Source organism: Heterodontus francisci, chromosome 11 (genome assembly GCF_036365525.1).
Source record: "Heterodontus francisci isolate sHetFra1 chromosome 11, sHetFra1.hap1, whole genome shotgun sequence".
In the NCBI taxonomy this organism is placed as follows: Eukaryota; Metazoa; Chordata; class Chondrichthyes; order Heterodontiformes; family Heterodontidae; genus Heterodontus; species Heterodontus francisci.
In genome coordinates this window covers 111457499-111601677 of record NC_090381.1, presented here as the reverse complement: position 1 = coordinate 111601677, position 144179 = coordinate 111457499, and the positions used below count along the sequence as shown (strand labels likewise).

At 45.4% G+C, this 144179-nt stretch overlaps 1 protein-coding gene across 11 annotated transcripts; it reads right to left on the bottom strand.

Moving 5' to 3' along the window:
• Positions 1-51333: 51333 nt before the first annotated feature.
• On the bottom strand, positions 51334-142141 carry LOC137375470 (5-hydroxytryptamine receptor 3A-like). Of its 11 annotated transcripts, XR_010976002.1 has the most exons (10): positions 142026-142141; positions 138274-138431; positions 138125-138169; positions 136707-136816; positions 135835-136004; positions 134758-134918; positions 126328-126538; positions 122132-122356; positions 66192-66312; positions 55116-55192 (listed from the first exon to the last, which is right to left on the bottom strand). XR_010976002.1 is itself a non-coding variant. In XM_068042761.1 (9 exons), the coding sequence occupies exons 1-9, from the start codon at positions 142111-142113 to the stop codon at positions 55056-55058; spliced, it is 1305 nt and encodes a 434-aa protein (XP_067898862.1). In that variant the 5' UTR covers positions 142114-142141; the 3' UTR covers positions 51334-55055. The 11 variants fall into 11 exon arrangements, 10 of the variants coding, with proteins under 10 accessions (XP_067898862.1, XP_067898869.1, XP_067898865.1 ...); XM_068042761.1 differs by lacking the exon at positions 66192-66312 and having other exon boundaries at positions 51334-55192; XM_068042768.1 differs by lacking the exon at positions 55116-55192 and having other exon boundaries at positions 65935-66312.
• Between the last annotated feature and the right edge of the window lie 2038 nt (positions 142142-144179).

Sequence of the window (144179 nt, the reverse complement as noted above, 5' to 3'; positions counted from 1 at the left end):
CCCATGAATGAATAAAAAAAAACTTACAGCTGATGAAATATTTTTGAAGTGCAGTAGCTGTTGTAATGCAGGAAACGCAGCAGCCAATTTGCACACAGCAAGCTCCCACAAACAGCAATGTGATAATGACCAGATAATCTGTTTTAGTGATGTTGATTGAGGGATCAATAATGGCTAGAGCACCAGGGATAACTCCCTGCTCTTTAAAATAATGCCATGGGATCTTTGACATTCACCCAAACAGATAGATGGGGCCTCAGCTTAACCTCTTAGCTGAAAAACAACACCTCCAAGAGTGCTCAAGTCTTGGATAAGGCTTGAACTTAGAACATGGCAAGTCAGAGGCAAGAATACTACCAACTGGGCCACAGGTAACACTATGTTGAATAAGGAGAAATTTGCAATAAAAACAGTAAGTGCTGGAAATACTCAGTAGTGCGGCACAGTGGCGCAGAAGGGTGGCACAGTGGCGCAGTGGTTAGCACCGCAGCCTCACAGCTCCAGCGACCCGGGTTCAGTTCTGGGTACTGCCTGTGCGGAGTTTGCAAGTTCTCCCTGTGATTGTGTGGGTTTTCGCCGGGTGCTCCAGTTTCCTCCCACAGCCAAAGACTTGCAGGTTGATAGGTAAATTGGCCATTGTAAATTGCCCCTAGTGTAGGTAGGTAGGAGAATGGTGGGGAAGTGGTAGAGAATATGGGGTTAATGTAGGATTAGTATAAATGGGTGGTTGTTGGTCGGCACAGACTCGGTGGGCCGAAGGGCCTGTTTCAGTGCTGTATCTTAAAATATAGATCAGGCAGCATCTGTGGAGGGAGAAGCAAAGTTAACATTTCAGGTCTGTGACCTTTCATCAGAACTGGCCTTTTATTCCGAGACATTTCTGTCATTTAATCTCTCTTGCCCTCTGCCCTATCACACATCTTCCCTTTTGTTCCTCTTCCCTCCGCACTTTCACTTGCTCAAGGCCGGTCACATTTCGAAACTTTTCCAGTTCTGATGAAGGGTCACAGATCTGAAATGTTAACTCTGTTTTTCTCTCTCCACAGATGCTGCCTGACCTGCTGAGTATTTCCAGCACTTTCTATTTTTATTTCAGATTTCCATCATCTGCTGTATTTTGCTATTATTTTAAGGAGAAATTTGTTTTATGCAGTGAGTTATGTTCTGGAATGCACTGCCTAAAAAGGTGGTGGATGCAGATTCAGTAGTAACTTTGGATAAATACTTGAAGGGGAAAAGATTGCAGGACTATGAGGAAAGGGCAGGGGAGTGGGATTAGCTGAATTGCTCTTGCAAAGAGCTGGCACAAACATGATGGGCTGAATAACTTCCCCCTGTGCTGTAAGAATTCTATGATACTAAGATTCTATGAAATTGTCCTTATTACTGGAGAGCTCTATGGTGGAGATTCTGACCACTGAGCACTGGTTAATGCTGCATAGAATCATTCTATGTAGGAAGGTTACGGTCACGAGAGAGAGTCCCATACTATCAGTTTACGATTTGAGACCAGTGTCTCAGGAACAAAACAAAAGTTCGTTGAATTCCTACAGGTGAGAGCTGGACGTGCTTCTGGCTGGGACGGAGATGACCTTATACAAAAGGTAGGAACTACGAGGACTTATCAGGTCCAGAGCGATCTCCTGGGCTAGTGTTGATTGCCGAGGCAGGTCAGAAATGAATATCCCAGATTTTTACCCTCAATTAGCCTGGGTTTTTACCAGTTTTCTTCACCTCTCCCAAGAGCTCACTTTTTTTTTTGGGATGCATTGGGGATTGTCTATAGGCACAATGTGTCACAATTGTGCAGAACAAGCTGGATGGACTGGAGGGTCTTTTTCTGCCCATCATTGCTCGTTGTTTTCAAACCCAGTGGTTCTCAAACTTGGTCAGCAGAGACCTTCCAGGGGTCCACAATGCTGGCCTTGCATGTGGGTGACATGGGCTGTCCGGGTTCCTGTTCTCTCTGTGCTCCTGCTCTCTCCATGCTCCCGCTCTCTCTCTGTGCTCCTCTCTCTCCGTGCTCCTGCTGTCTCGCCGTGCTCCTGCTCTCTCTGTGCTCCTTCTTTCTCCATGATCCTGCTCTCCCTGTGCTCCTGCTCTCTCTCTGCTCCTGTTCTCTCTGTGCTCCTGCTCTCTCCGTGCTCCTGCTCTCTCCGTACTCCTGCTCTCTCCGTGATCCTGCTCTCTCTCTGCTCCTGCTCTCTCTGTGCTCCTGCTCTCTCTCCGTGCTCCTGCTCTCTCTCTCTGCTCCTGCTCTCTCTGCTCCTGCTCTGTCTCTGCTCATGCTCTCTCTGCTCCTGTTCTCTCTCTGCTCCTGTTCTCTCTCTGCTCCTGCTCTCTCTCTGCTCCTGCTCTCTGCTCCTGCTCTCTCTGCTCCTGTTCTCTCTGTGCTCCTGTTCACTCTGTGCTCCTGCTCTCTCTGCTCCTGCTCTCTCTGCACCTGCTCTCTCTGTGCTCCTGCTCTCTCTGCTCCTGTTCTCTCTGATCCTGCTCTCTCTGCTCCTGTTCTCTATGTGCTCCTGTTCGCTCTGTGCTCCTGCTCCCTCTGCTCCTGCACACTCTGCTCCTTTTTTCTCTCTGCTCCTGCTCTCTCTGCTCCTGCTCTCTCTGCTCCTGTTCTCTCTGCTCCTGCTCTCTCTGTGCTCCTGCTCTCTCTCTGCTCCTGTTCTCCCTGCTCCTGCTCTCTCTGCTCCTGCTCTCACTGCTCCTGCTCTCTCGCTGCTCCTGCTCTCTCTGCTCCTGCTCTCTCTGCTCCTGTTCTCTCTGTGCTTCTGTTCTCTCTGCTCCTGCTCTCTCCGTGCTCCTGCTCTCTCTCTCTGCTCCTGTTCTCTCTGTGCTCCGGCTCTCTCCGTGCTCCTGCTCTGTCTGTGCTGTTGCTCTCTCTGCTCCTGCTCTCTCTGCTCCTGTTCTCTCTGTGCTCCTGCTCTCTCTCTGCTCCTGCTCTCTCTCTGCTCCTGCTCTCTCTTTCTGCTCCTGCTCTCACTGCTCCTGCTCACTCTGCTCCTGCTCTCTCTGTGCTCCTGCTCTCTCTCTGCTCCTGCTCTGTCTCTGCTCCTGCTCTCTCTGCTCCTGCTCTCTCTGCTCCTGCTCTCTCTGCCCCTGTTCTCTCTCTGCTCCTGTTCTCTCTGTGCTGCTGCTCTCTCTGCTCCTTTTTTCTCTGTGCTCCTGCTCTCTCTGCTCCTGTTCTCTCTGTGCTCCTGTTCTCTCTGTGCTGCTGCTCTCTCTGCTCCTGCGCTCTCTGCTCCTTTTTCCTCTGTGCTCCTGTTCTCTCTGCTCCTGCTCTCTCCATGCTCCTGCTCTCTCTCTGCTCCTGTTCTCTCTGTGCTCCTGTTCTCTCTGTGCTCTTGCTCTCTCTGTGCTCCTGATCTATCTGCTCCTGCTCTCTCTGCTCCTGTTCTCTCTGTGTTAATGTTCTCTCTGTGCTCCTGCTCTCTCTGCTCCTGCTCTCTCTGCTGCTGTTCTCTCTCCGTGCTCCTGCTCTCTCTCTGCTCCTGCTCTCTCTGCTCCTGCTCTCTCTGTTCCTGTTCTCTCTGTGCTCCTGCTCTCTCTGCTGTTGCTCTCTCTGCTCCTGCTCTCTCTGCTCCTGTTCGCTCTCTGCTCCTGCCCTCTCTCTGCTCCTGCTCTCTCTCTGCTCCTGCTCTCTCTGTGCTCCTGCTCTCTCTGTGCTCCTGCTCTCTCTATGCTCCTGCTCTCTATCTGCTCCTGCTCTCTCTGCTCCTACTCTCTCTGATCCTGTTCTCTCTGCTCCTGCTCTCTCTGCTCCTGTTCTCTCTGTGCTCCTGTTCGCTCTGTGCTCCTGCTCTCTCTGCTTCTGCTCTCTCTGCTCCTTTTTTCTCTGTGCTCGTTCTCACTGCTTCTGCTCTCTCCGTGCTCCTGCTCTATCTCTGCTCCTGTTCTCTCTGCACCTGTTCTCTCTCCTCCTGCTCTCACTGCTCCTGCTCTCTCAATGCACCTGCTCTCTCTGCTCCTGCTCTCTCTGCTCCTGTTCTCTCTCTGCTCCTGCTCTCTCTGCTCCTGCTCTCTCTGCTCCTGTTCTCTCTGTGCTCCTGCTCTCTCTCTGCTCCTGCTCACTCCGCTGCTGTTCTCTCTCCGTGCTCCTGCTCTCTCTCTGCTCCTGCTCTCTGTGCTTCTGCTCTCTCTGCTCCTGTTCTCTCTCTGCTCCTGCTCTCTCTCTGCTCCTGCTCTCTCTGCTGTTGCTCTCTCTGTTCCTGCTCTCTCAGCTCCTGTTCGCTCTCTGCTCCTGCCCTCTCTCTGCTCCTGCTCTCTCTATGCTCCTGCTCTCTATCTGCTCCTGCTCTCTCTGCTCCTACTCTCTCTGATCCTGTTCTCTCTGCTCCTGCTCTCTCTGCTCCTGTTCTCTGTGCTCCTGCTCTCTCCGTGCTCTTGCTCTCTCTCTGCTCCTGTTCTCTCTGTGCTCCTGCTCTCTCCGTGCTCCTGCTCTGTCTGTGCTCCTGCTCTCTCTGCTCCTGCTCTCTCTGCTCCTGTTCTCTCTGTGCTCCTGCTCTCTCCGTGCTCCTGCTCTTTCTGTGCTGCTGCTCTCTCTGCTCCTGCTCTCTCTGCTCCTGTTCTCTCTGTGCTCCTGCTCTCTCTCTGCACCTGCTCTCTCTCTGCTCCTGCTCTCTCTCTCTGCTCCTGCTCTCACTGCTCCTGCTTACTCTGCTCCTGCTCTCTCTGTGCTCCTGCTCTCTCTCTGCTCCTGCTCTGCCTCTGCTCCTGCTCTCTCTGCTCCTGTTCTCTCTCTGCTCCTGCTCTCTCTCTGCTCCTGTTCTCTCTGTGCTCCTGTTCACTCTGTGCTCCTGCTCTCTCTGCTCCTGCTCTCTCTGCTCCTGTTCTCTCTCTGCTCCTGTTCTCTCTGTGCTGCTGCTCTCTCTGCTCCTTTTTTCTCTGTGCTCCTGCTCTCTCTGCTCCTGTTATCTCTGTGCTCCTGTTATCTCTGTGCTGCTGCTCTCTCTGCTCCTGCGCTCTCTGCTCCTTTTTCCTCTGTGCTCCTGTTCTCTCTGCTCCTGCTCTCTCCATGCTCCTGCTCTCTCTCTGCTCCTGTTCTCTCTGTGCTCTTGCTCTTTCTGTGCTCCTGATCTATCTGCTCCTGCTCTCTCTGCTCCTGTTCTCTCTGTGCTAATGTTCTCTCTGTGCTCCTGCTCTCTCTGCTCCTGCTCTCTCTGCTGCTGTTCTCTCTCCGTGCTCCTGCTCTCTCTCTGCTCCTGCTCTCTCTGCTCCTGCTCTCTCTGCTCCTGTTCTCTCTGTGCTCCTGCTCTCTCTCTGCTCCTGCTCTCTCTCTGCTCCTGCTCACTCCGTGCTCCTGCTCTCTCTCTGCTCCTGCTCTCTGTGCTCCTGCTCTCTCTGCTCCTGTTCTCTCTCTGCTCCTGCTCTCTCTCTGCTCCTGCTCTCTCTGCTGCTGCTCTCTCTGCTCCTGCTCTCTCTGCTCCTGTTCGCTCTCTGCTCCTGCCCTCTCTCTGCTCCTGCTCTCTCTGTGCTCCTGCTCTCTCTGTGCTCCTGCTCTCTCTATGCTCCTGCTCTCTATCTGCTCCTGCTCTCTCTGCTCCTACTCTCTCTGATCCTGTTCTCTCTGCTCCTGCTCTCTCTGCTCCTGTTCTCTCTGTGCTCCTGTTCGCTCTGTGCTCCTGTTCGCTCTGTGCTCCTGCTCTCTCCGTGCTCCTGCTCTGTCTGTGCTCCTGCTCTCTCTGCTCCTGCTCTCTCTGCTCCTGTTCTCTCTGTGCTTCTGTTCTCTCTGCTCCTGCTCTCTCTGCTCCTGTTCTCTCTGTGCTCCTGCCCTCTCTCTGCTCCTACTCTCTCTGTTCCTGCTCTCTCTGCTCCTGTTCTCTCTGTGCTGCTGCTCTCTCTCTGCTCCTGCTCTCTCTGCTCCTGCCCTCTCTCTGCTCCTGCTCTCTCTGTGCTCCTGCTCTCTCTCTACTCCTGCTCTCTCTCTGCTCCTGCTCTCTCTCTCTGCTCCTGCTCTCTTTGCCCCTGCTCTCTCTGATCCTGTTCTCTCTGCACCTGTTCTCTGTGCTCCTGCTCTCTCCGTGCTCTTGCTCTCTCTCTGCTCCTGTTCTCTCTGTGCTCCTGCTCTCTCCGTGCTCCTGCTCTGTCTGTGCTCCTGCTCTCTCTGCTCCTGCTCTCTCTGCACCTGTTCTCTGTGCTCCTGCTCTCTCCGTGCTCTTGCTCTCTCTCTGCTCCTGTTCTCTCTGTGCTCCTGCTCTCTCCGTGCTCCTGCTCTGTCTGTGCTCCTGCTCTCTCTGCTCCTGCTCTCTCTGCTCCTGTTCTCTCTGTGCTCCTGCTCTCTCCGTGCTCCTGCTCTTTCTGTGCTGCTGCTCTCTCTGCTCCTGCTCTCTCTGCTCCTGTTCTCTCTGTGCTCCTGCTCTCTCTCTGCACCTGCTCTCTCTCTGCTCCTGCTCTCTCTCTCTCTGCTCCTGCTCTCACTGCTCCTGCTCACTCTGCTCCTGCTCTCTCTGTGCTCCTGCTCTCTCTCTGCTCCTGCTCTGCCTCTGCTCCTGCTCTCTCTGCTCCTGTTCTCTCTCTGCTCCTGCTCTCTCTCTGCTCCTGTTCTCTCTGTGCTCCTGTTCACTCTGTGCTCCTGCTCTCTCTGCTCCTGCTCTCTCTGCTCCTGTTCTCTCTCTGCTCCTGTTCTCTCTGTGCTGCTGCTCTCTCTGCTCCTTTTTTCTCTGTGCTCCTGCTCTCTCTGCTCCTGTTCTCTCTGTGCTCCTGTTATCTCTGTGCTGCTGCTCTCTCTGCTCCTGCGCTCTCTGCTCCTTTTTCCTCTGTGCTCCTGTTCTCTCTGCTCCTGCTCTCTGCATGCTCCTGCTCTCTCTCTGCTCCTGTTCTCTCTGTGCTCTTGCTCTTTCTGTGCTCCTGATCTATCTGCTCCTGCTCTCTCTGCTCCTGTTCTCTCTGTGCTAATGTTCTCTCTGTGCTCCTGCTCTCTCTGCTCCTGCTCTCTCTGCTGCTGTTCTCTCTCCGTGCTCCTGCTCTCTCTCTGCTCCTGCTCTCTCTGCTCCTGCTCTCTCTGCTCCTGTTCTCTCTGTGCTCCTGCTCTCTCTCTGCTCCTGCTCTCTCTCTGCTCCTGCTCACTCCGTGCTCCTGCTCTCTCTCTGCTCCTGCTCTCTGTGCTCCTGCTCTCTCTGCTCCTGTTCTCTCTCTGCTCCTGCTCTCTCTCTGCTCCTGCTCTCTCTGCTGCTGCTCTCTCTGCTCCTGCTCTCTCTGCTCCTGTTCGCTCTCTGCTCCTGCCCTCTCTCTGCTCCTGCTCTCTCTGTGCTCCTGCTCTCTCTGTGCTCCTGCTCTCTCTATGCTCCTGCTCTCTATCTGCTCCTGCTCTCTCTGCTCCTACTCTCTCTGATCCTGTTCTCTCTGCTCCTGCTCTCTCTGCTCCTGTTCTCTCTGTGCTCCTGTTCGCTCTGTGCTCCTGTTCGCTCTGTGCTCCTGCTCTCTCCGTGCTCCTGCTCTGTCTGTGCTCCTGCTCTCTCTGCTCCTGCTCTCTCTGCTCCTGTTCTCTCTGTGCTTCTGTTCTCTCTGCTCCTGCTCTCTCTGCTCCTGTTCTCTCTGTGCTCCTGCCCTCTCTCTGCTCCTACTCTCTCTGTTCCTGCTCTCTCTGCTCCTGTTCTCTCTGTGCTGCTGCTCTCTCTCTGCTCCTGCTCTCTCTGCTCCTGCCCTCTCTCTGCTCCTGCTCTCTCTGTGCTCCTGCTCTCTCTCTACTCCTGCTCTCTCTCTGCTCCTGCTCTCTCTCTCTGCTCCTGCTCTCTTTGCCCCTGCTCTCTCTGATCCTGTTCTCTCTGCTCCTGCTCTCTCTGCTCCTGTTCTCTCTGTGTTCCTGTTCACTCTGTGCTCCTGCTCTCTCTGCTCCTGCTCTCTCTGCTCCTGCTCTCTCTGTGCTCCTGCTCTCTCTCTGCTCCTGCTCTCTCTGCTCCTGCTCTCTCTGCTCCTGTTCTCTCTGTGCTCCTGTTCGCTCTGTGCTCTTGCTCTCTCTGCTCCTGCTCTCTCGGCTCCTTTTTTCTCTGTGCTCCTGTTCTCTCTGCTCCTGCTTTCTCCATGCTTCTGCTCTCTTTCTGCTCCTGTTCTCTCTGCTCCTGTTCTCTCTGCTCCTGCTCTCACTGCTCCTGCTCTCTCGCTGCTCCTGCTCTCTCTGCTCCTGCTCTCTGTGCTTCTGTTCTCTCTGTGCTCCTGTTCTCTCTGCTCCTGCTTTCTCTGCTCCTGCTCTCTGTGCTCCTGTTCTCTCTGCTCCTGCTCTCTCTGCTCCTGTTCTCTCTGTGCTCCTGCTCTCTCTGCTCCTGCTATCTCTGCTTCTGCTCCCTGTGCTCCTGTTCTCTCTGCTCCTGCTCTCTCTCTGCTCCTGCTCTCTCTGTGCTCCTGCTCTCTCTGCTCCTGCTCCCTGTGCTCCTGTTCTCTCTGCTCCTGCTCTCTCTGCTCCTGTTCTCTCTGTGCTCCTGCTCTCTCTCTGCTCCTGCTCACTCCGCTGCTGTTCTCTCTCCGTGCTCCTGCTCTCTCTCTGCTCCTGCTCTCTCTGCTCCTGTTCTCTCTCTGCTCCTGCTCTCACTCTGCTCCTGCTCTCTCTGCTGTTGCTCTCTCTGCTCCTGCTCTCTCTGCTCCTGTTCTCTCTGTGCTCCTGTTATCTCTGTGCTGCTGCTCTCTCTGCTCCTGCTCTCTCTCTGCTCCTGTTCTCTCTGTGCTCTTGCTCTCTCTGTGCTCCTGATCTATCTGCTCCTGCTCTCTCTGCTCCTGTTCTCTCTGTGCTAATGTTCTCTCTGTGCTCCTGCTCTCTCTGCTCCTGCTCTCTCTGCTGCTGTTCTCTCTCCGTGCTCCTGCTCTCTCTCTGCTCCTGCTCTCTCTGCTCCTGCTCTCTCTGCTCCTGTTCTCTCTGTGCTCCTGCTCTCTCTCTGCTCCTGCTCTCTCTCTGCTCCTGCTCACTCCGTGCTCCTGCTCTCTCTCTGCTCCTGCTCTCTGTGCTCCTGCTCTCTCTGCTCCTGTTCTCTCTCTGCTCCTGCTCTCTCTCTGCTCCTGCTCTCTCTGCTGCTGCTCTCTCTGCTCCTGCTCTCTCTGCTCCTGTTCGCTCTCTGCTCCTGCCCTCTCTCTGCTCCTGCTCTCTCTGTGCTCCTGCTCTCTCTGTGCTCCTGCTCTCTCTATGCTCCTGCTCTCTATCTGCTCCTGCTCTCTCTGCTCCTACTCTCTCTGATCCTGTTCTCTCTGCTCCTGCTCTCTCTGCTCCTGTTCTCTCTGTGCTCCTGTTCGCTCTGTGCTCCTGTTCGCTCTGTGCTCCTGCTCTCTCCGTGCTCCTGCTCTGTCTGTGCTCCTGCTCTCTCTGCTCCTGCTCTCTCTGCTCCTGTTCTCTCTGTGCTTCTGTTCTCTCTGCTCCTGCTCTCTCTGCTCCTGTTCTCTCTGTGCTCCTGCCCTCTCTCTGCTCCTACTCTCTCTGTTCCTGCTCTCTCTGCTCCTGTTCTCTCTGTGCTGCTGCTCTCTCTCTGCTCCTGCTCTCTCTGCTCCTGCCCTCTCTCTGCTCCTGCTCTCTCTGTGCTCCTGCTCTCTCTCTACTCCTGCTCTCTCTCTGCTCCTGCTCTCTCTCTCTGCTCCTGCTCTCTTTGCCCCTGCTCTCTCTGATCCTGTTCTCTCTGCTCCTGCTCTCTCTGCTCCTGTTCTCTCTGTGTTCCTGTTCACTCTGTGCTCCTGCTCTCTCTGCTCCTGCTCTCTCTGCTCCTGCTCTCTCTGTGCTCCTGCTCTCTCTCTGCTCCTGCTCTCTCTGCTCCTGCTCTCTCTGCTCCTGTTCTCTCTGTGCTCCTGTTCACTCTGTGCTCTTGCTCTCTCTGCTCCTGCTCTCTCGGCTCCTTTTTTCTCTGTGCTCCTGTTCTCTCTGCTCCTGCTTTCTCCATGCTTCTGCTCTCTTTCTGCTCCTGTTCTCTCTGCTCCTGTTCTCTCTGCTCCTGCTCTCACTGCTCCTGCTCTCTCGCTGATCCTGCTCTCTCTGCTCCTGCTCTCTGTGCTTCTGTTCTCTCTGTGCTCCTGTTCTCTCTGCTCCTGCTTTCTCTGCTCCTGCTCTCTGTGCTCCTGTTCTCTCTGCTCCTGCTCTCTCTGCTCCTGTTCTCTCTGTGCTCCTGCTCTCTCTGCTCCTGCTATCTCTGCTTCTGCTCCCTGTGCTCCTGTTCTCTCTGCTCCTGCTCTCTCTCTGCTCCTGCTCTCTCTGTGCTCCTGCTCTCTCTGCTCCTGCTCCCTGTGCTCCTGTTCTCTCTGCTCCTGCTCTCTCTGCTCCTGTTCTCTCTCTGCTCCTGCTCTCCCCATGCTCCTGCTTTCTCCGTGCTCCTGCAAAGAATAGACAGACTTTACAGTATGAAGCAGGCACACCCATCTCACAGACATCTGTAAGATAAATTCCTGTTTTCTTAAAAGCATTTTAAATATGGTCTTTACATGCACTACTTTCATATTATAAGTATTTTGTAGTCTTATAATTTAAATGGAAGATCCGTGATTAATAATCCATTTGAAAAGGTGGAGCCCTTCAAACAAAATGAATGGGAACCACTGCCCTGACCCACTGCTCCGTCTCATATTCAGCCTCTTAGTTTAACATGCCTTTAAAAAAAGGTAACTTAAAATGATATTTATCCACAGTTAAATCAAAAGTTTGAGATAAGATATCACCTCAAGAATCCTAGTTAGGGTCAGACTCAAAGAGGAGCTTGATAAAAAAACTGTCACATCATTAAGTAACAACAACAATTTGCATTTATATGGCACCTTTAACAAAATAATGGTTCACAGGATTATCTACACCCTTCACTGGAGCAATATCAAACAAAATTTTACACTGAGCCACATAAGGAGAATGTATTCTTTCATGGGATGTGGGCATCACTGGCTAGGCCAGCATTTATTGCCCATCCCTAATTGCCCTTGAGAAGGTGGTGGTGAGCTTCCTTCTTGAACTGCCGCAGTCCATGTGGTGTATTCACACCAACAGTGCTGTTAGGAAGGGAGTTCCAGGATTTTGACCCAGCGATAGTGAAGGAACAGCAATATAGTTCTGAATCAGGATGGTACGTGGCTTGGAGGGGGTGCTTGCAGGTGATGGTGTTCCCCTGCATCTGCTGCCCTTGTCCTTCTTGGTGGTAGAGGTCACGGGTTTGGAAGGTGCTGTCGAAGGAGCCTTGGTGAGTTGCTGCGGTGCATCTGGTAGATGGTAGACACTGCTGCCACTGTGCGGCGGTGGTGAAGGGAGTGAATAACAAAGAACAAAAAACAGTACAGCACAGGAACAGGCCATTCGGCCCTCCAAGCCTGCGCCGATCTTGATGCCTGCCTCAAATAAAACCTTCTGCACTTCCGGGGTCCGTATCCCTCTATTCCCATCCTATTCATGTACTTGTCAAGATGCCTCTTAAACGTTGCTTTCGTACCTGCTTCCACCACCTCCCCCGGCAGCAAGTTCCAAGCACTCACCACCCTCTGTGTAAAGAACTTGCCTCGCACATCCCCTCTAAACTTTGCCCCTCGCACCTTAAACCTATGCCCCCTAGTAACTGACTCTTCCACCCTGGGAAAAAGCTTCTGACAATCCACTCTGTCCATGCCGCTCATAACTTTGTAAACCTCTATCATGTCACCCCTCCACCTCCGTCGTTCCAGTGAAAACAATCCGAGTTTATCCAACCTCTCCTCATAGCTAATGCCCTCCAGAGCAGGCAACATCCTGGTAAACCTCTTCTGTACCCTCTCCAAAGCCTCCATGTCCTTCTGGTAGTGTGGCGACCAGAATGGCACGCAATATTCTAAGTGTGGCCTAACTAAAGTTCTGTACAGCTGCAGCATGACTTGCCAATTTTTATACTCGATGCCCCGACCGATGAAGGCAAGCATGCCGTATGCCTTCTTGACTACCTTATCCACCTGCGTTGCCATTTTCAGTGACCTGTGGACCTGTACGCCCAGATCTCTCTGCCTGTCAATACGCCTAAGGGTTCTGCCATTTACTGTATACTTCCCACCTGCATTAGACCTTCCAAAATGCATTACCTCACATTTGTCCGGATTAAACTCCATCTGCCATTTCTCCGCCCAAGTCTCCAACCGATCTATATCCTGCTGTATCCTCTGACAATCCTCATCACTATACGCAACTCCAACCTTTGTGTCATCCGCAAACTTACTAATCAGACCAGCTACATTTTCCTCCAAATCATTTATATATACTACAAACAGCAAAGGTCCCAGCACTGATCCCTGCGGAACACCACTAGTCACATATTTCCATTCAGAAAAGCACTCTTCCACTGCTACCCTCTGTCTTCTTTACCCGAGCCAGTTCTGAATCCATCTTGCCAGCTCACCTCTGATCCCGTGTGACTTCACCTTTTGTACCAGTCTGCCATGTTGAATGTTGAAGGTGGTGGATGGGGTCCCAATCAAGCGGGCTGCTTTGTCCTGGATGGTGTCAGGTTTCTTGAGTGTTGATGGAGCTGCACTCATTTAGTGCAGATGATCAAAGAAGTAGCCTTTAAGGAGGAGAAAGAGAGGCAGAGAGGAGGAGAGGTTTAGGAATAGCTGAGGCAAATAATATCGATACATCTAAGGAGAAGCTAGATAAACTCATGAGGAAGAAAGGAATGGATGACTATGTTGATGAGATTAGGTGAATGGTTGGGATGAGGCTCACAGGGCACCTAATCATTAGCATCAACTTGTTGGGCCGAATGACCTGTTTCTGTGTTTGTCTCTCTTTTTCTCTTTGGCCTCCTTGTCTCAAGAGACAATGGGTAAGCGCCTGGAGGTGGTCAGTGGTTTGTGAAGCAGCGCCTAGAGTGGCTATAAAGGCCAATTCTAGAGGGACAGACTCTTCCACAGATGCTGCAGATAAAATTGGTTGTTGGGGCTGTTATACAGTTGGCTCTCCCCTTACGCTTCTGTCTTTTTTCCTGCCAACTGCTAAGTCTCTTCGACTCGCCACACTTTAGCCCCGCCTTTATGGCTGTCCACCAGCTCTGGCGAACGCTGGCAACTGACTCCCACGACTTGTGATCAATGTCACAGGGCTTCATGTCGCGTTTGCAGATGTCTTTAAAGCGGAGACGTGGACGGTCGGTGGGTCTGATACCAGTGGCGAGCCGCTGTACAATGTGTCTTTGGGGATCCTGCCATCTTCCATGCGGCTCACATGGCCAAGCCATCTCAAGCGCCGCTGACTCAGTAGGGTGTATAAGCTGGGGATGTTCGCCGCCTCGAGGACTTCTGTGTTGGAGATACGGTCCTGCCACCTGATATCAAGGATTCTCCGGAGGCAGCGAAGATGGAATGAATTGAGACGTCGCTATTGGCTGACATACATTGTCCAGGCCTCGCTGCCGTAGAGCAAGGTACTGAGGACACAGGCCTGATACACTCGGACTTTTATGTTCCATGTCACTGCGCCACTTTCCCACACTCTCTTGGCCAATCTGGACATAGCAGTGGAAGCCTTTCCCATGCGCTTGTTGATTTCTGCATCTAGAGACAGGTTACTGGTGATAGTTGAGCCTTGGTAGGAGAACTCTTGAACCACTTCCAGAGCATGGTCACCGATATTGATGATGGGGCATTTGTGACGTCCTGTCCCATGATGTTCGTTTTCTTGAGGCTGATGGTTAGGCCAAATTCGTTGCAGGCAGCTGCAATCCTGTCGATGAGTCTCTGTAGACACTCTTCGGTGTGAGATATTAATGCAGCATCATCAGCAAAGAGGAGTTCCCTGATGAGGACTTTCCGTACATTGGTCTTCGCTCTTAGACAGGCAAGGTTGAACAACCTGCCACCTGATCTTGTGTGGAGGAAAGTTCCTTCTTCTGAAGACTTGAACGCATGTGAGAGCAGCAGGGAGAAGAAGATCCCAAACAAGTTGTAAGTCCTATGTAATTCTGTGTAATCTTGGATGTTAGAATGTGCTCGTCTTCTCTTGCACCAGTTATTCCGCAACATCTGCATTTGCCTCGTCCTCAAAGAACCAAGTTCTTCAGAGAAAGTACCATGATATGAGATGGGAATGAACCATCCGTGTAGATGCAATTTATGGCCTTGGACTTTGTACCATGCCAGGAAGCTGCTCTCTGAAACTTTTGACTCATTTTTATCCTGAAGCAAACATTGCAGAGCACATGTAAAGTCCCTGATGGCTCCTGTGATTAGCTGAGTTTTGTGGGTCAGGAAGGTTCCAGGTTCAATCTCATCTCATCTGGGACAAGGTGGCAGCCCAGGGAGTAAGGAATAAAATTGACCAGGCTTCCTGCTCCTGATCGGTGACCAGCTGCCCAGACGTGTTGACGTTCGGTGCGGATGGGATTCGCCACATCTATGATGGAGTACGGAGGCAAACTCTACGACTAACTTCTGTTGGATATCACCAAAGGTGCTATAGAAATGCAAGTTGTTGTTGTCTCGGCTCACACTTGAACAGTGGTCACTTGGAGGCAATACTAGTATCTGCAACTACAAGTCAGATATGGGTTGAAAACTTTCAATGGAGGGACTGGGTAAATCAGGAGAGTAGAGAGATGGGATGTGGGTGTGAAGGGGATAATTACAGGTGAGGTTTCTTTTAAACACTGTATAACTTGTTCTTGACATTCAACAGTAAATGTGACTGAATGGCGCACTAAAGGACAGACTTACATTTCTGTAGCACCCTTGGAAACCTCAGAGGGTCCCAAGTGGTTTACAGCCCATGAGGCCATTTCTATAGTGCCATTGCAATATCGGAAACAAAACAGCCAGCTGCGCACAGCAAGCTCCCACAAGCAACAATGTGATAATGACCAGATAATTTACTTTTTAGTGAGTGTTGATTGAGAGATAAATATTGGTCAGGACACCACAGAGATAATCCCCTGCTTTTCGTTGAAATAGTGCTGTCAGATCTTTTATGTCCAATTGAGAGGGCAGACAGGGCCTCGGTTTAATGTCTCATCCAAAAGACAGCACCTCCAATTGTGCAGGACTCCCTCAGTATTACACTGGGAGTGTCAGCCTGGATTACATGCTCAAGTATGTGCAGTGGGACTTAAACCCATAACTTTCTTACTCAGAGGCAAGAGTGTTACCCACTGAGCCATGCCTGATACCAATATATATATTAATGTTATGTGACATAACATTCCATGACTCAAAACTCTGTGTCATTGAAATTGGAATATTAATTTCTGTCCCTTTTCCTTCTGATTATGGGATGACTCGCAGACTTCTACTCCAAATGCTGCTGCTTAGTAAAGGGCAGCTTATATTAGATTGGAATATGTACGATCTTACCATTCAACATACGACTTTCCTCTATCCTCTATTTTAGCAGAGTAACTAACCAGCTTATTTTCTTCATGTGTGGGCTCATCAAGGTGAGGGATGGTAGTACTAAGGAATGAAACATTTCCCTTTTTGGTGTCCCATCAAACACTCCCAGGACAGGTAAAGCATGGGTTAGATGCAGAGTAAAGCTCCCTCTACACTGTCCCCATCAAATACTCCCAGGGCAGGTACAGTACAGGTTAGATACAAAGTAAAGCTCCCTCTACACTGTAAAAAGAAAACGGGGTTAGATACAGAGTAAAGCTCCCTTTACACTGTCCCCAACAAACACTCCAAGGGCAGGTACAGCATGGGTCTGATGCCCTTATAACGCTATGCAATTTGTCAATTCTCCCAAACCATTCTTCTAGTAATAATAAAAGCAAAATACTGCAGAAGCTGGAAATCTGCATTAAACCAAATAAGTGCTGGAAATACTCAGCTGGTCTGGCAGCATCTTAGAACATTAGAACATTACAGCGCAGTACAGGCCCTTCGGCCCTCGATGTTGCGCCGACCATCTGACCTACACTATTCCATTTTCATCCATATGTCTATCCAATGACCACTTAAATGCCCTTAAAGTTGGCGAGTCTACTACTGCTGCAGGCAGGGGGTTCCACGCCCCTACTATTCTCTGCGTAAAGAAACTACCTCTGACATCTGTCCTATATCTTTCACCCCTCAACTTAAAGCTATGTCCCCTCGTGTTTGCCATCATCATCCGAGGAAAAAGACTCTCAATATCCACCCTATCTAACCCTCTGATTATCTTGTATGTCTCTATTAAGTCACCTCTCCTCCTCCTTCTCTCTAACGAAAACAACCCCAAGTCCCTCAGCCTTTCCTCGTAAGACCTTCCTTCCATACCAGGCAACATCCTAGTAAATCTCCTCTGCACCCTTTCCAAAGCTTCCACATCCTTCCTATAATGCGGTGACCAGAACTGCACGCAATACTCCAGGTGCGGCCTCACCAGTGTTTTGTACAGCTGCATCATGACCTCATGGCTCCGAAACTCGATCCCCCTACTAATAAAAGCTAACACACCATATGCCTTCTTAACAGCCCTATTAACCTGGGTAGCAACTTTCAGGGATTTATGTACCTGGACACCAAGATCTCTCTGCTCATCGACACTACCAAGAATCTTCCCATTAGCCCAGTACTCTGCATTGCTGTTACTCCTTCCAAAGTGAATCACCTCACACTTCTCCGCATTAAACTCCATTTGCCATCTCTCAGCCCAGCTCTGCAGCCTATCTATGTCCCTCTGTACCCTACAACACCCTTCGACACTATCCACAACTCCACCGACCTTCGTGTCATCCGCAAATTTACTAACCCACCCTTCTACACCCTCATCCAGGTCATTTATAAAAATGACAAACAGCAGTGGCCCCAAAACAGATCCTTGCGGTACACCACTAGTCACTAAACTCCAGGATGAACATTTGCCATCAACCACCACCCTCTGTCTTCTTTCAGCTAGCCAATTTCTGATCCAAAGCTCTAAATCCACCTTCAACCCCATACTTCCGTATTTTCTGCAATAGCCTACCGTGGGGAACCTTATCAAACGCCTTACTGAAATCCATATACACCACATCCACGGCTTTACCCTCATCCACCTGTTTGGTCACCTTCTCGAAAAACTCAATAAGGTTTGTGAGGCACGACCTACCTTTCACAAAACCGTGCTGACTATCTGTGCAGAGAGAAGCAAAGATAACATTTCAGGTCAGTGACCTTTCATCAGAACTTTCTTTTTTTTATTCATTCATGGGATGTGGGTGTTGCTGGCTAGGCCAGCATTTATTGCCCATCCCTAATTGCCCTTGAGAAGGTGGTGGTGAGCTGCCTTCTTGAACCGCTGCAGTCCATGTGAGGTAGATACACCCACAGTGCTGTTAGGAAGGGAATTCCAGGGCTTTGACCCAGTGACAGTGAAGGAACGGCAATATAGTTCCAAGTCAGGATGGTGTGTGACTTGGAGGGAAACTTGCAGGTGGTGGTGTTCCCATGCATTTGTTGCCCTTGTCCTTCCAGTTGGTAGAGGTCGCAGGTTTGAAAAGTGCTGTCGAAGGAGCCTTGGTGCATTGCTGCAGTGCATCTTGTAGATGGTACACACGTCTGCCACTGTGCGTCGGTGGTGGGGGGAGTGAATGTTTGTGGATGGGGTGCCAATCAAGTGGGCTGCTTTGTCCTGGATAGTGTCGAGATTCTTGAGTGTTGTTGGAGCTGCATTCATCCAGGCAAGTGGAGAGTATTCCATCACACTCCTGACTTGTGCCTTGTAGATGGTGGACAGGCTTTGGGGAGTCAGGAGGTGAGTTACTCGCCTCAGGATTCCTAGCCTCTGACCTGCTCTTGTAGCCACGGTATTTATATGGCTACTCCAGTTCAGTTTCTAGTCAATGGTAGCCCCTAGCATGTTGGTAGTGAGGGATTCAGTGATCGTAATGCCATTGAATGTCATGGGGAGATGGTTAGATTCTCTCTTGTTGTGGATGGTCATTGCCTGGCACTTGTGTGGCACGAATGTTACTTGTAAGCCTCTCTGAGAGATCTTGCCAATCAGTGCCAAATTACAGTCAGTTTTGCCCACCATGAACTGGACCAAAACTGTCCAAACACATTGCAAGTAGGACTAGCTAGCGGGCAAAACATCACCATGGGACCAAAGCCTCAGCGGTGAGAGGTCCTTATCTAACCCATTCTGTATCCTAGGCCCCAGTGAATTCTAAGCAGGTGAAGTGACAATGTAGAGCATCACCAGCATGAGGAGAACTGCTGAAGATATGTTCTAGAAGTCACTGAGGGTGAAGATCCAGCATGTGTAAAAGGGCAGAATCAATTTCACCAAAATAGTGATCACAGAAAATCTTAGGAACATTAGTTACAGGAGGAGAACATTCAGTCACTCAGGTCTGTTCCACCATTCATGGGTGATCAGCACCTCAATTCCATTTTCCTGCCTTCACTCTTACCCAGTCTTGAGAGCTACAATTGACTCCCAATGTCCACAGCCTTTTGGGGGGACAGAGGTCCAGATTTCCACGACATCAGGTGCTTCCTGAGTTCACTCCCATAGGACCAAGTTCTAATTTTAAGATTATCTCCCCTCATGCTTGATTCCCCTCCAGAGGAAATAGTTTTTCTGCACCTACCATTACCATGCTTTTAACCTTTTAAATCTTCCCCCTCCCCGCCATCTCAATAATTTCTACAATATTCCCTCCTGAGCTTGTCCAAGCTCAGATACTGCCGTCTGCTATCGCAATCTGCCTGCTCGTGCAATACAAATTCTAGCCACTGATAGCAAACCAACGCTAATGGCCTCTGCGTGCTGGTAATTAATATTGAATGTTGAGCGGGAGTTCTGCTCGAATGGAGCTGTTATTTTAGAAACTCTTTTATCTGGGTATCTCAGAAACGTGGAGCCGTGTATGTCTGGGAATGACACATATCTGAAATACCCAACGGCCACAGATTCTGAAAAATGAGGCCTCAGCAAACCACAAGTCCTGTCGTATAAATCTTCCGTTCGCTGTTGCCTGCCTCTCCAGTCTATAATGCTGCAGTTTGGGGGATTTAAATAGTTCCAATGACGTCCCACCTTCCACCCTCCATAAACTTCAACTTGTCCATAGTTCTTCTGCCTGTACCCTGACTCGCACCGTGTCCTCTTCACCCATCACCCTACCCAGTGCTTACTGACCTATGTTGACTCCTAGTTTGTCAATGCCTCAAATTTAAATTTCTCATTTTTCAATTCCTGACATGGCATCAACCCTCCCTATGTTTGAAACCTCCTCCAGCCCTAAAAACCTCCGAGATCTCTCTGCTCCTCCAATTCTGGCCTTTTGCGTATCCCCGATTTTAATCACTGCATCATTGGTAGCCGTGCCTTCAGCTGCCTGGACCCTAAGCTCTGGAATTCCCTCCCTAAACCTCGCCACCCCTCTTACCAGCCTCTCCTCCTTTAAGACACTCCTCTTTGACCAAGCTTTTGATCACCTGCCTTAATATCTCCTTATGTGGCTCAGTGTCAATTTTTTCTTTTCCTATGAATTCCCTTGGAATGTTTTCCTACATTAAAATTACAGTATAAATGCAAATTGCTGTAGAAAATCACAGCAGAGTGTAAAAAATTCCCTATATTTTAAGGAGTTGGATTTTGGTCTAGAGATGCAGTTTGCTTACAGCTTGGGCTCCCCAATCTGTGCAATTCCTGAAGAGAGAATGAGAAAGAAACTCAGCAGAGCGAGGCTCCTCTCGTGACTGAAAAAGAAAGACTTGTGTATGTACAGTGCCTTTAAACTCCAGGACATCGCAAAGCTCTTTATAGCCAATGAAGCCGGAGGACATAGGTGAGGTTTTAAATTATCACTTTTCATCTGTATTCACTCTGGAGAAGGATGATATCGGTGTAGAGAACAGGGAGGGGGATTGTGATATACTTGAACATATTCGCATTGAAAGCAAGGAGGTATTAGCTGTTTTAGCGGGCTTAAAAGTGGATAAATCCCCAGGCCCAGATGAAATGTATCCCAGGCTGTTATGTGAGGCAAGGGAGGTGATTGCAGGGGCTTTGACACAAATTTTCAAATTCTCTCTGGCCACAGGAGAGGTACCAGAGGATTGGAGGACAGAGAATGTGGTACTATTATTCAAGAAGGGCAGCAGGAATAAACCAGGTAATTACAGGCTGGTGAGTCTAACATCTGTGGTTGGGAAACTATTGGAAAAAATTCTGAGGGACAGGATTAATCTCCACTTGGAGTGGCAGGGATTAATCAGGGATAGTCAGCATGGCTTTGTCAGGGGGAGATCGTGTCTAACTAAATTGATTGACTTTTTTGAGGCAGTGACTGAATATGTAGATGAGGGTAAAGTAGTTGATATAGCCTACATGGACTTCAGTAAAGCTTTTGATAAAGTCCCGCATGGAAGTTTGGTTAAGCAGCTGAGAGCCCATGGGATCCAGGGCATTTTGGCAAATTGGATCCAAATTTGGCATAGTGGCAGGAGGCAGAGGGTGATGGTCGAGGGTTGTTTTTGGAAGCCTGTGACCAGTGGTGTACCACAGGGATCGGTGCTGGGATCCTTGCTGTTTGGCGTGTAAATTAATGATTTAGACGTGAATATGGGAGGTATGATCAGTAAGTTCACAGATGACACGAAAATTGGTGGTGTTGTAAAAAGTGAGGAGGAAAGCCTTAGATTACAGGACGATATAGATGGGTTGGTAAAATGGGCAGAGCAGTGGCAAATGGAATTTAATCCTGAGAAGTGTGAGGTGATGCATTTTGGGAGAACTAACAAGGCAAGGGAATATACAATGGATGGTAGGACCCTAGGAAGTACAGAAGGTCAGAGGGACCTTGGTGTACTTGTCCATAGATTACTGAAGGCAGCGGCACAGGTAGATAAGGTGGTTAGGAAGGCATATGGGATACTTGTCTTTATCAGCCGAGGCATAGAATATAGGAACAGGGAGGTTATGATGGAGCTGTATAAAATGCTAGTTAGGCTACACCTGGAGTACTTTGTACAGTTCTAGGCACCACACTGTAGGAAGGATGTGATTGCACTGCAGAGGAGATTCACCAGGATGTTGCCTGGGCTGGAGCATTTCAGCTATGAAGAGAGACTGAAAAGGCTAGGGTTATTTTCCTTGGAGCAGAGAAGGCTGAGGGGGGACACGATTGAGGTATACCAAATTATGAGGGGCATAGATAGGTTAGATAGGAAGAAACTTTTTCCCTTAGCGGAGGTGTCAATAACCAGGGGGCATCGATTTAAGGTAAGGGACAGGAGGTTTAGAGGGGATTTGAGGAAAAACGTTTTCACCCAGAGAGTGGTTGGAATCTGGAACACACTGCCTGAAGAGGTGGTAGAGGCAGGAACCCTCACAACATTTAAGAAGTATTTAGATGGGCACTTGAAATGCCATAGCATACAAGACTATGGGCCCAGTGCTGGAAAATGGGATTAGAATAGTTAGGTGTTTGATGGCTGGCATGGACACAATGGGTCGAAGGGCCTGTTTCTGTGCTGTATAACTCTATGACTCTAATGAAGTACTAATTGAAGTTCAGTGATTGTTGTAATGTAGTTAATGCAACAACCAATTTGTGCACAGCAAGCTCCCACAAACAGCAATGAGATATTGGTCAGACCATCTGTTTTTCAGTTGTTTTTTAATCTGTTCCTGGGATGCAAGTGTCACTGGCGAGGTCAGCATTTGTTGCCCATTTGTAATTGCCTTTGAGAAGCTGGTTATGAGTCGCCTTCTTGAACCGCTGCAGCCCCGCTGGTGTAGGTACACTCACAGTACTGTTAGGGAGGGAGTTCCAAGTTTTTGACTCAGTGACAGTGAAGGAACGGCAATATAGTTCCAAGTCAGGATGGTGCATGACTCAGAGGGGAACTTGCAGGTTGTGGTGTTCCCATGCATCTAGGTGGCACAGGGCGCAGGTTTAGAAGGTGCTGCCTGAGTAGCCTTGCATCTTGTTGATGGTACACACTGCTGCCACTGGGCATTGGTGGTGGAGGGAGTGAATGTTTGTGGATGGAGTGACAACCAAGCAGGCTGCTTTTTCCTGGATGGTGTCGAGCTTCTTGAGTGTTGTTGGAGCTGCACCCATCCAGGCAAGTGGAGAGTATTCCATCACACTCATGACTTGTGCCTTATAGATGGTGGGCAGGCTTTGGGGAGTCCAAGTCTTGCTGCGTATGGACACGGACTGCTTCTGTATCTGGGGAGTCACAAATGGTGCTGAACATTGTGCAATCATCAACAAACATCCCCACTTCTGACCTTATAATGGAAGGAGGGTTATTGATAAAGCAGCTGAAGGTGGTTGGGCCTAAAACACTACTCTGAGGGACTCCTACACCAATGTCCCAGGGCTGAGATGATTGACCTCCATAAACCATAGCCATCTTCCTTTGTGCTCAATATGACTCCAACCAGTGGAGAGTTTTCCCCTGATTCCCATTGACTTCAATTTTGCCAGGGCTCCTTGATGCCGTACTCAGTCAAATGCTGCCTTGATGTCAAGGGCAGTCACTCTCACCTCACATCTGAAGTTCAGCTCTTTTGTCCATGTTTGGACCAAGGCAGTAATGAGGGCAGGAGCTGAGTGGCCCCAATGTTATTTGAGGGTTAAATGTTGACCTGGGACACAGTGCTATGGGCTCTTTTATGTCTACTTGAGAGAGTAGACAGGCCCTCAGTTTAACATCTCAACTGAGAGTCAACACCTCCAACAGAGCAACACTCCCTCACTACTGCACTGGGAGTACCAGCCTGGATTTTTTGCTCAGGTCACTGGCTGGGGATTTGAACCCACAATCTTCTGACACAGAGGTGAGCATATTACCCATTGAGCCACGACTGACGCAGTTAATCCCCAAAAAACTGTCCTTTGTTCAAGACCATACAGACCCACTTTCTCACCATGTCCCTGAACTCCTCTCTCTCCAGGAAATAAGTAATTCCCTCTTGACCCTATTTATACCATCTGCTCCAAGGCAATTCGCTGATAACTTATTCAGTAAGTCTACTATTCGTGTGAAAATGTTTTCCCATTGCCTTTTCTCATTCCTAACTTCCTAATTTTTTAACTCATTTGCCCTGGGATTTGAACCCTGCCTCACAGTGGCCAATAAGAGTTGTTCATTCCCCTTCATAACCTTGAGAAACTCAATCAAGTCACCTCAATGTCTCCTCTTTTCTAACACCTTTCCTCATGACTGAAATCCCTGACACTCAAAGACCTTAAATCTTTAGTGTTTTCTCACATTGCCTGTATCTGACTACTGTAGGAAGGAAGAAAGTGCAATTATATAGCATATTTCATGACCTCAGGACATCCCAAAGTGCTTCAAAGTCAATGAAGCAGAGTCAATACCTTTTTTATTTTTTATTTATTTATTTAGAGATACAGCACTGAAACAGGCCCTTCGGCCCACCATCATGACATAAGAAACATGGCAGCCAATCTGTGCACAGCAAGGCTCCACAAACAGCAATAAGACAGTCCCTCACTAACATGGCTTACCTTTAACTGCCCTTTGGGGTAGCAGGCCACTTAGTTCATGGCAATTGACTAGGCAATAAACTTTGGCCTTGACAGCAAACCCACACAACAAGAACGAATAAATTTTTAAAAAAGCTTGAACAAATCCGTCATCCGCCGACAGGTTGGCCTGTGAAATGTGAGCTGAAGCCTCCGGCCTTTCCAAAACCAACATGGCCAATTGCTACCCCTCAACAGTCGTGTCGAATGGTCTTTGTCTGTCTGTACCCCACTTCCCCCTCACTTCCCTACCCCACCCCCCCACCCCGCCCCACCAGGCCCGGCAGGTTATTGTAACTCAGAACGTGCAGCAGGGTGTGGGCACTGCCTGTTTGTAAACACAGTCTTATTCTCAGATCGGCAGAGGCCTCTCTGGGTCATGCTGCCTGATTTCCTCATGTAATTACAAGTCAAGTCCCCGAAGGGATTCCAATTGTGTGAGGAGGAAAGTTCAATCACATAGCCGAGGGGATAAATATATCTTAAAAAACTATATTTAAAAACGAGTTTGGCAAGTGCAGTGCTGGTTTGAAGTCTGAGTGTGGAGAGGGGATTGTAAATCTTTCTGAGACCCCCTGCCTCACGGGTAGGAGGAAGCATGAGGGGTTTGAGTCCTTAGCTCTTTGTGTTTGTTTAATAGGAGACTAATGAATCAGTTAGACATTGGTCTTTGCGCACTCAACATGTGCCTAGGTTCTCAGTCTGTCAAGCGACATTTAACCCTTTTTATTATTTTACAAACCCCAGATTAAAGTATCACAGAATCAGGCTCGCGGTTGCCCTCATATCTCCCCCCACTTGCCCCTTTAAGTGAACGTCTAAGATTCCTTAAAAGGCCAAATTTTCCCCATTTCTCTGGGAGCTTGTTTTACTGGCAATACGATATTAAAGGGCTACTGTCTAGATAAAAACTAAAATTTCTTGGCAAATTTTATTGTATTTGGGGGGGAAGAAAAGGAAAGATTTACATTTCTACAACTTCAGTACATTCCAAAGTGATTTACAGCCAATGAAGTACTTTTGAAATGTAGTCACTGTTGTACTGTAGCAAACAGGGGCAGCTAATTTGCACACAGCAAGATCTCACAGACAGCAATGTAATTATGACCAAATAGTCAATGTTTGATGATGTTGATTGATAAATATTGGCCAGGACACTGAGGGGAAAGCCTCTACTCTTTTTCAAAATAGCTGCCGTGGGATCTTTTGCATCCACCGAGGAGAGCAGTGGTGGGGGGGGTGGGGGGGTGCGGGGGAGCTCGGTTTAATGTCTCATCCAAAAGACAGCATTTCCAACAATGCAGCACTCTGTCCCTACTGCACTGGGAGTGTCAGCCTGAATTTTGTGCTCAAGTCGCAGTCCTGGACTTGAAGATACATGTGTTGTCTTCGTCAAAGTGGCGGGTGACACAGCTCAGAGTCATGGGATTTTATGTCACACCCTGGTCAAGAAACAAGAGGCTTGTTGTGGACTTTCCCCTCAAACCTGGGAAATTCCTGAAGCCACTAGTTGCATGCTATCCCAGTTTAAAGGGTTGTGACACCCTTTGATAGGAATAGCACAGGGAGAGGTCAAGCAAATTAAAAGGATGGAATCCCCTTGATCAGCAGTGACTGCCAGGATATCAGGCAAGTTAAAGGGCCATTAACTCTCAGTAGGGAAGCACAGAGTGGGTAAAGCAGGTTAAAGGGATATTATCTCCCAGTGGGAGTGTACAGGGTGGACAAAGGAGGTTATGTCCAATCATATGTGAGAGAGTTCCAAAATGTTACCAGCCTTTCTGTCACTCCCATCTGATGTTTACTCTCTGTATTTGACATTAGAACCCCCCACCACCACCCCCCCCCCCCCCCCCCCAATGTCTTTTCTGGGCTAGTCGACTGAGGGGGGCACCACTTGATGATCAGATGTATGCACTTTACAGAAAGGAGTCACTGGGTAGTGATCAGTGGCAGGAATTCTGGTTGATTTTTCCTCTCCCTAGCATAGTGGTGCTGAGGCCAATTGTATTACCCTTAGCATTCCCCTTGCTAATTGGGCACAAACATCTTGTGTAGCTGAAAAGTGTCAGCCGACCAATTTTGGCTCCCAGTCCAGCAATGCCTCAATATCGTTGTCCAATTTTGTTAGATAACCATCCTGTGAAGGGCCTTTCAGAAGTATAACTACATTAAAGGTGCTGTATTACAAAGTATCTACAGCACTGAAACAGGCCATTCAGCCCAACAGGTCCATGTCAGTGTTTATGCTCCACAAGAGCCTCCGCACACCCCACTTCATCTAACACCATCAACATATCATTTTTTTATTCATTCATGGGTTCGTTCCCTAAGCAAGGGACACTTTATAGGGTTCACTGGGCTGAGTGTGTATTTGTTGTATCCAAATCGGTGCCTAGGTCAATTTTGGGTGATCTGTCCAATTTTATTCTTATTATACTTTGTTGTAACAGTTTGGTACAACTGAGTGGCTTTCTCGGCACATTGCTGTGGGTCTGGAGTCACATACTGGCCAGACTGGGTAAGGAAGGCAGATTTCCTTCACTGAAAGGATGTTAGAGAACCAAATAGGTTTTTGCAACAATCCAATAGTTTCATGGTCAACATTACTGACACTAGCTTTTTAACTCCAGATTTATTTAATTAACTGAATTGAAATTCCCCAGCTGCCATATTGAGTTTTGAATTCATGTCTCTGGATTATTAGTCCAGTAACATAATCACTATGTTACTGTCCCCAGTAGTCTTTCTAGTCCTTTCTCCCTAATGTACTTATACAGCTTCCCTTTAAATGCATCAACACTATTTGCCTCAAGTGCTCCCTGTTGTAGCAAGTTCCACATTCTAAACAAACTAAACTACTCTCTGGTAAAGAAGTTTCTCCTGAATTTAATATTGGATTTATTAGTGACTATCTTTTATTTATGGCCCCGACGTCTGGTCTCGCCTTCAATTGGAAGCATCTTCTTTACATTTACACTTATCAAACACTCTCAGAATCTTGAAGACCTCTATTCGGTTTATAAGAAAAAAAGCTCCAGCTTGTTTCCATCTTTCTAGATAGGTACTGTCTGATATCATTCCAGTGCATCGCTATCCTTTTTATAAAGCACTGGAACTGTCCGTGGTAACTCCAAGTGTGGTCTAACCATGGTTCTATGCTAGTTTAACATGGCTCAGTACATATTATATAAACATAAATTTTAAATAGTGAAACTCAATTTAATAAAAAGAATTCTGGTAGTTTGTAGGCTAGTTTTGTTGAGTTACTGAAGTCCAAGAGGGAACGGTTCCTGTTGTGTTGATCTGAACTGATCTGGCCTCAGTTCAGGTTATGTAGTTGAGGCACAATATCACTGTTCATATCCTGAAAAAAAACACCCAACAAACCCTCTAATGCAACGTGCTTCAAACAAATGCACAGAGGAATTTAGAACATGTGTGTTTCCTGTTCATATAAGAACAGGACAGATGGAAAATGGACCCGATGATCTTCTCTGGCTTAGAATGGTACTCTCTTATCTCCACCTTCACTAAAGCTGCCCCCAAGAAGATTTTTTTATGCCAAACTCTTTGTTTCCCTTTAAAAATCCTTAACTCTCTGTGAAGCACAAGTCCATTCCCGATATGAATACTGCTGGCACATCTAACAGCTTCTTCTAACTCCTTCTCTGGCCAACATTGTCCTCTGATCAATAGCCCATTTCTCATCTCTAAACACTGCCTCCTCCCCATCCCCATTACAACCTTCCTTGACTCCCTGTTCTTTCCATTCTACAATCTCCACCACTTAAAGCATCCTCATTTAAAATAACCAGTCACTTGTATTGGCTAAAAAGTGATAACCGTAATCCACTTGCATTAACATCAGGTTCAAAGTTGCCAGTTATTATTCATAAGGACTCTGTTTATTTTGAGCAGAAACAGCTGTTATTTCCCACTACTGCACTCCTTGCTAAGGTGCACTATAGTTCATGCCCTCTGAACTTTGCTGTCTAGTTGCTGCCTTTGCTCCAAATATCTGGGACTACAGACGCTATCTTCCTTGTAAATCCTCATTATGTTTAAATCAACTCATTGCGCAAACTTTCATTCCCATGATCTGAAAAGTATCTACGTCTTACATTCACGTGTCTTTCTTTCCTTGCACCATCTAGATGTAAAAACATAAGAAATAGGAGCTGGAGTAGACCATACGGCCCTTCGAGCCTGCTCCACCACTTAATAAGATCATGGCTGATCTGCTACCTCAATTCCACTTTCCTGTCCAATCCCCAGATTCCTTCATTTGCTTAGCGTCAAAACATTTATCGATCTCCGCTTTGAATATACTCAATGACTGAGCGTCCGCAGCTCTCTGGGGTGGAGAATTCACAACCCACTGAGTGAAGAAATTTCTCCTCCTCTCAGTCCTAAATAATTGCCCCCTTATCCTGAGGTGGTGCTCCCATGTTCCGGACTCTCCAGCCAAGGGAAACAACCTCCCAGTATCCATTCCATCAAGCCTTCTGAGAATTTTTTATGTTTCAATGAGATCATCTCTCATTCATCTAAACTGCCGAGAGTATAGAGCCACTCTACTCAATCTCTCCTCATAGAACAACTTTTTCATTGCAGGAATCAACTTAATGAACCTTCGTTGCACTCCCTCTAAGGCAAGTCTACACGCTTTTAGAATCCAACTCCTGCCACTTGTTCAGTCTTTGTAACATCCTACACTGTGGACTTCTCAATTAAAAAGCCAAACAAGTGATTTTTAATAAATTATTAAAAGTGACAGTCTGGAATCAGACCAGACATGGCTTGACACAAAATGTCAAGAATTGGCTCAGTTTCTGGGTTTTTGATTGACTGCAAAAGAAAAACTGAGCACAATGTAAACTAAGTGCTGATTCATTATTGCCTGCTTTGGGCTACAACCTGAAGGCCAATTTCACGCCGTTTGAATCTTAGGGTTTACAGACTTGGGGGGAACTTTAGGTCAAATTCCAGGATTAGGAAAGTGGGATATTACCTAAGAATTCTGGAGGAAAAGGGGTGTGTCCATCATATATATAACCCCACCCCCCCCCCCACCCCAGTGGTAAAGGGGATATTAGAAACCCACAGACTGCTTAACTGTGTAAGCTTACGATTTCCCCAGAGAGAGGTTTTAGAGCATCCAGCAGTACTTGCGGCAAAGTTTCCTGCTACATTCCTCGCAGTATTTGCACCTTGTGTTTATCCTTTCCCCTGTGGAGCCTGATATGCCTCAGGGTTGCTAATATTTCAGAGCTAACTGATTCTCGCTGCCTGCTGTTGTTTGGCTGATTAACTCCAAACTAGCCATCTGGGCACTTTGACTTTTCAAATCATTCTTTTCTCTTTCGCTTCCCTCCAAGATAATGGCGGGCTTGAGCTGAAAGCTGCTGTCCAGCTCACGGCGAGCTCACCTGGAGTCAACGGAGTCGTTAATTCCAACCACGCTCCCCACACAGACCCATCTGCTGTCTTGGTCATTCCCCCATTAATAAGCTACCAGCCTCTTGGCCGCCTCAAAGTCTTGGCTTTTCAAAAACACCCTTTCTTCTCTGGAACTTCAAAAGGAACATGAGTAACTGTCCATGCTAAGTTATGAGCTCCTATACCAAAAATGCCATGTGTTTAGAAGCAGCGATCGCAACTTCCATCTACATAGCGCATTTAATGTCGTAAAGCACCCCAAAGTGCTTTGCTGGAGCACGATCAAATAAAATTTGACACCGAGCCACTTAAGGAAACAGGTGACCTAACGCATAGCCTAAAAGGTCAGTTTTAAGGAGCACCTTAATGGAGGAGAGAGAGGCAGAGAGGTTTATAGAGGAATTGCAACGTCTAGAAGATAGACAGCTGAAGGCATGGCTGTCAGTGGTGGAGCAATGGAAATCAGGAATGCACAAGAAGACAGACTTGGAGGAATTTGGAGTTCTAACATACGAACAAACGAACATATGAATCAGAAGCAGGAGCCACTCAGCCCCTCGAGCCTGCTCCCCCATTCAATAAGTTCATGGCTGAACTGATATCTCCACATTACCACCTACCCCCGATAACCTTTCACCCCCTTGTTTATCAAGAATCTATCTACCTCTGCCTTAAAAATATTCAAAGACTCTGCTTCCACTGTCTTTTGAGGAAGAGAATAACAAAGACTCACGACCGTCTGAGAGAAAAGATTTCGCCTCATCTCTGTCTTAAATGGGCAACCCCTTATTTTTAAACAGTGACCCCTAGCGCTAGATTCTCCCACAAGGGGAAACATCCTTTCCACGTCCACCCTGTCAAGACCCCTCAGGATCTTATATGTTTCAATCAAATTGCCTCTTCCAAATTCCAGTGGATACAAGCCTAGCTTGTCCAATCTTTTCTCATAAGATAGCCTGCCCATTCCAGGTATCAGTCTAGTAACCATTCTTCGAACTGCTTCCAACGCATTTACATACTTCCTTAAATAAGGAGAACAATACTGTACACAGTACTCCGGACATGGTCTCACCAATGGCCTGTATATCTGAAGCATAACCTCCCTACTTTTGTATTCAATTCCCCTTGCGATAAACAATAACATTCTATTAGCTTTCCTAATTACGTGCTGTATCTGCATACTAACCTTTTGTAATTCATGCACTAGGACACCCCAGAGGGTTGTAGGGCTGGAAGAGGTTACAGAGCTAGAGAGTGGCAAGGCTAAGTAAAGATTTGAATAGTAGGGTGAGAATGTTAAATTTAAGGCAATATTAGACCAGGAACCAATGTTAGTCAGCGAGCTAAGGGTGATGGTAGAATGGGACTTGGTGCAAATCAAGATACGGGCAACAGACTTTTGGATGAGCTGAGGTTTGCAGAGGGTGATGATGGGAGGCTGGCCAGTGGATCATTGGAATAGTTGAGTCCGGAGGTCACAAAGGCATGGATGAGGGCTTTTAGCAGCAGATAGACTGAGGCAGATGCGGAGAACAAAGAACAAAGAACAAAGAACAAAGAACAGTACAGCACAGGAACAGGCCATTCGGCCCTCCAAGCCTGCGCCGATCTTGATGCCTGCCTAAACTAACACCTTCTGCACTTCCGGGGCCCATATCCCTCTATTCCCTTCCTATTCATGTATTTACCAAGATGTCTCTTAAACGTCGCTGTCGTATCTGCTTCCACCACCTCCCCTGGCAGCAAGTTCCAGGCACTCACCACCCTCTGTGTAAAGAACTTGCCTCGCACATCCCCTCTAAACTTTGCCCCTCGCACCTTAAACCTATGTCCCATAGTAACTGACTCTTCCACCCTGGGAAAAAGCTTCTGACTATCCACTCTGTCCATGCCGCTCATAACTTTGTAAACCTCTATCATGTCGCCCCTCCACCTCCGTCGTTCCAGTGAAAACAATCCGAGTTTTTCCAACCTCTCCTCATAGCTAATGCCCTCCAGACCAGGCAACATCCTGGTAAACTTCCTCTGTACCCTCTCCAAAGCCTCCACGTCCTTCTGGTAGTGTGGCGACCAGAATTGCACGCAATATTCTAAGTGTGGCCTAACTCAGGTTCTGTACAGCTGCAACATGACTTGCCAATTTTTATACTCTATGCCCCGACCGATGAAGGCAAGCATGCCGTATGCCTTCTTGACTACCTTATCCACCTGCGTTGCCACTTTCAGTGACCTGTGGACCTGTACGCCCAGATCTCTCTGCCTGTCAATACTCCTAAGGGTTCTGCCATTTACTGTATACCTCCCACCTGCATTAGACCTTCCAAAATGCATTACCTCACATTTGTCCGGATTAAACTCCATCTGCCATTTCTCCGCCCAAGTCTCCAACCGATCTATATCCAGCTGTATCCTATGACAATCCTCATCATTATCCGCAACTCCACCAACCTTTGTGTCGTCCGCAAACTTACTAATCAGACCAGCTACATTTTCCTCCAAATCATTTACATATACTACAAACAGCAAAGGTCCCAGCACTGATCCCTGCGGAACACCACTAGTCACATCCCTCCATTCAGAAAAACATCCATCCACTGATACCCTCTGTCTTCTATGACCGAGCCAGTTCTGTATCCATCTTACCAGCTCACCTCTGATCCTGTGTGACTTCACCTTTTGTACCAGTCTGCCATGCGGGAACTTGTCAAAGGCTTTACTAAAGTCCATATAGATAACATCCACTGCCCTTCCTTCATCAATCATCTTCGTCACTTCCTCAAAAAACTCAATCAAATTAGTAAGACACGACCTCCCCTTCACAAAACCATGCTGTCTCTCGCTAATAAGTTTGTTTGTTTCCAAATGGGAGTAAATCCTGTCCCGAATAATCCTCTCTAATAGTTTCCCTCCCACTGACGTAAGGCTCACCGGCCTATAATTTCCTGGATTATCCTTGCCACCCTTCTTAAACAAAGGAACAACATTGGCTATTCTCCAGTCCTCTGGGACCTCACCTGTATCCAATGAGGATGCAAAGATTTCTGTCAAGGCCCCAGCAATTTCTTCCCTTGCCTCCCTCAGTATTCTAGGGTAGATCCCATCAGGCCCTGGGGACTTATCTACCTTAATGCTTTGCAAGACACCCAACACCTCCTCCTTTTTGATAATGAGATGACTGAGACTATCTGCACTCCCTTCCTTAGGCTCATCATCCACCAAGTCCTTCTCTTTGTTGAATACTGATGCAAAGTACTCATTCAGCACCTCGCCCATTTCCTCTGGCTCCACACATAGATTCCCATCTCTGTCCTTGAGTGGGCCAACCCTTTCCCTGGTTACCCTCTTGCTCTTTATATATTTATAAAAAGCCTTGGCATTCTCCTTAATCCTGTTTGCCAATGACTTTTCATGACCCCTTTTAGCCCTCCTAACTCCTTGCTTAAGTTCCTTCCTACTGTCTTTATATTCCTCAAGTGCTTCATCTGTTCCTAGCCTTCCAGCCCTTACAAATGCTTCCTTTTTCTTTTTGACTAGGCTCACAATATCCCGTGTTATCCAAGCTTCCCGAAACTTGCCAAACTTGTCTTTCTTCCTCATAGGAACATGCTGGTCCTGGATTCTAATCAACTGACGTTTGAAAGACTCCCACATGTCAGATGTTGAAAGGAAATGTTATGGATATGGAAGTAGGTGGTCTTAGTGATGAATAGGATATGGAGCCGGGAGCTCAGCTCATGATCAACTAGGATGCCAAGTAGAATTATGAACTCGTGACCTGGGGTTTGATGCTCCTGTGTCTTAACTACTGCCATACCCATTAGAGAATCATAGAACCTTATAGCACACAAGAACGCCATTCGGCCTAACATGCCTGTACCAGCTCCTTGGTAGAGCTAGCCAATTAATCCCATTGTCCAGTTCTTTCCTTATTGCCCTGCCATTTTCTCCAATTCAAGTATTTATCCAATTCTCTTTTGAAAGCTACCATTGAATCTGCTTCTATAAGCCTTTCAAGCAGTGCATTCAAAATCACATTATCTCACTGTGTAAATAAATTTCTCCTCATCTCCTTCTGGCTCTTTTACCAATTATATTAAATCTGTCTCATTGGAGTTGGAGTATGCTAAATAGATCCCTCCACCTTTTCCACTATTCAATGAGATCATCGCTGATCTGTATCTAACCCCATTTACCTACATGTTTACCATATGCCTTAATATCCTTAACTGGCAAAAATCTATCAATCTCAGGTTTAAAATTATTTGAGCTGGCATCCATTGCTTTTTGCGGGAGAGAGGTGCACATGTATATCACTCTATCAGTGAAGAAGTATTTCCTAACTTCTTTCCTCAATGGCCTGGCTCAAATTTAATGATATGTTCCCTTTTCCTGGACTCCCCAAGCAGGGGAAAAAGTTTCTATCTCCCCTTGTAATTCCTTTCAAAATCCAAAAAAGCATCAATCAAATTACCCCTTAACCCTTTACATTCCAGGGAATACAAATCTAGTTTATATAATCTCTCCTTATAATCTAGTCCTCAGAGCCCTGGTAAAATTCTGGTGAATCTGCACGGCACTGTTTTCAAGGCTAATATATCCTTTCTAAGATGCGGTGCCCAGAACTATACACAGTGTCCCATGTGTGGTCTATCCAGGGCTTTGTACAGCTGTAGCAAAACTTCTTCCCCTTTATATTCTAGCCCAGTATTTATAAAGGCTAACTTTCCATTAGCGTTTTGGATTTTTTTTGTACCTGACCTAAATCTCTTTGCACCTCAACTGTTCCTAGCTTTTCACCATTAAAAACTGCTGCAATCTATCCTTTCTTGGTCCAAAATGGACAAACTCACAGTTACTTGCATTGAAATCCATCTGCCACAGTTTTGCCCACTTTATTAATCTATCAATGTCTCTTTGTAATTTTAAGCTCTCCTCTACACTACTTATTATGCCACTAATAGTTGGGCTAGAAATTTGGTCATGTGGGGCCATCTCTTTGCAGCAGGAGGACGCACGTGGGGGTCCGCAAAGTTACCACCATCACTTATGTGCAGTTGGTGTGTACCCACGCCCAGTACATCATGTTGGTGAATGCCCGCTATTCTGTCAGCTGTCATGATGTGTTCATTCTGCACCAGTCCACTGTTCCAGCAGTCCTTCAGTCACCACGTCGAACCAGAGGGTGGCTGTTGGGTGACAAGGGCTTTCTGTTCTATACCTGGCTGATGTCTCCCCTCTGCAACTGAACCACAGAACCATACTTGTTAGAGAAGCCTCCAAGCCTGTTTGTGAAGAAGACACTGAGACTAGGATGCTTTGGTGGAGATTGGTTATTGCTTGCCGCAGAGTTTACTTCTCCACTCCTAACAACCAGCCAGTGCTGGCTGGCTCTTCTTTATATGTACATCTGAGTTTAATTAACCAATCAATGCCCAACACCAATTCACCCTATTACCTTCAACTATTAGGTATTTAACATTCACTAACAGAACTTATTAGACACGAACAATACTGACAGGAGGAACATCATCAAGCAGACCATCGGGATGCTGAAGCAACAGTTCCATCACCTTAACCGCTCTTGAGGAGCCCTTCGATACTTGCTGGAGCAGGTGCCCCAATTCATGGTGATCTGCTGCATCCTCCCCCACTGGGCCTTCATGAGGGCACAGCCCATGCCACCATGGGCTCAGCAAGCACCTCAGTAAGAGAAGGAAGTGGAGGAGGAAGAAGGGAGGAGGCAGTCAGCAAATCCATGTTCTGGACAGGCTGTCCATGAGTGCATCATCAGACCAGTTCCCCTGAATGATACCCCAGATGGCCCTTGTTCAGCAGTTCCACAGCTTACCATCCCTCACACCATACCAATTTTATCCAACAACACATCCAATACTCCATACAGTACTCAACTCATCAGCCTTGTACATTCCCTGTCTTCTGGATACCTTTGCCTGGCCTCGTGTTCCTATGCAGTACTAGCACCAGTGCTGCAGCATGGCTGGTGGAAGGCTGCTGACTTTCAGTGGAGGAGTCTCTAGATGGCCTTGCAGGCTGCCCTCAAACAGCCCTTGGCTTGGCTTCGGATTGCACCAACTTGGAATGAGCAGCAGCAGTCTGGGCTGAATGGCAACAGCAAGGGCACTGGTGGACTGGCAGTGGTAGGAGCATGAATCCTGTCTGTAAGGCATTTGGGATAACTCTTGTATTTTTGTTATGCTGTGAGGCATTTGTTAATATCTCCTGTATTTCTGTTCATAAGTAAAATGTAACCAGTTGTGTGTGGACCAGCGTGTAGAGCTCACCGGGATGGTGAAGACGTGGATGTGAAGGACATCAGGGAGAAGAATTCTGACCGAAAACATCATTGCTGGGGTTTATACTTGACTTTTTAAAAATAAAAGACATGTAAGTGAGCTAGGACCCCCACATATACACATACAGACAGACAAATCAGGAAATGCCACTGACGTGGTAGCCTGGGCTGTTAGAAAATCAAACAGCCTGTCTACAACCACACTCAGGGACAATGGCCTTTTGTGATAGTGTGAAGGTTTCCTTCTTGCCTTATCAAGATGCAGATATCACATCCATGGGTGGTATGAACCTAAGAATGCCCCCTGCTGAGGGCAGGATATGACCACATGCAGGTGGTCTTGCATAGCCAGGGTGGGATTGATAAGGCACTGAAACCCAATCAGATGGTCCAATTCAAAACATTACCTTATATGTCGAGGGATCAGGGCCAGAAAGGCGTATAAAGCCACAGCTCACAAGGACATTGTTGCCGCAGCTGGGAAGTGTGACTTGGTCAGTCGGAGGAAGTCATGCGGAAGATATTCACTCAGCGGACCTGAACACCTGGGAGCGAGTTTCAGGATCGACTAAGCAACTGGTGTTGTAAGTATATACTATTGCTTGGTGAGTTAATAAAAGTGTTCCACGTAAAGTGGAAATTTTATCCAAAGTCTGTTTCGTGTGATTGATACTCAGTATGGCGTCAGGACCTTGGAGGGAAGTGAGACCCCCTTTTTAAGAGTCTTACACCACTACCACCTGAGAACAAGCCCATACATGTAGAGTGCACAGCACTGCAGGGCGACAATGACCTCTGCTCTCCCCTCTTCCCCTATGCAGTACTGGTCATGGCTGCCTACCCATCATGGCACTGAGGCCTCACCTCAGTGTCACCAGCTTTCATCAGCCGGGGATCTAAAGGCACATTAAGGCCGTCTGTCATCCACTTAATTCCAAGGCTCCATTGAATTGCGATCAATTACATGCTCATCAGAAATCAACAAGCGCATGGGTAAGGCTTCCACTGCTATGTCCAGACTGGCCAAGAGAGTGTGGGAAAATGGCGCACTGACACGGAACACAAAAGTCCGAGTGTATCAGGCCTGTGTCCTCAGTACCTTGCTCTATGGCAGCGAGGCCTGGACAACGTATGTCAGCCAAGAGCGACGTCTCAATTCATTCCATCTTCGCTGCCTCCGGAGAATACTTGGCATCAGGTGGCAGGACTATATCTCCAACACAGAAGTCCTTGAAGCGGCCAACACCCCCAGCTTATACACACTACTGAGTCAGCGGCGCTTGAGATGGCTTGGCCATGTGAGCCGCATGGAAGATGGCAGGATCCCCAAAGACACATTGTACAGCGAGCTCGCCACTGGTATCAGACCCACCGGCCGTCCATGTCTCCGCTATAAAGACGTCTGCAAACGCGACATGAAATCGTGTGACATTGATCACAAGTCGTGGGAGTCAGTTGCCAGCATTCGCCAGAGCTGGCAGGCATCCATAAAGACAGGGCTAAATTGTGACGAGTCGAAGAGACTTAGTAGTTGGCAGCAAAAAAGACAGAGGCGCAAGGAGAGAGCCAACTGTGCAACAGCCCCGACAAACAAATTTTTCTGCAGCACCTGTGGAAGAGCCTGTCACTCCAGAATTGGCCTTTATAGCCACTCCAGGCGCTGCTTCACAAACCACTGACCACCTCCAGGCACGTATCCATTGTCTCTCGAGATAAGGAGGCCCAAAAGAACATGCTCATGTATTAAAACTAACTGTTCTACAATTTAAATTGCAGTCCCATCGCATCAGGGCGTCGACGCCACCTTTCCACGCGGAATAAATTCGGAACGGATATCACAACATCGGATTTCCCGGCGGGCAGGTCCGGCGCTATTCTGCAACCCCCAGGCCTCCATTCCCACTCCAAACGGCCTCACTAAATTCAGCCTGTCATGTGCAGATCCCACTTCTATGCTACACATCTTAAGGCACACAGTGCCGGTATCTAAGCTGGTGGTTATGAATGTCTGATGGAATGATGATGTTCCTCATCAGTCTGTTCTCCGTCTCGGCCTTCAGCTTCCCACACCACTGCCTGGCCAGGCAGCAGTTCTTGGGTACCTGACAACATAAATACACAAGAGCAGGGTTGGGGTGCAGGAAAGGGGGCGGGGAGAAAGCAAGTTGTAAATCATAACAGGTTTTGGATGAGGATGAAGTGGGATTCAAGAAGGTGCGTTAGGCAGGAACAACTGTCATCCTCGATGGTTTTAGCCACGGAGCTGGCCACAGCCTCCGTGACGGCCACTCCATGGGGGTGAGCACATGCAGCGTTGCCTGCTCCCTGCCCGTTAGCTGCTGCTGCCGCCAATGTGGGCCACCTTGTCCTGCAAGAAAGAGGGAAGTGTGTCAGTGAGTGTGGGTGCAATGTGTTTGGGTGATGTGCCTGCCACGGTTGAAGAGCTGGCAGTGTCTGCAACCTGTGAGAAGCGAGTGTGCTAAATGTGTGAGAGTGAGGTGGAGCATATAAATGTGAGATTTGAGTGACGATTGGTAACAAATTGTTGGTAGACATAATTGTGCCAGTGAGTGTGTTAAGTGAGAGAGATAAAGACCCAATGTTGAAATTTATTTACCATGTAACTAAATGAAACAACAGCCCTGGGTCGTCATTAAATTACTTTGCACTGGGCAGAAAGTTAAAGCCCTGATCTGCTATTGTTGGATCTATAAGCATCTGTGGAATGTGTTCCCCACAGATCAATAGAACCTGGCTCTAGTTGCAAATGCTTAATCTCTGCACACTGCCTGATCTCTTAATTATACTTTTAAAAAGCATTCATTCCATTCATCTTCAGGAACATTATGTTTTGGCATGACATTCTTTTTCTTTTTTTTGTTAATGAGAAATATGCAGTCAGTTTCCGGTCAGGTTTACAATCAAGAGAAATGTTTGCAACCTATCTTTTTTTAATTAGAAACTGATTGATTTATTCTTTGATTCAGTATCAAGACGATTGTGGCTTGATCACACCCACCTCCCCCCTCCTCACGATCCAGTGTGTGTCAGTTTAATTCACTGGATAGTGTGGACTTGAATTTAAATTCAAAATTAATCTGCGGAAACAATATTGGCCCAATTTTAACTGTGTGCAAATGGGTGGGTTTTGAACGGGTTAAAATCGGTCCCAAGATTTCAGTGAGTGATAGTCAACCCATGGAGCGGACTTCCGAAGGAGATGGTGAAAGTAGACACTACTGATTCATTCAAATGGAAATTAAGATAGATTTCTTCATGTAGAAAACTACATTTTGGGATCCAGGAAATGAGTAAGTTGAGACATGACACGAGTTGAGTGTAGCAAGCCTGGGAGGAACAGATGACTTTATGGGTCCCAAAGCTCTCCACCACTGGCACTTGTTTTCAAACCTTTTCCCGATTTCCCTTTCCATTGTGGAATGGAATGAATGTGTACGATTTAGTGTTACAATTTCAGCTTCTCATAGGTTGGCTATCATCTGCAGATCCTTCCATCTTACTTCCAGTGATGTTATGATGATGAAGGAGATTCTCAGTCATTATGATCCAGAAGCTGCAATGCTTGTATATTCTGGGCTGTATTTTACATTCCTGCTGCTGAAATTGGTGGCAGGCGTAAATAATGGCGGTCTGCCTGCGTGGACCGCAGATCGCAAAGCCACCGCGATATTAAACATGGCAGCTTATTTAAAGGCCGGTGCAAACCGTTCGCCCCCCCCCCCCCCCCCCAACGTCACCAATCACGTGGAGGGGGCGGGTGGTCCGTCCCTGGTAATGCCGTCAGCTGCATTTGCCCAGGCGCCGATGCCATTTTTAAAGGGCTTCAAACCCTATCGTTACATTTAAATATTTAAAGGAGAATGGATTTTTAAAAATTAAATTAATTGATCTTGCCCCTCTCCCACCCCCGCAACACCAATAGATTTAATTCCTTGTCCTCTTCCCCACCCCCCCATCAGCAAAATATTTACCTTGTGCTCCTGACCTTCCCCCCAAAGTTCATAAACTTTAAACTTTACACCTTCCCACCATCCCTTACACCAATGAAATGATTCTGATGCTGCTCCCCCCACACCCTGCACTGAAAAACTTACCTGCTCCCCCCCTCCACACCATGTTCCGCCTTGGCTCCCCGGATGGGAATCCGAAGGCACGCAAGTCATAGAGTCATAGAGAGATACAGCACCGAAACAGGCCCTTCGGCCCAACGAGTCCGCACCGACCAGCAACCACTCATTTATACTAATCCTACATTAATCCTATTTTTCCCTCTCACATCCCCATCTTCCCTCAATTCTCCTACTACCTACCTACAATTTTTACAATAGCCAATTTACCATCAACCCACAAGTATTTTGGCCACCGGCACCAATATCGCTCCAGGACGGACGGCGGGAGTGCGACGGTCATCAATTCATTTGTTTACATTAATTAACATATTTAAATTGGGCTCCTATTGCCAAGCAGTGGAGGGGGTCACCACGAGGCCTCACCGCTGGCGGCAGCGTGGGGCCTGTGTCGAGGTCCGTGACGGGCCTCTCCCGAAGGCCCTATCCTGCCCCCACACCAACCCCCCTGCCATGACCCCTGACATCGAGGGGTCTGTAAATTTCAGTCCTCTTTCTTAGCAGCGATATGTAGCTGAGAGGGGAACATTCCTCCCTTGTATTAATCTGCTTGGAATTCATCATAACTTCACACAATGCCACCAAGTCCTCTTTGAAATGGTGGCAAATACAGCTGTCTGCGCAACTTCATAAACTAAAACAGTTAGCTGTAGCTTTGCTCGGAGGCAGCCCACCTGGTTCTAAGGTAAGAAATTTGCAGTTTCACGGCCATTATAAATTTGAAGGCTTAATCTGGGCTGATAGTGCAGTTTGTGGAAGTGAGAGAGTTTTGTATCGTCAATGATCCCATCTTTCCATGAGCTGTTACGCCGTACCTTGTCTGCCTGTTCACGTGGATGTAAAGGATTCCTTGAAATAAGATGAGGCAGAGGAGCAAAGGGATCTGGCGAGACAGACACACAAATTACTACAACGCAGTTTAATAAGATCATAAAAAAACAGCAAACAACGCACTGGGGTTCATTTCTAGAGAGACAGAACTGAATTTAGGGGAGGCCGGAGAATACTTGGCATCAGGTGGCAGGACCGTATCGCCAACACAGAAGTCCTCGAGGCGGCCAACATCCCCAGCTTGTACACACTACTGAGTCAGCGGCGCTTGAGATGGCTTGGCCATGTGAGCCGCATGGAAGATGGCAGGATCCCCAAAGACACATTGTACAGCGAGCTCGCCACTGGTATCAGACCCACCGGCCGTCCATGTCTCCGCTAGAAAGACGTCTGCAAACGCGACATGAAATCCTGTGACATTGATCACAAGTCGTGGGAGTCAGTTGCCAGCGTTCGCCAGAGCTGGCGGGCAGCCATAAAGACAGGGCTAAAATGTGGCGAGTCGAAGAGACTTAGTAGTTGGCAGGAAAAAAGACAGAGGCGCAAGGGGAGAGCCAACTGTGTAACAGCCCCGACAAACAAATTTCTCTGCAGCACATGTGGAAAAGCCTGTCCCGCTAGAATTGGCCTTTATAGCCACTCCAGACGCTGCTTCACAAACCACTGACCACCTCCAGGCGCGTATCCATTGTCTCTCGAGATAAGGAGGCCCAAAAGAAGAAAGAATAGCGTGGTGGTGATGTCACCGGACTAGTAATCCAGAGCTCAGGCTAATGCTCTGGGGGCAAGTGTTTGAATCCCGCCACAGCAGGTGGTGAAATTTGAATTCAGTTAATAAATCTGGAATTAAAAGCTAGTCCAAAGGTTAACCATGAAACCATTGTCAATTGTTGTAAAAACCCATCTGGTTCACTAATGCCCTTTAGGGAAGGAAATCTGCCATCCTTACCTGGTCTGGCCTACATGTAACATCAGACAAAAAAATGTGGTTGACTCTCAACTGCCCTCTGAAATGGCCGAGCAAGCCACTCAGTTCAAGGGCAATTAGGGATGGGTAATAAATGCTGGCCTAGCCAGCAATGCCCACATCCCACAAATGAATTTTTAAAAATTGCAGCAAAGTTATGGTAAATTTGTACAGAACTTTAGTTAGAGCTCACTTGCAGTACTGTGTACAGCTCTGGTCTCCAATTTATAAAACAGATATAGAGGCACTGGAAAAAGTGGGAAAAAATAATTACTAGGATGATACCAGAACTGAGAGGTTACACCTATCAGGAAAGTTTGAACAAGTTGGGGCTCTTTTCTCTAAAAGGGTGACCTGATAGAGGTCTTGAAAATTATGAAAGAAGGGGAGCAAGGACAATATCCACTTGGTTAGAGTTGAGAAGCAAGAAGGGATCGCACTACTAGGGGGGTATTCGATACGCCTCCAAATAGTGAGAGAGAGGGAGAGGAGTAAATCTGCAGGGAAATCACAGAGATGTGCAAGAACTATAGAGTTGTGATATTAGGGGACTTTAATTTCCTAAAAATTAATTGGGATAATGTTAGAGTAAAGGATAAGCAGGGGGAGGAATTTCTGGAATGTGTTCAGGAGAACACCTTAATCAGTTTGTTCTCAGCCCGACTAGAAAAGAGGCATTGCTCGATCTGGTGCTCGGAAATGAGGTTGGCCAAATGGACCAACTTCCGCGGGCAGCACTTGGGTCAGACTGATATCATCATATCATAAGGTTTAGACTCGTAGTGCAGAAAAGCAAGGAACAATATAAGGTAGATTGGAAGAGAGCTAATTTCAATGCGATGAGAAGGGATCTAGCCAGGGTAGAATGGAACCCAAGACTGACAGGAAATATTGTAACGGAGCAATGGTCTTTAAGGAAGAGATGCTTCGGGTACAGGCCAGGTACATTCCAACAAGGGTGAAAGGTAGGGGAACCAAAACCATGGCTCCTTGGATGACGAGAGCGAGAAAGATTATGATAAAACAAAAAAAGAGGGTGTATGATGCATGCCAGGTCACAGAGTCATAGAGTTATACAACACAGAAACAGGCCCTTCGGCCCTTCGTGTCCATGCCAGCCATCAAGCACCTACTTACTCTAATCCCATTTTCCAGCACTTGCATGCTATGGCATTTCAAGTGCTCATCTAAATACTTCTTAAATGTTGTGAGGGTTGCTGCCTCTACCACCCCTTCAGGCAGTGTGTTCCAGATTCCAACCACCCTCTGGGTGAAAGATTTTTTCCTCAAATCCCCTCTAAACTTCCTGCACTTTACCTTAAATCTATGCCCACTGGTGATTGACACCTCCGCGAAGGGAAAAAGTTTCTTCCTATCAATGCTCCGCATAATTTTGTATACCTCTATCAGGTCTCTCCTCAGCCTTCTCTGCTCTAAGGAAAACAACCCTAGCCTAACTAGTCTCCCTGCATAGCTGAAATGCTCCAGCCCAAGCAACATCCTGGGAACCCAAAAATCTTCTACTGACATGTAAATAGTAAATGGGTAGTAAGGGTGGAGTGGGCATTATGGACAAAGAGGGAAATATATGTTCAGAGGCACAGGACAAGTTAGAATACTGAATGAATACTCTGTATCGGTGTTTACTGAAGAAAAGGAATCTGACAAAATATCTGTAGAAGTGGAGAGAGTCGATAGGGTAAAAATTGAGAGTGAGGAGGTACTGGAAAGGCTGGCTATGACTAGGGTAGATAAATCACCTGGTCCAGATGGCTTGTATCCCAGGTTGCTAAAGAAAGTGGGGGTGGAGATAGCAGAAGGGCTCGCCACAATCTTCCAATCTTCCCTAAATATAGGGGATATGCCAGAGGATTAGAGAGTGGCAAACGTGACACCCTTATTCAAGAAAGGATGTAAGGACAGTCATAGTAGCTACAGGCCAGTTAGTTTAATGTCAATGGTGGGTAAGGATTTAGAAACAATAATCGGGAAAAAAATCAACACACACTTGGAGAGGTTTGGGTTAATTAAGAATAGCCAGCATGGATTTATAAAAGGAAGATCATGTTTGACAATCTAATTGAATTTTTTGATGAAGTAACAGAGAATGTTGATGAAGGGAATGCGGTGGATGTTGTCTATATGGATTTTAAGAAAGTGTTTGATAAAGTACCACATAAAAGTCTGGTTAACAAAATTGAGGCTCATGGAATAGGAGAGTCAGTGTCCAATGGGATAAAAAAAATTGACTTAAGGACAGAAAAGAGCGAGTCATGGTAAATGTTTTTTAGACTGGAGGATAGTAGACAGTGGTGTTCCCCAAAGGTCAGTGCTAGGATTACTGCTTTTTTTGTTAAATACAACTGACTTAGATCTTGGAATACAGAGTAGAATTTTAAAATTTGCCGATGATACCAAACTTGGAGGAGTGGCAAACAGTGAGGATGATATGAACCGCCTGCAACAGGACGTAGATAGGCTAGCAGAATGGGCAGAGAGGTGGCAGATGGAGTTTAATATTGACAAGTGTAAGTGATGCATTTTGGCAGAAGGGATAAGGGTGAGGCAATATAGATTTAATGGCACAGTTCTAAAGAGTGTACAGGAACAGAGGGACCTGTGGATGCATGTGCATCGATCTTTGAAGGTGGCAGGACATATTGAGGGAGTGGATAGTAAAGCATATGGGATCTTGGGCTTCATTAATAGAGGCATAGAGTACAAAAGCGGGGAAGTTATGCTGAACCTTTATAAAGCTCTGGTTAGGCCCCAACAAGAGTATTGCGTCCAGATCTGGTCACCACACTTTAGGAAGGATATGAGGGTCCCTGGGAGTGTGCAGAGGAGATTTACCAGAATGATTCCAAGGATGGGGGATTTTAGTTACAAGGTTAGATTGGAGAAGCTGGGGTTGTTCTCCCTGGAGCAAAGGAGATTGAGGGGAGATTAGATAGAGGTGTACAAGATTATGACAAGCTTAGATAAGTTAGACAAGGAAAAACTGCTCCCATTAACTGATGATACAGGGACTAGGGGACACAGATTGAAGGTTTTGGGCAAGAGATGCAGGGGGAATGTGAGGAAGAACTTTTTTGTGCAGCGAGTGTTAATGAGCTGGAACTCGCTGCCTACGAGGGTGGTGGAAGTGGAGACAATCAATTACTTCAAAAGGAAATTGGATGGCTACTTGAAGGAAATAAACTTGCAGGGCGATGGGGATCGAGCGAGGGATTGGAACTGACTTGTTTACTCTGTGGAGCGCCGGCATGGACTCGATAGGCCGAATGGCCTCCTTCTCTGCCGTAAATGACTCTATGACTCTAATCTGATAGGGTAGATGTAGAGAAAATCTTTCCACTTGAGCACAAAACTGCAGGTCATAATGGTAAGACAATCAGTAATGAATCCAATAAGTAGGGCTCTACAAAACTCACAGTCAAATTTAACAAATTTCATGGTCACAGCATTTTAAGAATAGTGAATTTCACAATTTCATATATTTAAATCGTAAATTTCACACTGTTGCAACAGACCGTGAAAATGATCTATTTAAAACAAAAAAAAGACGAGGGAGGTTCATATGTACATTACATGTAATTTTGGACAGCATTAGGCATTACACCTTGGAGCACAGATTTGAAAGATTTGGTCATGTAAGTAGCATTGTCACTCATGAAAGCAGACACTTTGTTTAAATCTGCATCGTATTTTGAAAGGGTTTTGATTATTGCTTGGGAAAATGTGGTGTATTTAACAGCTTCTAAATGGACGCTGTCTGCAAGCACTGCGGTTAGCTTTCCTGACTTTACATCTTCAGTCTTACCAGGCATAAAATGAAACAAAATATGCAGCACATTGTTGCCTTGCTCATCGATAGACCTATCACAAATAATTGCCAAAGACTCACATACGTTAATCTGAGACTTCATCTCCTCACAATGTGTAGCAAAAACGTTCGGTAGGTAGTCCTGTTGTAGTTTATTTGCACTTAGTAAGCAGCCACCAGGGTGGCACAGTGGTTAGCATTGCAGCCTCACAACTCCAGGGATCTGGGTTTGATTCTGGGTACTACCTGTGTGGAGTTTGCAAGTTCTCCCTGTGATTGCATGGGTTTCTGCTGGGTGTTCCGGTTTCCTCCCATAGCCAAAGACTTGCAGGTTGATAGGTAAATTGGCCATTATAAATTGCTCCTAGTGGTAGTAGGGAAATTGAGAGAAGGTAGGAATGTGGGATTAATGTAGAATTTGTATAAATGGGTGGTTGATGGTCAGCACAGACCCAGTGGGCCGAAGGGCCTGTTTCACTACTGTAGCTCTAAATAAAATAAATATTTTCCACATTACATTGAATGAATAGCCGCAGCTTTGGGTGATCAAGTTTTTCCAATGGTAGGTTGGCGCTTGCAGAAATATCCACAAGCTCCAATGTCACCAACAGACGATTTTCTGAGCTCTCTGTTGACTTCTTAAAAAGCGATGAAATCAGTGCTTGTTCGTTTTGCGTGTTTGTTTTCCGGCAGTGAAGTGTCGGATGCTCTCTTTCTGCTGCGATGGCTTTCGGAATCTAAGTGGTTCTGAACCGTTGCCCGCCATGTGTGACCCAATGAAACATTGCAGCTTGTACAAACCATCATTCCACCATTGACATGCAGAATTTGGCTTCCAAATTCTTTCACTCAATGTGCTGCAATCATGCTTGTGGCCGTTTTTGGTTTGCCCATTCTGGCATTCTCACTTGTCTGCTAATACTTGAGACTGCTTCTCTCAAACTGCACTTGAAGCCCTCCCTCATCTACCAATCAGCAAGGTGAGCCTTGTGTCAATGAATTAAACACTTGATGTTCGCAAAATGGTCGATTTCACAGAGGACCCGAGATTTCACAGTCCACGAAGCATTTTTCACTGCTGCGAATTTGATCAGGCCCCACATTGGGAATTCAGGAGAAACATCTTGACCCAAAGAGTGGTTAGAAATGTGGAACTCACTACCACAGGGCCTGGTTGAGGTGAATAGCATAGGTGCATTTAAGAGAAAGCTAGATAAGTACAAGAAAGGAATGGAAGGAAATGTTGATAGGGTGAAATGAAATAGGATGGGAGGAGGCTTGTGTGGAACATAAACACTGCCATGGTGGGCCGAATGGCCTGTTTCTGTGATGTTCATTCTCTGTAAGAATAAAGGATGCAAAATAACTTAAATTTAATACTTGCTTTTAACAGACTAAAACTTCCCAAGGGGCTTCGTGAGGGAAAGAGATGGATCAAGCAGTAGAGGATTTAGGAGATGGGCTGAACTGTATAGGGGTTAGGAGAATGACAGGCCAAAGGGAGTTAAAAGCTTAGGTTTTGAGGCAGGAAATAGCAAGGCATAGAGCTTATGTAGGGAGCCCCAGAGGTTGGGCACCAATGAACACCACACAATCCTTCGTACAATATGTACCCTCCTCCGTACAATATGGACCCCTAGAAGGAAACATAGGACCCTATCTGGTGAATGGTTGGAAACTCTAGTACTAATTACTGCCATATAATGGAGCACACCCTTCAACAGGTGTCCAGTAACATAGCATGAGTACAGCTTAGGAGCCTTGGGAGGAGGGTTTAACAACTTCCTCAAAAAGTGGTTGATAAGAGAGTCTGATAATAAGGGTAGATATAAATGTAAACAATGCAGAAGCATTTCTGTAGCAGTAATGTAATATTAGACAGTACATTTTGCAAGACTCAAAACCAAACCAAGTCTACCTGAGAACAATTAAGATTTGCAGCATAGAGGAGGAGGGGCCATTCGATCCATTGTGTCAGTGCCAACCCTTTTAGCTGATCCTCCTATATTATCTTTTCCAAAGCCCTGAATATTTCTCTGAGGCATAGGAAGATTGCAGTCTCTCGATACCTGCATTGTAAATGTAACCAACTGGGTGTTAAATCTTTCGGCCTCCGCGTCAGTGAAACTTGCCTTTAATCAATTTGCATGCGTTTTAAACGCTGAAAAGAAATTAAATCGCCTGAGAGTTAAAGTGCTTCTTTCAGTTCAAAGAATCTTTAATTTTCTTCACGATTAATGCTCTTCCAATACAATTGCATTGTCAGTAACTACCCAGTTAGAAACTTTGTGTCTCTGTCATTTTGTCTGCCAGATTTTTTTGCCAGTTTTTGGTTGTGGAGAGACAAGAGTAGCTGAGATTGTTCTCCTTTAGTGCAGAGAAAGATGAAGGGGGATTAGAGCAGAGAAGGTTAAGGGGGGATTTGATAGAGATGTTCAAAATCATGAAGGGTTTTGACAGTAAATAAGGAGAAAGAGGAAGGTCGGTAACCAGATGACATATATTTAAGGTAATTGGCAAAAGAACCAAAGGGGAAATGAGGAGAATCTTTTTAACACAGTGAGTTGTTGTGATCTGGAATGCGCTGCCTGAAAGGGCAGTGGAAGCAAATTCAATAGGAACTTTCAAAAGGGGATTAGATCAATACTTGAAGGGGACAAAATCGCAGGGCTATGAAAAAAGAGCAGGGAAATGCGACTAATTGAATAGTTCTAACAGCCAGCACACGTACGATGGACTGAATAGCCTCCTTCTCTGCTTGAAGGTTCTATTCTATGATAGGTTGGATCTTTCATGTTTTAATCATTCCACTTTTCCATGAATTGAACTCGTGCTGTTTTCAAGGAAATGCGCACCTGTTACACGTTACTTGCTCACTGCTTTACTTTCAAGGGATATTTGGCTGTCTATAGAACTCCTGTCTGTGAGGCAGAAGATTGTGGGTTCAAGCCCCACTCGAGAGCAAATCTGCAACCAAAGCCAACATACCTATATGGCACTGAGCCCGTGTTTCAGCGTTATAAGCAACAACCTTCAGGTGAGACGTTAAACCGAGTCTTTATCTGCCTGTTCGGGTCGTTGTTAATGATTGCTCAGCTCTATCCCAGAGAGAGTGCAGGGTAATTCTCCTGGTGTCGCGGCCAATGGTCCTCCCACCAAAAGTACACATCGGGGTAAATTTACTTGCTCCTGGAGCTATTCAATCACTTACATCGGAGGCCATTCAGCCCTTCAAGCCTGTTCCACCAATGAGATCATGGCTGATCTTGATCTTAATGCCATCTACCCACTTTGGTTCTCTAGCCCTTAATACCCTTGTCTAACAAAAATCGATCAATCTAGTTTTGAGTTTTTAAATGACCCAGCCAGTATCAACAGTTTATTTGGAAGAGTTCCACATTTCCACTACCCATTGTGTGAAGAAGTACTTCCTAACATCACCCCTGAATACCCTGGCTCTAATTTTAAGGTTATTACCCCTTGTTCTGGATTCCCTCCAACAGAGGAAATAGTTTCTCTCTATCGACCCTACCAACTCCTTTAATCATCTTAAGCACCTCAATTAGATCACCTTGTAATCTTCTGTACTTAAGGGTATACAAGTCTAGTCTATACAACCTGTCCTCGTAGTTTAACCCTTTCAACCACTTGGGCCCAGCAAGCTAGGAAATTCAGGCAGAATTGAGTGCCGGTCTGTAAACAAGTCTGCCTAATTTTCCTGAATTTGTTGTCCCCTAGGAAATCTAAGAACCAAGCTATCAAGAACAGAAAAATCTGCCAGGTTGGCTCTTTGCTGTTCTGAATACATTTTGAAGTGTGTTCAATGCTGTAAGGAAATACAGCAGCCATTTTGTGCACAGCAAGATACCATTGTGATGGTGACTGGATCATGGTTTTAGCGATGTCGGTTGTCAGAGAAATATTGTCCAGGACACTGGGGGGAACTCCCCTGCTCTTCTTTACATAGTCCCATGGGATTTTTCACATCCAGTTTAAGAGGGCAGGCAAGGCCTCGGTTTAACGTTTCATCTGAAGGATGGCACCTCCAAAAGTGCAGCATGCCCTGCACTAGACTGTCAGCCTGGATTATGTGTTCAAGTCTCTGGAGTGGGTCTATGAACCCACTAGGCTAATTCTGACACATTTATATGTGAAAGATGATTCATTGTGTGTGAATTATTTACATATTTTCACAGATGTGACAAGGTTCTGTATAAAGGCAAGTGTTTTTCTTTTTGAGCACACTTGTCTGAGAGTGTAAACCTCAGCAAATGTGGGTGGAAAGTATGTGAAATTGGAGAAACTGTGCTGCAAAGGGGGTGTGATTATCAATTAACGATTTAAGGAAATCGTCTTTTGTCTCTCTGTGACACGATTGGATACTCGAAGGTTTCAGGAATTTCTTTTTTGTTATTCATTCATGGGATGTGGGCATTGCTGGCAAGGCCAGCATTTATTGCCCATCCCTAATTGCCCTTGAGAAGGTGGTGGTGAGCTGCCTTCATGAACCACTGCAGTCCATGTGGGGTCGGTACACCCACAGTGCTGTTAGGAAGGGAGTTCCAGGATTTTGACCCAGCGACAGTGAAGAAACTGGAATATAGTTCCAAGTCAGGATGGTGTGTGACTTGGAGGCAAACTTGCAGTTGGTGGTGTTCCCATGCATCTGCTGCCGTTGTTCTTCTAGGTGGCGGAGGGTGTAGGTTTGGAGGGTGTTGTCTTGTAGATGGTACACACTGCTGCCACTGTGCATCGGTGGTGGAGGGAATGTCTGTGGATGGGGTGCGATTCAAGTGGGCTGCTTTGTCCTTGATGGCATCGAGCTTCTTGAGTGTTGTTGGAGCTGCACCTATCCAGGCAAGTGGAGAGTATTCCATCACACTCCTGATGTGTTTTGTAGATGATGGACAGACTTTGGGGAGTCAGGAGGTGAGTTACTCACCACAGGATTTCTAGCCTCTGAGCTGCTCTTGTAGCCACGGTATTTATATGGCTACTCCAGTTCAGTTTCTGGTCAATGGTACCCCACCCCCCCCCCCCCGAGAATGTTGATAGTCGGGGATTCAGCGATTGTAATGCCATTGAATGACAAGGGGAGATGGTTAGATTCTCTCTTGTTGGAAATGGTCAGTGCCTGGCACTTGTGTGGCGCGAATGTTACTTGCCACTTATCAGCCCAAGCCTAGATACTGTACAGGCCTTGCTGCATTTCTACATGGACTGCTTCAGTATCTGAGGAATCGCGACTGATGCTGAACATTGTGCAATCATCAGCGAACATCCCCACTTCTGACCTTATGATTGAAGGAAGGTCATTGATGAGGTAGCTGAAGATGGTTGGGCCCAGGACACCATCCTGAGGAATTCCTGCAGTGATATCCTGGAGCTCAGATGATTGACCTCCAACAACCACAACCATCTTCCTTTGCGCTAGATATGACTCCAACCAGCGGAGAGCTTTCCTGATTCCCATTTACTCCAGTTTTGCTAGGGCTCCTCAATGCCACACTTGGTCAAATGCTGCCTTGATGGCAAGGGCAGTCACTCTCACCTCACCTCTTGAGTTCAGGTCTCTTGTCCATGTTTGAACAAAGGATGTAATGATGTCAGGAGTTGAGTGGCCCTGGCGGAACCCAAACTAAGCGTCACTGAGCAGGTTATTGTAAGCAAGTGCTGCTTGATAGCACTGTCGACGACACCTTCCACCACTTTCCTGATGATCACGAGTAGGCTGATGGGGCAGTAATTGGCTGGGTTGGACTTGTCCTGCTTTTTGTGTACAGGACATACCTGGGCAATTTTCCACATTGCAGGGTAGATGCCAGTGCTGTAGTTGTACTGGAACAGCTTGGCTAGGGGCGCGGCAAGTTCTGGAGCACAGGTCTTCAGTACTATTGCTTGAATATTGTCAGGGCCCATCGCCTTTGCAGTATCCAGTGCCTTCAGTCGTTTCTTGATATCACGCAGAGTGAATTCAATTGGCCGAAGACTGTGATGCTGGGGACCTCAGGAGGAGGCCGAGATGGATCATCAACTCGGCACCTCTGGCTGAAGATTGTTGCAAATGCTTCAGCCTTATCTTTTGCACTGATGCACTGGGCTCCCCCATCATTGAGGATGGGGATATTTGCAGAGCCACCTACTCCATTTCAGGGGGTGTCAATTTGTTATTTGCCATTTAGAAAGGCAGAAACTAAACTGTATAGAAACAATGGTGAAAAGCCACCTGAACCTCGAGTCTGTGCTTCTGCTTTGGTTCTGTCAGTATCACAGACTAACATCTGTATTCCGCCAACATTATTGCCTGGGGAAGTCTGAATAGAGACTCCAAAGCCTGCAGCTAGAATTACGTCACCTTTTTCCAGGCAGCCAGAAATATCAGTTGAGGGTTTTGTGACTCATGGCCAGTCTCAGTATTTTGTCTCCTCCAGAAATATGCTTTATTCATAAAATTTGTAAAAATACATTACATAACAGTTCAAATTGACATTCCATAAAGTGCCATACAGATCAGATTTTTTCAATACCATTAATGAGGTGCCTCACCACACTTGCCTTTATAGTTACAATGTATATTTACATTACACATCAAGCATTCTCTGGTGCTTACAGCCGAGGGGTTTTATACAGGTTCCAGCCCCTCGGTATACCAAGGCAAAAGGGCCTTGTAGCACTTGTGCTTTGCTCATTAGAGTGAGGGCACATTACATCTAATAACATAGGGGCATTAAAACAAAACAAAACTCTTTACATTTAAGGGACATACTGGAATAGATACACATCTTATTGCAGAATCAAGTGTAATCCTCAGACTCACTCTGCTTTGCCAAATCTATGTACAAAAACAGTTAAAAAAACATATTTAATTATTTAAAGAACTCAAGATGATAACCCACCCTGCAGGTATTAAAATACTCTGGCATAATTGAGCTTTCAATTATTCACCATGACAAAGTTAGAATGAAAGCTTTTCATGACCATTGCCCTAACAGCCCCCTTCCGTGATATGTATCAGCAGCAAGATCAAATATCAAACTAGATACGGTTTTCCCAACCACAGTTGAGGCAGTGCAAGTCACAGAGTGATCCCTAAAAAGCCTGTTTGCCTCTCTAACTCCTGGATGAGTTTCCCTCATTGAGCCACTCATTCTTATATACACTTGACAACCAATGGATGACGGGCATTTGTCAACCAGTGGATGAAGGACACTCATTGACCAATGGATGAAGGACACGTCAACCAATGAATGAAGGCCACTTGTCAACCAGTGGATGAGGAACATTTATCAATCAATGGATGATCAACCAGGTCACTCACGTTAATGGCCCGGGACACCAAATTTGGACAGTTACAGCAGCCATGTGAACCTGCCCTTGCAGCTTCAACAATCCCACAGCTTTGCAATGGAGCATCAGTCTACTGCACACTCAAAAGCCAGTGTGGGCTTGAACCCTCAGCCTTATGAGCTCAAAAGAAGAGTAAGATGAGCTGAGCCAGGCGGTCACTTTTCTGTGCTACCTATGTTCTTCCTCACATGTCTGTTCAGAGGGCAGCACACTCGCCTCTGAGTCAGAAAGTTGTGGGTTCAATCCGCAGTCCAGAGACTTGAGCACAAAAATCTAGCCTGACATTCCAATGCAGTACTGAGGGAGGGCTGTACTATCCGAGGTCTCTTGGATGAGATGTTAAACTGAGGCCCTGTCTGCCCTATCAGGTGGACATAAAAGATTCCATGGTACTATTGGAGGAGCAGGATAGTTCTTCCTGATGTCCTGGTCAATATTTATCCTCAACCAACATCTAAAACACAAGTTATCTGATGAATATCACATTGCATCTTGTGGCATCTTGCTGTGTGAGAATTGGTTGACGTTTTCTAGACTTTAACAGTAACTACATTCATATTTCATTGGCTGTAAAATGTTTTGGGACTTTTGAGGTCAGGAAAAGTGTATTATAAATGCAAGCCCTTTCTTTCTTGATGTGCTAAGTGGTGTTCTCCAAGGATCTGGTCTGGAGTGTCATCTTTTCACCACATTTATCAGTGACTTGGATGAATAAATAAGGAGTTGAACATCCAACTTTGCAAATGGCACTAAGTTGGGAGGCACAGTAAGTAATGCAGATGGGAGCAAAGCAACGCTCCAACGGAACAGAGAAAGATTACATGAATGGGAAAAAACAGGCCAGATGAAGTTCACTATGGGGGGGTCTGGACCATAGAAAAATTACAGCACAGAAGGAGGCCATTCAGCCCATCGTGTCCATGCCGACCGAAAAAACTAGCCGCCCAATCTAATCCCACCTTCCAGCACCTGGTCCATAACCTTGGCGGTTACAGCACTTCAGGTGCAGGTCCACATACCTTTTTAAAGAATTGAGGGTTTCTGCCTCCACCACTGTTCCTGGCAGTGAATTCCAGACACCCACCACCCTCTGGGTGAAAACAATTTTCCTCATGTCCCCTCTAATCCTTCTACCAATCACCTTAAATCTGTGCCCCCTGGTAATTGACCTCTCCTCTGGGGGAAACAGGTCCTTTCTGTCTACTCTATCTAGGCCCCTCATAATTTTGTACACCTCAATTAAGTCACCCCTCAGCCTCCTCTGTTCTAAGGAAAACAACCCTAGCCGATCCAACCTTTCTTCATAACTGCAACTTTCGAGCCCTGGCAACATTCTTATAAATCTCCTCTATACTCTCTCCAGAGCAATTATGTTCCTTCTGTAATGTGGTGACCAGAACTGTATGCAATACTCCAACTGTTTGATACAGTTCCAGCATTACATCCCTGCTTTTGAATTCTATACCTTGGCCAATAAAGGAAAGCTTTCCATATGCCTTCTGCACCACTCTATCTACCTGTCCTGCCACCTTCAGGGAACTGTGGACATGCACTCCAAGGTCTCTTACTTCTTCTACCTCTCTCAATATCCTCCCGTTTATTGTGTATTCCCTCGCTTTATTTGCCCTCCCCAAATGCATTACCTCACACTTCTCTGAATTGAATTCCATTTGCCCACTGGAGTCTACGGCTATCCTCTTCACTATCAACTACATGGCCAATTTTTGTGTCATCTGAAAATTTCCCAGTCATGCCTCCCACATTTAAGTCCAAATCATTAATATATGCCACAAACAGCAAGGGACTCAACACTGAGCCCTGTGGAACGCCACTGGAAACAGCTTTCCATTCACAAAAACATCCATCGACTACTACCCTTTGCTTCCTGTCCCTGAGCCAATTCTGGATCCAACCTGCCACATTCCCCTGTATCCCATAGGCTTTCATTTTACTGACCAGTTTGCCATGTGGGACCTTGTCAAATGTCTTACTAAAATCCATGTAGACCACATCTACTGCATTACCCTCATCAATCCTTCTTGGTAATTCCTCAAAAAACTCAATTAAGTTAGTAAAACATGACCTTCCCTTAACAAATGACTATTCCTGATTAATCCGTACCTTTCTAAGTGGCAGGTTATCCTGTCTCTCAGAATAGATTTTAACAATTTACCCACCACCGAGGTCAGACTGACAGGCCTATAATTATTTGGCCTACCCCTCACACCCTTTTTGAACAACGGTACAACGTTCGCAGACCTCAGTCATCTGGTATCTCTCCTGTATCTAAGTGAGGATTTGAAGATGATCCTCAGCACATCTGTTATTACCTCCCTGGCTTCCTTTACCAACCTGGGATGCAATCCATCCGGCCCTGGCGATTCAAGGATGTCAGACCCTCTAGTACTTCCTCTCTCATTATGCTTATCATATCTAATATTTCACACTCCTCCTCTTTAACTACAATGTCTGAATTATCCCTCCCCTTTTCGAAGACAGAGACAAAAAACTCATTAAGAACCCTGCCCACATCTTCTGCATCCACGCATAAGCTCCCTTGTGCATCTCTGATAGGCTCTACCCTTTCTTTAGTTATCCTCTTGCGCTTAATGTACTAATAAAACATCTTAGGGCTTTCCTTGATTCTACCTGCCAATAATTTTGCATGTCCTCTCTTTGTTTTTCTTATTTCCTTTTCTACTTCACCCCTGCACTTTCTATACTCCTCTAGGCTTTCTAAAGTATTAAGATTTTTGTGATCATCATAAGCTTTCTTTTTCTGCTTTAACTTAGGCGAAATGCTCATTCAGAGAGCCGGTGCAGACACGATGGGCTGAATGGCCTCCTTCTGCGCTGTAACAATTCTGTGATTCTGTGACTTCATCCACTTTGGATCCAAGAAAGACAAACTGGAGTATCTTCTTAACAATGAGAGGCAAGGATCTGTGGGAGAAAAAAGAAAGACATGCATTTATATAGCACTTTTCACAGCCACCAGACGTCTATAAGTACTTTACAGTCAATGAAGTACTTTTCGAAGTGTAGTCACTGTTGTAATGTAGAAAATACAGCAGCCAGTATGCACACAGCAAGCTCCCACTAACAGCAATGTGATAATGACCAGATAATCTGTTTTTGTGATGTTGATTGAGGGATTAATATTGGTCAGGACAACAGGGGGAATTCCCCTGCTCTTTGAAATAATGCCATTGGATCTTTTACATCCACCTGAACAGAAGAGGCCTCAGTTTAACATTTCATCCGAAAGACAGCATCTCTGACAGTGAATGCTCCCTCAGTACTGCACTGGAGTGTCAGCCGAGATTTTTTTTTGTGCTCAAGCCCTGAACATAAGAACATAAGAAATAGGAGCAGAAGTAGGCCATTTAGCCCTTCAAGCCTGCTTCGCCATTGAATGAGATCATGGCTGATCTTTTACTTCAACACCATTTCCCTGCACTATCCCCGTAATCCTTGATGTTTTTAATATGTAGAAATCTATCAATCTCAGTCTTGAACATACTCAATGACTGAGTCTCCGCAACCCTCTGGGGCAGAGAATTCCAAAGATTCACCACCCTCTGAGTGAAGAAATTCCTCCTCATCTCAGTCCCAAATGGCTTGCCCCTTATTCTGAGACTGTGTCCCCTGATTCTAGACTCCCCAGCCAGGGGAAACATCCTTCCTGCATCAACCCTGTCGAGCTCTGTAAGAATTTTGTATGTTTGAATGAGATCACCCCTCATTCTTCTAAACTCCAGAGAATGAAGGCCCAGTCTATTTAATCTTTCATCATAGAACAATCCCTCCATCCCAGAAATTAGTTTGGTGAACCTTCATTGCACTCCCTCTATGGCAAGTATATCTTTCCTTAAGTAAGGAAACCATAACCTGATAAGTCACAGGTCAGAGTGCTACCAACTGAGCCACAGCTGACGCTATAATGTTATAATATGGGAACTACAGCAGCCAATTTGTGCACAGCAAGCTCCCACAAACAGAAATGTGATAATGACCAGATAATCTACTTTTAGCAATATCGATTGAGAGAGATATGTTGGCCAGGACACCTTTGCCCTTCTTCAGATAGATGCTGTGGGATCTTTCACGTACTTGAGAGGGCAGACAGGGCCTCAGTTTAACGTCTCATCTGAAAGATGGCACCTCCAATATTGTCGCACTCCCTCAGTACTGCACAGCGAGTGTCAGCTTAGCTTTTTGCGCTCAAGCCCCTGACTCAGAGGTGGGAGTGGAGTGCCTACTGAGCCACGGTTGCCACCATCAGACTGATTGTTAAGCTGGTCCTGTGGTCAGTGTGAGGCAGCTATCTATCAATTAGCTGCATTTGAAGAGCATTGGAGGATTGTCAGAAGTTGGACTGACAGGGTACAGATCAACACTGAGCTGTGTCCTGGAGTATGGCTAGCCATTTTGGCCATGTCCTATAAGGAAAGGAAGATAATACACAGGAAGAAATGCAAGTGAGGCTCCTTGATTTCTGAAATTGGATATGATACAAACCATGGGCCTGAGCTGCTCTCAGTATTGTTTAAGGCCGTGAACAGCTCAGACCAGAAAAATCCCCAGTTTAAAGTCCTGGCTTGTGCTGAGATTGCTGAGGGATTTTTTTTTTTCCATTTTATTGGATGTTGGGATTCATAAAAGTCATTAAACCGGATTAGCCCAGGAGAAAAGCTCTCGGCCGTCTCAATGAATGGGCTGTTCTAATTCATTTTAGATGAATTCATTTTCGAGGGGAGGGTGTGAAAAAAATGTTAATAACAAAGAACTTTTAATCGGCAACATTTGGAGATGAATGGAATCTGGGGCTGGGCATGGGGAGGGGAACTGTCGCTGAAGGGGTTAATCCCGAGGTTCTGCTGGTGCCTCAACACACTGTGGGCAGTGATGTCTGCCTCCTGCCAGACATTTTGATTTTGAGTCAGACAGCTTGCCTGCACGCACTCACTAAGGTCTCCCCTCACAGCTGGGAGTCTCCTGCAATATTGCTTGTTCATCAGTCACTGCCAGTCAACTTTTACTCTGAGCCAGCTGTCAATCAGAAGCCGATTAGTCTCCTGTGTCGCGTTTTTTTATAAAACTTTGCACTGAGCCCCATTGCCCTGACAATATCCATAAACCCTTCTTTCCTTCATTCGTTACTTTAACCCAGTAACTTTTGAAACAGACTTTCCTCTTCTGTGCTGGGCACGTGTGCGCTTGGCAAAACCGAGAACCTTTCGCACAATCAGGCACAGCCCATTCTTGGAGAGGGTGCAGAGGAGATTTACTAGGATAGTACCAGGGATGGGAGACTTCAGTTCTATTGTGATACTGGAGCAGCTGGGATTGTTCTCCTTCGAACAGTGAAAGTTAAGGGGAAATTTAATAACGAGGTTTAAAATTATCAAGGGCTTTGATAGAGTAGACAGGGACAAACTGTTTCCACTGGCAGGAGGGTCAGTAACTAGAGGACTCAGATTTAACATAATTGACAAAAGAACCAGAGGGTAGATGAGATTTTTTTTTTACTCACTGAGTTGTTGTGATCGGGAACGCGCGGCCTGAAAGGGCGGTGGCAGCAGATTCAGTAGTAACTTTCAAAAAGGAATTGGATAAATACTTGTAAGCAAAATATATGCAGGGGTATGGGAAAGGGTTGGAGTGTAAGTCTAACGGAATAACCCTTTGAAAAAGCTAGCACAGACACGATGGGCCGAATGGCCTCCTTCAGTGCTGTGTCATTCTATGATTCTATGAGACAGTGGGGATTGGGGGGGAGCAGGTGGTGGGTGAGCGAAATTCATCTCGGATGGCAGTGCCATATGCAACAACAAATCAGCAGCTCATTTAACACACGCCTGAGCTTTTTCATGGAACTAATTGTAAAATGGGCAGTCATTACACCTCATCACCTCATTGCATTACTGCCCAAGAGTAAAGTCACGCTAGTGCCTTTAGTGGAGGGCAGGGAAAGAATGACTTTCAGATAAAATACTGGTGGATTCTTGTGTACTTTGTGAACCTTGAATCCACACTAACTGCTGGGCAGTACTGAGAAAGAGTGAACCAGTGGGCATAACACACACGGGACTGGGATCAGGAAACAGGCTCAAACCACTGGGACGAAACAAAGTTTTCTAAGTCTTAACTAATAACAGACTCGGTACAGGAACACTCTGGGTTAGTGCTGTGCCTCCATTAATCTGCTAAACTCAGCATTCATCAAATTCTTCAGCCTAATATTCCTGCAAAAGACCGATTTAATTAAATGGAGCGCACACAACAGAAAAAACAACACGAGAAAAGTTAAACTTAACATGGCCCAGTGCTGAGATTAGGAGCTGGGCTATGCAGTGACCAACTGTGTTAAACACACATCACACTGTGTTCAACAACATATATGTCAAAATTGAAGCAGAAAATCTGGCGAAAAATGGCTCATCTTTCAGCTCCGCCTTTTTTTTTTGTTCCAACTGTGCCATAAAATGCTCCCGAAAAATTAAGGCGATGGGGTGGGTGTGAAAAATGATTTGAACAATGAAACAGTTTTCCGCCGTGTTGATATTTTACCACCCACTTTAAATCGCACTCGAGGAGATGAGGATTCTTGTAGTGGCATAGCCTACAGGACACATTTTCTGCTGGGGGTTTCACACAATCTTGGTTCATAAATTGATCCCTGAATCAGAAAACAAAAGCCAGCAGCCCTAATTAACAGAGGGAGGGTCTGGGCTGAATTAGCCAGCTTGCCATGCAAGAGTATTTGTAACTCTTTAATCCTCGCATATGGAAGCACCAATTAGATTTTAACACCTCCTTTGACTTTTCAGTATAAAGTGGCAAGACACAAAACACCAAAGCACTGCGGATGCTGGAAATCGGAAATAAAAAGTGAAAATGCTGGAAATACTCAGCAGGTCCGACAGCATTTGTGGAGAGAGAAACAGAGTTAGTGTTTCAGGTTGAGGACCTTTCCCTTTTTTGGTAGGGTAAGGGTATCGAAGGATATGGATTAAAGGCAGGTAAATGGAGTTGAGGTGCAGATCAGCCATGATCTCATTGATCATTTTCAAGGGGCTGAATGACCTACTTTCCTACTTTCTGCACATTCCTAGTTGACCTGAGGGCATTGAAAGTCAACTATATATTTTGGAATTGGAGTCACATGTAAGGCCAGGCTATATATCGGGAGTGGCGGGTGAGGGGGAGGTGTTGGGGTGGTGTGGGTGTACAACAGCAGCTCCCATTCCTAAAGAGAGTTAGTGAACCAAGTGGGTTTCTACCTCATTCTCACAGGTTTTATGGTCATTGTTCCTGATGCTAGTTCAAAAATTACCAGATCTATTGATGCTAAAGAAAATACTGTGGAAGCTGGAAATCTGAAATAAAAGCAGAAAATGCAGGAAATACTCAGCAAGTCAGGTAGCATCTGTGGAGGGAGAAACACAGTTAATGTTTCAGGTCGATGATCTTTTGACAAAACTGGAAAAAGTTTGAGATGTATCAGGTTTTAAGCAAGTACAAAGGCAGGGAAAGTGGGGAGAGGGAAAAAACAAGAGGGAAGGTCTATGATTGAGTGGAGGGCAGGAGAGATTGAATGACATGAGGGATGATGGTGCAAGGCAAAAGGGGATGGTAATGGGACAAGAAAAGAAACAAAAGATGGGTCTAGAGGAGGTGAAAATAGCAACAGCAGAATTATCACCAACAGCAACCATTCAAAAATATTGGAGCAGAGGTTATGATTTGACATTGTAGTCTGGAAGACTATAAAGTGCCTATTCCAATAATGAGGTGCTATTCCTCAAGCTTCTGTTGAGCTTCATTAGAACATTGTAGGAGGCCAAAGACAGAGAGGTCAGAGTGAGAGTGGGGTGGAAAATTAAAGTGGCAAGCAACCTAAAGCTCAGGGTCATGCTTATGGACTTAACGGAGGGGGCTCAGCAGAGCAGTCACACAATCTGAGTTTGGTCCCCCCCCCAATGTAGAGGAGTCCAGATTTAGAAAAGTGAATTCAAAACTTGCCCATGGTGGGATTCAAACTCACAACCTCTAGTCCCGTACCAGAAACATTAGGGTCACTGCAAACTTATTCTGAGACACTCGTTCAAATGCGTGGACTGACCAGTTAAAAAATGAGGAAGTCTGGAGTGAGAAGAGAAGTCAAGGTGGCTTTGGGAGGTGGATAATATAATTGTGGAGTAAGTTACCAGACGAGGACATTAAACGGGACCAGCATGAATAGGGTCAGGAGTTAATTGGATGTCTTTGCAGATGACACTGGGTGAGATGTAGGTTGAGGTAGATCTAACAATCAGGCTCATTGGCCATGTGGGCTCTTTCTGCGCCTTGGTGCAAACCTTGGTTCAGTCAATAGAATATAAGGACATAAGAAATAGGAGTAAGAATAGGCCATACAGCACTTCAAGCCTACTCCGCCATTGCATACGATCATTCCAATCTTCTTCCTCAACTCGATTTTCCCACCCTTTTCCATTAACCCTGGATTTCTTTTAGTGCTCAAAAATTTAGAGATCTCAGTCTTGAATATAGTTATCCACTGACTATCCACAGCCCTTTGGGGAAGAGTATTCTGCCCTGCTGTCTCTGAGCTGTGATTAATCAATCTGACAGCAGATAGCAGCACCAAGAAATGAACTGAGTTCAGATAGGCAGAGGGCAACAGGCTTGTTGAGTAAGTATATCCTGAGCAGCTTGATGGGGTTGGGGGCGGGGGTTGGTTTGGGGCGAGAAATTCATCAATTAGTTCTTCAAAATGTGATACCACCAGGGGAGGATAAGGTCAGATGTCAGGAAGTTAATCAAGATATTATCTGATGGGAATGCTTCAGCCCTCTGAAGGTTCATCTTTACAGAACATCTCTGGCTACAGGGGGAAGGTTTGCTGTGTTGGGTGTGAGCTTGTTTCATTGTCTGTTAGGTAGGGCTGAACACTGACATGTTTAACAACAATTTCAACACAATGGGAATGGCTATGCTTTTTATTCATTGTTCAACTAAATATTGGGAAGACAGAAGCCATCAATTTTGGTCCCCACTTCAAACTGCATTCCCTAGCTACTGACTCCATCCCTCACCTTGGTAAAAGTTAGTCTGTTTGCAGCCTTGGTGTCACATTTGGCCCCAAGGTGAGCTTCCGACCTCATATTCGCGCCATCACTCAGACCGCCTATTTCCACCTGCATATCATAGTATCATAGTCTGATTTCACCCCTATCACAGCTCATCTGCTGCTGAAACCCTCATTCATGTCTTCGTTACCTTTAGACTTGATTATTACAATGCAGTCCTGGCTACTCTCCCACATTCAACCCTCTGTAAACTTGAGGTCATCTAAAACTCTGCGGCCAGTATCTTAACTCGCATCAAGTCCCATTCACCCATCACCCCTATGCTTGCTGATCGACATTGGCTCCTGGTCATGCAACATCTGGATTTTTAAATTCTCATCCTTGTGTTCAAATCCTTCCCTGGCCTTGCCCCTCCCTATCTCTGCAGTCTCCTCAAGCCTTACAACCCTCCGAGATATCTGTGCTCCTCTAATTCTGATATCTTGCGCATCTCCGATTTTAATTGCTCCACCATTGGTGGCCACGTCTTCAGCTGCCTGGGCCCTAAGCTCTGGAATACCCTCCCTAAACCTCTCTGCCTCCCTGCCTTACTTCCCTCCTTTAAGATACTCCTTTAAACCTAGCTCTTTGACCAAGCTTTTGGTCATCTGGCCTAATGTCTCCTTATGTGGCTCACTGTCATATTTTGCTTTATAATGCCCCTGTGAAGTGCATTGGGCTGTTTTATTACGGACAGTTAAGAGCCAACTTGGTGTGGGACTGGAGTTACAAATAGGCTCAGACTGGATAAGAGCAGCAGGTCTCCTTCCGTAAAAGATATGAGTAAACCAGTTGAGTTTTGACAGACTGACAGTTTCACAGAATGATGAAATGATACAGCACAGAAGGAGGCTATTTAGCCCACCATGCTTCCATAGATTCCAATAATTTGCCCACTACTGAGGTTAGACTGACTGGCCTGTAATTATTCGGTCTATCTGTAATAGCTATGATATCATACTGCCACGTGTCTATCTGTGCCCTCAGCTTATTTGCTTTATTTGCTATACTCCTTGCATTGAAATAGATACCCTTGAGCACTGCCAAACTCTTTTTTTTTTATTTTCTAACATTTTTTCCCCCATCTTCCAGACTCATCCATCAATTTTCTGCCTTCCATTTTCATTTCTGATTTTGTCCCAACTGAGTCTATCCTCAGGTCCCCAGCCCCCTGCCAAACTAGTTTAAACCCTCCCCAACAGCACTAGCAAAACATCCCACAAGGAACTCAGTCCCGGCTCTGTTCAGGTGTAACCAGTCTGGCCTGTACAGGTCCCATCTCCCCCAGAGCCGGTCCCAATGTCCCAGGAATCTAAAGCCCTCGATCCTGCATCATCTTTCCAGCCACACATTCATCCATCTTATCCTTCTATTTCTATACTCACCTGCGCGTGGCACTGGGAGTAATCTGGAGATTACTACCTTTGAGGTCCTGCTTGCAAATTTCTTACCTAGCTCCCTAAATTCTAACTGCAGGACCACATCCCTCTTTCTACCTATGTCCTTGGTTCCGATGTGGACCATGACTGCTGGCTGTTCACCCTACCCCTTCAGGTTGCTCTGCAGCTGCTGACTTCCTTGACCCTGGCACCAGGGAGACAACACACCATCCTGGATTCATGTCTGCGGCCACAGAAACACATGTCTGTTCTCCTGACTATTGAATCACCTATCACTATGGCTCTTCCAGTCTTTCCTGTACCCATCTGTTTAAAAAGGGAGCAAAACCCAATCAGTCTAACCTCAGTAGTGGGCAAATTATTGGAATCTATTCTGAGAGACAGGATAAACTGTCACTTAGAAAGGCACAGGTTAATCAAGGACAGTCATCATGGAATTGTTAAGAAAAGATCTTGTTTGACCAACTTGATCGAATCTTTTGAAGAAGTAACAAGGAAGATAGATGAGGGTAGTGCGGTTGATGTGCTCTACATGGATTTTAGCAAGGTTTTTGACAAGGTTCCACATGGCAGACTGGTTAAAAAAAATCCCATGGAATCCAGGGAAATGCAGCAACGCGCATATAAAATTGGCTCAGTGGCAGGAAACAAAGGATAATTGTTGACGGCTGTTTTAGAGACTGGAGGGCTGTTTCCATTGGCATTCCGCAGGGCTCAGTACTGGGACCCCTACCTTTTGTGGTATATATTAACAATTTGGACGTAAATGTAGGGGGCATGATCAAGAAGTTTGCAGATGGCACAAAGATTGGGCGTGTGGTAGATAGCGAGGAGGATAGCTGTAGTCTGCAAGAAGATATTGATGATCTGGTCAGATGGGCAGAAAAGTGGCAAGTGGAATTCAACCTGGAGAAGTGTGAGTTGATGCATTTTAGGAGGTCAAACAAGGCAAAGGAATACATGATTAATGGGAAAATACTGAGAATTGTAGACCTTGCAGTGAATGTCCACGGATCCCTGAAGGTAGCAGGACGGGTCAATAAGGTGGTTAAGAAGGCATGTGGAATCTTTTCCTTTATTAGCCGAGGTATAGAATATAAGAGCAGGGTGGTTATGCTGGAACTGTATAAATCATTGGTTAGGCCACAACTTGAGTATTGTGTGCAGTTCTGGTCACCTCATTACAGAAAGGATGTAATTGCACTAGAGAGGGTACAGCGGAGATTTATGAGGATGTTGCCAGGACTGGAAAAATGCAGCTATGAGGAAAGATTGGATAGGCTGGGGTTGTTCTCCTTGGAACAGAGAAAGCTGAGGGGAGATCTGATTGAAATGTACAAAATTTTGAGGGGCCTGGATAGAGTGGAGGTGAAGTGTCTATTCACCCTAGCAGAAAGGTCAGCGACAAGGGGGCATAGATTTAAAGTGATTGGTAGAAAAATTAGAGGGGAGATGAGGAAAAACTTTTTCACCTAAAGGGTGGTGGGAGTCTGGAACTCATTGCCTGAAAGGGTAGTTGAGGCAGAGTCCCTCATCTCATTTAAAAGGAGTCTGGATATGCACCTCAAGTGCCGTAATCTGCAGGGCCACGGACCAAATGCTGGAAGGTGGGATTCGAACAGGTGGATCGTTTTTCGGCTGGCACAAACATGATGGGCCAAGTGGCCTCTTTCTGTGCCTTAAACTTTCTATGATTCTATGTTTGTGCCAGCTCTTTGATGGAGCTCTCCCCATAATTCAAGTCCCCTGCTTCCCATAGCCCTGTATTTTTTTTCTTTTTCAAGTATTTATCCAATTTCCTTTTTTAGACTTGCTTCCATCAACCGTTCAGGCAGCGCATTCCAGATCATAACAACTCATTGTGTAAAATGATGTGTTCCCCCATGTCGCCTCTGATTCTTTAGCCAATCATCTTAAATCTGTGTCCTTTGGTTACTGTTCCTTCTGCCACGTAACAGTTTCTCCTTATTTACTCTGTCAAAACCCTTCATAATTTTGAATGCCTCTATCAAATCTCCTCTTAATCTTCTCTGATCTAAGAACAACCCCCATGGTCTCTTTTACTGATAACAGCTTTTTATTTCCAGATTTTTTAAATTGAAAGGATTCAATAGAGTTAATGAGAAACTATTTCTTCCGGTAGGGGAATCCAGAACAAGGCAGCATGCTCTCACAGTGAGAAAGAAAACCTATAACTACAGTGTGGTCAGGGGTGCCATCTTTCAGCTAAGTTGTTAAACCGAGGCCCCGTCTGACTGTTCAATTGGATGTAAAAGGTCCTGTTTCAAAGAAGATCAGAGGGTGGTGGTTGATGGCAAATGTTCATCCTGGAGTTTAGTTACTAGTGGTGTACCGCAAGGATCTGTTTTGGGGCCACTGCTGTTTGTCATTTTTATAAATGACCTGGAAGAGGGTGTAGAAGGGTGGGTTAGTAAATTTGCGGATGACACTAAGGTCGGTGGAGTTGTGGATAGTGCCAAAGGATGTTGTAGGGTACAGAGGGACATAGATAGGCTGCAGAGCTGGGCTGAGAGATGGCAAATGGCGTTTAATGCGGAAAAGTGCGAGGTGATTCACTTTGGAAGGAGTAACAGGAATGCAGAGTACTGGGCTACTGGGAAGATTCTTGGTAGTGTAGATGAACAGAGAGATCTTGGTATCCAGGTGCATAAATCCCTGAAGGTTGCTACCCAGGTTAATAGGGCTGTTAAGAAGGCATATGGTGTGTTAGCTTTTATTAGTAGGGGGATCGAGTTTCGGAGCCATGAGGTCATGCTGCAGCTGTACAAAACTCTGGTGAGACCGCACCTGGAGTATTGCGTGCAGTTCTGGTCACCGCATTATAGGAAGGATGTGGAAGCTATGGAAAGGGTGCAGAGGGGATTTACTAGGATGTTGCCTGGTATGGAGGGAAGGTCTTACGAGGAAAGGCTGAGGGACTTGAGGTTGTTTTCGTTGGAGAGAAGGAGGAGGAGAGGTGACTTAATAGAGACATATAAGATAATCAGAGGGTTAGATAGGGTGGATAGTGAGAGTCCTTTTCCTCGGATGGTGATGGCAAACACGAGGGGACATAGCTTTAATTTGAGGGGTGATAGATATAGGACAGATGTCAGAGGTAGTTTCTTTACTCAGAGAGTAATAGGGGCGTGGAATGCCCTGCCTGCAGCAGTAGTAGACTCGCCAACTTTAAGGGCATTTAAGTGGTCATTGGATAGACATATGGATGAAAATGGAATAGTGTAGGTCAGATTGTTTCACAGGTCGGCGCAACATCGAGGGCTGAAGGGCCTGTACTGCGCTGTAATGTTCTAATTCTTCCTGCGTGTCCTGACTGTGCTGGCCATTTGTCTCATTTGCTCTCTTTGTATGGGATCTTGCTCTGCACAGGTTGACTGCAGCTTTTACCTGTATAAAAGCAGTCAGCTCACTTCAGAAGTAATTCATTGGCTTGTGAAGACACTTTGGAACAAGCTGAGGGTGTTTGATAGATGCAAGTCCTTCCTTTGCTTTCGATTTCAAGTGAATGCTGAAAATCATAAAAACAGAAAAATAACCAGACAGATGGCAAGTTTTTCAGATCTCATGAGAGAAGCCGAACCCTTTCACAGCGGGAGAACTCTATTTGGCTGTGACTCTGACTCTAGCCTCAGGACCAGCCTCGGCCTAACCTAGGCCCGGATAAGACACCCTACATCTCCCGGTGAAGCCTGCTCGAAAGCTCAATAGAGGAGGAACAGTGCCACCATGAGGCAGTGTACAGCATGACTCTTCAGATCCCTGAGCCAGACAGGATACCAGGAATCAGAAGCTAGTTAGAGCCCCCTTCTCCTTTAGAGAAATTTGGCATCAACGTAGGACCTCATTAAATTCACAATCAATTTAAATGTGCCACAATTTGCAACGATCTTGCACTGAAAATCTCTGCAGGTTACGGGTAATTCTGCTTATTGCAAGGAGTTGATTTCTTTTTGTTTACTCTGGGAGTGTGGGCAACAAGTTTTTTTTAATGGGTAAAAAATTCATGTTCACAAGCATGTTGCCCTCTTTGCCTGGAATAACAATGCATGCTGCCATTGCACGAAGCTCTGTATAAAAGCAGTCAATTCACTTCAGAAGTAATTCATTGGGAATTCTAACTTGTAAAATCTGCCTCTGTGTCCTGGAAGATGCCAACGTGAGTAACTGCTGTACACTTGTGCTGTAATGGAAGCAGCACCTCATCGTATCACTGCATCAGGAGCTGTGGATTGAGGGTGCGAATGGGAAGATGGTTGCCTCACTGGTGAGAAAAAAACACTTGCATTCATATAAAGAACAAAGAACAAAGAACAGTACAGCACAGGAACAGGCCATTCGGCCCTCCAAGCCTGCGCCGATCTTGATGCCTGCCTAAACTAACACCTTCTGCACTTCCGGGGCCCATATCCCTCTATTCCCTTCCTATTCATGTATTTGTCAAGATGTCTCTTAAACGTCGCTATCGTATCTGCTTCCACCACCTCCCCTGGCAGCAAGTTCCAGGCACTCACCACCCACTGTGTAAAAAACTTGCCTCGCACATCCCCTCTAAACTTTGCCCCTCGCACCTTAAACCTGTGTCTTTCACAGCCTCAGGATGTCCCAATGTGCTTTACAGCCAATGAGATACTTTTGAAGTGTGGTCACTGTTGTAATGTAGGATACGTGGCAGCCGAGTCACAAGTAGCAAGATCCACAACCAGCAAGGGAAGGTTTACACCAACCTGGATGAGGGCCTCGGGTTGAAAGTTCCTTTCAAAAGTGTTCCCTCAGTACTGCATTGGGAGTGTCAGCCCAGGTATGTGAGGAGTTAAACTTCCTGGGGCCGTCATTGTTTATCACTTGGCCGCAGTCCTTCAATAGGTGCAAGAGGTTGAACTGACGGACAAGATGAACTCAGACAGGGGATGCGCCAAGTGGAAGAGAAACTATAGAGTGAAAGGGGGGGGGGGGGGGGGTCAGAGGATAGGGCATGTGGGGTTTGAGTTTGTGACAAGAGGAAAGACCAATATCATCATCCAAACCAAAACCTTTACCACTGTACTCCAGATTACTGGCAAACAAATTTATTTAGAAATTGGCAAAAGCAGCAAACTCACTTCTTCTGCACTGATCTTCAACGACTGGAAATGAAAAAGTTATCTGATAAAGGTCCTTAGGATTATGGAAATGTTTGATAGGGTAGATGTAGAGAAAATGCTTCCACATGTAGGGGGGGCGTGGAGACCAAAACTAGGGGCCATCAATATAAAATAGTCACTCATAAGTCCAATTGGGAATTCAGGAAAAACTTCCTTACCCAGAGAGTGGTTAGAATGTGGAATCTAGAATGTACTTGAGGTGAATAGTATAGATGCAGTTAAGGGGAATCTAGATAAACTTGTGTTGATCCTTGGTTAGACCATGCTTTGAGCACTGTGTACAGTTCTGGTCTCCATATCACAGAAAAGGTATAGAGGCACTGGAGAAGATTTACAAGACTGATACCAGAACTGAGAGATTATACTTATCAGGAAAGGCTGAACAGGCCTGGGGCTCTATTTTCTAGAGAAGAAAAGGCTGAGAGGTGTCCTGATAGGGTATTTAAAATTATGAAAGAGTTCGATAGGGTAAACGAAGAGACGATGTTTCCACTTGTGGGGGAGTCCAAAATTAGAGGTCATAAATATAAGATAGTCACTCATAAATCCAATAGGGAATTCAGGAGAAACCTCTTTACCCAGAGAGTGGTGAAAGTGTGGAATTCGCTACCACAGACTGTAGTTGAGGCAAATAGTATGGATGCATTTAAGGGGAAGCTAGATAAACACATGAAGGATATACTGATAGGGTTAGATGAAGTAGTGTGGGAGTTGGCTCATGTGGAGCTTAAAGACCAGCATGGACCAGTTGGGCTGAATGGCCTGTTTCTGTGCTCTAAGATCTCATGTTTTTCTGTGTAAGACAGTCACTTACTTCTTTTACCTTGATATTAAAGGAAGAAGTGGCAAAGGAGATCAAAAGAGGGGACTAATCAACAGTGGAGGATAGTGGATGAGAGTGAAGTGGGAAGAATAGGCCAGGATATGAAAGGCGAGGTATATTCAGGCAGTGGAGGTTTGGATTTTTAGACTATAGGATCTCATGGATTTTTGAATTGGGGCTTGCATTTTTTTTTTTGTAGAGGGGTTTCATATATTTTAATGCAGATTGAGCTTTAAGTCTTTGTGTATAACGTTTGAATTTTTGAGTATGGGGAAAAAGGCTCTCACATTTTTGTCGATGGGGGTTTTGCAGTTTTGCTTTTGGGAGTCTTGTGTTTTTGTGTAGTTACATGCTGCCTGTTCACTGCCTATAGCACATGTATTTGACCCCCTAAATCAAAAGGTTTGACATGCCATTCCTACAGTAGTATCCTGTCTGGACAAGCAAACCAACAAGTTATAATCAGACCTACAGGCAACAGGAAATGGTTGTCCATACACTTTGTTGGGAGCACGTTGAAGTTTGGTGACAATTTTCTTTCTTGGACAAAGTTTTCCATAAGAAATAGAAAATACGGGTCTCACTTCAAAAGCACGTTATTGGCCGTAATGTCCTATGGGATGACCTTAGGTCTTTCTTTCATTATATCTTAGAATAATTGTTCAGAGTTGTATTGTAACTGAGCTATAATTTCTGATGTCCATTGACCCTTACTTAGGGCAAACTAGGCAAGTAACGGTCAAGTATAGATGGAGTGGATTGTTCTCAGTATCCTTGGTGATCTGAAGTTGGCTGCATTCCATGGTTGACTCTGCTGTGGCTCTGATTCAAGCCATTCAGAGTAAATTTTACCGTCATTAGGCACTCATCCACATGCATTAGAATGTCACCAAGGACTTAAACAGATATAGCTGATTCACTGACTAAATGGACTTTCCCTTTGGGTGAATTCTTTCCACAACTACTTTGAAAGCCTGCTCCTCTATTTATGTCAGAACAGGTTTACAAGAAGACCTTGCATTTATACAGCCGTTTACCTAGTCAAAACCTCTTGAAAATGTTTCATGCAATGAATTACTTTGAAGTGTAGTTAGATAAACCAGTCAGTCTGTGCCAGTAAGGTTCCACTAGTAGTAACGAGTACAGTCTACTTCTGATAAAACATATTGGGCGAGATTTAACTCATTCGAAACCCATTCAGTTGCAGAGTTAAAATCAGGTCCATTGTGTTGGAAGCATCAGGAGAAGGATGTCCGGTGGATGCTTTTCACCCAAAGGGTGTGGAATATGTTCCCAAAGAAGGACAGTGAATGGATTTAGGAGATAATTAAATATGTTTCGGTAGAGAGACAGGATTGAGGAATATGGTGAGAAGTGAAGAATTAGAGTTGAGGAATACAATCAGCGGATTGGTTGTTGGGATTTAGGGATATGGTCGTTAGGTTGATAGGTGGTGAGAAGATGGATAGGTGGGTTTGAGTGAATTGGTGAGAAGGTGGGCAGGTAGAGTTAATGAATATGGTTTGTCGGTTTGTTTGAGGGATACAGTGCATTGTGTTAGATACAGTGAGTAGATGCCTCGGTATGTTTAAGGAATATGGTGAGAAAGTGGGGAGGTAGCCGCGAAGCGCACTGCACTGTTGAACTACAAGAAAGCCCCCAGCGAGTTAACATCCGTGGCACTTAAAGCAGCCAGAGGTACTGCACAAAGAACAGCCAGGCGCTGCGCAAATGACTACTGGCAACACCTATGCAGTCATATTCAGCTGGCCTCAGACACCGGAAACATCAGAGGAATGTATGATGGCATTAAGAGAGCTTTTGGGCCAAACATCAAGAGGATCGCCCCCCTCAAATCTAAATCGGGGGACATAATCACTGACCAACGCAAACAAATGGACCGCTGGGTTGAGCACTACCTAGAACTGTACTCCAGGGAGAATGTTGTCACTGAGACGGCCCTCAATGCAGCCCAGCCTCTACCAGTCATGGATGAGCTGGACATACAGCCAACAAAATCGGAACTCAGTGATGCCATTGATTCTCTAGCCAGCGGAAAAGCCCCTGGGAAGGACAGCATTACACCTGAAATAATCAAGAGTGCCAAACCTGCTATACTCTCAGCACTACATGAACTGCTATGCCTGTGCTGGGACGAGGGAGCAGTACCCCAGGACATGCGCGATGCCAATATCATCACCCTCTTTAAAAACAAAGGTGATCGCGGTGACTGCAACAACTACCGTGGAATCTCCCTGCTCAGCATAGTGGGGAAAGTCTTTGCTTGAGTCGCTCTAAACAGGCTCCAGAAGCTGGCCGAGCGCGTCTACCCTGAGGCACAGTGTGGCTTTCGTGCAGAGAGATCGACCGTTGACATGCTGTTCTCCCTTCGTCAGATACAGGAGAAATGCCATGAACAACAGATGCCCCTCTACATTGCTTTCATTGATCTCACCAAACCCTTTGACCTCGTCAGCAGACGTGGTCTCTTCAGACTACTAGAAAAGATCGGATGTCCACCAAAGCTACTAAGTATCATCACCTCATTCCATGACAATATGAAAGGCACAATTCAACATGGCGGCACCTCATCAGACCCCTTTCCTATCCTGAGTGGCGTGAAACAGGGCTGTGTTCTCGCACCCACACTCTTTGAGATTTTCTTCTCCCTGCTGCTTTCACATGCGTTCAAGTCTTCAGAAGAAGGAATTTTCTTCCACACAAGATCAGGGGCAGGTTGTTCAACCTTGCCCGTCTAAGAGCGAAGTCCAAAGTACGGAAAGTCCTCATCAGGGAACTCCTCTTTGCTGACGATACTGTTTTAACATCTCACACTGAAGAGTGCCTGCAGAGTCTCATCGACAGGTTTGCGGCTGCCTGCAATGAATTTGGCCTAACCATCAGCCTCAAGAAAACGAACATCATGGGGCAGGACGTCAGAAATGCCCCATCCATCAATATTGGCAACCACGCTCTGGAAGTGGTTCAAGAGTTCACCTACCTAGGCTCAGCTATCACCAGTAACCTGTCTCTAGATGCAGAAATCAACAAGCGCATGGGAAAGGCTTCCACTGCTATGTCCAGACTGGCCAAGAAAGTGTGGGAAAATGGCGCACTGACACAGAACACAAAAGTCCGAGTGTATCAAGCCTGTGTCCTCAGTACCTTGCTCTATGGCAGCGAGGCCTGGACAACGTATGTCAGCCAAGAGCGATGTCTCAATTCATTCCATCTTTGCTGCCTCCAGAGAATACTTGGCATCAGGTGGCAGGACCGTATCTCCAACACAGAAGTCCTCAAGGCGGCCAACATCCCCAACTTATACACACTACTAAGTCAGCGGCACCTGAGATGGCTTGGCCATGTGAGCCGCATGGAAGATGGCAGGATCCCCAAAGACACATTGTACAGCGAGCTCGCCACTGGTATCAGACCCACCGGCCGTCCATGTCTCCACTTTAAAGACGTCTGCAAACGCGACATGAAGTCCTGTGACATTGATCACAAGACGTGGGAGTCAGTTGCCAGCGTTCGCCAGAGCTGGCGTGCAGCCATAAAGGCGGGGCTAAAGTGTGGCGAGTCGAAGAGACTTAGCAGTTGGCAGGAAAAAAGACAGAAGCGCAAGGGGAGAGCCAACTGTGTAACAACCCCGACAACCAATTTTATCTGCAGCGCCTGTGGAAGAGTCTGTCACTCTAGAATTGGCCTTTATAGCCACTCCAGGCATTGCTCCACACACCACTGACCACCTCCAGGCGCTTACCCATTGTCTCTCGAGATAAGGAGGCCCAAAGAAAGAAAAAGGATTGAGAGATATGGTGAGTTGGTATTCATGGATGTGGTGAGTAGGTGAGTTAAGGAAGATGGTGAGCAGTTGGTTAGGTAGAGTAGGGGTTAGGTTTCTGGGCTAGAAATCCAATAAAACCAGTCTAACTAATCCAGTGGAGCATGAGTTAAAATCCCACCATGGTAGTTGGAGAAATTCAAAATCTGCCATTGAAAAGTTGGTATCATGAAGCTGTGAGACTAGTAAAATATGGATTCACTAACATCCTATAGAGAAGGAAATCTGCCATCCTTACCCAGTTTGGCTTATATGTGCCTCAAGCTTCACACTAAGGTGTGAAGTGATCTAGCAAGTCTGTCATTTGTCTCAAACATGTACTGCAGGACTGTGCAAAGGAGGCAGCTCACAATAAATGCCGGCCTTGCCCACAATGCCTATCACCAAAGAATTTTAGATTTAAAGCTGGACAGTGAGTGGGATATCACAGCCCTGTCCTCACCTTGTATCCACACACATGCTCGCTCCATCAGGCCTCATTGAATTGCCCCTGACTGATACTTTCCCCTCAATGCCACACAACCTAGAGATTGAACCTGGGACCTTTCCAGAACTGCGTTGCTCAGCAAAACACCACGTACCGTCAGCAGAATCTTTTTTAAATAATTGGCCAGATCAGCAGGTGGTCAGTCTGCAATCATATGAAACAGCCCCAAATGCCAGAAAGAAAACTCTCATTCAATTTAATGACAGGGCAAAGAGTAAAGGATCCCAAAGATTACTCTCAGAATTACACTGTCCAAATAAAGCTTCCGTTCATTCCCCATTCTGAAGTTTTTAATGAAGTTATGAATAAATACTCAGTAACAGTGTTTGCTTAATGACTGGGAAGCAAACTGATTTTCGACCAAATCTCCAAGTGGAAGCGCTTGCTGGGACTTTTCACCAAGTAACTAAAGATCGTGTGCTGATTGTCTGAGTCGTGGCTCAGTCTCTGCGACAGAAGGTCATGGGTTCAAATCTCACTCTAGAGACTTAAGCCCCATATTCCAGGCTGGCACTCCCAGCGCAGTACTGCGGGAGCACTACACTGCCGCAGGTGCTGTTTTTTGGATGAGACATTAAACCGAGACCCTGTCTGTCCTCCCCGCTGGACCTAAACGATCCCTTGGGAATTGAATAAATAGCTGAAGGAAAAAGACTTGCAGGGCTCTGGGGAAAGAGCAGGGGGGAGTGGCTCTAATTGGATAGCTCTACCAAAGAGCCAGCACAGGCACAATGAGCTGAACTGTGCGGTATCATTCACTGATTCTGTTGTGAAAAAGAGCAGGGTGTTCCCTCCAGCATCCTGGACAATGTTTATCCCTTAACCAGCATCACTAGAAGCATATTATCGAATCATCATCGCATCGCTGTTTGTGGGAGCTTGCTGTGTGCAAATTAGCTGCCGCTTCCAACAATGACGAGACTTCAAAAGTAATTAATTGACTTTGGGACTTCCTGAGGTTGTGAAAGGCACCATATAAATGCAAATTCTTTCTTTTATTTCCTTATTAAAATTCTTGGCTACAGCATTGGTCCCTGGGGGATGCCCCTATCAAGAAGGCTCCTGTGTGCGCTTTGTCCTATTTTGAATCTTATGACACATTCATACTCCATTGATGGAGCTTGGAGTTAAATATTGTGAAGTTCCTCTCAAATTGGGATATCCTATTCCCCAAGGCACCTTCAACACCTGCCTTGAGCTGGTGGGGAATCCCTTAGGAGGTAACAACATGGCTGACTTTTGAAAAATCTTATCTTTAACTTTAACCTCGATTGGGACATTCAACTGGGGAAGAATCTTTTACAATTTAAGATGGTTTTCCCGTCCTGGTGCTGCTGAACCACTCATGCCATCGCTGCAAAGAAACTTCACAGCAACACTAAAGATTACTCTGCAGGTTGAAGAGGGATCACACCTGACGCAAGTCATCCATGAGTCCAATGGAGTGCTGGGAAATTATCTAGGATGCAGAGGAGTGATGAGGAGAATTTTTTTACGCAGAGTTGTTGCGATCTGGAATGCGCTGCGCAAAAGGGCAGAGGAAGCAGATTCAGCAGCAACTTTCAAAAAGGATTTGGATAAATACTTAAAAATGAAAAATTGCAGGTCTGTGGGAAAAGGGTTTGGCTAATTGGTAGCTCTTTCAGAGTGAGCCTGCACAGGTACGAAGGGCCGAATGGTCTCTTTCTGGGCTGTATTATTCTATGATACGCAGAGTCCCAGTTTGCATTAGGTTCTGCTTACGTAAGGTGTTCTTTCCCAACCCTAAATACTGGAGGCAACATAAAAAGGGTAAGTATTGGTTTCTGCTGGTTGTTTCTAGAGGTTTGCAGGGAATACTCACCCAGGAATGGCTGATATAAAGCATTGGTGTGTGTGGATGGGTTGCTTCCACTGCTGTAGGATGAGGGATTGTCTCAGAGATCAGAGGAACACAAAACATTGGAAGGTTACATCACAGAAGGAAGCCAATAGCCTCATCATATATGTGTTGTTTCTCTGCTGGATCAACGCATTCCATACAAACATCCCATGTGCTTGACTTTCAAAGTAATTGGTTTGATTGAGAGCCACATCCAGAAAGAAAGACTTGTATTTCTATAGCACCCTTTCACCAACTCAGGACGTCCCAATGAAGTACTTTTGAAATGTACTGCCTGTTGTACTGTAGGAAACACGGAGCCAATTTGCACACAAATTCCCACAGGCAACAATGAGATAATAAGTGGATAATCTATTACAGTGACATTGATTGAGGGATAAATATTAACCCAGGACACCGGGGAGAACTCCCCCCCCCCCCACTTCAAAATAGTGCCATGTGTGACTCGTGCTTTTGAGAGGGCAGGTGGAGCCTTAGATTAACATCGCATCTGAAAGGCAGCACCTCTGACAATGCAGCATTTCCTCGATACTGCATAGATCATGGGGTCAAGCCTCTGGAGTGAATCGTGAACCCACAACCGACTGACTCAGAGCCAAGTGTGCTATCCACTCAGATACAGCCGACATCCAGTGAGCAAGTGACATCCGTGGAACTGTACTCCACACAAGAGTCAAATACCTTACAAATATAGTGGTAGTTCAGTCAATGCCGTCAGAAGAAGAGGGGAGGGAAAGGAGAGTAAACTGTGTGAGTAAATAAAGAGACCTGTTCCCATTCTCCAGTGGGAGGATATTTATTGCTGAATGACCCTCCTCTCTGTGTGTTGGCTGTGCTGTGTGTTGACACTGCATGATACTTTTCCTGAAACACTACCTCTGTCTCTGCTTGTTTGTATACAGAATAGTTTTTTTTCCCGCTCTGGTATCCTCGCAGACCGTGGAAATAATGCCAGAGGAGATCGGCTGATCCAAAATAAACCCTCAATTGCCTGGGGAAGCTCGTACTTTCCTTGTGCTGAGTATTTCTATTGGATTCTTGCGGTCCTTGGCAAGTTTCAGCCAGCCCTTAATAATCATTAGCAAACAGCTGAAAAGGTTTGCAGCCAAATGAGCTCTGGGTTTCTGGAGCCATTCAGTCAGATTAAAGGCAAGTGTTGTGTTCGATGTAAAACCTATTGGGTTGGAGGCATCTCGGAATGTGGGACAAGCTCTAGGTTGCCATGGTTACCGTGAGGCTCAGACCTGCCAGCCAATCCACAGAGGACTAGGTGTTGTCATAGTCACTTAGAGAGAAAAAAAACTTTACTAAATAAGGAAAAAAAAATTCACAGACAGTGTGGGTCTGATGGTATTTCAATCCATACAGTGACAGCCCCAGCCAACACAAGTGATAGTCAGACAAAAGGCGGGTCTCTGATCAGAATTGTAAAATAGAGCATTGAGCGTTAGCTAGAAACACTCCTGCTACTCCCCCACTGTGGTTTTTACTTTCCCCCCTCCCCCAACACATTTGTCCCAGAGAAGAGGTGGATCCCACAAACAGATAAACCAAAATCTGTATCTGTATGCATGCCATGAGTGGGATAGTATGCCGAGGAACCAATAATTACCCTGGAATCAATCTCTGGATGTTGTCTGGGATGCCAAAACATTCTCTTGCCTTCTCTGAAAAAACACTACCAGAACTTTACATTCAGGCTAAAGCTAAGAGTTCGATTTATATACACATACTATAATTACAGAAAAACTGTAGTCCAGATGTGACAAAGATAGAATTATAAGATTAAAATACACTTATTAGGGCATATCTTTTACACAATTAAATGATGGAAGACTTATAAATTAAGTATATTGTAGACTTCCCAATGCTATGGTATATGTGGGTGGTACAATTTCTACACCTACTCATGAGATGTGAATTTCCTGCAGATTTACAAGATTTTCCAGGCGGGATTCAGAAAATGGGATATTGTTGCATTCCTTCAGATTCCCATTCATTTACACGGCTGTTTCTTCAACCATCACTTCCACTGACCACTTTGGAAGCACCTGCTGAAATGGAGGTGGGCATATTCTAAGTGAGCACCAATTGCAAAATAACAGTATTGGTCACATTTTCCTTCATTAAAGTCTTAATTGAGGAGTGTGTGCAGACAACAGGTGTTCTGTCTTGCTAAGGGATGCAGAGTCGCAGAATCATAGAAATTACAGTTCTATTCATAGAGTCATAAAGTTATACAGCACAGAAACAGGCCCTTCGGCCCATTGTGTCTTTGCCAGCCATTCAGCACCAAACTATTCTAATCCCATATTCCTGCACTTGGCCCGTAGCCCTGTATGCTATGGCGTTTCAAGTGCTCATCTAAATACTTCTTAAATGTTGTGAGGGTTCCTGCCTTCATCACCTCTTCAGGCAGAGCGTTCCAGATTCCAACCGTCCTCTGGGTGCAAAAAATGTTTCCTCAAATTTCCCCTAAACCTCCTGCCCCTTACCCTAAATCTATGCCCCCTGGTTCTTGACCCCTCTGCTAAGGGAAAAAGTTTCCTTCTATCTAACCTATCATTCCCCCTGATAATCTTGTACACCTCAATCATGTCCTCCCTCAGCCTTCTCTTCTCCAAGGAAAACAACCCTAGCCTTTTCAGTCTCTCTTCATAGCTGAAAAGCTCCAGCCCAGGCAGCATCCTGGTGAATCTCCTCTGCACCCTCTACAGTGCAATCACATCCTTCCTATAGTGTGGTGACCAGAACTGGACACAGTACTCCAGCTGTGGCCTAACTAGCATTTTATACAGCTCCTTCATAACCTCCCTGCTCTTATACTCTATGCCTCGGTTAATAAAGGCAAGTATCCCATATGCCTTCCTAACCACCTTGTCTACTTGTGCTGCTGCCTTCAGTGATCTATGGACAAGTACACCAAGGTCCCTCTGACCCTCTGTACTTCCTAGGGTCCTACCATCCATTGTGTATTCCTTTGCCTTGTTAGCCCTCCCAAATTGCATTACCTCACACTTTTCAGGTTTAAATTCCATTTGCCACTGCTCCACCCATCTTACTAGCCCATCTATATCGTCCTGTAATCTAAGGTTTTCCTCGTCACTATTTACGACACCACCAATTTTCATGTCATCTGCGAACTTACTGATCATACCTGCTATATTCACGTCTAAATCACTAATGTACACACCAAACAGCAAGGGTCCCAGCACCGATCCCTGCGGTACACCACTGGTCACAGGCTTCCAATTGCAAAAACTGCCCTCGACCATCACCCTCTGCCTCCCGCCACGAAGCCAATTTTGGATCCAATTTGCCAAATTGCCCTGGATCCCATGTGGGATGTAAACAAACTCCCATGTGGGACCTTATCAAAAGCCTTACTGAAGTACATGTATACTTCATCAACTGTTTTACCCTCATCGACACATATAGTCACCTCCTCAAAAAATTCAATCAAGTTTGTTAGACGCGATCTCCCCCTAACAAAGCCATGCTGACTATCCCTGATTAATCCCTGCCTCTCCAAGTGGAGATTAATCCTGTCCCTCAGAATTGTTTTCAATATTTTCCCAACCACTGATATTAGACTCACCGGCCTCTAATTACCTGGTTTATCCCTACTACCCTTCTTGAATAATGGTACCACATTCGCTGTCTTCCAGTCCTCTGGTACCTCTCCAGTGGCCAGAGAGGATTTGAAAATTTGTATCAAAGCCCCTGCTATCTCCTCTCTTGCTTCACATAACAGCCTGGGATACATTTCATCTGGGCCTGAGGATTTATCCACTTTTAAGCCCGCTAAAACAGCTAATATTTCCTCCCTTTCAATGCTAATATGTTCAAGTATATCACAATCCCCCTCCCTAATCTCTACACCTACATCATCCTTCTCCATAGTGAACACAGATGAAAAGTAATAATTTAAAACCTCACCTATGTCCTCCGGCTCCACACAAAGATTGCCACGTTGGATCCTAACGGGCCCTACTCTTTCCCTGGTTATCCTCTTATCCTTAATGTACTCATAAAAAGCCTTGGGATTTTCCTTTATATTGCCCGCCAGTGTTTTTTCATGTCCCCTCTTCGCTCTCCTAATTACTTTTTTAAGTGCCACCCTACACTTTCTATACTCCTCTAGGGTCTCCGCTGTTTTCAGTACTTGGGATCTGCCATAAGCCTCCTTTTTTTCCCTGATCCAATGCTCTATATCCCTTGACATCCAGGGTTCCCTGGGCCTGTTAGTCCTACCCTTCATCGAATCATACAAGCATACAGAGCAGAAGGAGGCCATTCAGCCCATCATTCCTGTGTCGGCTCTTTGAAAGAACTGTACAATTAGTCCACGAGCACATCATTTGACTCTGAATAAAACCCCAGATCCCCATAGTTCAACAGTTCCACACCTTACCATCTGTCTCTACTGACCATCACAGTGCCCTCTTGGCCACAATCCTGAAATAAAAGCCACCACAATTAACCATTCCATTCCAACTTTATCCAATGGAATATTCAATACACCCATTGGATGCCATCATCCTTGTGCATTCCCTCAGTGCCTGTCTTCCAGATGCCTTTAACAGTTCCTGTGCTCCTACACACTGCTACCCCAGTAGCTGGAGCATCGCTGGTGAAATGCTGTTGACTTTCACAGGGGAAGACTGTAAATGGCCTTTCAGGATGTCCTCAAGCAGCACTGGGCCTAGAAGGTGGCACCTCAGCAATCCTAGAATCTGTTGGAGAACAGATTGTTGGACTACTGTGAGAGCCTGAAAGCCCCTATGAGCACTGGTAACCACAACTGTGATGGCCACAGTCTAAGCCTGTGATGCACCAAGCTGGGTTTGCATGGTAACTAGCAGAGACTGCATGACCTCAGTCTGAGCTTCCACTGCAGCTCTCAGACATTGGGTGGATTCTGCCTATGTTGCAATGGAAGCCGAGACATCAGCCATCAGATGCTGCACGATGGTTGGGTCCGCAAGTGTCCTCATGGAGTTGACCACCACTTCCACACTGGAAAGGATGGGCTCCAGGCTCTGTGCAAAGCCCTGTGCCAAGTGGGAGCCGAACTCCTCCACGCTCCTTGACAGTGACAGCAAGCTCTCTGGCAGGCCTGCAGTGCACCAAGCATTTCTGTGTGCACGTCCATTCATCGTTTTTCTGTACGCCACCTCTTTGAAGTCCTCATCTAAGTCCCCTGCAGCAGAACTCATGTTCGACCTCAGTTAGGGAAAGTGGAGTTGAGGCCAAGCTGAGATCAGCCATGTTCGTATTGAATGGTGGACCAGACTTGAGGGGCTGAATTGCTTACTCCTGCTCTTAGTTCTTATGTTCTTATGTTCTCACACTCCAGGGAGCTGGCACACACACTATCCTTTCTCCTCAGCTGCAGCCCACTCATGTGCAGTGACTCACCATGGGCAGATCCCACCTCTATGCTACTCTCTAAAATTCATGCAGTGCCAGTATCAAAGTGATTGATTCCTACAGTCAGGGTCCTCCATCAAATAACTATGCTCTTAATATTGATGATCATGCAGTTCATTACAAGACATTAATTTAACCCTTTTAACCACAATTTCAGTTCATCATGGAATCATAGGCTGCAAAGTTCATCTCTGTAGTGCCAGTAGTTTCATCAGAGTAGGTTGAATGCCTCTGCTAGGTCTCCATTTACATTTCTCTGCTCCATGGGGAACAATCCCAGTTTCTCCAATCTCCCCACAAAACATAGCAGGATAGACCCACCGCAGGTGGGAGCACAATGATAGAAGTTGGGTTGAATCACACTGGGAGTCCTCCACAATGACTTTGAAACCCATGAGGTCTCATAGGTTTAGGTCAACCATGGGCGAGGAAACCTCCAACTGATCACCACCTACCATACACCCACCCTCTATCCTGACTGACAATCAGTACTCCTCCAGGTTGAACACCACTTGGAGAATGCTCTGAGGGAGATAAGGACACAGAATGTACTCTGGGTGGGGGACGTCAATGTCCACCAGCAAGAGCGGCTTGGTAGCACCACTATTGGTCGAGTGCTAGAAGGACATAACTATCAAACTGGGATTGCATCAGGTGGTGAGGTAACCAATATAAGGGTGTTACCCACTTTACCATACCTTTTTATCAATGTACCTGTCGCTGACGTGTCTGTCCATGATAGCACTGGTAAGAATGACCTCCTCACGGCCCTCATGAAGACAAGGTCTCATCCCCACACTGCCAGGATATTCTTACCATGTTGTGTGGTACTGCAACTGTGCTAAGTAGAACTAAGTGAGTGAAATTAGAAAACACGTTTACAAACTTGAGGTCATCCAAAATTCTGCTGCCCATCTCCTAAATCGCACCAAATCCCATTCACCTATCGCCCCTGTGCTCACCGACCTACACTGGCTCTCGGTTAAAATTCTCATCCTTGTTTTCAAATCCCTCCTGGCTTTTCCCCTCCCGATCTCTGTAATCACCTCCAGCACCACAACCCTTCGCCATCTCTGCGCTCCCTCTAAATCTGGGATCTTGAGCATCCCTGATTTTATTCACTCCACCATTGAGGGCTGTGCCTTCAGCTGTCTGGACCCTAAGTTCTGGAATTCCATCCCTAAGCCACTCCACCACTCTACCTTGCTTTTCTGCTTTAAGACAGTCCTTAAAGCCTAACTGTCTGACCAAGCTTTTGGTCATCTGCCCTAATATCTCCTCATGTGACTAGTTTTCATTTTAAATATCCCTGTAAAGCACCTTGGGATGTTTTCTTATGTTAAAGGAGCTGTATAAATACAAGTTGTTGTTATTATTGTAGACGTTTGGAACTCTCTTCCTCAAATGGCAATTGATGCTGGATTAATTGTTAATTTTAAATCTGATATTAATAGATTTTTGTTACCCAAAGATATTAAGGGATATGGGGCAAAGGCAGGTATATGGAGTTTGGTCACAAATCAGCCATTGAATGGTGGAACAGGCTCGAGGGGCTGAATGGCCTCCTTCTGTTCCTTTGTTCCTATGACAGAATAAGGGCAGATCTTCCAGTCCAACACTATACATTCATGAGGCACTGTGGGTCATCAGCAGCTGCAGGACTGAATACCACCACAATCTATAACCTCAGAGCTCTCTCCTCCATCAGCACCAGTAGTTACAAACTCCTTTGGGACATCATGAAAATGTAAAGGGTGTAAGTTCAAAGTAATGCTTTCTTTTCCCCTGTGGATGTGCAATAATCCAACATTCATTACCAAGGATCACTCTTGAAGAATGGCCACTTGAGGAGTGGGGGAGTTAGAAGAGGGTAGTCGGTATCCATTGGACTGCACCCCAACACGGGGCCAATGCCCTCAGAAGAGGAGAGAGCCATTAGCAGAGAAAAAGAGAATATTAACCCACAGCACAGGGTTAGTGTGTGAAATAAAATCTAAGTTAATGTCCTTAATTAGCACCAAGCGATTGTCATAGAATGAGTTTGCATGGAACATGATTTTATATCAGAGCCAAGAGTCAATTGCTGATAATTAAAATCAGTTTTAAAGGAGATGAGGGAGCAATAAATAGATTCATTGTAGATCAGAGCCAGGACACTTCTGTATCTATTGATTTGCTCAATCACTCTCACACCTCTGCCTTTGATATCCTTTCTCCAGTAAAAGTTTTCCTCTCTCCCATCCCGACTGTTCTTCCTGGTATATTTCCCCTTCTTCAATCCCTCAAGTCTGGCACACAATTGGTTCACCGTCCAGCACCAGATCTGGTTGGACCACACCAAACAATGCCAAGCTGTGCTTTCCTCTGCCAAAATCACCCCCTAATCCAAGATTATTGCAACGAGCAAAGATAAAGTTTCTTTTCTTCACTACCAGTCATCCCCCACCTCTCTGCCCCTTCCACCCCCATCTCCAATAAAAAGTACGAGGAGTTCAGAGGCTCCATTGCTACTAAAGTTGAGACCATTCATTATACTGCCTCTGCTGCTTCTCCCCCTTTCCCTTGCCTATCAAGCCAGAATTCTTCTAGGGTTCCCCCTGCCCTAGCCCTGAACCCACAGCTCCCTTTAGATTGTTTCCCATCTTCCTTCATTCTCTCTCTGGACTTATCTCATCCATAAGAGCCACTTCCTGCTCCCTTGACCACATTCTCTCTATACTGATGAAAACCCCACTTCTATTCCTTGGCTCCATGCATTGTTCATAGGAACATACGAATTAGGAGCAGGAGTAGTGTAAATGGTTCCTTCTCCTCAGGTATTTTCAAAAACCATTGTGCTCAAAAAGCTCACCTTTGACCACTCTACCCTTGCAAACGAACACCCTGTCTCCAATCTCCCTTTCTTCTCCAGACATTTAAAACCCATGTCCATCTTTACCACAATGCGCTGTTTGAATCCCTACAAAAAGGATACCGCACCCCCCCCCCCCTCCCCACTTGCATAGAACCCTAACCAAAGCCACATGACATCCTTTGTGACTGTGACTCTGGTGAATTATTGCATCCTCGGCTGTCGTTCAGTTCGTTGAGTCAGAAAGTTGTGGGTTCAAGTTCCATTCAAGAGTCTTAAGCAAGAAATCCAGGCCGGTACACCCCACTGCAGTACTGCAGGAGTGCTACCCTGTCGGGGGTCTCATCTTTCAGATGAGACCTTAAACCAAGGCTCCCTCTGCCTTCTCAGGTGGATGTAAAAGACCCCCTGCCGCCCCCACCGCCACCCCCGCCCCCGGAACTATTTATAAGAGTAGGTGAGTTCTCCCCAGCCCTCTGGACAATATTTATTTCTCAACCAACACTACGAGAAAAACAGATTATCTGTCATTTTCACATTGCTGTTTGTGGGAGCTTGCTGTGCGCAAATTGGCTGCTGCACTTCCTACATTACAGCAGTGATCACATTTCAAAAGTACTTCATTGGCTGTAAAGTACCTTGGATGTCCTGAGGTCATGAAAGACACTATAGAAATGCAAGTCCTTCTTTTTATCTTTTATTATCTTTCCTTGCCCTCCTCAATCTCTCGGCAGCCATTGACATGATAGATTATACCACCATCCCATTCTCCTCCTCCGCCTCTCCTCCATCACCAGCTCAGCAGGACTTGGTTCCACTCCACTTGGTGTGCAATCATAGCTGAGCATCTCCAGCAATGGTTTCTCTTCCCACCCTTCCACTGGTACGTCCGGAGTCCACCAAGAATCTGTTCTTGGCCCCCTCCACTACCTCATCTAGCTGCTGCCCTCCAGTGACCTCATCTGCAGACTTGCCGTTAGGGTCCAGACTTTCCTGACCCCTCACTGACTCGGTGCTGTCAGACTGATTGTTAGACATCCAGTCCTGGAGGAGTCATAACTTCCTCCATTTCAGCATTGGGAAAACCAAATACAAATACCTGATTGTTGCATTGTTACATTGGGCTGAATTTATGGAGCTGGTGGGGGGTCTGGAGCTGTGTTCCATCCTTTTTAGGACAAGGATCCTGCCTGCCAGAGCAACCGGCCAATCAGAGGGCCGGCAGCTCAGTGGCATTGGCAGCACCACCAGGAGCAGTGGCCACTCCATGTATTACACCAGTCCTGGGACCAGGAGCAGCCATGCAGCCCCAGACCCCACATAAGTGTGGCAGGGTGGGGGAGGGAGGTTTTTGAGGGAAGGGGAGGGGTTAGCGGAGGAGTGGTCTTTGACACCGGGGGCCCACAATAGTCCCACAAATTTCCCCTGGAGAAGGCCCAAGCCCACAAGGAGGCTACCTTGTTTTATTGGGTAACCAGTCCACATGGCGGAGGACCCCCAGCTGCTGGGTTAATTCCAACGGTGGCAGGAATAGGCCCTCAAGTGGCTAGTGATTGGCTATTTAAGGGCTTCAATTTGCTTGCAGGGGGGAAGATCTTCTTCAGTCTTTTCCACCCCCGACTTAATTGCGGTGTAACAGGAAGGTGATGGGCCCTCCTCCCCACTGCCTTCCATCGCAATTCTATGGGCCCGCACCCACCCCAGACCCCCGCCCCCTCCATCCTGGCCCATCTCCCAGGGGCCATTAAATTACACCCATCGAGTCTACAGCCCAGAAACAGGCCATTCGGCCCAACTATTCTATGTTGCTGTTTATGATGCACACAAGCCTCCTGCCATGCTCTTCATATACATATTTCACATTCCAACCAATCTCTTGATAAAGAAGTTTCCAGATAGTTATTTGGTAGCACAGAACTTGAGTATTGCTGAAAATAGAGATATTTTGTCAAAGCTTTTCGTCTTGCACTCATCAGGACAATTCACAGGGCAATGTCTTGACCAATCAGAGTCAAGCTTCCTGGTTTAAATTTCAAGCAAAACTTGGCAGTTAACTGACAGTCACTATAAACTGGTGCATTCTCCATGGCAATGCCAAAACCAATCAGAGTCCACTTGTCAACCAACCAGCACTCTCTTCTCATACAGGGCGGCACAGTGGCACAGTGGTTAGCACCGCAGCCTCACAGCTCCAGGAACCCGGGTTCGATTCCGGGTACTGCCTGTGTGGAGTTTGTAAGTTCTCCCTGTGTCTGTGTGGGTTTTCTCCGGGTGCTCCGGTTTCCTCCCACAAGCCAAAAGACTTGCAGGTTGGTAGGTAAATTGGCCATTAAAAATTGTCACTAGTATAGGTAGGTGGTAGGGAAATATAGGGACAGGTGGGGATGTTTGGTAGGAATATGGGATTAGTGTAGGATTAGTATAAATGGGTGGTTGATGGTCGGCACAGACTCGGTGGGCCGAAGGGCCTGTTTCAGTGCTGTATATCTAATCTAATCATACAGTATAAATTTGTTGCTTTCCCTTACATTGGTATTCTTGTGAATTGTCCTGATGAGTGCAAGACAAAAAGCTTCGACAAAATGTCTCTATTTTTAGCAATAGTAAACAAGTTGCTCCTGAATTCCCTATTGGATTTATTCGTGAGTATTTTATATTTATGGCCTCTTGTTTAGCCTCTCCCACAAATGGAAACATTTTCCCTACATCTACCCTGTCAAACCCTGTCATTATCTTAAAAGCCTCTATCAGGGCACCTCTGAGCCTTCTCTTTTCTAGAGAAAGGAACCCCAGCCTGTTCAATCAATCTTAATTGTTATAATTTCTCAGTTCTGGTAATTATTTCCAGCTTGTGACAGGAGTATTGAAGAGTTAAATCTTGCCGTACAGTCAGTTGCGAGTGTTATTGCTTTGCACCGGCTTAAACAGAGAACCTTGACTGAATCTGACACTAAAGGTCAAGGAATAGACAGCCTCACCAATCGTAGCAAGCAGGATGGTACACTTTATAGGTCTTAATAGAACGGTGACTGAACCAAATGTGCAGCAACTACAACAAAAACAACTTTCATTCATATAGAGACTTGAAAGAGATCAGAGCAATTGCCACCTCTAATCTCATTCTAATTGCTCCCTTGGGTTCACGGAGCAGCGGAGCAGGCATGTTAACTCAGTGCCTTCCACAGGGAGTTGTTGACAAGGGAAAGGGAGCTTGCTACTTCATTCCAGGCAAATCAAACTCACAGAGGCTGTCCAGATTGTAGTTTTTAAAAGGGCAAATAGAGGCACCAACAAATTGCATTCATACAGGGTCTTTAACATAGTAAAACATCCCAAGGCACCTCACAGAAGTGTCATCAAAGCAAATCTGACCAACGAGACACATAACGAGATACTAGAAATAAAAACAGAAAGTGATGAAAATTCTCAGCAGGTCTGGCAGCATCTGTGGAAGCAGAGTTAACGTTTCAGGTCTGTGACCTTTCATCAGAACTGGCAGAGGCTAGAAAAGAATTCGGTTTTAAGCAAGTGAAGGGGGGGCGGGATTTGGTGGGGAAGAGAAAGAAAGGGAAGGTGTGTGATAGGGCAGAGGGCAGGACAGATTAAACAACAAAGCTGTCAGAGGACAAAGGCAAAGGGTGTGTTAATGCTTGTGGTGAAAGACAAAGTATTAGTGCAGAGAGAGTGTTAATGGCAGAGTAATGAACAGCTCTGTCCAAAAGCACCACATAAAAAACAGGCAAATGTTTAAATAAAATGAAAATAAAATAATAAAAAAATATATTTTTTTAAAAACTCTAGTCTGAAATTGTTGAACTCAATGTTGAGTCCACAAGGCTGTAGAGTGCCTCATTGAAAGATCAGGTGCTGCTCCTCAAGCTCGCATTGATGTTCACTGGAACACTGCAGCAGGCCCAGGACAGAAATGTGAGCATAAAAGCAGGGGGGAGTGTTGAAATGACAAGCAACCGGAAGCTCAGGGTCATGTTTTTGGACTGAGCAGAGGTGTTCTGCAAAGCGGTCACCCAGTCTGCGTTTGGTCTCCCCATTGTAGAGGTGACCTCCTTGTGAGCAGCGAATACAGTATACTACATTGAAGAAAGTGCAAGTAAATTGCTGTTTCACCTGGAAGGAGTGCTTGGGGCCTTGGATGGTGAGGAGAGAGGAGGTAAAAGGGCAGGTGTTACACCTCCTGTGATTGCATAGGAAGGTGTCCTGGGAAGGGAACAAGGTGTCAGGGGTAATGAAGGAGTGGACCAGGGTGTTGCGGAGCGAACAATCCCTTCGGAATGCTGACAGGGGAGAGAAAGGGAAAATGTGTTTGGTAGTGGCATCATGCTGGAGGTGGCAGAAATGGCAGAAGATGATCCTTTGGCTGTGGAGGCAGGTGGGGTGGAAAGTGAGGACAAGGGAAACCCTGTCGGAGTTCTGGGAGGGAGGGGAAGGGGTGAGGGTAGAAGTGTGGGAAATGGATCAGACACGGTTGAGGGCCCTGTCAACCACAGTGGGGGGGGAATTCTTAGTTGAGGAAAAAGGATGACATATCAGAAGCACTGTTGTGGAAGGCGTTGGAGATGAAGAAACTGGGAGAATGGGATGGAGTCCTTACAGGATGCAGGGTGTGTAGAAGTGTAGTCGAGGTAGCTGCGGGAGTTGGTGGGCTTATAATGAATATTAGTGGACAGCGCCAGAGGTGGAGACAGAGAAGTCAAGGAAGGGAAGTGTTGTAGATGGACCATGTAAAGTTGAAAGAAGGGTGGAAATTGGAAGCAAAATTGATGAAGTTTTCCAGTTCGGGGCGAGAGCAGGAAACGGCACCGATACAGTCATCAATGTATTGGAAAAAGAAGTGAGAGAAGGGAGCTTGAGTAGGACTGGAGCTAGGAAGAAATAAGTTCAGTGGGCAGGAACAGGCAGAAACGATGGGTCTATCAGGTCAGTCCTGTTTGTAGATTTTGGGAAGGAGGTAGATGTGGACTGTCCGGGGTTGCGGGACTTTGAGGTTGGAAGCTGTAGAGGGAAGATCTCGGGAGGAGATGAGGTCAGTGACAGTCCTGGAGACAGTAACTTGATGTTCAGTGGTGGGGTCATGGTCCAGGGGGAGGTAGGAAGAAGTGTCTGAGAGTTGGCGCTCAGCCTCTCCAAGGTAGAGGTCGGGACATCACTGAACTTATTTCTTCCTATCTTGACTCTATCTTCTCTCCCTGATCCAGTCTCTTCCCCCCTACATCCGTGACTCTTCTGACACCCTATGTCATTTTGACAATTTCTAGTTTCTTGGCCCTAACCGCCTCCTCTTCACTATGGATGTCCAATCTCTCTACACCTCCATCCCCCACCAGGATGGTCTGAGGGTTCTCCCCTTCTTCCTTGAACCAAGATCCAACCAGTCCCCATCCACCACCACCACCCTCCTCTGCCTGGCTGAACTTGTTCTTACATTGAAACACTTCTCTCTCAACTCCACTCACTTCCTTCAAATAAAAGGTGTTGCTGTGGGTACCCGCATGGGTCCTAGTTATGCCTGTCTTTTTGTGGGATATGTCAAATATTCCTTGTTCCAGTTCTATTCAAGCCCCGTCCTTCACCTCTTTTTCCGGTACATTGATGACTGTATCGGTGCCGCTTCCTGCTCTCGCCCCGAACTTGAAAATGTCATCAACTTTGCTTCCGATTTCCACCCTTCTCTCAACTTTACATGGTCTATCTCTGACACTTGCATTCCCTTCCTCGACTTCTCTGTCTCCATCTCTGAGGATAGATTGTCTCATAATATTCATTATAAACCCACTGACTCCCACGGCTACCTTGACTACCTTCTTTACACCCTATTTCCTATTTGGATTCCATCCCATTCTCCCAGTTTCTCCGTCTCCGATGCATCTGTTCTGATGATGCAACCTTTCACGACAGCGCTTCTGACATGTCTTCCTCAACCGAGGATTCCCCCCCCCACCCCCCCCCACCCCCCCCACTGTGGTTGATAGGGCCCTCAACGGTGTCCGGCCCATTTCCCACACCTCTACCCTCACCCCTTTCCCTCCCTCCCAGAACCGTGACAGTGTTCCCCTTGTCCTCACTTTCCACCCCACCAGCCTCCACATCCAAAGGATCATCCTTCGCCACTTCTGCCACCTCCAGCTTGATGCCACCACCAAACACATCTTTCCTTCCTCTCCCATGTCAGCATTCCGAAGGGACTGTTCCCTCCACAACACCCTGCTCCACTCCTCCATCATCCCTGACACCTCATTCCTTTCCTACGGCACCTTCCCGTGCAATCATAGGAGGTGTAATACCTGCCCTTTTACCTCCTCTCTCCTCACTATCCCAGGCCCCAAACACTCCTTTCAGGTGAAGCAGCGATTTACTTGTATTTTCTTCAATGTAGTATACTGTATTCGCTGTTCACAATGTGGTCTCCTCTACATTGGGGAGACCAAATGCAGATTGGGTGACCACTTTGCAGGTGACCTCTGCTCAGTCTGAAAATGTAATCCCAAACTTCCGGTTGCTGGCTATTTCAACACCCCCCCAACCCCGCCCCATTGCTGTCATGCCAACATTTCTGTCCTTGACCTGCTGCAGTGTTCCAGTGAGCAAGTTCGAGGAGCAACACCTCATCTTTCGATTAGGCACTCTACAGCCTTGCGGACTTAACACTGAGTTCAACATTTCGGAGCATAACTGGCCTTTTAAAAATATTTTTGTATTTTTTTTATGTGGTGCTTTTGGACAGAGCTGCTCATTATTCTGCCGTTAACACTCTCTCTGTACTAATGCTTTGTCTTTCACCACAAGCATTAACACGCTCTTTGCCTTTGTCCCATTATACCTTTGTTCTTTAATCTGTCCTGTCCTCTGCCCTATCATACACCTTCCCTTTTGCTCTCATCTCCACCAACAACACCCCACCACCCCCTTCACTTGTTTAAAACCTAATACCTTTCTCATCTTTGCCAGTTCTGATGAAGGGTCACTGACCTGAAGCGTTAACTCTGCTTCTCTCTCCACAGATGCCGACAGACCTGATGAGTATTTCCAGCACTTTCTGTTTTTATTTCAGATTTCCAGCATCTGCAGTATTTTGCTTCTATTTAAGATGATATTAGCACAGGTGATCAAAAGCTTGATCCAAGTTTTGAGAAGCAGCTTAAATAAGGAAAGAGAGGTAGAAAGACAGAGAGGTTTAGGGGGGCAATTCTAGAGTTTAGACCCTAGGCAGCTGAAGGCAGGCCACCAATGATGGACTGATTAAAATCGGGTCTGCGCAAAGGGCCAGAATTAAAGGAGCACAGATATCTTGGAGGGTTGAAGGACTGGAGGAGATAGAGAAGAGCGAGGTCATGGAGGAATTTGAACACAAGGATAAGAATCCTTGTTAGCCCACGTTGCCCCTTTTAATTGCTATCAACTTTAAAAAATAATTAAAGGTATTGGCTCGCGCGCATTTTATTTTTACACATTTGCCACGGGCGGGATTTATATCCAAGCAGGAGTTTATTTAACATGGAAAGCAGACCCCTCGGATGCGGGTGTATTTTCTCCAGCAACTCCCAGTTAATTCCGGACCCAAAGTTCTGTGTTTTGTCTCACGTGATTGTGAGCTTGCAACAAAAGGCCTTTTCATTATCATGAACTGAGATTACCCTCTGCTGGAGAGAAGCTGGCTGTCGCGTACAGCAGAAGAAAGACATTCAGGGCTTCCAGGCATTTCATTTCATTTTTCCACACGCCGCCCCCTGCAACAACGGCTCCCCCCTCGCACCACCCGCGCCCCCCACCCCCCAACATTTTCTATCTCTTTGAAGGAGGTGGATGAAGTCATGTGAAATCCTTCAGTGTAGTGATGTAACAGAAATAAAGCCGTGGCTTTCAGTTGGTGCTCTGTCACTGGTTGGCATGCATTGCAACAAGAGAAAGGGGTGTTTAAATCTTTTAGGGAAATTGGTTTTTAACACTTCTGTTGAGACAAGTTTTAGCAACTGATTGTAGAGCACAGAAGGAGGCCATTTGGCCCATCATGCCTGGAAAAGACCTATAAAAGAGCTTCAAAATAACAAAGCTATATAGAGATTGTCTAATTCTTTGACAGTGTTAGCTAATTAGTCTCACTCCCCCACTGCTCTTTCCCCAGAGCCCTGCAGTCTTTCCTTTTCAAGCATTTATTCAATCCCCTTTTGAAAGTTACTATTGAATCTGCTTCCACCGCCCTTTCAGGCAGCACATTCCAGATCACAACAGCTCGCTGCGTAAAAAAAAACTCCTCTTCTTCCTCTCAGTTCTTTTGCTGTAATATGTATGAAATCTGTGTCCTCTGGTTGCTTGCCCTCCTGCCTGTGGAAATGTTATCCAGTCAGGCAATGCCTCGTTTTTAATATTCTAATCCTTGTTTTCAAATTCCTCAAAGGCCTTTCCTCTCCCTATCACTGTCACCTCCTCCAGCCAGACAATCCTTTGAGATCTCTGCGCTCCTTCAATTCTGGCCTCTTGAGCATCCCTGATTTTAATCGCTCCACCATTAGTGGCAGTGCCTTCAGCTGCCTGGGCCCTAAGCTCTGGAATTCACTCCCTAAACCTCACCGCCCTCTTGATCTCTCTCTCCTCCTTTAAGATGCATCTTAAAACTACCTCTTTAACCCAGCTTTTGGTTATGTGTCCTAATATCTCCTTATGTGGCTTGGTGTCAAATTTTGTTTGATAATCACTCCTGTGAAGCACGTTGGGACGTTTTACGATGTTAAATTTGCTACATAAATGCAAGTTGTTGGTGGTACTGAAACAGTTTTGCCTGATCTACTTTGAAAGGTGAGAATACACAGTTTTTGATAAAATATGATGATAAAGCTTTCCTCTTCCCAATTCTGAAATGGAGGGAAGTTATGACTCATCCAACACTGCAAATCAGACAAGCAGTCTGACCGCAAAGGGATAGTGGAGGGTTTGGGGAGGTGATAGAGATTTAGACACAGGCGTCATCTTTATACCAGCAGAAGCTGACATCATGCCTACAGATAATGTAGCTTTTAGATGAGGAAGAGATAGGGACCAAGGATGGATCCTTGCAGATCTTGGGAGGAGAAGGGAAGAGATATAAAAGAAAAACTTGTGTTTAGATGGAGCCTTTCATGACCTCAGGACATCTCAAAGCCTGAGAAGTACTGTTTGAAGTGTGGTCACTGTTGTAATGCAGGGAAGCCACTGCTGGAGATACTCAGGCTAGATTCATAGGTAATAGTGGAGCCAAGAGAGGGCAGTTCCTAAGAGTTGGAGGATAGAAGAGAAGAGTTGGAAGAGGATGGCGTTGAGGCAATGCTGATGAACACTATCGAGAAATTTAGGAAAATGAGAAAGGATAAAATGCCACAGTCACAAATGGATTTCAATGTAGGCAAATGTGAGGTCATCAACTTTGAACCTAAAAAGGATAGTACAGGAAACTTTCTAAATGGTGAAAACTAGAAACAGTAGAGGTCCAAAGAGACTTTGGGGTCCAGGTGCACAGATAATTAAAATGTCATGAACAGGTAGAGAAAATAATCAAAAATGCTAATGGAATGCTGACCTTTATGTCTCCAAGACTAGAATCCAAGAGGGTAGAGGTCATGCTTCAGCTGCACAAAGCCCTGGTTAGACCACACCTGGAGTTACTGGGAGCAGTTCTGGGCACCACACCTTAGGAAGGATATATTGGCCCTGGAGGGAGAGCAGTGCAAATTCAGAATGAAGCCTGGACTCCAAGGGTTAAATTACGAGCTTGTACAAGGGTTGTATTCCTTGGAATTTAGCAAGTTATGGAGTGATTTGCTCGAAGTTTGCAAGATATTAAGGGAAACTGATAGGGTAGATTGGGAGAAACTATTTATGCCAGTGGGGAGTCTAGGCCTAGGGGATATTGTCTAAAAATTAGAGCCAGACCATTCAGGAATGAAATTAGTAAACACTTCAACACACAAATGGTGCTGGGAGTTTGGAACTCTCTTCCACAAACAGCAATTGATGCTCAATCAATTGTTAATTTTAAATCTGAGATTGATAGATTTTTGTTAACCAAAGGGCAGGGAATAGAGGGATACACTAATGATTTAGATGAGGAAAGACAGGATAAGGCTCGAGAGGAACATAAATGCCAGCATGGACTGGTTGACCGTATGTCCTATGTAATCCAGAGGTATTAAGGGATATGATGAAAAGCTGGGTATATGGAGTTAGATGACAGATCAGCCATGATTTCATTGAATGGCAGAACAGACTCGAGGGGCTAAATGGCCTACTCCTGTTCCTATGATCCTAATTTCACAGGATGTTGCTTGTGGCCTTGGTCAAAGCTGTGTTGATATTTTGAGAAGGGGTGAAGCATGGAACTCCTGAGTGATGTCCTGGAGCTCAGATGATTGACCTCCAACAACTACAACTATCTTCCTTTGTGCTAGGTATGGCTCCAACCAGTGGAGAGTTTTCTCCCTGATTCCTGACTTCAGTTTTGCTAGGGCTCCTTGATGCCATACTCGGTCAAATGCTGCCCTAATGTCAAGGGCAGTCACTCTCACCTCACCTCAGGAATTTAGCTCTTTTACCCATCTTTGGACCAAGGCTGTAATGAGGTCAGGAGCTGAGTGGCCCTGGCGGAACACAAAATAAGCGTCACTGAGCAGGTTATTGCAAAGCAAGTGCCGCTTGATAACGCTGTTGATGACACCTTCCATCACTTTTCTGATGACTGAGAGTAGACTAATGGGGCAGTAATTGGTTAAATTGGATTTGACATTTTTTTTGTGTACAGGACATATCTGAGCATTTTTCCACATTGCCGGCTAGATGCCAGTGTTGTAGCTGTGCTGGAACAGCTTGGCTAGGGACGCAGCAAGTTCTGGAGCACAGGCCTTCAGTACGACAGCGGGAATATTGTCAGGGCCTATAGCCTTTGAGGTATCCAGTGCGTTCAGCCATTTCTTGATATCATGTGGAATGAATTGAATTGTCTGAAAACTAGGATTCATTAAGGGTGGGACCACAGGAGGAGGCCATGATGGATCATCCACTCGGCACTTCTGGCTGAAGATTGTTGCAAATGCTTCAGCCTTATCTTTTGCACTGATGTGCTAGGCTCCCCCCTCATTGAGGATGGGGATATTTGTGGAGCCTCCTCCTCCTGTTAGTTGTTTAATTGTCCACCACCATTCACAACTGGATGTGGCAGGACTGCAGAACGTAGATCTGATCCACTGGTGGTGGGATATCCTAGCTGTGTCTACAGCATGTTGCCTCTGTTGGTTCGCATGCATGTAGTCCTGTGTTGTAGTTTCACCAAGTTTACACCTCAGTTTTAGGTATGCCAGCTGCTGCTCCTGGCATGCTCTTCTGCACTCCTCGTTGAACCAGGATTAATCCCCTGGCTTGATGGTAATGGTAGAGTTAGGGATATAACAGGCCATGAGGTTACAGATTGTGCTTGGATACAATTCTGCTGCTGATGATGACTCACACTGCCTCATGGATGCTCAGTATTGAGCTGTAAAAGTCGATCCCATTTAGCATGGTGATAGTGCCACACAACACGATGGAGGGTGTCTTCAGTGTGAAGACAGGACTTAGTCTCCACAAGGACAGTGCAGTGGGCATATACTAATACTGTCATGTCTAGATGCATCTGCAACAGGCAGATTGGTGAGGACTAGGTCAAGTAGATTTGTCTCTCCTGTTGGTTCTCTCACATAGCTGAAATTATGTAGTTACCTATTAATTAAATAACTTAAGTAACGATGGCAGGACAGGTGTTGCGTTACAGCTGTGGAATGTGATATCTCCTGGACGCCAACACGTCTGCAGAATGTGTAATGAAAACAGAAAGTGCTGGAAATACTCAGCAGGCCAGGCAGCATCTGTGGAGAGAGAAGCAGAGTTAATGTTTCAGGACTGTGACCCTTCATCAGGTCATCAGTGTTCTCATGAAAGATCACAGACCTGAAACATATGAACATACAAACATATGAATTAGGAGCAGGAGTAGGCCATTCGGCCCCTCGAGCCTGCTCCGCCATTCAATATGATCATGGCTGATCATCCACTTCAATGCCTTTTCCCCACACTATCCTCATATCCCCTTATGCCATTTGTATTTAGAAATCTGTCAAACTCTGCTTTAAACATACTCAATGACTGAGCTTCCACAGCCCTCTGGGGTAGAGAATTCCAAAGATTCACAACCCACTGAGTAAAGAAATTTGTCCTCATCTCGGTCCTAAGTGACTTCCACCTTATTTTGAAATTGTGTCCCCTGGGTCTAAACTCCCCAAACAGGGGAAACGTCTTAGCTGCATCTACCCTGTCTATCCATTTAAGTATTTTCCAAGGAGAGTTCCAAAGACTCACGACCCTCAGAGAAAAGAATGTCTCCTCATCTTTGTCTTAAATGGGTGACCCCTTATTTTTAAACAATGACACCTAGTTTTAGACTCTCCCACAAGGGGAAACATCCTTTCCACACCCACCCTGTCAAGACCTCTCAGAATCTTATATGTTTCAATCAAGTCGCCTCTTACTCTCCTAAACTCCAGCAGATACCAGCATAGACTGTCCAACCTTCCTCACAAGACAACCCGCCCATTCCAGGTATTAGTCCAGTAAACTTTCTCTGAACTGTTTCCAATGGATTTACATCATTCCTTAAATAAGGAGACCAATACTGTACACAGTACTCCAGATGTGGTCTCACCAATGCCCGGTATAACTGAAGCATAACCTCCCTACTTTTGTATTCAATTTCCCTCCCAATAAATGATTACATTCTATTAGGTTTCCTAATTACTTGCTGTACCTGCATATTAACCTTTTGCAATTCATGCACTAGGATACCCAAATCCCAATGTATCACAGAGCTCAGCAATCTCTCACCATTTAGATAATATGCTGCTTTTTTATTCTTCCTGCCAAAATGGACAATGTCACACTTTCCCACATTATACTCCATTTACCAGATCTTTGCCAACTCACATAACCTATCTATATCCCTTTGTAGTCTCCTAATGTCCTCTTCACATTTACTTTCCTACCTATCTTTGTGTCATCAGCAAATTTAGCAACCATACCTTCAGTCCCTTCATCTAAATCATTCATATAAATTGTAAAACGTTGAGGCCCAGCATTGATCCCTGTGGCACACCACTTGTTACATCTTGCCAACCAGAAAATGACCCATTTATGCCTCCAAACATTAACTCTGCTTCTCTCTCCACAGATGCTGCCTGACCTGCTGAGTATTTCCATCACTTTCTGTTTTTATTTCAAATTTCCAGCATCTGCAGTATTTTGCTTTTATTGCAGAAAGTGAAAGCAGCTGGAGGAATTCCGGATCAGGATTATTGATCTGGAAGCTGAACTGCAGACACTGCGCAACATCAGGGAAGGGGAGAGATACTGGGACACTTTGTAGCAAAAGACGATCACACCCCTGAGAATAAGTCGTCTGTTTTGGTCAGCGGTAAGGGGCAGGACGGTGTGACCATGGGCTGAATTTTACCAGACCCTCAACACCGAGGTCCCACCACCGCTGGTAATATGCGATGGGCCCTTCTCGACCCCCAGTGTCGAGGAGGGTCCGCCGCATATTACCGGCGGTGGTGGGACCTCGGTGCAGCACCCCCCCTGCCACTTGGCGGTGGGGTCTTCATCTAAATATTTAAATGAACAATAATGAGATTTAAATTAACTTGCCTACAGGCAGCGGCCATCCCACACTGATTTTACAGCCACGCCTTTGGAACGGAATCCTGAGAACCTGGTGGAAAGCGGGGGAGGAATAAAATTTTCAGGGCGGGAGGGGTGGGGGAGCGGGGAAAACAATTTTTATTGGCTGTGGGGATGGTGGGAAGGGGTTGACGGTCAAAGGGAACAAATTTCGGAGGGGTAGTTCAGGATACGAATAAATGTTTATTATGGGGGGAGAGGGCAATTAATATATAAATTACCCATTGTGGGGGGGGGGGGAGATGGAATTTAGAGTTGAAATTAAAATTTATTTTCATTTCCCGGAGATTGGGACCTTTAAATTTAAAAATGTTACTGAAGGACTTTAAGCACTATAAAAATGGTGCTGGCGTCTGCTGCTCCGCCCCTTCTATTTAAATCAGTCCCCATGCGTAATAGCTGTGCGGCGGCACTTCTGTTAGGAAAGCCGCTGAGTTCAAAGCCCGCCATTGCAGCGCATGAATAAAATCCAGCCCCATGAGTGAGGCAGGTAAAGGGGCCAAGCAGATAACAATGGAGAAGCCTCAGTCTTTGCAACTGTTAAACTGGTTTGAGGTGCTTGGAACCTGTGCGGATGAATGCAAGGTCTGCAGGGTGGATGAGCAGACTGGCCATGGCACCATGGTTCAGGAAGCCGTTCAAACAGTGGGAGCAAAAAGGAAAGTAGTGGTAGTAGGGGACAGTATAGTGAGGGGGATTGACACTATTCTCTGCAACAAAGAGCGAGAGTCCAGATGGCTGTGTTGCCTGCCCAATGCCAGGGTGCGGGACATCTGCTCAGTGCTGGAGAGGAACTTACAGTGGGAGGGGGAGGATCCAGTCATCATGGTCCATGTAGGTACCAACGACATAGGCAGAACAAGGAAAGAGGTTCTGCATAGTCAGAATGAGGAGCTAGGTACCAAATTAGGAAGCAGAACCTCAAAGGTAATAACCTCTGGATTATTACCTGAGCCAAGTGCAAATTGGCATAGGGCAAATAAGATTAGAGAAATTAATGCGTGGCTTAAAGACTGGTGTGGTAGAAGTGGGTTCTGGTTCGTGGGGCACTGGCACCAGTACTGGGGAAAGTTGGGGCTATACCACTGGATCGGGTCTACCCCTGAAATGTGCTGGGACGAGTGTTCTAACGAGCCGCATAACTAGGGAAGTAAAGAGGGTTTTAAACTAAATAGTGGGGGCAAGGGATCAAATTTGGGAAGATGTGGTAAATCAAAGAGCAGAGATAAAGCAAGAGAGAAAGGTATTAATATGGGAAGTGATAAACATACCATGTTCCATGACAGGAAGGGACAGAGTACAAATCTAAGAGTAAATCAGCAGATAAGGCTAGAGGTTACAAAAATAATAAAAGGACAAAACTAAAGGCTCTGTATCTGAACGCACATAGCATTCAAAACAAAACAAATGAACTAATAGCGCAAATAGAAATAAATAAGTACGATCTGATAGCCATCACAGAGAGATGGCTGCAGGATGACATAGATTGGGACCTATTTAGGAAGGATACTTGTGGGAGCGGTGTACAGTAATCACACGATAGGACGGGGTATAAAGGAAGAAATAATGGGAGCTTGTCAGAAAGGTACTGCAATAACCATAGGGGATTTTAAACTACATATAGACTGGAAAAATCAGATGGGCAAAGGTACCCTAGATGAAGAGCTCATAGAATGTTTTTGGGCTAGTTTCTTAGAACAGCACGTTCTGAAGCCAACCAGAGAGCAGGCTATACTAGACCTGTGTTGAGACCAAGGTGGAAGGGTTGCACTGTCTTTCTCTATTTCCACTTCTCCACAGGTTACAACATACATTTAAATGTTTACCCAGTTACTGATATGACCAATTGTATACTCTATTTTTATTTCAGAATAAAATACACCAACCAGGTTTCTTTAATAAACAACAAAATTATTAATTTATTATAAAACAAAACTTAGTCAATAAAGATGCAAAGCTTTAACACAGTTTGAAATATGTCAGTAAATATATATATAATTGCCTTCTAAATATCCAACACACACACACACACAGGTTAAAGGAAAAATAAAAAACTTTTCTCTGCAGAGATCTTTTTACAAAAAATACAAAAAAGAATACTTTGGCCAGATTCTTCCTAACTCTTGAAGGAAAAGGAGAAGATTTGGGATGATATCGGTTGTCCCTTTATTGTGGTGTCCCAAATACGTGTAGACGGCTGTCACAGTGATCTTTCTGGAGCAGTTCTTTTCAGGCGGTGTTGAGGATTAATCTGACAGACTTTCCAGGAGAAAATGTGGCATTATATGTTTCAGCTATCACTCTGGTATCACGGGGTTTTCCAGAGAGGTAGATAAATGATGAACTGATGTCTTCTCTCTTGGTAGGCTGACCTCCAACTGACTCAAAACAGCATTTAAAGTGAAACCAACTCCTGACCACCATAAATCTTGACATGTCACTTCTCTGTAAACAACTCCCATAGTCAAAAGGCATCTGCTGTTTACCTAGCTGAAGACATGTGACTTTCAGTAAGTGTTTTTAAACAAAGTCCTTCCAGTGACTTTAAAAAAAAACAAAGTCCAGCATCTATGGAATCACTTCAGTCCTCCAAAGGAATCCATCTCTACAATCTTCAACCACGAGTCCTCAAAAAATATTTAAAAAAAGAAGCACCTGCATAATACCTGGTATTGTGCAACGAGATAGGATTAATTAATAACCTCAGAGTGAAGGTGCCCCTCGACAGCAGTGGTCATAATATGATTGAATTTTATATTCGGTATGAGGGAGGGAAGAGTGAGTCTAAGACTAGTATTTTAAACTTAAATAAGGGCAATAACGAGGGCATGATAGCAGAGCTAGCTAAAGTGAACTGGTAAATTAGGTTACGGGATAGGTCAATAGAGATACAGTGGCAGACATTTAAGGGGATATATCAGAATACACAGAATAGATCAATTCCAACGACTCACAGAATCACAGAATCGTTACAGTGCAGAAGAAGACCATTCAGCCCATCATATCCGCACTGGCTCTCTGAAAGAGCAATTCCCTCCGTTCCATTCCCCTGCCTTGTCCCCATAACCTGCACATTCTTCCTTTTCATAAAATTGTCTAATTCCCTTTTGAATGCTTCAATGGAATCTGCCTCCACCACGTTCTCAGGCAGTGCGTTCCAGACCTTAACCACTCACTGCATGAAAAGGTTTTTCCTCATGTCACTTTTGCTTCTTTTACCAAATACCTTAAATCTGTTGCATCTTGTTCTCGATCCTTTCATGAGTGGGAACAGTTTCTCTCTACCTACTCTGTCCAGACCCCTCCAGAAAAATTCCAAAAAGAGGACCCACCATCCGTGGTTAACTAAAAAAGTTAAAGATAGTATCAAACTTAAAGAGAAAGCATATTATTGCACAAAGCTGGATGGCAGGTCAGAACATTGGACAGAATATAAAAACAGCAAAGAACGGCTAAAAGATTAATAAGGAGGGAAAAAATAGAGTACAAGAGAAAGCTAGCTAGAGATATAAAAACAGATAGTAAGAGTTTCTGCAGGTATTTAAAAATGAAAAGAGCTAATAAAATGAACATTGGTCCTATAGGAAGTAAGTCTAGGGAGTGAATAATAGAAAATTAAGAGATGGCAGATGAATTGAGCACGTATTTTGCATCGGGCTTCCTTATAGAGGATACAAGTAACATCCCAGAAAAAGTTGTAAATCAGGAAATGGAAGGGAGGGAGGAACTTAAGAAAATTACAATCACTGGGGAAGTGGTACTGAGCAAATTGTTGGAGCTGTGGGCTGACAAGTCCCCGGGTCCTGATGGACTTCATCCTAGGGTCTTAAAAGAAGTGGCTAGTGAGATAGTCGATACGTTGGTTTTAATTTTCCAGAATACCCTAGCTTTGAGGAAGGTTCCATTTAGATTGGAAAATAGCGAATATAACTCCTTTATTCAAAAAGGGAGGGAGGCAGAAAGCAAGAAACTACAGGCCAGTTACCTTGAATCTGTCTTAGGGAAAATGTTAGAAACTATTATTGAAGACGTTATAGCAGGGCATTTAGAAAAATTCAAGGTGATCAGGCAGAGTCAACATGGTTTTGTGAAAGGAAAATCATGTTTAACCATTTTATTGGAGTTCTATGAAGAAGTAACATGTGCTGTGGATAAAGGGGAACCAGTGGATGTACTGTACTTAGAGTTCCAGAAGGCATTTGATAAGGTGGCACATCAAAGGTTATTGCAGAAAATAAAAGCTCATGGTGTAGGTGGTAACATATTGGCAGGGATAGAAGATTGGTTAGCTAACAGGAAACAGAGAGTAGGCATAAATGGGTCTTTTCCTGGTTGGCAAGTTGTAACGCGTGGTGTGCCACAGGGATCAGTGCTGGGGCCTCAACCTTTTACAATTTATATAAATGACTTGGATAAAGGGACCGAAAGTATGGTTGCTAAATTTGCTGATGACACAAAGATATGTAGGAAAGTAAGTTGTGAAGTGGACATAAGGAGGATACAAAGGGATATAGATAGGTTAAGTGAGTGGGCAAAAATCTGGCAAATGGAGTATAAAATGTGAAATTGTCCATTTTGGCAGGAAGAATAAAAAAAAAGCATATTATCTAAATGGTGAGAGATTGCACAGCTCTGAGATGCAGAGGGATCTGGGTGTCCTAGTGCATGAATTGCAAAAGGTTAGTATGCAGGTACAGCAAGTAATTAGGAAAGCTAATAGAATGTTATTGTTTATTGTGAGCGGAATTGAATACAAAAGTAGGGAGGTTATGCTTCAATTATATAGGGCCTTGGTGAGACCACATCTGAAGAATTGTGTACAATGTTGGTCTCCTTATTTAAGGAAGGATGTAAATGCATTGGAAGCAGTTCAGAGAAGGTTTACTAGACTAACACCCGGAATTGGTGGGTTGTCTTATGATGAAAGGTTGGACAGGCTAGGCTTGTATTGGCTGGAGTTTAGAAGAGTAAGAGGCCACTTGATTGAAACATAAGATTCTCAGGGGTCTTGAGAGGGTGGATATGGAAAGGATGTTTTCTCTTGTGGGAGAATCTAGAACTAGGGGTAACTGTTTAAAAATAAAGGGTCACCCACTTCAGACAGAGATGAGGAGAAATTTTTGCTCTCTGTGGGTCTTTGGAACTCTCTTCCTCAAAAAGCGATGGAAGGGGAGTCTTTGAATATTTTAAAGGCAGAGGTAGATAGATTATTGATAAGCAAGAGGGTGAAAGGTTATTGGGGTAGGCGGGAATGTGGAGTTGAAGTTACAAACCAATCAGCCATGATCTTGTTGAATGGCGGAGCAGGCTCGAGGGGCCGAGTGGCCTACTCCTGCTCCTAATTTGTATGTTCTGAATTACAACCTGTAACAGTTCTTTTATTTTAATATTTTAGGAACACACTTTAATTTATGAACTTGATTAACATCCACTTTGCACTAACAGTAACAAGTATAGAAGGTATTGCAGCAGAAATTAACTGACAGAATTAGTGTAGAATAGGTGTAAGCCTTGACTCAATGGTCATGCTTTCCCCTCCCATTCAGAAGGTCATGGGTCCAAGTCCCACACCATAGCACAAAGTCCAGGCTGGCACTTCCACTGCAGTCCTGAAGGAGCTCTGCACTGCCGGAAGTACCACTTTTCAGATAGCATGTCAAATTGAGGCATGTCTGCCTACAGAGATGGAAGTATAGCAGATTCTGTAATATTATTCAAAGAAAAGCAGGTGAGTTCTCTTTAGTATCCTGGGCAATATTTATCCCGCATGGTTAGCTGGTCACTATCACATTGCTGTTTGTGGGATCTTGCTGTGTGTAAATTGGCTGCCATGTTTCCTACCTGACGACAGTGTCTACATTTCAAGCACTGTGGGATGTCCTGAGATCATGAAAGATGTTTTTTCAACTGGTCTGTCTGGAGATTTTTCTGAATGTGTGAATGTCTTTCGACATTCAGGGCAGTCCGTCTGTCCAAATTCGAGCTTCAACTTTCTTCCTGGGCCTAACACTGGTGTAATGATCAGTTCCATGTTATTGGAACTGCCTGATTTAATATTCCATTGAAGAGCAGAATATATTCACAGCTGTTTTTTTCAATATTGGGCTGTTATTTGCTTGCCCATTTTTGAATCTGTTTGTCAGCTTTGGTGACTGTTTCCAGAATGATCTTCGATGCGGTAAAGGATGTTCCGTTAATAAAATTAATATCACAGCTCCTTCACTGATTGAATGAGTGTGGGCATTGCCTGGTCAGGCTGTTCCAGAGATGAAGCTTTGAGCCTTAGTTACATAGAGTCATAGAGTTATACAGCACAGAAACAGGCCCTTCGGCCCATTGTGTCTGTGCCAGCTATAAAGCACTTAACTATTCTAACCCTATTTTCCAGCACTTGGCCCGTAGCCCTGTATGCTATGGCGTTCAAATGCTCATCTAAATACTTCTTAAATGTTGTGAGGGTTCCTGCCTCTCCCACCCCTTCAGGCAGTGTGTTCCAGATTCCAACCACCCTCTGAGTGAAAAAATGTTTCCTGAAATCCCCTCTAAACCTCCTGCCCTTTACCTTAACCTATGCCCCCGGTTATTGACAACTCCGCTAAAGAAAAAAGATTCTTCCTGTCAAACCAATCAATGTTCCTTATAATTTTGTATACCTCAATCATGTCCCCCTTCAGCCTTCTCTGCTCGAAGGAAAACAACCCTAGCCTTTTCAGTCTCTCTTCATAGCTGAAATGCTCCAGCCCAGACAACATCCTGGTGAATCTCCTCTGCACCCTCTCCAGTGCAATCACATCCATCCTATAGTGTGGTGCCCAGAACTGTACACAGTACTCCAGCTGTGGTCTAACTATGGTTTTATACAGCTCCATCATAACCTCCCTGCTCTTATATTCTATGCCTCAGTTAATTAAGATAAGTATCTCACACGCTTTCCTAACCACCATATCTACTTGTGCTGCTGCCTTCAATGATCTATGGACAAATACACCAAGGTCCCTCTGACCCTCTGTACTTCCTCGGGTCCTACCATCCATTGTATATTCCCTTGCCTTGTTAGTTCTCCCAAAATGCATCACCTCACACTTTTCAGGATTAAATTCCATTTGCCACTGCTCCGCCCATCTTACCAGCCCATCTATATCGTCCTGTAATCTAAAACTTTCTTCCTCACTATTTATGACACCACCAATCTTCGTGTCATCTGCGAACTTACTAATCATACTTCCTATATTCACATCTAAATCATTAATGTACACTACAAACAGCAAGGGTCTCAGTACCGATCCCTGTGGTACACCACGGTTCACAGGATTCCACTCGCAAAAGCAACCCTCGACCATTACCCTCTGCCTCCTGCCACTAAGCCAATTTTGGATCCAATTTGCCAAATTGCCCTGGATCCCATGGGCTCTTACTTTCTTAACTAATCTCCCATGCAGGACCGTATCAAAAGCCTGACTGAAGTCCATGTAGACTACATCAACTGCTTTACCCTCATCTACACATCTAGTCACCACCTCAAAAAATTCAATCAAGTTAGTTAGACACGATCTCCCCCTGACAAAGTCATGCTGACTATCCCTGATTAATCTCTGCCTCTCCAAGTGGAGATTAATCCTTTCCCTCAGAACTTTTTCCAATAGTTTCCCAACTACTGATGTTGGACTCACCGGTCTGTAGTTACCTGGTTTATCCCTGCTACCCTTCTTGAATAATGGTACCACATTCGCTGTCCTCCAATCCTCTGGCACCTCCCCTGGGCTAGATGAATTTGAAAATTTGTTTCAGAGCCCCTGCTATCTCCTTCCTTGCCTCACATAACAGCCTGGGATACATCTCATCTGGGCCTGGGGATTTATCCACTTTTAAGCCTGCTAAAACAGCTAATACTCCCTCCCTTTCAATGCTAATATGTTCAAGTATATCACAATCCCCTCCCTGATCTCGACACCTACATCGACCTTCTCCATAGTGAACACAGATGAAAAATAATCCATTTAAAACCTCACCTATGTCCTCTGGCTCTACGTACAGATTGCCACTTTGGTCCTTAATGGGTCCTACTCTTTCCCTGCTTATCCTCTTGCCCTTAATATACTTATAAAACACCTTAGGATTTCCCTTTATCTTGCCCGCCAGTATTTTTTCATGTCCCCTCTTTGATCTCCTAATTACTTTTTTAAGTATCCCCCTACACTTTCTATACTCCTCTAGTGCCTCTGCTGTTTTCAGCACTCTGAAACTGCCATAAGCCTCCCTTTTTTCCTGATCCAATCCTCTATATCTCTTGACATCCAGGGTTTCCTGGACTTGTTGGTCCTACCCTTCACCTTAACGGGAACATGTTGGCCCTGAACTCTCACTATTTCCTTTTTGAATGACTCCCACTGGTCTGATGTAGACTTTCCTACAATTAGCTGCTCCCAGTCCACTTTGGCCAGATCCTGTTTTATCATATTGAAATCGGCCTTCCCCCGATTCAGTACCTTTATTTCCGATCCATCTTTGTCCCCTTCCATAACTACCTTGAATCTTACAGAGTTATGGCCACGATCCCCGAAATGCTCCCCCACTGACACTTCTACCATTTGTCCGAAGTACATTGGTACAGAAGGAGACCATTCAGCCCCTTGAGTCTGTTGATCAGTATGTCAACTCTATCTAGCTGCCTTGAGTTCTGCATCCCTTAATACCCATTACCTAACACTATTCATCTATCAATCTCAGTTTCCCATTTTCAATTGACCCCTACCAGTCTCAAAAGCTTTTTAGGGCAGAGAGTTCCAGATTTCCACTATCCTTTGTGTGAAGGAGTTCTTCCTGACAACCACCTGGCTCTAATTTTAAAGTTATGCCCCATTGTTCTAGACTCCACCACCAGAGGAAATAGTTTCTCTCTATCTACCCCATCAACTCCTTTAAACATCTTGAATACCTTTTTCAATCTTTTTCTATTTGATCATATCTCAATCTTCCATTTGCGAGGAATATAAGCCTTGTCTATTCAATCTGTTTTCTTAATTCTACCCTTTTAGCCCCGGTATTATTCAGGTTCCCAGGTTGTCCAGAGGTAACTAATGTGAACTGGTGCAGAAGTTGGGATCATCGGCCCAACCTGTATGAGCTATGGTTCCTGCTCCTGGTCCCTGCGGGCATTACCCTTGTTAGATACTGCAGGTGAGTGGGGCTTTAGGTGAAGGCAGTACTGGACCGAACTGTGCTGCCCTCAAAGGTCAAAACTGACACATGGAGCAAAGGTGCATGAAGGTAGCGAAGATGCAAATAAGTCATGATCTAATTGAATGTTGGGACAGGCTCGAGGGGCTGAATGGCCTCCCCTTGTTCCTATGAAGAGGGGGGTGGATTCCATGGAGCTGTGCTCCTTCAAAGAGGCAGCAACACCAGCAAAGAAAATTAAGGAACTATATTAATTGCATAAAAATTCAACCATTCTTCAAGGTAGACCAGGATCAAATCTTAGAAGTTACCTTTGTGGCTCAGTATCATCCAAAGCCCTGTTGCCTATCTCCTAACTCACTCCATGTGTTGGTCACCCATCATCCCATCACTCATTGACTTACATTGGCCCCTGCTCCCGCAATGCCTCGATTTTAAAATTCTCCTCCTTGCATTCAGATATTTTCATGGCCTCCCTATCTCTGTGACCTCCTCCAGCCCCTACAACCCTCCCTATCTCTGTGACCTCCTCCAGCCCCTACAACCCTCCCTATCTCTGTGACCCCCTCCAGCTATACAACCCTCCCTATCTCTGTGATCCCCTCCAGCTATACAACCCTCCCTATCTCTGTAACCTCCTCCAGCCCCTACAAACCTCCCTATCTCTGTGACCGCCTCCAGCCGTCCAACCCTCCCTATCTCTGTAACCCCCTCCAGCCATGCATCCTCCCTATCTCTGTAACCTCCTCCAGCCCTACAACCCCGTGCATCTTCGTAACCTCCTCCAGCCCTACAACCCTCCCTATCTCTGTAACCTCCTTCAACCCTACAACTCTCCCTACCTCTGTAACCTCCTCCATCCTACAACCGTCCCAATCTCTGTAACCTCCTCCAGCCCTACAACCCTCCCTATCTCTAACATCCTCCAGCCCTACAACCCTCCCTATCTCTAACCTCCTCCAGCTATACAACCCTCCCTATCTCTGTAACCTCCTCCAGCCCTACAACCCTGTGCATCTTTATAACCTCCTCCAGCCCTACAAACCTCCCTATCTCTGTAACCTCCTTCAACCCTACAAACCTCCCTATCTCTATAACCTCCTCCAACGCTACAACAGTCCCAATCTCTGTAACCTCCTCCAGCCCTACAACCCTCCCTATCTCTAACATCCTCCAGCCCTACAACCCTCCCTATCTCTGTAACCTCCTCCAGCCCTACAACCCTGTGCATCTTTGTAACCTCCTCCAGCCCTACAAACCTCCCTATCTCTGTAACCTCCTCCAACCCTACAAACCTCCCTATCTCTGTAACCTCATCCAACCCTACAAACCTCCCTATCTCTGTAACCTCCTCCAACCCTACAAACCTCCCTATCTCTAACATCCTCCAGCCCTACAACCCTCCCTATCTCCGTAACCCCTTCCAAATCGCTGCAATCCTCCAATTCTGGCCTCTTGCACATCCCCAAATTTCATTGTTAGCTGCCTGAGCCCCAATATTTGGAATTCCCTCCAGATGATCCTTAAAACTAGCCACTTTGACCAAGAATATCTCCTTATGTGGCTTGGCATCAGATTCGTCTGGTAACTCTCCTGTGAAGCACCCTGGGATGCTTTGTGGCATTAAAGGCACTATAGAAATGCAAGTTGTTGTACTTTGTATCACCTCAGCTATTTCAATTTCCCAGTGAGTCCACTGGGTGTTGTGTTAAAATGCTGTCTGTGTTTGCAGACTCCCCTCTTAAGTGTGGGATCTACACATCTACCAAAAATCTAAAGATTTCTAAACTGTGATATAGAAACTGGTGTAGGCCATTCAGCCCATTCAGCCTGTTCACTCAACTAACCACGGCTGATCCACATCCCAACTCTACCCACAAAAACCCCAAAAGTAAAGGCAGTCAACCGTGGATAACAAAGAAAGTTAAGGATTGTATAAGATTAAAGGAAAAGGCCGATAAATTTGCCTGAAATAGTAGTAAACCTGAGGATTGGGAGGATTTTAGAGTACAGCAAAGGAGAAACTGATAAAGAAAGGGAGAATAGAATATGAATGTAAGCTAGCAAAAACTGTAAAAACGGATTGTAAAAGCTTTGACAGGTACGTAAAAAGGAAATGACAAATGTGGGTCCATTACAGGCAGAGTCAGGAGAATTTATAATGGGGATTAGAGAAATGGCAGAGAAGTTCAATGATTACTTTGTGTCTGTCTTCACTGAGGAAGATACAAGAAATCTCCCAGAATTAGAGATCCAAGGGACTGAGGAAATGAAGAATTGAAGGAAATTGGTATTTGAGAAATTCATGGGGCTGAAGGTTGTTAAGTCCCCAGGACCTGATATTCTACATCCCAGAGTGTTGAAAGAGGTAGCTATGGAGATAGTGGATGCATTGGTGACCATCTTCCAAAATTCTGTCGATTCTGCAATGGTTCCTGCAGATTGGAAGGTCGCAAATGTCACCCCATTATTAAGAAGGGACGGAGGGAGAAAACAGGGAATTACAGACCTGTTAGCCTTCCATCAGTCGTTGGGAAAATGCTCAAATCTATTCTAAAGGATGTGATAAATGGACACTTGGATAATAATGATCTGATTGGGCATAGTCAACATGGATTTATGAATGGGAAATCATGTTTGATGAACCTGATGGTGTTTTTTGAGGATGTTACTAACAGAATTGATAGAGGGGAGTAAATGGACGTGGTTTAACTTGGATTTTCAAAAGACCTTTGATAAAGTCCCCCACAGGATGTTGGTTAGCAAAATTAAAGCACGTGGGACAGGAGGTAGTATACTGGCATGGATTAAGGATCGGTGATAGGCAGAAAGCAGAGAGTAGGAATAAACGGGTCATTCTCACGTTGGCAGGCTGTGACTATTGGGTACCACAGGGATCAGTCCTTGGGCCCCAGCTGTTCACAATATATACCAATGATTTGGATGTGGGAATCAAATGTAATATTTCCAAGTTCGCAGATGACACAAAACTATGTGGGAATGCGTGTTGTGAGGAAGATGCAAAGTGGCTTCAAGGGGATTTGGACAGACTTAATGAGTGGGCAAGAACATGGCAGATGGAATATAATGTGGAAAAATGTGAGGTTATCTACTTTAGTAGGAGGAAGAGATGTGCAGAGTTTTTCTTAAATGGTAAGAGATTAGAAAGTGTAGATGTACAAAGGGACCTGGGTGTCCTTGTCAATAAGTCACTGAAAGCAGACATGCAGGTGCAGCAAGCAATTAAGAAGGTTAATGGTATGTTATCCTTTATCGCAAGAGGATTTGTGTCCAGGAGTAGTGAAGTCTTGCTTCAATTGTATAGAACCTTGGGTAGACTGTACCTGGAGTACTGTGTGCAGTTTTGGTCCCCTTACCTTAGGAAGGATACTATTGCCATAGAGGGAGTGCAACGAAGATTCATCAGACTTGTTCCCGGGATGGTGGAACTGTCCTATGAAGAGAGATTGTGGAAACTGGGCTTGTATTCTCTAGAGTTTTGAAGAATGAGAGGTGATCTCACTGAAACCGACAAAATATTTAAAGGAATAGACAGGGTAGATGCAGCTAAGATGTTTCCCCTGGTTGGGAGTCTAGACCCAGGGGACACAATTTCAAAATAAGAGGGAAGCTACTTAGGACAAAGATGAGGAGAAATTTCTAAACAGAGGGTTGTGAATCTTTGGAATTCTCTACCCCAGAGGGCTGTGGAAGCTCAGTCATTGAGTATGTTTAAAGCAGAGATTGAGAGATTTCTAAATACAAATGACATAAGGGATATGAGGATAATGTGAGAAAAAGGCATTGAAGTGGATGATCAGCCATGATCGTATTGAATGGTGGGGCAGGCTTGATGGACTGAATGGCCCAATTCTGTTCCTATGTTCCTATGTCTTTGCTCCATATCCCCCGACTTCCCAAATTGCATTCCAGTTGAACAACTGAGAGGCCCCCCCCCCACCCCCCGCACCCTTGTTCCTGACTTCAACACCAACCCAGCCTCACCAATACCAAGCATGCTATGTTTCTGGCTGATAGGCAGGGGGATTTGACAGTGATAGACGTAAGTCAAGGCTCTGTGGGTAGCACCCTCTCCTCTGAGTCAGAAGGTCCTGGGTTCATGTCCCACTCCAGAGACTTGAGCACAGAATCCAAGCTGACACGTCAGTGCAGTTCTGAGGGAGTGCTGCACTGTTGGAGGTGCCGTCTTTTGAATGAGGCATTAAACCAAGGTCTGCCCTGTCAGGTTTAAGTGTCAGACCCCATGGTATTAAATGGAAGAAGAGCAAGGGAATTCTCCCCGGTGTCCCGGCCAATATTTATCCCTCAAACAACATCACTAAAATACTGTACATACATTGGCTGCTGCGTTTCTTACATTACACCTCAAAGGTACATTATTGACCGTAAAGTGCTTTGGGATGTCCTGCGGTCATGAAAACGTGTAGAAATGGGAGTTGTTTCCATTCTCCTACAGCGATATCGGAGACTGACAGAGGATCACTGATGCTAGTGAGTTCCTCTTTTCGGTGCATGTGTTTAGATCATTACAGAGGCTGCTGTATTAATGAGGCTTCTCCAGTCGATTTCTGGCCCTGGGCCATGGCCACAGCATAGTGCCTGGGAGGGCGTGAGCCAGAACAATAAGCTCTGCTCACAGAGAACAGTGGACAGTGGGTGGGAGTTGGGGGCTGGTGGTGATGAGGGGGAGGGGAGGGGTCAGTGGAATGAAGCCAAGGGGTAAATCTGTTCACAAGTCCAACACAGGCTTAAAGGAGATACTTTACTTTCTCTGGAGGCCTGCCAAAGCTCTGTAGCCTGAAAAGAAGACGACAGCGAGATAAAGAGAGAGAGAGAGAGACAGGGAGTAAAGAAAACTGAGCAAAAGTAATAGAGAGTGAACTTGTAACAACAAAAATAAAAGCAAATAGAGAAAGGTTGAAAGAGTAAACGTGCGGAAGATGGAAAGAGGTGAAATAAGTTGGATCAGCAGCGGCAGTTTTTCTTTCTTTGGTTTCGATGGGCTGGCTGAAATGTGTCCGGCTTGGTTGTGTGTCCCATGGGGTTTCCATGACGACAGGCCTTCCCGCTGGTTCAGCTCGGCTGAGGTTTAATGGAATGAGCGGCTGAGCTGCACAGCCTGGGAAGGCCCAGGGCTGCGGTCGCTGATTCTGTGCTGAGCTGGCCTATCGCAAACATGGCATCAGCGTCGGAGAGCTGCGAGTTGGCCTCAGCACCCTTGGGGCGAAGGTGGGTGCAAGGCAGGTGGGAAGGGGACGGCGGTGGGGGAAGAGGGAGGGAGGAACAAATGGTCTCAGAGGAGAGTAGAAGGCACTGAGGACAGGGAAAAGGAATGGCCGGATGAAGGTATGTTGCGTGACTGAATCTGTTATTGTTGGTGTCTCGTCGCCTCTTGCGTCTTTCCTCCAGTCCAGCTCTCATCCTGGGCTGTTCCTGATGGATTCAATTACTGACAGAAGGACGGAATATGGGATTAAATATTATAATAAAATATGCCCTTAAATAGGTCATGCCTGTTTAGCGATCTTTTAATTAGGAGGCTGACCTGCGAATGATGGAACTCACCCAGAAAGAAAGAAGTTGCATTTCTATAGCGCCTTTCATGATCTCAGGACATCCCAAAGTGCTTTACAGCACTTTTGAAGTCTAGTTACGATTGAAATTTAGCAAATCGCACAGCCTATTTGTGCACAGCAAGATCCCACAAGCAGCAATGCAATAATTACCTGATATCAGTTTTTTTTTAAGTGATGCTGTTTCAGGGATAAATGTTGGCCCAGGACCATTACTCACACGAGAAATCACCCGCTCTTCTTCAAAATAGAAGCTTTGGGATCTTTTTCCGTCCACCGGATCGAGCAGACTGGGCCTCACTCAGTTTAACATCTCATCCAAAAGACGACACCTCCGACTGTGTAGCACTCCCTCCGAGTTAGAGGCAGGGGTTCGAGTGAGAGGCAGCCCGGGGACTGAGACAAGGCTCTCGCAGGCATTTCTATCAGAACCACAATACATTCAGAGTCTGAGTGCAGAGTACACAATCTCCACTGGTTTCATTATCCAGCAGTGAATGGGACAAGGTGGCATTAGTCACAGCTCCACGGGACAGCAGAGGCTGTTCCTGGCATGCAGCAAACCCCTGCACTTGCTCAGTGGCGTGGTGCCTTGTTGCTGTGACTGGCAGTCAGCTGCGCTTGTGTGAGAGAGAGGGAACTAAAATAGAGGGAAAAAGGATCAAAACACCACATGGAGAGGGGAGGCAATGTGCAAGAGCAGAGTGGGATTTTAGACATGGCATTCAGCACCATAATCCTATTCATATTCCAGTACATTACGTTCCCCTTTAGGAATTCCTTCACTTTTCTCTTTCTAATGAAGCCTAGACAGGGTTGGATAACATCCAGAAAAAATGCACCTCTGCCGATAGGTGTCTATACCCCGGGATCCGTCCCCTGCAGTTCTGGCTCAGTTGGCAGTATTATGAGCTCAAGACTCTGGAGCAGGATGACCTCACTGAAACAACAAGAGTGTCACCCACTGAGCTATGGCTGATTCCTGCAGACTAATACACTCAGTGGATCACAGTCCGAAGTGAGCTTGCACTGGGGGAGGGGGTGGGGTGGAGGTGAGAGGTAGGGGGATCTTGCTGTCTATCCCAGAAACCAAGCAAAGCATCTGGACCAATTTCCCTGCGGGACGAGAGCTGTGAGCATTGCTTCCTGTGTCTGAGTTGGAACACAGCCCAGGTTTAAAAGGGAGAGCATTCAGTTCAAGCTCACTATGCATAACTTACTCTTCAGCGTCTTTGGTGCTGAAACCCTGCAGAAGTAATTGAAAATTCCTCAGATTCGGATAAACTATTTGAAGAAACAAGGGGGGGGGGGGGTTCGGAGGCAGCTGAAGTTGCCCGAAATAGATTTTTTGATTTCTTGACAAATCACTGTTGGCAAGATATCACCAAGGAACAGAATGCAGGGCTGCAGTTTCTGACCCATGATAACTGTCGTCGGGAATTGATAGCACAATTGCACTAAATTCCTCTCAACGATGCTTTAATGCAGAAGGCTAAAATAATACAAGATAACAGAAAGAATTTGCATTTCTGTAGCACCTTTCACAATCTCGAGATGTCACAAAGCAATTCACAGCCAACGAAGTACTTCTGAAGTGTAGTCACAGTTGCAATGTAGGTAACACAGCAGCTAATTTGCACACAGCAAGATCCCACAAACAGCAATGAGATACATGACCAGTTAAATTGTTTTAGTGACATTAGTCAAGGGATAAACATTGGACCAGGACAGCTCTTCTCCCAATAGTGCCCAGGGGATCTTTCATATCCACCCAAGAGGGCAGATAGGACTTGGCTTTAACATCACATACAAAGCAGCATTCCTTCAGTACTGCCAACCTGGACATTTTGCACACTAGTCTCTAGAGCAGGACTCGAACCAACAACCTTCTAACTTAAATTTGAGAGCACTGCCCACTACGCCACAGCTGGTTCCCACCAGTTCAGGCACGAGGAATTGGGTCAACGGCTGTCAGAGTGGGTGTGCTTATTCCAAAGTGAAGGAAATATTGTATATCCTGGCCTTCCCTTCGGCTTCCCTCTCCCCACAATCACAATTAGTGCAAGTGGCCCAAGGAAGAAAAAGACGTTGCAAGGACAAGGCTCGTGAGCCACACACGCACCACAGGGGGGGGGGGCTTCCCATGGTTTGCTGTCCGCGGTGGGAACTCGCGGCTGGTGCCCCAGTGCCACTCCTCCGCTCTCCAACCAGACAAACCCATCATACTCAGTCTGTTACTGTCTTGGGACCATCCTTCCCAGGATATTGTTAAACCCAGGTCCCATTGGCCCGTTCTGGCACATCAGGGGGATGTTGAAGATCCCAAGGCACTTTACATGGAAGGGCAGCAGAGTTTTCCCAGTGTCCTGGCCAACGTTCTTCCCTCAATCAACAGTAAAGAGATTTTTTTAAAAACAAATTCACTGCTCATTGCTGCATGTGGGATCGTGCTTATGCACAATGTGATTGCAGGATTTCAAAGTAAATCACATATGTGAGGCACTTTGAGATGCTACAAGGAGAAGCAATAAGATGCTATATAAATGCTGTGTGCAAATGCCTGCCCTGTTTCCTATATCGAGGCAGTGATTCCACAATACAGGGTTAGTCATAGCCCTGAGCACATCATGCAGGCTGACACTCCCAGTGCAGTATTGAGCGAGTGCTGCACTGTCCGAGGTGCTGTCTTTCAGAAGACATGTCAAATTGCAGTCCTGTCTGCCTTCGTAAAAAAAATTCCATGGTATTACTTGAAGAGTAGGGGCAGGATTCTCTCTGGCGTCCTGACCAATGTTTATCCCTCAACATCACTAAAAATACAGATGACTTGGTCATTAACAATTGCTGTTTGTGGGAGCTTGCTGTGCGCAAATTGGCTACTGCGTTGCCTGCACTATAGCAGTGCCTACATTTCAAGAAGTACTTCATTGGCTGCAAAGTACTTTGGAGATCCGGAGGTCGTGCAAGGTGCTATAGAAATGCAAGTCTTTCTTCCTTTAACCTGTGTGTTTCCTGTTGATTGAAGAGTTTCAGTGGTTCAGGGATCATGGTCATTTAGACTTCCCTTTGTGGCCATTGGGGCTCCATTGTTGGAGACTTGCTGTGACACTCCTATGTAGCGCTCGTTATCTCATTGTTGTTTGTGGGATCTTGCTGCGCACAAATTGTCTAGCGCGTTTCCCTACATTACAACAGTGACTACACTTCAAAAGCAAAAGTATTGTATTGGCTGTGCAGCGCTTTGGGATGTCCTGGAGTCGTGAAAGACGCTAAATAAATGAGAGCTCTTTCTTTCTATAGTAACTGTGGCATTTGTTATCAAGGGTCAGTGATTGTAACAGGGATATTCAGTAAAACTGTCGGTGGGAGATTAATGTCTTTGGGTTAAAACAAAATCGTGAGCAGGCTGTGCTTTCAGCTCCTTGGACCCAGTAATTAGGACTGGGATCTTGTCATTGAACCCATTATTAATGCTGAGTGACCCTCCCTCAAACAGAGGGAATCGTATTTAATGCTAATTACATGGGTATTACATTAGGTAACGCTCCCAGCCATTGAAAATTCCTTCATCTATTGATGAGGCACACAGGCAGTTTCCAGTGGAGGCATGTTGACTGTCACTAACACAGCGCTGAACTGGAACAGGCACCTCAGCAGTAACAACAGCATTGACTTGCATTTATTTATATTGTGTCTTTAACATTGTAAAATGCCAAGGAGTTTCACAGGAACAGAATCATAATAAAAATGACACTGGGTTACCTAAGGGATTATTAGGGCAGACGGCCAAAAGCTTGGTCAAAGAGATAGGTTTTTAAGGAGCGACATAAAGCAAGAAAGAGGTAGAAAGGCATAAAAGTTTAGGGAGGGACAAGTCAGAGTTGATGCTTCAGTGTCTGACTCACTGCACCATTCAGTCCCCTAAAAGTGTTTCAATTAGACAGTGAGATTCACACGAACTTCACAGATAATTGCACCAGCTTTATGTCCCCTGTAAGTCTGAACTTTTCCTGCTGTTTTGAGATTTCTTTGGGGTTATTAGTAGCTGCTGGATCTCTAGGGGCATTGTCACCACCAAGCCTAGCTCAGTAAATTCAGTTTGGAGAGAGGGGAGGGGGCAAGAGTGAGTGCAGTTCACAATTGGAGCCATGACCAATCGACACGACTGAGGACCTTCCCTGCAGTTCACATTCTTTTGCCAGTGTGTTCGGGGCCAAACGATAAAGGGTTTGCGAAAATATTACCAAGACACAGTGCCCTGTAACCATAATCTGAGCATAATGAGGTCTCTGGCATGGGGAAGGTGGGGAAGGGAGCTGGCACTTCTGGATCAACACCACCACCTAGTGGACATAAATCAAACTGAAATTGAATAATGAGCCTATTCGGCCCATCGTGCCTCTACCGTCTCTTTGTAAGAGCTATCCAATTGGTCTCAACACACCCACCCTGCTCTTTCCCCACAGCCCTGCAAATGTTCCTTCATCAAGCACACTGAGTACGAAGATCGTCCACTTCAGGCACTTGAGCACATGACAGGAACATGGAATGATTTACTGCAGCAAAAGGTGGCCATTCAGCCCATCGTATCCATGCTGATCAAAAAAGAGCTATCCAGCCTAACCTCACCTTCCAGCTCTGGGTTGAGGCTGACACTGAGGGTGTGCTACACTGTTGGAGGTGCCGTCTTTTGGATGAGACATTAAACCGAAGCCACGTCTGCCCTTTCAGGGGAACATAAAAGATCCCATGGCCACTATTCTGAAGAGGAGCAGGGAGTTCTCCCCGGTGTCCTGGTTGATATTTATCCCTTAATCAATCTCATTAAAACAGATTATCGTGCTGTCACCTCACTGCTGTTTGTGGGATCTTGCTGTGCACAGGCTGACTGCTGCGTTTCCTACATTACAACAGTGACGACACTTTAAAAAGTACTTCAGTGGCTGTAAAACGTTTTGGGGCTTCCTGAGCTTGTAAATGTATTATAGAAGTGCAAGTTCTTTTTTAAAATCCAAATTCCCTTTTCAGAGTTATTATTGAATCTGCTTCCACACATCCTCTCCACCCCCTTTCAGGCCACGCATTCAAAATCATCATAACTTGCCGCGTAAAAAAAAAATTTCTCCTCATCTCTCTGCCCCCTGGTCCTTTCATGAGTGGGATCAGTTGATGTAAAGTTACATTAGCCAAGCGAAACTGAGGGTGAACAAGAAAGCCATGAAGAATATTAAGTATACAGAGTGAAGGAAACAGTCGAGGATGTAGCCAATCTGCAGCCACTCCTCCTCCATCTCCCGCTGTTGGTTGTGCCGCTCCAAGCACTGTTTGATCTCCTCCATGCCCTCAGCTACCTTACGCAGCAACACCTGAACCATCTGTGTCTCTGCCGGCCAGGAACTCTTCATTTCGCACTCTGTAGGGGCCAAGAGTTCATCAGTGGGATCAAAACACTCTGCGCATTCACAACACATTAGAAAGAGTGTTGGGAAATATGAAAGATGAAGGTGGGAGAGGGTTGGGAGGGTTGAACAGTCCCCTCATGGAAAGGGTTTTCTGCAATTTCCTTTACCCCACCATTGACGGCTGGCTACGCCCTACCTTCTGGAATTTTCTCCCTAAACATCTCATTCTCTCTCCTCCTTTTAGACTCTCCTTGAAACTTAACTCATTAAATAAACTTCTGTTCACCTTATTCTAATTTCTCCTCATGTGGCTCTGCGTTAAATTTTTTTTGATACTGTTCCCATAGAGGACATTTTACCAGGTAACAGCACTGTATAAATACAACAAGCTGTTGTTCTTGCTGAAATAACCTGACAATTTCTATAAACTCATGAAAGGAGAAATATTACTTTACTTTCCAGCTTTCCCTCTCTCTCCTCCTGCGCATCCAGCTGAATCCACCCTGCGGCTGGTGGGAGCTCAGGGTCAATTTGCATCCTGGAGGTCAGCTAATAAATTATTGATGTCAATATAAGCAGACAGTGAGTAAAAGTGTTAAATGATGAGAACAGGTTGTATAGACGAGGCTTGTATTCCTGAGTATAGATGATTAAGGGGTAATCTAATTGAGGTGTTCAAGGTGACTAAAGGTTGCTCTTTATCTACTCTATTTCCTCTGGTGGGAGAGTCCAGAACACATGAGTGGCGCAGTGGTTAGCACCGCAGCCTCACAGCTCCAGCGATCTGGGTTCAATTCTGGGTACTGCCTGTATGGAGTTTGCAAGTTCTCCCTGTGTCTGCGTGGGTTTCCTCCGGGTGCTCCGGTTTCCTCCCACAGCCAAAGACTTGCAGGTTGATAGGTGAATTGGCCATTATAAATTGCCCCTAGTATAGGTAGGTGGTAGGGGAATATAGGGACAGGTGGGGATGTGGTAGGAATATGGAATTAGTGTAGGATTAGTATAAATGGGTGGTTGATGGTTGTCACAGACTCAGTGGGCCGAAGGGCCTGTTTCAGTGCTGTATCTCTAAATAAAAATTTTTAAAAAGAACAAGGGGGGCAAACCTTAAAATTCGAGCCAGGCCATTTCAGGGTGATGTCAGGAAGCACCTCTTCACACAAAGGGGAGTGGAAACCTGGAACTCTCTCCCCCAAAAAGCTGTGGATGCTGGGAGTCAACTGAAAATTTCAAAACTGAAATTGATGGATTTTTAATAAAAGCAAAATACTGCGGATGTTGGAAATCTGAAATAAAAACAGAAAGTACTGGAAATACTCAGCAGGTCAGGCAGCAGCCATTGAGAGAGAAACAGAGTTAACATTTCAGGTCTGTGTCACAGACCCAAAACATTAGCTTGATAGATTTTTGTTAGACAAGGTTATTAAGGGTCAGGGAACCAAGGAAGGTAAATGGATTTAAGAGACAGATCAGGCTCAGGGAATGAATTGCCTCCTCCCATTCCTGCTCCTCTGTTCCTATTTTCCAGTGAGCATCTGGTGGAATACTAAGAGCAAGAGGACAAGGGCAGCAGATGCATGGGAACACCACCACTTGCAAGTTCCCTTCCAAGACACACATCATCCTGACTTGGAACGATATCACCGTTCATTGACTTGGGGTTAAAATCCTGGAACTCCCTTCCCAACAGCACTGTGGGTATACCCACCCCACAAGGACTGCAGAGGTTCAAGAAGGCAGCTCACCATCACCTTCTCAAGGACAATAAATGTGGCCTTGCCAGCGATGCCCACATCTCAGGAATGAATAAATTGTTTTAAAAAGCATCAGTTCCAATTCATGCCCATCAGGTGCACTCTTTCCACCCTTTTCCCAGTCCTGCTTCCAAACAATTGCTGCTCCCTGTGGAATATTCAGCTTCACTAATTAAAATGTCGGTCAGACATCCGTGAATGAGGCACTCGGTAGCGCAGTGAGTTAGATACTTGCCAAGGCACCTCCGAGAGCTGGTTCAAATCCAGTTTAGGTTGAGGGGGTGAGTATCTGTCTACATGCTGTTAAGGATGCCACATGGAGTGAAGCTGGGGCAGCACCAGTCCAGTACAAGAAGGACACTGAACAAAGCTGCCCCTAATTTGGTGATGACAGATCGCATGGGATTTCTGGCCAAAAGCAAAAAGGAAAATTCATACATTGTGGCTGAAAGGTGGGTTTCCCTGAAGTATGATTCCTGGGATGGCAGCACTGAAGTATGAAGAGAGATTGGGTCGATTAGGCTTGTATTCGCTAGAGGTTAGAAGAATGAGAGAGGATCACATAGAAACCTACAAAATTCTAACAGGACGGGACAGACTAGATGCAGGAAGGATGTTCCTGATGGCGGGGCAGTGCAGGACCAGGGGTCATAGTCTAAGGATAAGGGGTAAGCCATTTAGGATTGAGATGAGGAGAGATTTCTTCACCCAGAGAGTGGTGAACCTGAGGAATTCTCTACCACAGAAAGCAATTGAGGCCAAATCATTAAATATATTGAAGAAAGAGTTAGATATAGTTCTTAGGGCTAAAGGGATCAAGTGGGAACAGGGTACCAAGTTTGGATGATCAGCCATGATCGTATTGAATGGCGGTGCAGGCTCGAAGGGCCAAATGACCTACTCCTGCTCCTATTTTTCTATGTTTCTATGAACTGAGGTCACTTGTTGCAATGAGAGTGTAGAGGGCGATTTACTCCGTATCTAATCTGGGCTGCACCTGCCCTGGTAGTTAACAACAAAAAGACATAAGAAATAGGAGCAGGAGTAGACCATTCAGCCCCTCGAGCCTGCTCCACCATTCAATACAATCATGGCTGATCTGTCTCAACTCCACTTTCCCAACCGTTCCCCATAACCTTTGGCTCCCCTATAGTTCAAAAAACTGACTGTCTATCTCAGCCTTGAATATATTCAATGACTAGGCTCTCTGGTGTGAAGAATTGCAAAGATTCACACCCCTCTAAGAGAAGAAATTCCTCATCATCTCTGTCTTAAATGGGCAACCCTTTCTGAAACTGTGCCCCCTAGTTCTAGATTCCCCCATGAGGGGAAACATCCTTTCAGCATGTACCCTGTTAAGCCTCCTCAGAATCCTACATGTTAAAGTAAGATCAATTCTAATTCTTCCAAACTCAAATGAGTATAGTCTCAACCTTTCCTCATAAGGTGTTTGATGGGGACAGTGTGGAGGGAGCTTTACTCTGTATCTAACCCGTTGTTTTTTTTTCTCTTTTTAGGGAGCTTTACTCTGTATCTAACCCCGTGCTGTACCTGTCCTGGGAGTGTTTGATGGGACAGTGTAGAGGGAGCTTTACTCTGTATCTAACCCCGTGCTGTACCTGTCCTGGGAGTGTTTGACGGGGACAGTGTAGAGGGAGCTTTACTCTGTATCTAACCCCGTGCTGTACCTGTCCTGGGAGTGTTTGATGGGGACAGTGTAGAGGGAGCTTTACTCTGTATCGAACTCCGTTTTTTTTGGGGGGAGTGTTTGATGGGACAGTGTGGAGGGAGCTTTACTCTGTATCTAACCCCATGCTGTACCTGTCCTGGGAGTGTTTGATGGGGACAGTGTAGGAAAGGTTTCCAACTTGTTTCTTGGGCATAAAACTGGCCACGCTGGAAATGGCTTCTGTGATGGTCAGCATCAGTTAGCTGCCCAGGGTGGGGAGAGGGTGAAGGGGAGCCTTCATAGAATGTTTACAGCACAGAAGGAGGCCACTTGGCCCATCGTGTCTGTGCAGGACAAAAAAAAAGAGCCACCCAGCCTAATCCCACCTTCCAGCATTTGGTCCATAGCCCTGCAGGTTACAGCATTTCAGGTGCACATCCAGGCAACTTTTAAATAAGATTAGGTTTTCTGCCTGTACCCAACTTTGAGGCAGTGAGTTTCAGACCCCCACCACCCTCTGGGGAAAACCCCTCTAATCCTTCTACCAATCACTTTAAATCTGTTCTCCCTAGTCACTGACCTCTCTGTTACAGGCAGTAAAAAAGACAAATGGTAAGTTGGCCTTCATAGCGAGAGGATTGAGTACAGGAACAGGGATGTCTTGCTGCAACTATACAGGGCCTTGGTGAGGCCACACCTGGAATATTGTGTGCACTTTTGGTCTCCTTATCTGAGGAAGGATGTTCTTGCTATAGAGACAGTGCAGCGAAGGTTTACCAGACTGATTCCTGGGATGGTGGGACTGACGTATGAGGAGAGATTGAGTCGGTTAGGATTATATTCGCTGGAGTTCAGAAGAGTGAGGGGGGATCTCATAGAAACCTATAAAATTCTAACAGGACTTGATAGGGTAGATGCAGGTAGGATGTTCCTGATGGTGGGGGAGTCCAGAACCAGGGGTCATAGTTAAGGATATGGGATAAACCTTTCAGGACTGAGATGAGGAGAAATTACTTCACCCAGAGAGTGGTGAGCCTGTGGAATTCGCTACCACAGAAAGCAGTTGAGGCCAAAACATTGTATATTTTCAAGAAGGAGTTTGATATAGCTCTTGGGTCTAAAGGGATCATAGGGTATGGGGCAAAAGCAGCAACAGGTTACTGAGTTGGATGATCAGCCATGATCATAATGAATGGTGGACCAGGCTCAAAGGGCCGAATGGCCTACTGCTGCTCCTGTTATCTATGTTTTCTATGTTTCTAAGGTAAGTAGGCCCTTCCCATCCACTCTATCCAGACTTCAATTCAGGACTGTTATGTGGTTGATGCATTAGACAACACTTGCCAGACACCTTGCCCTGTTGAGGTGCCTTGGCTGCCTCACTTATGGTCTTTGCTGCTCCAAGTGCTTCTATATATATATGGAGTGGCAGAACATTCTATTCTCAGCACAGATACTGTTCAACAAAGGTCTGCTGCAAGGAGTAGTTGGAGCAGATGGTCTGATGAAAGAGACTGATGTTACCTTGGTCTGTGATGTTGGTGGTCCCTGGGACACGGGACACCTGGTGGTACTCTTGCCGCCTCCCCTGCCGCCAGAACAGCTTCGCCCCGTAGTACAGGACGATGGTTCGCATCCAGGTCGGGACAGCCTTCCTCTGTTTGGCGTTCTGGTGGATCATGTTGATGATGATGATGGTTTCAAACAAGCTGGCAACCATGAAGGTGAGAGACACCAGGAAGCAGATGGCTGCAAGAAGAAAGAGAAAGAAATTGCGTTAGATCAGCATGGGTGTTGCAAGTAGAAAAACTGCAGGCTTCAAAATTTCTGAATAAAACAGGCCCTGAAATTCAGCGGAGTTCCAGCCTGTCTCCGGCCACAGCTTTGTCTGTTGAAGTCCTACAGAGTTTCAGGGCAATGCTATCGTTACACTCCAGGAACCCAAGTACAAAATCGAGGGTGACACATCCCGTGCTGTTGTGAGGGAGTGACACACTGTGAGAAGTGTTGCCTTTTGGATGATCCGTCTGCCTTCTCAAGTGGATGTGATTGATCCCATGCTACCATTTCAAAAAAGAGCAAGGGGTAGTTTCCTACATTACAACAGCAAATTATGCTTCAAAAGTAATTGTTTGGCTGTGAAGTGTCCTGTAGAAATGAGAGGTCTTCCTTCTTTTGGTGAATTATATGTACACAGAATCTTGGTTCGAGTACTTGGTGTATTGTGCACAGCTCTGGCTTCCATATTACAAAAAGGACACTGGAGCAAGGATGTCTTACTGCAATTATACAGGGCCTTGGTGTGACCACATCTGGAGTATTGTGTGCACTGTTGGTCTCCTTATCTGAGGAAGGATGTTCTTGCCATGGAGGGAGTGCAAAGAAGATTTACCAGGCTGATTCCTGGGATGGCAGGATTGACGTATGGGTCGAGTAGGCCTATATTCACTAGAGTTTAGAAGAATGAGAGGGGATCTCATAGAAACCTATAAAATTCTAACAGGACTAGACAGGCTAGATGCAGGGAGGATGTTCCCGATGGCTGGGGAGTCTAGGACCAGGGGTCACAGTCTCAGGATACAGGAAATGCCATTTAGAACTGAGATGAGGAGAAATTTCTTCACTCAGAGGGTGGCAAACCTGTGGAATTCTCTACCGCAGAAGGTAGTGGAGGCCAAGTCATTAAATATATTCAAGGAGGAGATAAATATATTTCTTAATGCCAAAAGGATCAAGGGATATGGGAAGAAAGCCGGAACAGGGTACTGAATTAGACGATCAGCCATGATCATAATGAATGGCCGAGAAGGCCTGAAGGCCGAATGGCCCACTCCTGCTCCTATTTTCTATGTTTCTAAAAAGGATTTACAAGAATGATACCAGAATTGAGAGGGTGATACTATCAGGAAAGATTGAACAGGCTAGGCTTTATTCCCCTCATAAAGAAAAGGCTGAGAGCTGACCCGATAGAGGTCTTTAAAACTATGAAAGGGTTTGATAGGGTATGTGTAGAGAAGATGCTTCCACTTGTGGGAGAGACCAGAACTAGGGGCCTTTTATTTTATTCTTTCATGGGGTGTGGGCATCGCTGGCAAGGCCAGCATTTGTTGCCCATCCCTAATTGCCCTTGAATTGAGTGGCTTGCTTCGCCATTTCAGAGGGCATTTAAGAGTCAACCACATTGCTGTGGGTCTGGAGTCAAATGTAGGCCAGACCAGGTAAGGATGGCAGATTTCCTTCCCAAAAGGACATTAGTAAACTACATGGGTTTTTACAACAGTCAATAATAGTTGCAATAGATAAATATAAGATAACCACCGACAAATCCAACAGGGAATTCAGAAGGAACCTCTTTACTTAGAGGGTGGTGAGAATGTGTAACTTGCTGTGTGAGCAGCATAGATGATGTATTGAAGGCAAAATTAGATAAGAATGTAGGAACAGGGGTAGACCATTCAGCGATTTCAACCTGTCCTGCTATTCAATGAGATCATTGGCTGTTCTTGATCCTAACTCTATCCAACTGTTTTGGATCCAAACCCCAATATCTGTGGCAAACAAAATTCTATCACTCTCAGATTGAAATATTATTAATTGAACTCACATCTGCTACCTTTTCCATTTAGACTACTTACTAACCCACCAATCTTTATGTCATTTGTTACACATATTTTGTTTTTAAAAAAGAAAACTTAGAATTCTGTGTGTTTAAAAAACTGAGAAAAGAATTTTTTTGCTCAGTGGATACTAACTTGCCAATAGTTGGAGTTCCAGCAATGTTTTGAAAGGAAGTTCATAACAACAGTAGAACTTTATGGATGCTTTGAAAGGAAGTTGAACTTATACAAGGACAGGGAAGCCAGCAATTTCGAAGAAACCACAGGGGTTTGACCGTTCTTCAGAGCAGCTTTTGAGTGACAGGGGAAACACTGTGTTTGGACATGTGACCATATTCAGGAAGGTTCTTTTTTCACCTAGGACCCTTTAAAAAGCCTGTGAATTGTACAAAGGGCAGGCATTTGAAATCTTTGCTTTGACCTGCCTGGAGCATGGGGAGGAAGACCCAGAAAAGTGTTACCTCTCTCTATCATGGAGACTTGCATCTCTTGAAAAGGAATCCTGCATTTGAAAGATTCCTATTGCCTCCAGTCTCTGAAGAATTCCTGCATCCAGAGTGGTTCCTGTCACATCCTGTGTTTTGGGAGATTCTAAAATCTCAAGAAAGCTTCTACTGCTAAACTGCTGTTTTTAAAAACCAAACAGACTGGTTGCTGCATTCCTGCTGAAAGACCTGTGTGATGCCTGTTGCAGCCAAATTGCCTTGAAAGCCTACCCAACATAGAATGTTCATCAACCTCGCCTGGAGAGACTTCAAGTGGCATCCAATATTCGACTCTGGGACACCTCACTGTACCGAAAACATCCTACTAGAAAGTGATCAACTCAATTATTTTCATCTTTCCTTCTATTCCTAAGAAACAGCTGTAAACCAAAATCCTTTTTGCCCAGTTAACTGTTTTTTTTAATGAAGTGTGTGTACATGAGGGTTAGGGAATTAAGGGGTTTTCATATAGATTTATCTCATTAGTAGTTAAAACCTATTATTTCTTTTCTCATAAATAGTTAATGCTGTTGTTGTTTAAAGAAACCCAGCTTTATTCTGGGGGAGGGGGTGGGGGGAACTACAGTGTTTAATTTGGCTATTCTTTGGTCGGTGGGAAACTTTATTTGATATGCTATGAGCTGTGGAGTAGTGGGACTGAATTAACAGTGCATTACTCCCGCTTTGGTTGTAATACATTGGAAAACTTGGATATATGGCTCTTTATTGTGTTGTCTAAGTCGTTAATAAATATAGAGAAATGTTGAGGGCCCAGCACAGAGCTCCAGGATCAATAGTTACTTCCTTCATGATAAGTACACAAGGGAGAAAGGAATAGAGGATATGCTGATAAGGTGGAATGAAGTAGGGCAGGAGGAGGTCCGTATTGAAAATAAAGACCAGGATAGACTAGAGGGGACAAATGGCCTGTCACTGTGCTGTAAATTCTGTGCAACTCGATGTACAAGAATACTGGAGCGTTCTGAGGGGTGATAGGTAGTGGAGTGGAGGGAAGTAGGACCCCACAGAGGTGGCAGAGCAGAGGGAGTAATTTGGGTCATAGGCTTGGAGGAAGCAGCAGCTCACACTGAGCCCAGTGTTGTATGTAGTAAACACCAGCCACATGTGTCTGATTGAGAATCCAAATGTGATGAATTACACTTCTGATTAGGAAATAAAAAATGAGTAATAGACACCACCATTGGGCCTAGATCTCATTACCTCATATTCACATGGCATGTGAAGTCGAATCTTTGTGTATTTGATGGTAAAACAGTAGGAGACAAAGCAGAGAGTAAAGTGTTTTTTATCGTTGTGAGTGCTTTACTTCCTTGCTTCCTGAATAGTGGTAGATGTTTGCTCAGTAAGTCTACACCTGGTGAAGCATTATGTGATTATGTGTTTAGAGAGTTTGTGTAAGGCGTATTATGGAGAAATAGACAGACGCACAGACAGTGTGCAACTGCTGCTTGTAGGGAGAAGTCCGAGTGTGTAGCTGACCTTTCTGATCAGCAGTTGGTGCCCAGAGAGGGTGATTGGGTACAGCCCTGTGGCAGCAAACATTGGCAGGGAACTCTGTACAAGCTGAGAGCTGGGACGGTGGAACTCCAGGCCTTACCTATCAGCGGAGTGTGGGTCGAGTTACTGGGCAACAAGTCCTTCACGATGATGAGGAACACTGAATACCCCAACATGAGGGCCATCTTAAAGGAGGCTCGGTCAAAACTGTGAGTAGGCAGGTAGAAGCTCATGATGTCGGTCATCATGAGAAAGGCGCTGGGAATGAGCAGGTTCACAACATAAAACATCGGCCTCCGCTTCATTGTCACCTGCAGGGAAAGAGAGATGAGGAGTTGAGGGTTTGCTACAGTAACTCAGCAATAGCAACTTTGTAAACCCAGAGATAAATAAGAGCAAATAGAAAACTTAGTTGAGTAACCGCATTCATCACAGAATCGATACAGTGCAGAAGGAGACCATTCGGCCCATCGTGTCCGCACTGGCTCTCTGAAAGAGCGGCTCCCTCAGTTCCATTCCCCTGCCTTCTCCCCACAAACCTGCACATTTTTCCTTTTCATAGAACTGTCTAATTCTCTTTTGAATGTTTCAATTGAACCTGCCTCTATCACACTCCCGGGCAGTGCATTCCAGACCTTAACCACTCGCTGCATGAAAATGTTTTTTCTCATGTCACTTTTGCTTCTCTTACCAAATACTTTAAATCTGTGCCCTCTCGTTCTCGATCCTTTCACAAGTGGGAACAGTTTCTCTCTATCTATTCTGTCCAGACCCCTCATGATTTTGAATACCTCGATCAAATCACCTCACAGCCTTCTCTTCTCCAAGGAAAACAGTCCTAACTTCTCCAATCTATCTTCATAACTGAAATTCCTCATCCCTGGAACCATTCTCATGAATCTTTTCTGCACTCTCTCCAATGCCCTCACATCTTTCCTAAAGTGCGGGGCCCAGAACTGGACGCAATACTCCAGCTGAGGCTGAACTAGTGTCGTATACAAATTCAACATATTTCCTTGCTCTTGTACTCTATGCCCCTATTAATAAAGCCCAGGATACTGTATGCTTTACTAACTGCTCTCTCAACCTGTCCTGCCACCTTCAATGATATGCACATATACACCTAGGTCCCTCTGCTCCTGCACCCCCTTTTGAATTGTACCCTTTATTTTATATTGTCTCTCCATGTTCTTCCTACCAAAATGAATCACTTCACATTTCTCTGCATTGAACTTCATCTGCCACCTGTCTGCCCATTCCACCATCTTGTCTATGTTCTTTGAATTTCTACACTATCCTCCTCGCAGTTCACAATGCTTCCAAGTTTTGTATCATCTGCAAACTTTGAAATTGTGCCCTCATGCTTCAGAATTTTAAAATTACAAAGGGTTGATGTAGAGAAATTTCCACTTGTGGGGAGACCCCACAAGAAACAGGGATCATAAATACAAAATAGTCACCAATAAATCCTAAAGGAAATTCAGGAGAAACTTCTTTACCCAGAGAGTGGTGAGAATGTGGAAGTTGCTATCACAGGGAGTGGTTAAGGTGAATAGTATGCATTCAAGGGGAAGCTGGAAAAACACATGAGGGAGAAAAGAATAGAAAGATATGCTGATAGGGTGAGATGAAGAGGGGTAGGAGAAGGCTAGCATGGAGCTGCTGGGCTGAATGGCCTATTTCTGTGCTGGAAATTCTACGTAATGCTGGATAATATTTAATTATATTCACTTCCATACCCACCTGTAAGGATTGCAGAAAGGAATTAATAGATAAATTAATAGTTGATTTTTTTAAAATTCCAGGCAGAATTTATCCCCTCATCTCTTGAAGTAGCTGACCCTTGAAGGAATGTCATTCTACAGGTGTGGGAACCCCTTGGTACCTCACCTTACAGGCCATCCTCATGTGTGAATGCTGACAGGGCTATTAAACTGTGGAAGGCATCACAGCAAGGCCCAATCCTGAACCTCAGGCAGCTTTCCAATACAACCATTTTTCAGCTAATGTCACTAGATAGCAATCAGAAGTGGGAACCCTGGCTGTTTGTTTTTGACTCCTCTCCCTATCTTGAGTGGTACCAGGATGAGGGGCTTCAATTATGTGGACAGACTGGAGAAGCTGGGATTGTTTTCCTCAAAGCAGAGAAGGTTAAGGGGAGATTTGGCTGGGGGAGGCGGTGGCATAGTGGTAATGTCACTGGACAGCCTAATGCTCTGGGGACATGGGTCTGAATCCCACCACAGCAGATGGTGAAATTTGAATTCAATTAAAAAATCTGGAATTAAAAGCTAGTCTAATGGTGACGATGAAACCACTGTCGATTGTTGTATAACCCCATCTGGTTCACTAATGTCCTTTAGGGAAAGAAATCTGCCGTCCTTACCTGGACTGGCCTACGTGTGACTCCAGATCCACAGCAATGTGGTTGACTCTTAAATGGCCTAGCAAGCCACCTCAGTTCAAGGGCAATTAGGGATGGGCAATAAATGCTAGCCTAGTCAGTGATGCCCACATCCCACAAACAAATTTTTTTAAAAAATTAACAGAGGTCTTCAAAATTATGAGGGGTTAGAGTCTGAGTTATACAGCACAGAAACAGGCCCTTTGGCCCATCATGTCCATGTTGACAATCAAGCACCTATCCTAATCCCATTTTCCAACTCTTGGCCCGTAGCCTTATATGCTATGGCATTTCAGGTGCTCATCTGGATATTTCTTAATTGTTGTGAGGGTTCCTGTCTCTACCACCCCTTCAGGCAGTGGGGAAAGAAATTTCCCTCAAATCTCCTCTAAACCCTTACCTTAAAGGTATTCCCCCAGGTTATTGACATCTCCGCTAAGGGAAAAAGTTTCTTCCTATCTACCTTATCTATGTCCCTCATAATTTTGTATACCTCAATCAGGTCCCCACCTCAGCCTCCTCTGCTCTAAGGAAAACAGCCCTAGCCTATCCAGTCTCTCTTCATAGCTGAAATGCTCCAGCCCAGACAACATCCTGGTGAATCTCCTCTGCACCCTCTCCAGTACAATCACATCCTTCCCAGAGTGTGGTGACCAGAACTGTACACAGTACTCCAGCTGTGGCCTAACTAGCGTTTTATACAGCTCCATCATAACCTCCCTGCCCTTATATTCTATGCCTCGGCTAATAAAGGCAAGTATCCCATATGCCTTCCTAACCACCTTATCTACCTGTGCTGCTGCCTTCAGTGATCAATGGACAAGTACACCAAGGTCTCTCTGACCCTCTGTACTTCCTAGGGTCCTACCATCCATTGTATATTCCCTTGCCTTGTTCGTCTTCCCAAAATGCATCACCTCACACTTCTCAGGACTAAATTCCATTTGCCACTGCTTTGCCCATTTTACCAGCCCATCTATATCGTCCTGTAATCTAAGGCTTTCCTCCTCACTATTTATGACACCACCAATTTTTGTGTCATCTGCAAACGTACTGATCATACCTCCTATGTTCACGACTAAATCATTAATGTACACTACAAACAGCAAGGGTCCCAGCACTGATCCCTGTGGTACACCACTGGTCACAGGCTTCCACTCGCAAAAACAACCCTCGACCATCACATTCTGCCTCCTGCCACTAAGCCAATTTTGGATCCAATTTGCCAAATTGCCCTGGATCCCATGGGCTCTTACCTTCTTAACTAATCTCCCACACGGGACCTTATCAAAAACCTTACTGAAGTCCATGTAGATGACTGCTTTACCCTCATCGACACAGCTAGTCACCTCCTCGAAAAATTCAATCAAGTTTGTTAGACATGATCGCCCCTGACAAAGCCATGCTGACTATCCTTGATTAATCACTGCCTCTCCAAGGGGAGATTTTTTCCAATAGTTTCCCTACCACTGATGTTAGACTCACCGGCCTGTCATAGCCTGGTTTATCCCTGCTACCCTTATTGAATAATGTTACCACATTCACTGTCCTCCAGTTCTCTGGCAGCTCTCCTGTGGTCAGAGAGGATTTGAAAATTTGTGTCAGAGCCCTGCTATCTCCTCCCTTGCCTCACATAACAGCCTGGGATACATCTCATCTGGGCCTGGGGATTTATCCACTTTTAAGCCTGCTAAAACTGCTAATACCTCCTCCCTTTCAATGCTAATTTGTTGGAGTGTATCACAGTCCCCCTCCATGATCTCTACACCTACATCGTCCTTCTCCATAGTGAACACAGATGAAAAGTAATCATTTAAAACCTCCCCTACGTCCTCCGGCTCCACACACATATTGCCACTTTGGTCCCTAATGGGCCTTGCTCTTTCCCTGATTATCCTCTTGCCCTTAATATACATATAAAACACCTTGGCATTTTCCTATATCTTACGCACCAGTATTTTCTCATGCCCCTCTTTGTATCCCCCCTACACTTTCTATACTCCCCTAGGGCCTCCGCTGTTTTCAGCCCTCAGAATCTACCATAAGCCATCTTTTTTCCTTACCCAATCCTCTATATCCCTTGAAATCCAGGATTTTAGTAGACTAAATAGGTAGAATAGGAAGCTAGGTAAAGATGGAGATCTTTAATCTCCACTGTTAATCAAGGATGGCATTGGTGCAATAGTTAGAGATGACTTTGATTCAGGAGATCAGGATGTAGAATCGGTTTGGGTGGAGATGAGGAATAGTAGGGGTAAGAAGTCACTGGTAGGAGTGGTCTACAGTCCCCCTTACAGTAATCACAACGTAGAACGAAATATATAAGAAGAAATATTGGGTGCTTGTGATAAAGGGACAGCAATAATCATGGGTAATTTTAATCTGCATATAAACTGGAAAAATCAGATTGGCAATAGTACCTGGATGAGGAGTTCATAAAATGCTTTTGTGATAGTTTCTTAGAGCAGCATGTTCTGGAACTAACCAGAGAGCAGGTTATATTAGACTTGGTATTGTGTAATGTGACAGGATTAATTAATGACCTCAGAGTAAAAGCACCTCTAGATAGCAGCAACCACAATATGATTGAATTTTACATCCAGTTTGAAAGAGAGAAGAGTGGGTCTAAGATTAGTAATTTAAACTTAAATAAGGGTAACTATGTGGGCATGAAAGCTGAGCTAGCTGAAGTGAACTGGGTTACTAGGCTTGGAGGTAGATCAATAGAGAAGCAGTGGCAGACATTTAAGGGGATATTTCAGACTACTCAGAATAGATATATTGCTACTATAAAGAAAAATTCGAAGGGGAGGGCCCACCATCCATGGTTAACTAAAGAAGTTCAGCATCAAACTTAAAGAAAAGGTATATAATTGCACAAATATGAGTGGCAGTTCAGATGATTGGTCAGAATATAAAGAACAGCAGAGAATGACTAAAAGGTTAATCAGGAGAAAGAAATTCGAGTATGAGAGGAAGCTAGCTTGAAATGTAAAAACGGTTAGCAAGTGTTTCTAAAGGTATTTAAAAAGGAAAAGAGTAAGTGAAGTGAGTGTTGGTCCTCTAGAGAGTGAGAATGGGGAGTTAATAGTAGATAATAAGGAAATGGCGGATGCAATGAACAAATATTTTGCTTCTGTCTTCACTATAGCGGATACAAAAAACATTCTGGCAATAGTTGTATATCAGGAGGTGGAAGGAAGAGATGAATTTGGTGAAATTACAATCACCAGGGAAGCGGTACTGACCAAACTGATGGAGCTGCGGGCTGACAAGTCCCTGGGTCCTGATGGACTTGATCCTAGGGTCTTAAAAGAGGTGGCTAATGAGGTAGTAGATGCGTTGGTGTTAATTTTTCAAAATTCGCTAGTTTCTGGAAAGGTTTCATCAGACTGGAAAGTCGCAAATATGACCCCTCTATTCGAGAAGTGGGGGGGGCGGTGGAGGCAGAAAACAGGTAACTATAGGCCAGTTAGCTTGACGGTGTTAGAACCGATCATTAAGGAGGTTCTAGCTGGGCACTTAGAAACCTCAAGGTAATTGGGAATAGACAGCATGGTTTTGTGAAAGGGAAATCATGTTTAACCAATTTGTTGGAGTTCTTTGAAGGAGTAACATGTGCTGTGGATAAAGGGGAGCCCATTGACGTACTGTACTTGGATTTCCAGAAGGCATTTGACAAGGTGCCACATAAAAGGTTATTGCGCAAAGTAGGAGCTCATGGTGTAGAGGGTAACATATTAGCATGGATAGAAGATTGGCTGGCTGGCAGAAAACAGAGTATGCATAAATGGGTCCTTTTCTGATTGGCAGGATGTGACGAATGGAGTCCCACAGGGGTCTGTGCTGGGGCCTCAACCTTTTATAATTTATATCAATGACTTAGATGAGGAGAGCGATGGCTTGGTAGCTAAATTTGCAGATGACACAAAGATAGGTAGGAAAGTATGTTGTGAAGAGGACAAAAGGAGCTTGCAGACCGATATAGATAGGTTGAGTGAGTGGGCAAAAATCTGGCAGATGGAGTATAATGTGGGAAAATGTGAAGTTGTTCACTTTGGCAGGAAGGATAAAAAATCAGAATATTACTTAAACGAAGAATGACTGCAGAACTCTGAGGTGCAGAGGGATCGAGATGTTCCAGTGCAGGAGTCACAAAAAGTTAGTATGCAGGTACAGCAGGTAATAAAGAAGGCTAATGGAATGCTATCCTTTATTACAAGAGGAATTGAAAATAAAAGTAAGAATGTTATGCTTCAGTTGTACAGGGCATTGGTGAGACCACATCTCGAATACTGTGTGCACTTTTAGTCTCCTTATTTAAGGAAGGATGTGAATGCGTTGGAGGCAGTTCAGAGGAGGATTACTAGATTGATACCTGGAATGAGCGGGTTGTCTTGTGAGGAAAGGTTGGACAGACTGGGCTTGTTTTCACTGGAGTTTAGAAGTGTGAGAGGAGACGTGATTAAAGTTTATAAGATCCTGAACGGTCTTGACAAGGTGGATATGGAAAGGATGTTTCCTCTTGTGGGTGAGTCCAGAACTAGGGGGCACTGTTTTAAAATTAGGGGACGCCCTTTTAGGACAGAGACGAGGAGAAAATTATTTCTCTCAGAGGGTTGTGCGACTTTGGAACTCTCTGCCTCAGAAGGTGGTTGAGGCGGGGACATTGAATATTTTTCAGGCGGAGGTAGATAGATTCTTGCTAGGCAAGGGAATCAAGGGTTATGGGGGTAGATGGGAGTGTGGAATTCGCAACACAAACAGATCAGCCATGATCGTATTGAATGGCAGAGCAGGCTCGACGGGCCGAATGGCCTACTTCTGCTCCTAATTCCTATGTTCATATGTTTCCAGTGGCAAGAGACAGGTGGAATATAATGTGAATAAGTGTGAAATTATCCACTTTGGTTGAAAAAACTGACAGTATTTCTTAAATGATGAGAGTTTGGGAAGTGTTGAAGTCCAAAGGGATCTGTTCATGTGTCACTAAAAGCTAGCATGAAGGTGCAGCAAGCATTTAGGAAGGCAAATGGTATGTCGGGCTTCATTGCAAGGGGTTTTGCATTTAGGAGTAAAGAAGACTTGCTGCACTTGTACAGCGGCGTGCTGAGACCGCACCTGGAGTATTGTGTACAATTTTGGTCTCCTGATCTAAGGAAGGATTTACTTGTCACAGAGGAAGTGCAACAGAGGTTCAACAGAGTAATCCACGGAATGGCGGGATTGTTTTATGAGGTGAGATTGAGGAACCTGGGCCTGTATTCTCGGGTTTTGAAGAATGAGAAGTGATCTCATTGAAACTTACAAAATTCTTAAAGGGCGTGACAAAGTGGATGGAGATCAGATGCTTCCCCGACTGGTGAGTCTAGAACCAGGGGATATAGTCTCAGAATACGGGGTAGGCCATTTAAGATTGAGATGAGGAGGAATTTTTTCACACAGAGGGTGGTGAACGTTTGGAATTCTGTACTCCAGAGAGCTGTGGAAACTCAATCATTGAGTATGTTCAAGACAGAAATCATTCGATATCTGGATACTAATGACATCAAGGGATATAGGGATAGCACGGGAAAGTGACATGGAGGTAGATGATCAGCCATGATCTAACTGAATGGCGGAGCAGTCTCGACAGGCTGAATGGCCGACTCCTGCTCCTATGTTCCTGAGAGGGTGGATAACCAGAGGACAGGTGATTTAAGGTGATTGGGAAAAGAGTTAGAGGGGAGAGGAGAATTTTTTTTTTTAAGCAGCGAGTTATGATGATCTGGAACGCGCTGCCTGAAAGGACAGTCGAAGCAGATTCAATAGTAACTTTCACAAAGGAATTTGATAAACACCGGAAAAAGAAAAATTTGCAGGACTGTGGGAAAAGATCAAGAGGAATGGGACTAATTGGATAGCTCTTTCAAAGAACCAGCATCGACATCATGGGCCAAATGGCCTCCTTCTGTGCTATATGGTTCTGAGCCTGGGTGTGCAGAGGCCCATTGAAGTCCTCTAGCCCCCAAACTACAGTTTCCGCAGAGATCAGCACAAGTTAAGAGCTGAACCTGGAAGCTCGATTACTCACTGCCTTATTGCGTTGAACTATGGTGAGAGGAGTAAGGAATCAGGATGATTTACCTCCAAGGATATTAAATGAAAGCGTTGCCAGTCTGCCAATAAGGCCTTCTCATAAGCCTCAATCTGGATGAGTTCCCATTCTCCTTTGCTTGCAAATATTTTCTTGGATTTAGAGGTTATCTCCTCAGAGGTCTGTTTGAGATGTAGTTTCATGTCCTCATCTACAAAACAAAAAGTTCAGTTAATCATAGAATCAGATGTTTACAGCACAGAAAGAAGCTATTCAGCCTATTGTGTCCATACCAGTGTCCAGTTGCCATCCAACCTAAGCCTACTTAGAAGAAAGAAAAATTTGGCTTTCACAACATCGGGACATCCCAAAGCACTACACAGCCAATTCCTTACTTTTGAAACAATCACTGTAGTAATGTAAGAAATGTGGAAGCCAATTCGAGCACAGAAACTCCCACAACTAGCAGTGTGATAATAACCAGATCATCTGTTTGTGCTGCTGGAAAACCCAATGCGCAAACACTCCCAGGGCAGCTACAACACGGGGTGGGGGGAAAGAAATAGGGTTAGATACAGAGTAAAGCTCTCTCTACACTGTCCCCATCAAACACTCCCAGGGTAAGTACACCATGGGTTAGATACAGAGTAAAGCTCCCTCTACACTGTCCCTATCAAACACTCCCAGGGTAAGTACACCATGGGTTAGATACAGAGTAAAGCTCCCTCTACACTGTCCCCATCAAACACTCCCAGGACGGGTACAGCTCAGGTTAAATATAGAGTAAAGCTCCCTCTACACTGTCCCAACAATAGATCTTAAACCCAATATCAGAAGAATGACCCCTATTCCAGAAACACGGCTCTTATCCTTTCTGCACACTAACCACCTTCTCTACTCCCCAGGTAAGATTGCCCAATTTGGAACAGTTTTAGTGCTGTATTCTAAACCTCATCAATAGTTGGGTTAACTCAATCAGCTATGTCTTCACTAGAATATGATCTGTCGGATCTCTGAACACTTATTCCGCGTTCTTGCTGATACCTTTAAGTTAAGGTGTCTAACATTAAGTTACAAATCTCCATGTTAGAACTCAAACACAATAAGACACTTCAGTGACTCTTTACCACAAAAGGTGATGGACGCAGCTGTAAGTGGACATTTCTGAATGTCGAAGGGGAAGTACAAGATGTTGAGGTTACAGGAGCTGACGATCCTCAGGGGTTTTCCATAGATTACCTGTCCTGTGTGATGCACGTACAGGTACGAGGTCTCAGGTGATTTATCCCCGTCAACCCTGTTTCAAATACAAGGAATTAAATCTGTTAACGTGTCCAGCCACCTCTTTACTGTCAGCTATTTAACACATAGATCAGGAGTATGGGAAAAGGGACCACAGTTTCAAATTGATGAGCTGATAGTTTAGTATCAGCTGTAGCTCAGTGGGTAGCACGCTTGTGCCTGAGGGGGGAGGTCATGAGTTCAAGCCAGACTCCAGAGACATGAATCCATAGTCCAGGTTACACTCCCAGTGCTACACTGTCAGAGTTGCCATCTTTTAGATGAAAGATGAATGAACTTTCCACTGGGCAGGTTGGTATTAACTCATACCAGAATGAGAGAGTGTGTGCATTTGGGTATGGATGTGTGCAAGTGGACAGGGAAGTGCTTCTGGGTGTGCACTTGCCTATGTGTGTGCAGATGGGTACAAGTCTAAATGTTTGTGTGTAAGGGAGGTCTATGTATGTGCAGGAGTGTGTTTGTGTTTGCAAAAATGTGCCTCCAACTAGAGGTGGCAATCCCTCTGCTGGAATCATTGATCAAGTGGGGGCACAGCTGGTGTGCAGGAAAATAACAAGTGAACATTTCAGGCAGGTGAAATACTCGGAGTGAAGCATTGAGGAAAAGCCTCAAAGCTGAGATGGAGAGGCTGTGCACCCCCGGCCCTGGCTGAGAAATGGTGATCTGGTGAGAAGGCAACGTGCTAATGTTCACTTACGTCTCAATGATGAAGGTATCAGGAAGCCAGAGCTTCTCAGTAGGCAGAGCCACACGCTCCTTCCCACTGAAGTTTGATGGATCCCACACCAGGAAATCATGAAACCAGCTCTGCAAGAGAAAGGTGATGTCTTTATATAGCCTGTAATAGTGGGAAAACATGTCCAATTCTAAGCCTTTACTGGTTAGTATAACTCGCAGTATTGTGGCTCTGCAGGGCAAGGTAAGGCACCCCCACCCTCCTCGTCGCAAACCAAGCTGCAACTTCCCAATCTCAGATATAACTGGAGGCATAGCTCAAGAGAAGGGGAAGAAAGTTTTACATTTCTACAAATGTTGCTGCCAAAAGAGTTAATAGCACTTGCGTAAATGCCACAGCAAATTCAGGCAAGGGCAGATGTATGATTAAATGTGGAAATCAAGGAGTAACTGTCAGAGGTGAGACACTCTGCCATGCAATTCATGAAAACAGCATCTCAAAAACATTGCGTGAAGTTCCTGTAGCTATGCAGTATATAACGAATTCAGTCATTTCAAGTCTAAGTACCCTTTTAACAGTGTGGTAAGTGTTAATTACTGCCTGTCAACCTCTCTGGCACGAAAAATTAACTTTAACAAGTGTGGCGTCTCATTCCTTCAGGCTTTAATTGTTGAAGATATCAAAGGTAAATTTCAACATACAAAAAATTATTTTCTGCTCTTTCTCTCACTCCAATCCTTCTTGTCCTCTCTATTTTGCTTTCTGTACCTGATTTGACATTGAATTCACCATTCTAACTTACACAATCCTTCTTCAGAACTGATGTTGTTCATTTCACAATCCTTTGTAATGATTGGTGATGCACAGTTGCTTGCCCTGTTCACTCAGATCCCGGACACCCTGTCGAGGACACCGCACTTTCAGCAACTTGCAGTGCAAAATATCATGGAGGTCAAATGGGTTACAAGCAAATCTAACTAATGGCGGGTGCTGTTCATTGACTGGTTACAGCAAATTCTGGACCTATCTATAGTGCATCTCACAACCCGAGGACATCCCAAAGTACTTTGCAGCCAATGAAGTACTTTTAGAAATGTAGTCACAGTTGTAATGTAGGAAATGTGGCAGGCAATTTGCACACAGCAAGCTCCCACAAAAAGCAATGTGACAATAACCAGATAATCTAGCATTTTCTTAGTGATGTTGGTTGAGGGATGAGCACACCGAGTCTGAAGGTTGTAGCTATTAAGCCCCACTCCAGAGACTTGAGCACATGATCCAGGCTGACACTCCCAGTGCGGAACTGAGGGAGTTCTGCACTGTTGGAGGTGCTGTCTTTATAATGAAACGTTAAACTAAGGCCCATCTCCTCCCTCAGGCTGTGAAAGATGATTTGCAAAGGCAATTCTTTCTTTCTCTGGCCAAACTCAATACCTTACCTGTTCCATCCAGATGTAGGTTGTCAGAATTTCTTGCTTCTCATCCTTAGAGTAAAAGTAAAATAAAAAGGCATAAAAATTTAACATCTGACAAGTTTAGCTAAAGCTTCTCCAACGTGTAAGAGCGTGGATTTCGAAGGTCTCCATACCAGGCCCAGTATCGCGTGGAGATAAATGGTGAGATTGATGTCCAATGGTTGACTGAAGTTTTTCACCGGACGAGTTGCTTTATTTTCAAAAACGTCAGCAAACATCTTTATAAACCGCGCTCCATCGGAGTCAGAAAGACCGAGGTGGGAAAAGTTGCCTGGAAATGAAAAGCAGCTGAAATTACTTTGCATCAGCTTATCCGACATGCAAAAGAACCAGAGAGGAGATGAGAAGAATTTTTATTTTCACAGCAAGTTGTTCAACAAGGTTGAAAGGGTAGTGAACACAAGAAATAGGAGCACGGATAGGCCATTCAGCCCCTCAAGGCTGCTCCACCATTCAATAAGATCATGGTTGATCATCTACCTCAACTCCACATTCCCACCTTATCTCTTGGATCCCTTAGTGAGAAAAAAAATCTAGTTGGCCTCTGTCTTGAATATATTCAGTGACTGAGCATCCACAGCTCTCTGAGGCGGAGAATTCCAAAGATTCACAATCCTGCAAGCAGACTCAATAGTAACATTCAAAGGAAATTGGATAAATACTTGAAACATAACAATTTTCAGTCTTTGGGAACAATGGGATTAATTGGTTAAGTCTTTCAAGGAATCGGCAAAGGCATGACAGAATGAACAGCCTCCTGTGGTGTGTCATGGAAGGGTATTTTTGGTGTTTAAAAACTAAAGGAGATCTGTGAGCCTTTAAGACTGAGAGTTATTTGTCCCTCTGGGAACGATGTGTGCAAGCTGCAAGCCTGTTTCCTAGGCAACAGCAAGAGACAGTGGTCACATGCCATATTGTATTAGTTTGACTGTGTGTAAAGACTGTCTGGAACCATTTTGATCTGGCAGACTAGTGAAGCATGCTCCTTGAAGGAAGAATCACAGCAGAAAATCTACATTGGCCTATAGGTTGTCTGTTGCCTAAAGAGGAAAAGACCCCTGTAAAAGGAATCTTTGGATTGTTGGAGGTAGCAAATTCCTTTTTACTTCCAGTCTCTAAGAAGTCTCTGCCTCAGGAATGACTTTCTGTTGCCTTTCGTGTTTCTGGAAGTTCTGGAAAATCAATAAAGTTTCTACTGATAGACTGCTAATTCAAAAATCTAAATAGACATGTTGTTATACTCCTTGCTGAAAGATCTGTGTGACACCTACTGCAGCCAAAGTACTGTGAATGCCTATCCATTACAGAGTATTCATCAAATTCGCCTGGAGACTTCGAGTAGCATCTGTCTATTTGATTCTGGGACACCTCACCAAACCAGGAACGTAACCTGCCAAGACTTGCAACCCAGTTGCTTTATCATTCCTAAGAAACAGCTCCAACTTAAAACATCATTTTAGAACCAGTTAACCATTGGTTTTTGAATGTATGTGTGTGTGCATGAGGGTTAGGAGAAGTAAGAAGTTATAAAGTCTTTTCAGACATGGATTTATCTCAGTATTGTTTAAGATTTAGTTTATTAATAAATAGTTAATTTGTTGTTGTTTAAATATACCTGGTTTAGTGCATTTTATTCTGGGGGTTAATAAAGTGTTTAATTTGGCTAATTTTCTGGTAAGGAGGAAACTTTAATAATATACCGTGACCTGTGGAGAAGTGGGACTGAATTGACAGTGCATTGCTCCCGCCTCGATCGTAACAGGTCTAAGAGTCAATGACTATATGAAAACCACTCATCATCTTGGTGTGTTAGAGAAGTGATAGTAGAAATGGTTAGCATTTACACAGACACAATCATATGTTCAAAGCCCTAGAATGGATCTAGAACCCATAAATATCTGACTCAAAGCATGAGAGTGCTACTCATTGAGCCACTAAGTAACTTGCTATAAGTTCAAGACAGCAGCAAAAGCTGTGATAATGCTCTTTTAGTGAACATGTTCATACTCTGGTATGTTCACAGATAGAATACACAAGGGGCGGCACAGTGGTACAGTAGTTAGCACCGCAGCCTCACAGCTCCGGTTTCCTCCCGCAGCCAAAGACTTGCAAGTTGGTAAGTAAATTGGCCATTGTAAATTGCCGCTAGTGTAGGTAGGTGGTAGGAGAATTGAGGGAAGTTGGCGATGTGGTAGGAAATATGGGATTAATGTTGGATTAGTATAAATGGGTGGCTGATGGTTGGCACAGACTCAGTGGGCTGAAGGGCCTGTTTCAGTGCTGTATCTCTCTATGACTAAGTGGGGAGTTCTAATGTTTACTGACCTGCTAAGTGTCAGCTGTGGCTCAGTAGGTAGCACTCTTACCTCTGTGTCAGAATGTTGTGGGTTCAAGTCTCACTCTAGAGACTAAGCTAACACTTTCATACAGTACTGAGAGTAATAGTTGAGTTTTTAGTTTAGAGATACAGCACTGAAACAGGCCCTTCGGCCCACCGAGTCTGTGCCGACCATCAACCACCCATTTATACTAATCCTACACTAATTCCATATTCCTACCACATCCCCACCTGTCCCTATATTTCCCTACCACCTACCTATACTAGGGGCAATTTAGAATGGCCAACTTACCTATCAACCTGCAAGTCTTTGGCATGTGGAAGGAAACCGGAGCACCCGGAGGAAACCCACGCAGACATAGGGAGAACTTGCAAACTCCACACAGGCAGTACCCAGAATTGAACCGGGTCGCTGGAGCTGTGAGGCTGCGGTGCTAACCACTGCGCCACTGTGCCGCCCTATCAAAATTGTCATCTTTCATGTGAAATACTAAACCAAGGCCCTGTCTGCTCTCAGTGAATGTAAAAGATCCCATGGTATTATTTCAAGAGGAGTAAGTGAATTAGTCCTGGCCAATATTTATCATTCAATCAACATCACTAAAAAACAGATTTTCTGGTATTATCACATCGCTGTTTGCTGGAATATACTGTGTGCAAATTGGCTGCTGCATTTCCAACAAGACACCAGTGACTACATTTCAAAAGTACATCATTGGTTGTAAAGCACTTTGTGATATCCTGAAGTCAAGAATGGCGCTATGGTAATGCAAGTCCGTCTTTTCTCACTAGACATTTAGCGACTCCAAAACCTGCAAGCACTTATTATTTCCTCCTGTGTTGGTAAACTTGCTGGTCTACTGGGGTGATTACAGAACTAGCCCTATAGTATCAATCCCAAACTAAACCCACTGCTCCGCCCTCTCCCCATAGCCCTGTATCAATCCCCAAACTAATCCCACTGCCCCACTCTCTCCCATAGCCCTGTATCAATCCTAAACTAATCTCACTGCCCCACTCTTTCCCCATTGCCCAGTCTCAATCCCAAACTAATCCCACTGCCCCATTCTCTCCCCATAGCCCTGTATCAATCCCAAACTAATCCCACAGCCCCACTCTCTCCATAGCTCTGTATCAATCCTAAACTAATCTCACTGCCCCACTCTTTCCCCATAGCCCAATCTCAATCCCAAACTAATCCCAGTGCCCCACTCTCTCCCCATAACCATGTATCAATCCCAAACTATCCCACTGCCCCACTCTCTCCCCACAGCCCTGTAGCTCTCTCCATAACCCTGTATCAATTCCTAAACTAATCCTACTGTCCTGCCCTCTCTCCATAACCTCGCTCTCTATAATGTTTAACCAAGTCATCACTGATTTCCTAACCGGCAGAAAAAGTCTCCACTTATTCACTCGTTTGAAAACCTATCATTTTTTTTTATAAAACCTTGATCAAATCTCCTCCGAGTCTTCCCTGTTCCAACGGAAATAGTCATGTATTTCAAACCAGCCCTGAGTTCTTACCCTCAAACAGACAGCTGAACATTATGGAGAGAAGGAAGGAGCTCCGATGAGTCCTGAAGCGGAACCCAGTGTAACTGTTGACAGCCATTCTTTTCAACTAGTGTTGATGCCACAAAGGGACATTTTATAGCAACGCCCTGGCCATCACCATGGTTATTGAACTAGCTCAGTCCAATTAACCACTAGATCATTAATCTTTATACTCCTGTTTCTTTGGTGACAGAATTACTGGGTTCCTCTCCAGTCTTGGTGATTGGATTATTAAGTTTTGGTTCATTAATAATTAGCTCCAGAGAAGTGGAAATGTACAATGGAAAATTTGGGTGTAGTTGTACAGTTTCAGCATTTATAGATGTTCTCTTACTTCTGTTTGATATCAGTTTGAATGTGTAATTTAGAGGCGTTCCCTTAAAGGTCAGTACCTGCCAATGTGAGGTGCGAGTCTTGGCTCAGTGATAGCACTCTCACCTCAGAGTCAGTGACTTAAGCACATAATCCAAGCTAACACTCCAGTGCGGTACTGACGGAGTACTGTGCTGTCAGAGGTCCCATCTTTTCAGGTGAGACTTTAAATCAAAGCCCCTGTCTGTCCTTGTGGGTGTCTGGCGGTATTTGAAGTAGAGCAGGGAAGTTCCTCTGAGTGTCCTGGCCAACATTTATCTCTTAATCGCCATCTAAAACAGATTATCTGGTCATTTATCACGTTGCTGTTTTTGGGAGTTTGCTGTACATAAATTGGTTGTCATGATTCCGAAATTACAACAGTAACGCTTCAAAAGTACTTCATTAGCTGTGGAATTGAGTGAGGGGCAGCTCTAAAATTAAAGTGCATGGGATTGGGGGTAGTGTATGGCAATGGATAGAAAATTGGTTGGCAGACAGGAAACAAAGAGTAGGGATAAATGGGTCTTTTTCCGAATGGCAGGCAGTGACTAGTGGGGTACCGCAGGGATCAGTGCTAAGACACCAGCTATTCACAACATACATTAATGATTTGGATGAGGGAACTAAATGTAATATCTCCAAATTTGCAGATGACACAAAACTGGGTGGGAGGGTGAATTGTGAGGAGGATGCAGAGAGGCTTCAGGGTGATTTGGACAAGTTGAGTGAGTGGGCTATTGCATGGCAGATGCAGTATAATGTGGATAAATGTGAGGTTATCCACTTTGGTAGCAAAAACAGGAAGGCAGATTATTATCTGAATGGCTATAAACTGAGAGAGGGGAATATGTAGCGAGACCTGGGTGTTCTCGTATACCAGTCGCTGAAGGTAAGCATGCAGGTGCAACAGGTGGTAAAAAAGGCAAATGATATGTTGGCCTTCATAGCAAGAGGATTGGAGTACAGAAGCAGGGATGTCTTGTTGCAATTATACAGGGCCTTGGTGAGGCCACACCTGGAATATTGTGTGCACTTTTGGTCTCCTTATCTGAGTAAGGATGTTCTTGCTACAGAGGGAGTGCAGCGAAGGTTTACCAGACTGATTCCTGGGATGGCGGGACTGACATATGAGGAGAGATTGAGTCGGTTAGGATTATATTCGCTGGAGTTCAGAAGAGAGAGGGGGGATCTCATAGAAACCTATAAAATTCTAACAGGACTTGACAGGGTAGATGCAGGAAGGATGTTCCTGATGGGGGAGTCCAGAATCAGGGGTCATAGTCTAAGGATACGGGGTAAACCTTTCAGGACTGAGATGAGGAGAAATTTCTTCACGTAGAGAGTGGTGAGCCTGTGGAATTCGCAACCACAGAAAGCAGTTGAGGCCAAAATATTGAATGTTTTCAAAAAGGAGTTAGATATAGCTCTTGAGTCTAAAGGGATCAAAGGGTATGGGGCGAAAGCTGGAACAGGCTACTGAGTTGGATGATCAGCCATGATCATAATGAATGGTGGATCAGGCTCGAAGGGCCGAATGGCCTACTCCTGCTCCTATTTTCTATGATTCTATGTTTCTAGGCTCAGGTCTATGATGTGAATATGCACTCCCCATCAGGGCTAGTTGGTAAGTGCATTGCCTGGAGTACCAAGCCGAGCAGACCAGAATACCCCAGCTTTTATACTCAGTCTGTAGCCTCCTTGATGGCTGCCAATCCTCCCTATTTCATTGGCTGCACTTATCCTGTCCCACACTAAGTTCCGCTCACCCTT

What these genes read in the sequence shown, in the direction of transcription:
- LOC137375470 (XM_068042759.1), bottom strand. Translation starts at nt 142,113, where the DNA reads ATGGCTGTCAACAGTTACACTGGGTTCCGCTTCAGGACTCATCGGAGC. An exon ending in GATACCTTCATCATTGAGAC is followed by an intron (nt 136,005 to 136,706) that starts GTAAGTGAACAT and finishes TATTTGAAACAG; the next exon opens with GGTTGACGGGGATAAATCAC. An exon ending in GACCCACACTCCGCTGATAG is followed by an intron (nt 122,357 to 126,327) that starts GTAAGGCCTGGA and finishes TTCTTCTTGCAG; the next exon opens with CCATCTGCTTCCTGGTGTCT.